This window comes from Oreochromis niloticus, linkage group LG22, assembly GCF_001858045.2.
Source record: "Oreochromis niloticus isolate F11D_XX linkage group LG22, O_niloticus_UMD_NMBU, whole genome shotgun sequence".
NCBI lineage: Eukaryota > Metazoa > Chordata > Actinopteri > Cichliformes > Cichlidae > Oreochromis > Oreochromis niloticus.
Window position 1 is genome coordinate 7,724,846 of NC_031985.2, and position 144,179 is coordinate 7,869,024.

The window sequence follows — 144,179 nt, forward strand, 5'->3', positions numbered from 1 at the left end:
ATAATCCTTTCTATTGGAGGGGATATGAAGAGTTGAAATGTGGATTGAATATCATCAACTCGTGTGATGGCAAATCTTTTAGGACCAGGAGTCATTTTGATGACATTAGAAGATGACATCCCTGTGGATGATGATTGCTGCATTCCTTGGTTTTCATTTTATGTAGAGATGGCGGCACAAACCCCCTCAGAATCTTCCTCCTCATCTGAAAATTGGCAGTCTGGATCATCAATAACATTGTCCTTGGCCTCTGAAAGATCCTCAGCCTCTGAAACATTTTCTTCTTCATCACCATCCCGGTTGAAAAGCAGTGATAAAGCTTCTTCAGCCATCAACCTTCTGGAGCTCATTTTTCATGTGTTGAAATGACATTGTTACGGCCCTAGCAGGGCCTCCTCCTGAAGGTGCTTGTGTGGGCATGTCCTTCAATCTCTCCTGCCTTAGGTGTCACCTTTTTCTTTTGTGCAGCTGACTCTCATCAGTAATTAAAGGGATTTAAGCCCAGAGAAAGGTGAGCTCTGGGCCAGAGTGCCATGGGAGTGGTTACAGCTAGTGAGCTGTGTGTTTTTGCTGTTTGTAGCTAGTGAGCTGCTCTCTGTGACAAGAATAGGGGAGAGAAAGTTTCTTGCATACACACCTGGTTTTGAATGTATATTCAGAGGCAGTCAAAACAAGATACATCAAAGAGAAATGTTTATTTTGGATCTGAACAACTTTTTACTGCAGGTCAAAATGACCCGTAACATCATCTTTGTATAGAAACACTGCAGAGACATTCCAGGACACATCAAAGTGTCCATATTTTACACACCAGTTCATGACCCCAGATAAGGAAAAGTCATAAACTTTCATGAAGAAAAAGAAAGGATGACTAGTACTTTGGTCAACACAAAAACTGGAATGACTCAAATTGACCATTAACATAATAAGAAGGTTAAAAACTAAACTCAATATTTCCCGCTTTTAGATTTCTCACCTTTCTTCATTTTGTAAGTTACAAATGCCACAGCTGTGATGATGGTGACAGTTAGAACAACCACTGCAGCACTGATGAAGGTCACAGCGTCAGTGGGCTTCTCTGTTTAACAACACATGGCACAATTTTATAATATTAAACAGAAAACTGTGCCGATACCAAGGACTGAGTGAGGAACGACCTGGTATGTGTGAAACAATAAATGACACAAAACCATTACTATTCAGTCATTACAGATTACTCAGACATTAGTTTGAGTAAACTTCTTGTGATGCATTATATTGCATATGGTACTTAATTACTTGATCCAACCATTAAAACCCATTTTAAACCAAACATATACTGAACTTGTATAGACTTATGTTTATGTATCAGCAGTAACAGTAGGCATGAGAGTAAGAAAAGAATAAATGTTTAGTTAACAGCTTGAGAACATTATACTGCAGTTTTATAAACCCTGCAGGATCCAGTCTTACCCCAGTTGGTCCTGATCACTGTTTTGTCCAGTTTGTTGATAATGTCCTCGTTCACACCAGAGAGCTGAAATACACAGTCGTACCTCTGCCAGTCTTCAGGTGTGACTGATGAAAGTTTCAGATCAACACTCATCTGGAAGGTCCCATCATTGTTGGGGAGGATCTCTCCTGGATCCACACCTTCATGAAGCTCCTCTCCATCTTTCCTCCAGAACATCATACCTCTGTTGGGGAAGAAACCTGTAGCGTGGCAGCTGATCAGAAAGGAGGAAGACTTCTGGAGGAGAGACACTGAAGGTAGGACTGCAAACAGATAGTAGATAGAGGTAGCTGTTATATTCTTCATTTAAATTTGTTTTATTCTAACTTTGAAGCAAGAAACCCATATTAATTTGATTTTGTTACGTTTCTATCAGATAATGTAATTCTACCTGTTGCCTGCAGAAAGCTCTTCTGCAAATACTTCTTTAAAAACTCAAGGCACTGATGAACTATGAAGTTTTTATTTGATTCCAATCGAGCTTTATCAGCATCCCATATCATTTTGGTGGTGACAGCATGTGGTTTTGCAGTGATCCATGTCATTGTCTGCAGGTCAAATGCTAGAAAATCTTCTCCATCATAACCGTACTGATTGAACCCATTAACCTCTCCAGTCTCATCATCCCATTCACAGCCATCCAACTTTTGCAAAATATGAACACCTGTAAAAAAAAACGACAGTAGCAGTAGCTGTAATAAACTAGTAAGATGCCACAACAGCTTATACCTGAAACTACACTTTTACCACAAATAAACAATGCAAAAGCAAATATAAAGAAAGAAAATAAAAAAGATGTTCAAAACAAACCATTATAATATTTCAGCAGTGACAAGTTAAACAAATCCATACCATCAGTTTGGTTTAAACGTTGCCTCAAAGTCTCAATGGTAGCCTTCAAGAAGTGATGACTTTCATGAGACTGTAAACTATACCACTCCAGGTGCTCAGGATGATCCTCAAAGAATTTAATCCAGTCTTTCTTTGGTTTTGCTCCTCTTACACTGTTGAAGTCACCTATCTGAACTTCATCAACAAATGCAACAGCAACAAACTCTGGGATGCTCTGAGCTCCAGGGGTTTCAGTGATGAAATATTTCAGGGAGTGTTTTACTGTAAAATTAGGAAGATTTTGAATTAGGAGGCATTCCTATTGTATACTTTTTGTATAATTTAAGAGGGTTAAATATGAACTAGAAATTGTTTCAGATTCGGCGTTGTCTTCAAAAGTATTAGGGTGAAAAGACACTGAGAACCTACTCAATGATGAAGTACTTGTAGTCAAACTTAAATTTCTGCTAATAGCTCTTCTGTAACTCTTTATTCCCACTACTCCAAACATACATTGCAGTACAAAGAAAATCATTCCACAGTCTAAAATCCCAATCTACAGCAAAAGTACATTCACTGATAACATTAATGTCTCCTACGGAGACTTACTGTGACAATTCAGGGGTGCACACATCTTCCTTTCACCACCAGTCAACTTAACAATAGAACAGAATGTTTTTATTGTTATTGCACTAACATACAGCTGCTGTCATGATGAAACTCCAGTCAGTGGTGCAGAAGACAGTGTAAGATAAAAAGTCAAAATAGAAGATACAAGTTTAATTAATTTGCTTTCAGAATAAGTTCATTCTTACAAAGTGTAAATAAAGTTTAAAAATCAAAGTATGTTCAATATCAACAGGAGAATAAATTGTACTTAACTCAAGTTTTACAGCTCCTATTGAAAGTTCAGTTCTGTATATGTCAGTTAGAGAAGCTAGCTGTGTGGGTATAGTGTTCTGTACTAATTTAATAACACTCTGTAGTGCTTTCCTATCAGCAACAGTGCTGTTAAAACACCAGGATGGTGTTTTATGGACATGGAAAGAATTCTTTGAACAACACATCTATAAAAGCATAGCCACAGCTGCTGATCTAAAATACCATTTCTATACACTTAAATATCTCCCTGTGCCTTTTTGACAAGTTAGGTGGTGTTGGCCGTCCATTTCAGCTGTTGACACTCCCCACCAACAAAGGAATAAAATGGCAACAGCTCAAAGTAAAACTAAAATAACAAGTCTCTTGTGATTCAGTTTGCTGTAATTTAAGACAAATATTTTTCAAAGAAAGACTTGAAATATGATCTTACCTGGAGATCCAACATGACAGCAGAGGAGTAATATGAGCACACACTTCATCTTTTTTTCCATTTTCACGTTAACTAACACAAGAAAAAATAAAGAGGAAAAAAACAACTGGGAGCGGTAACGTGACTTGTTCAAGTTCTATTTTCTGTTAGGCTGGGTTGAAATGATCTGAGTCATAAAAAATTAAACATTAAACAGAATATGCCCCTCCTACAGTCTCACATGCACACTGAATGCCATGGGAAAGCATAGAATAAACAAGACAGAACTAAAACTCTGGTTTTAGAGAGGATTATTTTTTATGCTACTTCTGCTGCTTCCATTAAGTTGCAAAAGTCAGCTTGGTTAATAAGAAAAGGGGAAAAAACAACTATTTAAAACATTATTATTTAGTAAAAGTACATCCTCTATCAATTGCTGGTTTCACAGAACTGAGTTAAAGTACTTATGCAAAGAAATAATTTAATATATATATTTTTATCTATCTTGTGGATGGCCTTCAACTATTTCAGCGTACCAAACCCAAGGGCGTAGATTTGGCATGGACGGAAGGGACATGTCCCACCAATATCCAGCAATTATTGAATTGTCCCCACCAATAATTTGATCTCTTCGAGTAAAGAAAAACAAACCAGATAGAAAGAAAAAAATGATCTGTCTACGTCTCATTCACCCAGCGGTGAACAAAGAGTTAATTTACGTTCTCTACTGGAGTCCTACCTCATGTGACAAATATGGCCAATGTGATTGGCTGTGCCTTTCAGGGAGCTCTGTTTAGTTTTAGCAGTGGCAAGCCTGCGCTGCGAGGACCTGCAAGGAGGAGAGGAGGAGAGGAGGATGGCAGCAAAAAGGAAGAACCTGGATATAAGAAAGTATTTTTCAAAGAAACCTGTCAGTCACTTAAAGTCAAGTTCACTCATAAAATGTGTCCGTCATAATAAGGTTTAAATCCAGCAAGAAGTAACAAGGGAATGGAAAACAGGAGGAAAAAACAGCCGGGACTAATCCTACATTAAGAGACCAAAAGGAAACAAAATAGAAAACATTAACAAGGGATGCAGGGTAAAAAGAGTAAAACAGTGAAATGTGGATTATTAAATATTAGGTCTCTTTCCTCCAAGTCTCTGTTAGTACATGACTTAATAATTGATCAACAAATTGATTTACTCTGTGTCAATATAAAATTGTACTTAGTGGTCAGTATAATCTTTTAATAATATAAGTTTACTTATGGTAGAATGCTGCATGTAATCATTTGTGTTTAGAAGTATGTAGTTGATGGCATGTTTAAAGAATGTCTCATCCTAGGAGGTCTATGTTGCATGAAGAGGGGCGTGCGTTCACTCCTCTTTAGAGTGTTCTGGCATTCACCCCCACATCCTAGGAGCATGGGAAAGGGAATGCCTTCTTTTATTGTTTTACGGTAGGATAAACGTAGCTATAGTTTTAGTCTAAGTGCCTTTTTTACATTTAGATGAACTGTTGTATTTTCCAGACCAGCAGGTTTAGGGAAGTCTTCACGGGGTCACACTTTGACCTCACACACACACACACCTAAACATTCACATTCCAATGTAATGAACAAACGCACCCACTGGTGTATATAATAAAGAGCAGGACAATGGGAGAGGGGACTCTTGGAGCCCTCGCTTCCGTGCAAGTGCTCTGAGAGCTCCCCTTGCTTGCAAGTGAATTCTGCAGTGTGTGTGTCTTTCCACTCTGACTCTCAGCTGAAGAAGTGTTATTTAGAATAAATCTCTTGACACTCTGCCTTACAGAAACCTGGTTGCAGCAGGATGATTATGGTAGTTTAACTGAATCAACGCCCCCAAGTCATTCTAACTACCAGAAATCTCGAAGCACAGGCCGAGGGGGCGGTGTGGCAGCAACTTTTCACACCAGCGTATTAAACAACGAAAGACCAAGACAGACTTTTAATTCATTTGAAAGCCTGATGCTTAGCCTCGTCCACCCCAGCTGTAAAACTCAGAAACCAGTCTTACTTGTTACCATCTATCGTCCACCTGGGCCTTACACAGAGTTTCTCTCTGATTTCTCAGACTTTTTATCTGATTTAGTGCTCAGCTCAGATAAAATAATTATTGTGGGTGATTTTAACATCCATGTAGATGCTAAAAATGACAGCCTCAACATGGGATTTAATCTGTTATTAGACTCAATTGGCTTCTCTCAAAATGTAAAAGAACCCACCCACCACTTTAATCACACTCTAGATCTTGTTTTAACATATGGCATAGAAACTGAACATTTAACAGTGTTTCCTGAAAACCCTCTCCTGTCCAGAGGTGGGTTGAGTATCCAAAAAATTTACTCAAGTAAGAGTATCATTACTTTAAAATATTATTACTCAAGTAAAAGTAAAAAGTAGTCGTCAAAAAAGTTACTCGAGTAAGAGTAAAAAAGTGCTTGGTGAAAAGGCTACTCAAGTACTGAGTAAATAGCGAGTAACTGTTTGAAATGTCCGATTTATTTTATAAATAAATGCTATCAGACAATCAAATAAATAAATATACAAATTTTAGTATTTTCAAAAGGAATATATGTAAAAACATCCACAAAATAAGGCACAACAATTCTAATTTCAAGATTTCAGTTTTTCACAACGTAAAGCTTTTTCAAGCAAAACCCACAGTAAATATATTCGCATTTACAGCAGCCTCAGAGAAAACATTAGAACGAGGCAGCTTCAACATAACAGACTACAGCTGATGCGCCAGAATGTCATGCTAGGGGTGGTTCTTTTAAATACAAGGAGGGATTAAGTAAATCAGAAACAAATGACACAGAGATGCAACAGGTATAATCAGGAAAAGTTTATTCCCAAGGCGGACAGCAGGAATAAAAAAAAACCAAAAAAACAAACCCAACACATCTGTGCTAAAATTCCACAGGAATAGACATTCTAACAAAACTTATTTTGTAAACTAAAATACCCTGAAGTATAGACAGTGGATTAACACAATGTAATATGTAAAAATGTAAAAACTACACTCACAAATAAACACTGAAATCAGAGTAAAACTAATTATAAAAGACAAATACAAATTTCCACTATGTGGATGTACATATGTGTATGGCTCACTTTACCATAAATTGTTTCTTCAGTCAGTGAAATGGTGGTTCAGCTTCAGCAGCAGTTGGCTTTCAAGGTTCTTGCTGTGAAGCTGTGACCGTTTGGCAGTGAACAGGAGTCCTGCATGACTAAAAAGTCTCTCACAGGCTGCAGATGCAGGAAGAGCTGTACTGACTTTGATCGACAGCTTCTTGATCTGAGGAAAGCCATGCAATACATCCACACCTCCAGTGAATGGACATTGGACAGTGAACTATGGATTTTTCAGTCGCGCAACCGTTTTGGGGTAACGATAAGCAGTTAACACCTCACGACCAGCTCCCAATCATCAATCGTATGGTCGCATGATAATCAAACCAGTTTGAAATCCTGTCGCGTCTCACATTGCGCACGGACAAACACAGAAATGAAAGAAAAGGTGGAGCAGCACGGCAGTGCAGCGTGTGATCTGGACACAAGAGATGGAGGCACAACTTGTAGGACGAAGCAAGCTCATCCAAGTACACAAGCGTAGAGCTGCCACCCAGGCAAATGAAAAATAGAGCTATATCATGTTATAACGTAAACAGTTTATTGTTCTAACAATATACCTTTCACGTTTGAACAATATAATATTTATATTGTACGAACGTGATAATTATGTATATTGCAATAACGTGATATTATATTTTTCAAACATGAAAGGTATATTGTACAACATTAAAAGTATATTGTTAGAACAATAAACCTTTCATGTTATAACGTGACATAGCTCTATTTTTCTTTTGCCCCCGTGGCAGCTCTATGCTTCTGTATCCGAGGCTTTTCAATGTGGCCTCACAAAATTATCACGACTACAACAACCATGAAAAGAGTTGGATGGACATTACTGCTCAATCACAGCTGCCTGGTCAATGTTTTTCATTAGTAATTTAGCAGAGTTGATGGTGTGTGTCTGTGTGAGTGAAAGACAGAGAGGGAGAGCGAGGGACAGATTTTGTATGATAAGCTTCATGTTATGGACGCACAGTTTGAGCACTCAGGTCGCATCAGAGCATCAGGCCATATAGTGTGAGACCCTGCATCGTGACCTATGAACTTCTAACCTCTGCGATTTAATTGTACAGTTTGAGCAGGAGCGGAATAACGTGACTGAAAAAAATCGCACAGTGTTTTCCCAGCTTAATGCAGACTGTTTAAACTAAACAAGCTGCTGTTTCACATAATAAACCCTGTCACCTTCAGTATTGCCTTCTGTTTAACAGTTAAAGCAGTAGAGACGAGCTGTTTTCATGTTCGTGGAACTCAAGCGTCATTAACCAGGCTAGCTGTTAGCTTATAGCTCACGCTAGCTAACCAGCGAGCAGTTAAAAAGACAGCTGAAGCTGCACAAAACACCCACAAACTTATCTCAAGTAAAAGTAAAAAGTATTGTGCAAAAAAGGTACTTAAAAAGTACATTTTTTTCAAAAACTTACTCAAGTAAATGTAACGGAGTAAATGTAACTCGTTACTACCCACCGCTGGCTGTTTTCTCCATGTGTTCCCACTTCCCTCATTATCCTCCTGTGTGTATTTAGTCCGTGTGCTTTCAGTCATTCCTTGTCAGGTCGTCTGCTCATCCACATCTCAACTTCAGGTATCCATGTCAGTTCACCATGTTTAAGGTTTTTCATGTTTAGTTTTAGTTCACCCAGTTTAGGTTATTGTTTAGTTTCACCAATGCCCTTTTGTTTGTACCTTTTTTTGCTAGCCTCAATAAATGGCTTGTTTTTTGTTATATCCACGCCACATTCAGTTTTTGGTCTGCATTGAGTCCTCTTTTGCAAACACATACAGTCTGCCCCAGCCAGACAGTGACAGAACGACCTGACCATATAATGGACTCAGCAGACCGCAAGCTCAACGAGCGTCGGGAGGCAGCCTTCGCCCAACTGGAGGAAGAGCTCCGCTGGAAGCCGTGGCGTGCTTCCAACTACGAGCGCATTTTCCGCGGGACTCGGCTGGCTCTCGGAGGTCCCAAGAGCTGCCGAAAGTCCCCACCTGTTGCTCCGCCTGCATCCAAGCCTCGCCCGCTTCAGGTGGGAGTCCTCCGTGTGCCTTCAGGCTCTCACGCTCCAGCCTCAGTGTCACCGTTCTGTGCACCAGAGGCTCAGTTGCTCGCTCCGCCAGCTTCCTCTGTTCATAGGAAGCGGCGCGCCGGCCGCCATAAACTGGACATTGCTGAACAACTCACGGTGGTGAGTGACAATGACTTTTATTCTCACGTCCCGTCTAACATTAAAAGTAATAAACTCACCTCTGATCTGTGGGGAACTTCTCTTATAGATGATGACATAGAGTGGGAAAAGTTTTTTTGTTTTGCTCCCTCTGAACAGGGAGAAATCAAAGACCATACTTGCTCGCCAAAGTCTGCAAATGCTGTTAAAGGAAAAACTGTGAGCAATGTTGCCAGGTCTAAAACACTCAGTTCAGGTTCTGTCGGTTCAGGTTTTGTCAAGTCTGGTTCAGTCATCCCCAAGTCAGCTCACTCGAAGACTGTTTAAACCAAGGACTTTAAAAACTGTTAATCATGGTGACAAAGGTGTAAAACCTATTTTTGATGAGTCAGTGTTCTCTGAGCCACCTCCTCTGCCTCCTTGTGTTCCTGCTCCCAGGGCAGCTCGGACCCAGCGTACCCCTGCACCCGTATCAGTTCCTCGGGTGAGGGAGGCTGAGGTCCAGCTGGTCCGTGCTCCGGTTCCCAGGCCGGCGGAGGCTCTGTCAGTTTCTGCACCCGTACCAGCTCCTCGGGTGAGAACGGCAGCTGCCCAGCCGTTGCCGGTGCCTGTCCCAGCTTCCGGGGTGAGGGGGCTGTGAACCAGTCCACCCCTGCACCCATGCCGGTCCCAGGGTGAGGTCAGCCAGGACGCAGCCTACCTCTGCACCCGTACCTACTCCTCGGGTGGGAGCGGCTAGTGTCCGGCAGGTGCCTGCACCCATTCTTGTTTCTGCTGGAGGCTCAGGTGAGCCCGTCCAGCATTTTTCCTTGTGTTCAGAAGGCTCAAGAGAATTAGATCAGTTACCTTCTTGTCCACCATTGCTACAACCACCGCTACAACCTCTACTTCAGTCATTAGCTCAGTCTCTAGCTCTGTTGTCAGCTCTGCTACCTGCTCAGGCATCAGCTCTTTTTCCAGTTCAGTCATTAGCTCTTTCACCAGTTCAGTCAGTTGCTCAGTCACTTCCATCCTCTGCTGCAAACTCTAGTGAGCTCATTCGGCCAGCAGGGGACTGCATCACGCTATTAAATCCCAGACAGACTTTTGGCACTGCACAGCCCCAGCCGTTGCATTCTGAGCCACCTGTGTGCCCTGTGCAGCTTCAGTTAGCGTCCCTTCAGCCAGAGGTCTCCGTACCCGCTGGCATTGTGCCTGTCTCTTCAGCTGGGGGTTCAGGAGAACCGCACCAGCCTCATGCCACGTCAGCTGGAGGGCCCGAGGAGCCCGTCCAGCCTCATGCCACGTCAGCTGGAGGGCCCGAGGAGCCCGTCCAGCCTCATGCCTTGTCAGCTGGGGTTCAGGAGAACCGCACCAGCCTCATGCCTCGTCAGCTGGAGGGCCCGAGGAGCCCGTCCAGCCTCATGCCACGTCAGCTGGGGGTTCAGGAGAACCGCACCAGCCTCATGCCTCCTCAGCTGGAGGCCCCGAGGACTCCGTTCAGCCACCACCTGTGGCTGGCACGCCGTCGCCTGGTCCAGCTTCAGCTTCAGCTCCGTCGCCTGGTCCAGCTTCAGCTTCACCTCCAGCTCCGTCGCCTGGTCCAGCTTCAGCTTCAGCTCCTGCTCCGTCGCCTGGTCCAGCTTCAGCTCCTGCACCTCGGAATCGCCGGCCACTCTCCGGGCCACCAGCTGGACGTCATCGCCGTCGATGTCGGCCGCCGGACCTGTTTCGTCTGCATCGCCGCCGTCCACACGGTCGGCCCCGGACCTGTTTCGTCTGCATCGCCGCCGTCCGCACGGTCGGCCCCCGGAACTGTTTCGTCTGCATCGCCGCCATCCGCACGGTCGGCCCCCGGAACTGTTTGACCATGAACTCCTGTGCCGTCGGCCTCGGGGCCGGCCCCTGATCTAATGAACTATGGATTTCTGGACCGTCACCCTCTGGGTCAGCCCCTGAGGAGTTATGAACTGTTCCCTGCGCTCCTGTGCTTTTGATGGACGTTTTGTTTTTGTGGCTTTGTTTCAAATCGCCTGATTTCCAATGGTTCCGTGTGCTTTTTTACTGTGTGTTATCTTTACGTTTGTTGGTAAATAGACTTCAGTGAACAGGGTTTACAAAGGGGTTACTTATAAAATATACGAAATGACCTGCTTTTTTTTTTTTTTTTTTTTCATTACCATGTACAGTTGTACTTACATTATAACCAATCAGGTCCTTTTTGTCCACTTAAAATATGTTTACGGAATTATTGTTATATTTGCTGAAATTTCTGCTGTCCTCTTGGACAGATTACACTTAAAAGACTTTTTTTTTTTTAACTGGATAAATAAAGGCTATACAAAAGTGACTGCCACAAACTGATTGCGGCTTCTACTTTCTTACAGGAATGTTCCTCAAGATGACTTGGCATCATTCATGAGGGATACATTTGTTTGACATGGTGTAGAGCAAAACGATATTTATAGTAATTTAAATACGAACAATCAGTTTTTGGCAAATACCTGAAATCAGTTTTTGGCAGGCGATCACTTTGGCTACGTTCACACTGCAGGTCTTAATGCTCAATTCCGATTTTTTGATCAAATCCGATTTTTTTGTCTGCTTGTTCACACTACAAATAAAATGCGACAGCAAACGCGCTCTAGTGTGAACGCTCAAAGCGGCCCGCATGCGCAAAAGAAGATGTCACACACAACGCGCTCTGTTTAGACCCAGAGCAAACAGTGTTGTTTGACTGATGGCCCTTAATATAAAGACTTCGGACTTTACGTTTCCCAATTTTTGCTTTAAGTTATTTGTTATTTACATAATAATGTAAATAACCTAATAATTATCCTTATTGCTGTTTTAGAGGAGCGGTGCTTCGAAGGATAGTTGCAGATTTCTGTCAGAATCTGCAGATTATACAGTACAAATAAAATGTTCACGTTTCTCCAACGTTGTCTTCCCAACAGTTTCACTAACATCTACGCTGGATGGCCAGGAAGCGTTTACGATGTCTTCTCCGACGCTGATAATTGGCGTCTGTCTTGTGTCAGTGACGTAAAAGACGGATTTAATGCGACATGACCGTTCAAACAGCAGTCGCTTTCTAAAACATCGGATATGTATCGGATTCAGTACCACATATGAAAGTGACCCAGATCGGATTTGAAAATATCGGATTTGTGCCGTTCACACTGTCATACCATGATCGGATATGGGTCGCATAGGGTCAAAAAAATTGGATTTGATGCGCTTTCGCCTGCAGTGTGAACGTAGCCTTAGGCACAACACTGGGATAAAAACTTCAGGTTTGTCCAAGGGGCGAGTTCACACTGCAGGCGAATCCGATACATATACTATGTTTTAGAAAGCGACTGCTGTGTGAACGGTCAAGTCGCATTAAATCTGTCTTCTGTCTTTTACGTCACTGACACAAGACAGAGGCCAATTATCGGCGCCAGAGAAGCGCCTGAGAAGACATCGCGAACGATTCCTGGCCATCCAGTGTAACTGTTGGGAAGACCACGTTGGAGAAACGTGAACATTTTATTTGTACTGTATAATCTGCAAATTCTGACAGAAATCTGCAGCTATCCTTTGAAGCACCGCTCCTCTAAAACAGCAATAAGGATCATTATTAGGTTATTACATTATTATGTAAATAACAAAATAACTTAAAGCAAAAATTGGGAAAGGTAAAGTCCGAAGTCTTTATACAGGGAGTGCAGAATTATTAGGCAAGTTGTATTTTTGAGGAATAATTTTATTATTGAACAACAACCATGTTCTCAATGAACCCAAAAAACTCATTAATATCAAAGCTGAATGTTTTTGGAAGTAGTTTTTAGTTTGTTTTTAGTTTTAGCTATTTTAGGGGGATATCTGTGTGTGCAGGTGACTATTACTGTGCATAATTATTAGGCAACTTAACAAAAAACAAATATATACCCATTTCAATTATTTATGTTTACCAGTGAAACCAATATAACATCTCCACATTCACAAATATACATTTCTGACATTCAAAAACAAAACAAAAACAAATCAGCGACCAATATAGCCACCTTTCTTTGCAAGGACACTCAAAAGCCTGCCATCCATGGATTCTGTCAGTGTTTTGATCTGTTCACCATCAACATTGCGTGCAGCAGCAACCACAGCCTCCCAGACACTGTTCAGAGAGGTGTACTGTTTTCCCTCCTTGTAAATCTCACATTTGATGATGGACCACAGGTTCTCAATGGGGTTCAGATCAGGTGAACAAGGAGGCCATGTCATTAGTTTTTCTTCTTTTATACCCTTTCTTGCCAGCCACGCTGTGGAGTACTTGGACGCGTGTGATGGAGCATTGTCCTGCATGAAAATCATGTTTTTCTTGAAGGATGCAGACTTCTTCCTGTACCACTGCTTGAAGAAGGTGTCTTCCAGAAACTGGCAGTAGGACTGGGAGTTGAGCTTGACTCCATCCTCAACCCGAAAAGGCCCCACAAGCTCATCTTTGATGATACCAGCCCAAACCAGTACTCCACCTCCACCTTGCTGGCGTCTGAGTTGGACTGGAGCTCTCTGCCCTTTACCAATCCATCCACGGGCCCATCCATCTGGCCCATCAAGACTCACTCTCATTTCATCAGTCCATAAAACCTTAGAAAAATCAGTCTTGAGATATTTCTTGGCCCAGTCTTGACGTTTCAGCTTGTGTGTCTTGTTCAGTGGTGGTCGTCTTTCAGCCTTTCTTACCTTGGCCATGTCTCTGAGTATTGCACACCTTGTGCTTTTGGGCACTCCAGTGATGTTGCAGCTCTGAAATATGGCCAAACTGGTGGCAAGTGGCATCTTGGCAGCTGCACGCTTGACTTTTCTCAGTTCATGGGCAGTTATTTTGCGCCTTGGTTTTTCCACACGCTTCTTGCGACCCTGTTGACTATTTTGAATGAAACGCTTGATTGTTCGATGATCACGCTTCAGAAGCTTTGCAATTTTAAGACTGCTGCATCCCTCTGCAAGATATCTCACTATTTTTGACTTTTCTGAGCCTGTCAAGTCCTTCTTTTGACCCATTTTGCCAAAGGAAAGGAAGTTGCCTAATAATTATGCACACCTGATATAGGGTGTTGATGTCATTAGACCACACCCCTTCTCATTACAGAGATGCACATCACATAATATGCTTAATTGGTAGTAGGCTTTCGAGCCTATACAGCTTGGAGTAAGACAACATGCATGAAGAGGATGATGTGGACAAAATACTCATTTGCCTAATAATTCTGCACTCCCTGTATTAAGGGCCATCAGTCAAACAAACAGAGCGCGTTGTGTGTGACGTCTTCTTTTGCGCACGCGGGCCGCTTTGAGCGTTCACACTAGAGCGCGCTTGCTGTCACATTTTATTTGTAGTGTGAACAAGCAGACAAAAAATATCGGATTTGATCAAAAAATCGGAATTGAGCATTAAGACCTGCAGTGTGAACGTAGCCTAAAGCAGCCCTCTTACCTGTCTAAATCACAATGTTAACTTGGTTATGGTCAGAATTTCAGAAGCGCCATGTGTTTACAGAATTTGCTGCAAGTTTTAAACGCAAGATCCTCTGCTGGAGAAATGCGTGATTTTGTTAAAATCTCCATTTCTTACCTGCCAATAAATCACAACATAAGTGAAGCAACAAAAGTATCTTCATCTTTCCTTTATCCTTAATTTTATAACGATCATTGCTCATGTTGCAGAAGTATAAACCGGAAATAAGTCCTTATTTAAACTTCTGCAGAGATTATGAAAACAGCCGATGCCGTCGCCAGCGTTTACCTGTACCAGCCTGTCTGCCGACCACTCCCAAAACGCGAGCAGGTAGTCTGCTCCAGGCGGAGGGAGAAACGGTAGAGACAAAGAAGCCGGAAATGCATAAAAGGACACAGTAGGCCTCTTGTGCAACTTGCAATGATTCCCATAATAATATACTAATAATAATTAAAATAATTTCTTTATATCATTTATTTATTGCTATTCTGTTTTCCTCCTTGTAGTAGTGTTATCTGTGCGCTCAGTCTTTTCTGCCCTTTTTATCGCTTGATGTAGCAATACTCAGTATTTAATTGATAAATAAAGGGTTTTTTTAAGTACTCAGGACTCAAGCACAGCCACTGTGAGCATTTCCTATTTAAAAAAAAAAAAAAAAATCTCTCTTGATGACAAGAGCCTTAACGTAAGAGCATACGAACTCATTTATGGTACAAAAAATATAAAATAAAGTCTCAGAGAGTTAAAGAGTTAATAAAAAAAACATTTGGAAAATTACAGCAGACAAAGAAGATAAAGGAAATATGCTGCAACAGAATTTTAAAATTAATATTAATCGAGAATGGTTTGTCTTGAATGTTGTCTGGGTGTCTGGTGCTTTCCTATAGACATTATCTAAGTTTTCTTTGCTATTTGAGTGAATTAAAGTGTCTTTTTTTCACTGGATTAGAATACACATCCATCGTTGAAACAGTATTATCTTTACTCAAAAAAAAAAAAAAAAGATTACAAAATATTACACAAAAGTTGTGTTCCGAAAAGCAAGAAGCACGTAGTAGCTCACCTGAAGGTGCTTTAGGTAAAGGCTCTACAATAATACAGAGGAAACCAACGGTCAGACATCCCCCTATGACCAAGCACTTGGTGACAGTAGGATAAAATGAAGGAAAACTTGAATTCACTTTACACTTTACAGCAGGAACAGCTATAACAACCGATATAGAAAAAAAAAGTCTCAGCGCAATAATAAACAATAATAATAACAAAAAAAAAAAAAAAATTCAGTGATTGTATTCAGACAAGACCACCCAAAGGAGAAAGAGATCATTCATTTGGCATCTGAGGTGCATTAAAGTGGACATGAAACACAACATAGCCTAATTTACACCATGGAGCCTTCTCCCCCCAAAATGTCACAAATGTAATACTTTCTGTGAGGCTGTGATTTAAAATACAGTTTTTAGAGCATGGGCAGTGCCATCTTGTCAGTGAATAGAATATGACATTACAGGTTGGCTGGTTGCTGATAGTAGTTCTACATTAGTCCAATAACTCTATGTTGTTGACTGCCCTGTAGACCTCATTTGGGTTGAGATCTGGATTTTGAACACTGTAGTATTTTTGTGTTTCAGGTATTCTTTTGTTGATTTGTTGTAGCTCTTCTGAACTTCAGGATCATTGGAAGAAACTTAAATTTTAGTCAATGCTGTCTGACCCAATCCGACCACTACAAGACTGCTGTGTTTCAACCCTGAGCTTTAATCCAAAGAGCGATCAGTGAAGTGAGTCATCTGGCCGTCTATGTCATCTGCCAGGCCTCTTTTATAAACTCTTATCAGACTCTGTCTAAATCCCTCACTGACTTTTAGCCCCATGCAGAAGTATAACAGCGGGTTCACACAGCTGTTGAAGTAGGCAATACCCTTTGCTACAGGGTACCAGATTTTGAACAGAGCATATTTACTGTCCACCATCTTCACCAGTAAGAGGCAGTGGTAAGGCGCCCAGCACAGGAAGAAGGCAATGACCAAACATGCTAGTATACGTAGAGGGCGGGACTTCCCTGACAGGCGGGTGCGTCGGATTCCTACAGCGGCCAGGATATAACAGACCAGAATCACCATGAAGGGAATTATGAAGCCGCACAGGAAGCGGATGGAGTAGAGAGCAACTCTGGTGCTGTTGTACCCTTCTGCCTTCTCTTTTGGATGAAGAGAGCACGTACTCAGGTTCTTCTTGCCCAGGTAGACTTGGCGATGGATGAAGTAAGGAATGCTGAAGAGCATCGCTGCTATCCAGATACAGACTGCCACCACCCTCGCTGCCCACAGGGTGCGACGACGCTTTGTGAGGACAGGTTGACAGACACAAAGCACTCGATCCAGACTGATCACAGCCAGCAGAAAGACAGAGCAGAACATGTTGGTGTATTTGAAGAAGGCATTGAACTTGCAGACGAAGAGGCCGAAAGGCCAGTGCTCAAAGAAGAGCTTCTTAGTGAGAGAGAAAACTCGTGTGAAGCAGAAGATCAGGTCTGCTATCGCCAGATTCACCAGCCACACGTTGGTGACCTTTGGCTGTGGAAGAAGAAGAAAATAAAACACGATGGAAAAGTGAAGAAAGGAAAAACAAAAATGAAATGTAATATTTACATGAAACAGTAACCAGAATGGGATTTTTATCAGCTATTATGAGGTCCTATTTATATAAATGTTACTACTAAACATGATCATCTACCTTATTTCAGGCTCACTCCTCTTAAACTAGTCCAAATGCTAAACAAGTGCCTTTTGTACATAAACTTAACTTAACTTGATAAACTTAATCACATCGCTCTTGAAATAGAAATATTATAACAGAAATTAAGTTCAAACACTCTTCTAATTTATGTGTCACACTTCAGAGTGTGGGGAGTTTTGTTGGTATTTCACCTTGGAAACAGCTTCCATTACTAATTCTGTTCATCTGTGTGAAATGAATGTGGTCATAACCACCTCCCAGGAGGTGAAAGAGGTTTATATTTATATGCATTGCTCACTCAACACACACACCATAGCTATCACATCCCAGGCATATGTTGTGAAACCACCTACACCTGTCTCCTACATCAGTAAAGGTCACAGTTTCTTAACCCCAAGTGTATTTACTGTCTTTACAGTAGAAAATAAATATGACCCCACAGACTTCACTAAACAGATTACTAACAAGCTCAGAAGGTATTTGAAAGGTATTATCCACTGAAGTATTCACCTTAAATTTGAATCCAGCCACCCAGATGACCACAGAGTTTCCTGTGATGCCAAGCACAACAGTCAGTGCATAGAGAATGATACTGACATTGTCCATAATGGCACTGATGCCCACCATAGTTTCCTGGTCATCTTTAAAAGGCTTGACTGTGTTGGTGGGCAGAGAGTCATTGGGAAACATGGTGGGGCTGAGAAAGAGAGAACAGGAAAAATGACAAAATGTTACTCATCCATGTATTTCCTGAATTAACTGACAGAGAGGAAGAAAAGATAATATTACTTTACTTGACTTTATTCTTGGACTCTGCTAGAGTAGCTGTGCATGATTCACAGTTTTTAAAAAGTCCTTGTTCATGATGATAGTTGCACTCCTCCTTGAGTTCATCCTCGGTGTGGAATAAGTACATTTACCTTTTAGCTACCTTTCTGCTGATTGGCTGGCCCACACAAAAAGGTTTGGACAAGTGAGTGGGACTAAAGTACTTATATTCAGAGCTGCATGCATGAGGTGAACACATTTACATCCGGTCTCACTGACGTCATACAAATACAAGAATGGATAGGCTGTCTGAAATAGAGTCAGACAGCCTATCCTATTCTTACAACTTGATCTCTATTGTCAACATACAGAAAGTACTGTTTAACAATTTAAACAGTCGGAAGCTCGTTTAGACAATTTCATATTGTGTTTGAAATTTGTCAGTTTTTAATGTCTTCCTTTTTCAGAGTAAGCTGTTTGTTCACTTCCTGTGTGTGTAATTTTCTTATGCATTGTTTTCTTTATGACTTTCTTGTCACAGATAATTTATCCAATTCACCAGGTTTAAAAGAAAGGTACAATTGGATATCATCTGCATACAGATGATAGGAAATGATAATAAAGCCTAATGGCAGGACATATAATGAGAATAACAGGGGGCTTAAAACTAATCCTTGTGGAATACTGCATGAAAATTCAGCCACATCTGACCAAAAGTTTCCCACTGAAACCAAAAGTGTTCTATCTTAAGCCACAACAGAAATGCATATATTTATTACTCTAATAAGTAGATTTTGTAGTGTGACAGTCTTAATTGGATGTGGACATACATGAATAAATACACAAGTTGAATAAAAGCTAAGAAATGCACTAGAAAGTAAAAACTCAAACCACTGTGCACCAAACATGACTCTGCAGATTACATTTTTGATTATTAAAAAAGGATATATGTGGACTTCTGTTGACTTTGGTATATATTCAACATTCAACAGAAATGGTTGAATAGCTTAGTTGACTTTAAATATGTATTAGCTAATTTCCATTATATGGAAAAAGGGGATTCAAAGAAAGCTTGTAGAATTTCCATCTTCACTTTTTTAGCACAACTAAAAATGGCCTGTCTATTTCAGAAGCTTTTTACACCTGCAGTAATGCAGTGGGTTTACATCACTGCATCTAATGCTTTGCATTGCACTTGGTGATGTAAAATTTGGATGGCGTAGTTTGACCTTGGAAACACTTTCCACACTATCACAGTAGCAGGCAGGAATTCACTCCTTAGAGTGACACATTCTCTAACAATTGTTTGTAGATGCAGTCTGGAAGCCTTGGTGCTTGATTATATACACTTGTGGCCCTGAATGTCATTGGCACAACTTAATTCAATGATTTAGGTGGTTGAGTGAATACTTTTTGCAATATAGTGTATATAAAATCCTGCATATCATCCTACTTTGGACTTCTGACCACTTCTTTAAGGTTAAATAAAGTCCAACTTTAATAACTATGTTTAAGAAATAAAACTGTTATATGGGGATTGTAAATATCACATCATAGGTTCCTTTATAATATTTTGTGACTTTTGACCTCTGATTTCAATTTTACATTTCACATCTGCTTTTCATTCAAGTTAATCCCAAAATGCATAATTTTTACTAAACTGCAAACTCCTTGATGTGCGTTTAAAAAGAGGAAAACAAAACACAGTATAATACTATTCCCTAACTAACCCATGACCATGAAACCGTAATTCTATCATTAATGATGAAGAGTATATAAAGATAAAAGATCATAACTTCATGAGATTAGATAACGATATATATTCATTATACATGGATTTATGATTTTGAGCACATTAAATCATCAAACTGTGGTGACCAAAGCCTTTACAAAACTACAGGAAACCGTCTGAAGATGTTAACAAAACGTGATATAAAACAAGGTATGTTCAGGAAAGTGTTATGCCATGAACTGAAAATTATTAGTCTTACCAGTGGAAACAAAAACAGCAGCTCTTCAAAGGAAAAGATCCGAGCTGGTGAACACAAAGGCGGTTTCTGCTGTTCAGAGATGTAAAGCTGCATCAGTCAAAGGAGAAATAAATATGGCACTGCAGGGACTGCACAGTTTTCTGCAACCACACACAGGAAAAGGAAGAAGAAAACCACCACTGTATTGTGGTTCTATGTTCAGCCACTGAAATTAAAGCTTACATTCACATCTGTCCACCAAGCATGACTCTGCAGATTACATCTAAGATATTTAAGGCCTTGTGTTGTTTTTGGTATATATTCAACATTCATTAGAAATTGTTGCATAGATGAGCTAAATTTAGATAAAAACAAAGGGCTTCAAAGAAAGCTTGTGGAATTTCCCTCTTCTCTTTTCTAACACAGAAAGGTGCAACTAAAAATGGTCTGTCTATTTCAGAGGTTTGGTTATATTTGCACTAATGCAGTGCAGGTTTGGGGAACTACTCTTTTGTTGCTAAAAATATTCCTCTGTGTGTGTGTGTGTGTATGGTTGATGATTAATGGTTGATCAGCAGCTAAAGAAAGCAAATGGTAAATGGCCTGTATTTATATAGCGCTTTTCTAGTCCCTAAGGACCCCAAAGCGCTTTACATATCCAGTCATTCACCCATTCACACACACATTCACATACTGGTGATGGCAAGCTACGTTGTAGCCACAGCCACCCTGGGGCACACTGACAGAGACAAATGACACCACTTACCCAATTCAGAGTTGTGGGAAGCTGCAGCCTGTCCCCACTGCGATAGGACGAGAGGCAGGGTACACCCTCCACAGGTGGCTGGTCTGTTGCAGGGCTAATGACAATCATTTGCACCAATATTCATTGCTATAGGCAATTTAGAATCACCATGACCTTTGGGAGAAAGACAGAATATCAGTCACAGGGACAATGTGGAAACTCCACACAGGAAAAACCTGGATTTGAACCTTGGACCTTCTTGCTGTGAAGAATGACCAACAACCACACCGCTGTAGTGCAACTGAATGATTTGCTGTTTGAAAATTAACAAAACGAAACTCTAATTCTTACAACTTGATCTCTATTGTCAACATACAGAAAGTACTGTTTAACAATTTAAATATCATATGATATTTGACTTCTGACCTCTCCTTTAAGGTCAGTAGAATGATTTGATGGCCAAAGTGATAATGATCCTATATAAAGCTATTTAAATCAGTTTCTTACTGCCATTGTTGTATTAAACAAATGTGCATATAGATACACTATATTATTCATCTGCCTTCAAACAAATAAAATATTTTGACCATAAGCATATTTTGTGAGGTCAGACCAGAAGGCATGGCTCTCAGTCTGCACTCATCCCACAGGTGATCTGTTGGGTTGAGTCAGGACTCCACACCAGACCTTGCTTAGTGCACAGTTGGAGCAGGAAAAAGTCATCCCCAAACACTTCCCCAAAGTAGAATTATTGAGAATGAAATGAATGTACTGGCTAACCGCTGACTGACAAGTGCAGTTCATCAGGTTTTCTAGGTTTACAGTGTTTTAGGAGGGTTTGTGGTTACAGTGTTATATGTTTACTTCTAAAACATCTAAAATCATTCTTTTGTTAATTCGTTAGTTAGATTAGCCACTAGCATATGCATTGTGTTGGAGGCTTGTTGCTAGCTAGTTAGCAATGCTACACACCTACTACTCTAATAGTCTGTGTTATTGAAGGATTCAGCACTTCTTATGTTTGTTTTTATCCATTTTTAGACAGCGATAAGATCAGCTGCACACTCTACAGAAGCCCAGAGTTATTGTTAATATCAAAAATATAATGCTGTCCTTTGAGATTTTAACATAAGGCTGTGAGTGTAATGGATCTAAAACTGTTTAAATCTTCAGAGCCCTCTACAGCCTGGTAAGATAGAAACTTTAAAAACATCAGCAGAACGTTTCAGTAGTGTAGTCTAATTTGTTCTTTTAATTTAATAATAGAGTCCATATTTTATCCACATCTACATTCACCCTGGAGAGAAACTAGTGAGGGAGACCATGAGGACCAAGCTGGGTTTCCTGGGTCCAGAGGTTTGGAGAAACTTCTTCCTTTTCTTTCATCACAGCTGTCCTGTGCCAGATGTTCTGTTGACCAACTGAGAGAGACTTCATTTAAGAAACACCAAGAAGACTGAAGCTCATCGCATTGATCAAGCAGGACTCATGATCTTCACCAGCAGCTCCCTCACAGGGAAATCTTCAGCACTCCTCTGTAGGCCCGCCCCAGGAGATGGATACACCCAGCATTTCATGAACACTGTGATGGAGACCTTTGGTTTGTGTAATGTTATAAATACTCGGATACTCCCCAGAAGCTCCAGACTTTTACATAAAGATATTATATTCAGTCCTTTAGAAAGTTATATATTTAAAAATATATGATCCTCTCTGGTTACGCTGGTATGAATAACTGAATCACTTTATGGTAAATAACACATTATCTGCAAAAACTGTGAAAGAATTCCAGATGACAAGTTTGTAGTTCAACATACAAGTGACGACCTTTGACCTTCATCAGGTTTTATTTAATTGTGTCAGAGAAAATCTCATATGCTCTTCATGCAGCTGAGTACATCAAGTGTTTAAAACGGAAGCTGTGCAGGTCTGAGATCAGCAGCTTTGTGAAACACCAAACTGAGGTCCTGTTAATGCTGATATATAGTGACACAGTTACATGAGTGATTCATCCTTTTGTTTTTTTGTCTTTAACTTTATCAATAAAGCTGCAGCTTTCACTACAGCACATGTGGTACTTTAACCTTTGTACTGTTTTCATCAGTTCATTTTGCAGTTAACATGTTGGAGGATCTGTCTGCTGTCACTGGGTGGTGCTGAGGTCTGAATCTGAGGGCAGCCCCTGTAATCACAAAGACAACAGAACCATCAAACTCAAATATAAATTTTATCCCTCAAAATTGAAATAAAGCTGATTCTTCTGTCCTCACACACTCAGGATCTGAAGTTCTTCTCTTACATTTTTTCAGTATTACAGTTGTTGCGAAATCAGTTTTGCCCCGGTTCTTTTATTCGTCGAGGGATCCAGAGATGGCACCGGAACTCAGTAGTCATTTTTACAAAATCTTTATTCATCTTCATTTAAGCATGCACTTCTAGAAGGGAAGACGAGGCCGGTGTCCCTCTGAAACAATCTTCACCCCTTTGTTAGTCACAGCCAGCTTTATAGAGGCGACCCCATCATAAATCCCCCACAATGTGCTGCAAACTCTGTATGTCTGTGTGTGTATGCACGAGCACATGGGTGCCTGTGTGTGCGCGTACCCGTATGTATGTCTGTGCACGTGAGTGAATGTGCATGTAAGTGTGGGTGTGTCGTAACAGTCAAAGCACTATTTGTGTGTCTCTGTATACGTGACTTCCTGGGGGTCATAAAAGTAATCTCCTCACCCAAGTTAAACCAAATTCCTCTACACAACATAGAAAACAGAGTTAACATAATACAAACACTGAGACCCCCACTCTGCATCCACTGGGCCATTGGCCTCTTGTTGTCTTACATTTACAGATAAGGTGGAGAGTCTCCTGCAAACCTACTTCTAAGTTATGGCAATTATGAGTTTTTATTACAGGTACAAGCATCAGCATCAGCAACCCCCAACTGTAGCTTCTTGTCTCCTTTTATGACAGCAGACCCCCAGTGTCAATAAATTCCTTTCCCTCTAAACAATTACACACACTCTCAAGCCTACAGCTAAGCTAAACTGAAACACAGACCAATCCTTCCTTATTACTGTGATCTAAACAAATTTAACACATTACATTCTAATAATTATTTTCTTGTACTCACACAGTACAGTACTTTATGGTAAATGGTACTTTAATCCATAGTTCCTGATTAATGAGGAGTTACTGAAGTACAAGCTTTTAAAAAAGATGTTACTGTCTTTACAGATGTGGCAAGAGACTGAAAACATGCTGTTGTTTGCATATATTCAATATTCAGCTCTGCACAGGAGCCGCAGCAGGGTGCAGCCTGTTGCTTTTACAGTATAATACTTGTAATAAAAGTACAGTAACAGTAATTAGTGACTGATTAGCCCGGAACGTTTCTCTTGATTTCTTTGGTAAATTCATTCATCTGCACAGATTAGCTAAACGAACCCCGATAGCCGAGTGCTCATCTTAGGACGGTAGTTACGGATTAGCTTACAAACACGATTAACTTAACGAAAAAGTGCAGCGGGGCCTCGGGTCCTTCTGTCAGGTAGTCCAGTTTACTGAAGAACACCTCAGACTGTCAGGTTAAAACACTTGGTCGTGTAAACGCTGGCCCTCCTCTCAGAGCCTACGCTCTAGCTGCTATTCCCGAACAGAGATACGCAAGTTTCTCCGTGACTGCAGCTGTCAGTCAAAGCTGTTATGATGACGTTTCACCCCAATTTAACATCACCGCGGTAGGAATTAGAATCAAACTTATAGGAAAGGAGACCCCTTGGGCATCAATAAGCGTGATGAGAACTATTGATAACAAAAGAAAGAATCTTTGGAAAAAAATTATCTAAGGAGAATAAATTTATTTTAGTCTGACCCCAGTCCCATCCGCTAACATGGAGGAGGCGGGGTTTATGACCTATACAGCAGCCAGACACAAGGTGCTGTGCATCATTAAGGAGGAGTCATTACTGAATTAATGATTTTGATACTACTGCTTCTATTTATTACAAATGGCCAAACCGAAATGTAGGCTGTGAAAGAAAATAATACCTGATCTCTCATTATTATTAACTTAAATGAGATCCAACATTTAAATAAATGCTGGCTTTTTGGAATTATTTCTTCTAGATGAGAGAGAGAGAATGAGATAAAGAAAGAGACTGCTCTGTGAGCTCGATTGACTCCAGTGATCTCATTAGAAACTGCAGTGACTTTCAAAGAGTAAATGAAACAGGCAGAAGATTTTAGCTCCAACTCCCATCGGTTCTCTATCATTTCAACTTTCAACAGAAAATGTATTTGCTCTATCATGTAACCTCATCCTCAGCATCCTTACAAATTCCTGAATTATAGGTGACATATTTATTAACAATTCTGATGGCAAAATTTTTTTCCCTTCTTTTATTATTTTCATAGACACTTCTGGTGTAAATTTGTCATAAACAACAGGAGGAAGGCTTGTAGGTTCACATGGCTAAAACTCCAGACTTCGACTCCAGACTGCTCATGTCACAACATATGACATCCACTGCAGTAGTTTCACATGAAGTTGAGGAAAGTTTTTTTCATTCTCTGAAGCATGATGTGTTTGTTCAGATTTAAAAGTTATTGGTCAATGTGAAGCAGACTTATGATAACTTTATAAATGTTCAATTTTAGTTCTTTTAGATTGAAAACACATTTAGACTTTTATTTACTTAATTATTATTTTTTAATTTATTAAAAATAACACTTAAAACCTGTTTGACAGTGTGTAGAACCAATCTGATGACTCAAAGCTTAAAGCGAACCTCACTTTATACACAATGGGTTGATTATGAGCAGGTGATTTAATACCAACCCATGTTTCTTGATAATGGATATTGTTAACAGATAGTGTTGAAGACTTTGTGAATCTTTGTGAAGAAGCCCAGGTTATTCATTTTTAATGAAATATTATTATTATTCATTAAAAAATTAAAGGAAGTAAACAAACTGAAAAAAAGGTCTAGGACTTGGAGATGGTCTGGGGCTTTTCTGGGCGTAGTTTGGGCATTTTCATCGTGTCCACTTTCTCCCACATTCCTCATACATCCATAAGGTTAACTGGTGATTCTAAATTGACCATAAGTGTGAGTTCAGGTATGAGTGGTTGTCTGTCTCTGTGTGTTAGCTTAGTGACAGACTGGTCTGTTCAGTACTTCCTCTTGCAGTATTATGACTCATGGAATAGGCTCCAGCATCCTGTCCCCCTGAAATGGATAATCAGAAGAAAATAGATGATGCATGTATGGAAGATTAGGCTTAAAACTTTCCTTTTTGCTAAAGCATATAGTTAGGGCTGGACCAGGTGACCCTGAATCCTCCCTTAGTTATGCTGCAATAGACGTAGGCTGCCGGGGATTCCCATGATGCATTGAGTTTTTCCCTTCCAGTCACCTTTCTCACTCACTATGTGTTAATAGACCTCTCTGCATCGAATCATATCTGTTATTAATCTCTGTCTCTCTTCCACAGCATGTCTTTATCCTGTTTTCCTTCTTCACCCCAACCGGTCGCAGCAGATGGCCGCCCCTCCCTGAGCCTGGTTCTGCCGGAGGTTTCTTCCTGTTAAAAGGGAGTTTTTCCTTCCCACTGTCGCCAAAGTGCTTGCTCATAGGGGGTCATATGATTGTTGGGCTTTTCTCTGTATTTATTATTGTGCTATCTACTGTACAATATAAAGTGCCTTGAGGCGACTTTTGTTGTGATTTGGCGCTATATAAATAAAATTGAATTGAATTGAATTGAAAGTATATTATAAGGTAGTTTGTTTCTGAAATAAAAATGATTTCAAAATACTGTTTTACAGTCTGTATCAGAGCATCATCTCAGCTCATCTAAATGGTTTACCTTTCTTCTTTTTGTTAACAACAAATCCAACAGCAGCCACGAGGATGAAAAGAACCACTGTAGCAACCAGTATGGCAATGACTGGGATCATCATGTCAGGGAGCGTCTCTACTCAGTAAGACAAAAATAAATAGATAAATAAAAAGAGTGAGAAGGAATAGTACATCACAATATTACACAATAGTACATCCATCCTATAAAAATCATATACACCGCATATTTCAATTAAGCAGAACTGCAAGTGCAAATGCTCTAGTTTTCACTCCTAAATACATTTGGTAACATCTCCCCAGTTGTAAGACCGTAAATGAGACGGATTTTATCGATTAGTGACACTGTTGAATTAAAAAAAAGAAAAAAGAAAAATCCAATATCACTGTCAGAGTTATACGGTGAAGCCTGAAGTTTAAATGGGTTTTTTTAAGAATATAAACTGCAGTAGCAGATCACACACTTGGAGTTAAAGAAATGGTTTTTACTATAAATAAGCATTGAATACATTTTTCTTCTCTGTCCATAAATTATTGCCACAGTAGCAGCTATTCTTCCTAAAATCCTACATCGGCTTGTTCTCAAGTTATCATCCTGGTCACGGAACACCAGCCCAGTGTCTTATCCTCTCAAGGATATTTATGTCACGGTCCTGGGTCAGTGACCCAGTGTTTTTAGTTTCTTGTGTCTGAGTTTTTGTATTATGATCTCAGTTCCCTTTGTTCCCCCAGCTTATTCTTTAGTCCAGTGTCTTAGTTTGGCTTTCTTGTATTCTCTTTAGTTCTCTGAGTATTTAGTAGCTGCCCTGTCTCTTTGTTGTTGTTCTCTGTGTTTCTTAGTTGCTCTGTCTCCCCTAGTCTAGTTTGTGTCTGTGCTACTTCCTGTTTTACTTTGAAGGTCCATGTCTCATGTGAGTGTTTCCTACTTTGCTCCCTCGTCTCATCAGTTCTGATTTCTCCCAGCTGTGCTCCCCTTCTGTGTCTCATTCCCCTCATTATTTCCCAGTGTATTTAAGCCCTGTGTTTCTCTGTGTCAGTGTCGCGTTCTCCCTCATGCTGTGTGTGATTCTCCCCGTGTCTCCTGGTATGCATTATGATTAGTTTTCCCAGTTTAGTTTTGTATTGTTTGAGATCTGTTTTCCAGCAATAAAGCTGTGCTTTTGAGTTCAAGTTCTGTCCCCGTGAGTTTGCGTTTGGGTCCAATCCCTGCCTGCCACACAGCGAAACATGACAGAAGAACGCGACCAGTACATGGACCCAGCAAACCGCTCTCAGCTTCGTGAGCGTCAGGATGCTGCCTTTGCTGAGCTGGAGGAGGAGCTCCGCTTGAGGCCATGGCGCACTCCTGACTACGGGCGGATTTTCCAAGGAACTCGGCTGGCTCTCGGTGGTCCCCCGGAGCTTCCGAAAGCCCCCATCTGCTGCTTCGGCTGCACCCAAGCCGCGGCCGCTTCAGGTGGGAATTCTCCGCGTCTCTTCAGATGCCCATGCTCCAGCCTCAGCGTCGCCGTTCTGCATGCTGGAGGCTCAGCTGTTTTCTCCGCCCGCTTCCCCTTCCCGAAGGAAGCGGCGCACACGCCGCCATAAACCGGACAATGTTAAGCAACTCCCGGTGGTGAGTTACAATGATTATTTTTCTCCCGCTTCTATGGACATTAAAAACAACAGACTCACTCCTGATCCTGTCGATGTGTCCCTGCTGGACGACGACATAGACTGGGAGAACTTTTTCTGCTCTGCTCCCTCTGAGCTGGGAAATGCCAATGTTTTTGAAACCGTGAACTCTATCAGTACAAGACCTAGAAAGACTGTAAAACATTGTGGGAGAGAGGCAGAATTTATTTTGGATAGGTCTGTTTTTGTGGACCCGGTGGAGATTCCTTTTGAGCCTGCCCAAGCAAAGACTGTTTTTTTCTGAGCATAATTCTCCATCTACCTGTGTTTCTTCTCCCAGGGCAGCTCGGGCCCGGCTTTTCTCTGCACCCATTTCAGTCCCTCGGGTGGAGAAAGCTGAGGTCCAGCTGGTCCCTACTCCGGCTTCCCGGCCGGCTGAGGCTCTGTCGGTCCCTGCACCCGTACCAGCTCCTCGGGTGGGGGCAGCCGCTGCTCAGCCATTGCCGGTGCCTGTTCCGGCCCCTAGGGTGAGGGCAGCCGTCACTCAGCTTCCTCCTGCACCCGTACCCACTCCTCGGGTGGGAGCGGCTCCTGTCTCGCTGATGCCTGCACCAGTTTCTGTATCCACTGTAAGCTCAAGCGAGTCTGTCCTGCCATATTCTTCATGTTCAGAAGGCTCAGAAGAGTTAGCTCAGCCTCTGTCACAATTGCCATCGCTCCAACAGCCCCTACAACATGTATTACAGTCCCTTGCTCAGTCATTCGCTCTGTTAGCAGCCCAGTCCCTAGCTCAGTCTCCTGTGTCCCCGCTAGCTCAGTCTCCTGTGTCCCCGCTAGCTCAGTCTCCTGTGTCCCCGCTAGCTCAGTCTCCTGTGTCCCCGCTAGCTCAGTCTCCTGTGTCCCCGCTAGCTCAGTCATCTACCCAACCACCCACTCCACTCTCACCACAACCGTTACTACAGCCACTAGTTCGGTGTCCAGTGTCACCTGCAGTGCAGTCCCCAGCTCAACTGCCTTCTGTTCACTCTCCTGCCCAGGTGCCACTAGCTCAGTCTCCTAAACCTCCAGTTCAGTCTTCAGTTCAGTCCGCTGTGCCAGTTCAGTCCCTTCGTCTGCTGCACACTCACCCACCTGGTCGTCTACACATTCAGCCAGGGGTCCCAATTACCTCTGGCCCTACATCAGCTCCTGCTGGAGGCTCGGGTGAGCACATCCAGCACTCTGCGGCTCCCACGCCGCCATCTGTCTCCGCTGGGGGTTCTGGAGAGCCCGGCCAGCACTTCCTCGTCTCCGCTGGAGGGTCCGAGGGGCCCGTCCAGCCATCTGTCTCCGCTGGAGGGTCCGAGGGGCCCGTCCAGCCATCTGTCTCCGCTGGAGGGTCCGAGGGGCCCGCTCAGCAACCTGTCTCCGCTGGAGGGTCCGAGGGGCCCGTTCAGCCTCCTGTCTCCGCTGGAGGGTCCGGGGAGCCCATCCAGCTATCTCCACCGCTTGCAGCAGCAGCTGCGGCAGCTCCACCACCCGCGGCTTCCACGCCGCCGCCTGCAGCGCCTTCGTCTCCGGCTTCCACGCCGCCGCCTGCAGCGCCTTCGTCTCCGGCTTCCACGCCGCCGCCTGCAGCGCCACCGTCTCCGGCTTCCACGCCGCCGCCTGCAGCGCCACCGTCTCCGGCTTCCACGCCGCCGCCTGCAGCGCCACCGTCTCCGGCTTCCACGCCGCCGCCTGCAGCGCCACCGTCTCCGGCTTCCACGCCGCCGCCTGCAGCGCCACCGTCTCCGGCTTCCACGCCAGCTGCGGCCCCTGCGTCCACGCCAGCTGCGGCCCCTGCGTCCACGCCAGCTGCGGCCCCTGCGTCCACGCCAGCTGCGGCCCCTGCGTCCACGCCAGCTGCGGCCCCTGCGTCCACGCCAGCTGCGGCCCCTGCGTCCGCGCCGCCTGGGCCAGCCTCAGACTCATCATCACCGCCTGCAGCGGCAGCTCCGTTACCAGCTTCAGCTCCCTCCTTGTCTGGTCCAGCCTCTGTGTCCTCTTCCTCGTCTGGTCCAGCATCATCATCTTCAGCTTCATCCGCGCCTGCAGCGTCCTCACCAGCACCAGCCTCATCCACGTCTGCAGCGTCAGCATCAGCTTCATTGGCTTCTGCAGCTGCCACGCTGCCGCCCGGTCCTGCCTTGCCTGGTCCGGCCTCAGCTTCGCCTGGTCCAGTAACAGCTTCAGCCTCACCCGCTTCGCCTGCGGCCTCCGAGCCTTCGTCCTCGCAGCCTGCGGCCTCCGAGCCTTCGTCCTCGCCGCCTGCGGCGCATCTGTTCCGTCCTCGCCTGGTCCTGCAGTGGCAACTCTGCTGTCAGAGCAAAGCTCGACCTGCGCCTCCTCGCCTTTGTTGGCCGCTTTCCAGGCCTCTAAGTCGGCGTCATGGCCGTCGAGGGCAGCCCCCTGAACTGTTTGCCCGCCGCCGCCGTTGCCGTGCGCACGGTCGGCCCCCTGAGCTGTCTCCGCGTCGCCGCCGTTGCCGTCCGCACGGTCGGCCACCTGAACTGCTTTCCCCTTGGCTCCTGTACTGTCGGGACCGGGGTCGACCCCCTGAACTATGTTTCTGGACTCTGTTCGCTGCAACCCATGGTTGTTTTGGCCCGCCTGTTTTGTTTTGACTGATTTCCAGGGCCCCTGTGCTTTTCGTGGACATTTTGTGTTGGGCTCTTTTCTGCGTTCATGTGATGGACATTTTGGTTTTGTTCCGAGCCCTCCGTCCTGGGCCCCGCCGCCCGCCCTGGTCGGGTTGTTTTGTGTTTTGGGGCGTTTTTGTTTTTCCTGTTGGGCTGTCTGGAGCCGGCCCTTACGGGGGGGTACTGTCACGGTCCTGGGTCAGTGACCCAGTGTTTTTAGTTTCTTGTGTCTGAGTTTTTGTATTATGATCTCAGTTCCCTTTGTTCCCCCAGCTTATTCTTTAGTCCAGTGTCTTAGTTTGGCTTTCTTGTATTCTCTTTAGTTCTCTGAGTATTTAGTAGCTGCCCTGTCTCTTTGTTGTTGTTGTTCTCTGTGTTTCTTAGTTGCTCTGTCTCCCCTAGTCTAGTTTGTGTCTGTGCTACTTCCTGTTTTACTTTGAAGGTCCATGTCTCATGTGAGTGTTTCCTACTTTGCTCCCTCGTCTCATCAGTTCTGATTTCTCCCAGCTGTGCTCCCCTTCTGTGTCTCATTCCCCTCATTATTTCCCAGTGTATTTAAGCCCTGTGTTTCTCTGTGTCAGTGTCGCGTTCTCCCTCATGCTGTGTGTGATTCTCCCCGTGTCTCCTGGTATGCATTATGATTAGTTTTCCCAGTTTAGTTTTGTATTGTTTGAGATCTGTTTTCCAGCAATAAAGCTGTGCTTTTGAGTTCAAGTTCTGTCCCCGTAAGTTTGTGTTTGGGTCCAATCCCTGCCTGCCACACAGCGAAACATGACAATTTAAGGAAAGATGGATGGATGGATGCACTTTCAAACACCACATTAAATCCATAGCATTAACAAACAAAAAGAATTAAATAATTTGCTTAAACCTTGATCATTACTCATTTTGTTTTTACCCCTGTTGGTTCTAATCATGGGTTTATCCAGTTTGGTGACAATGATGTCCTCAACATCGGAGAACTGAAACACACAGTCGTATCTTCTCCAGTCTTCAGGTTTGACTGATGAAACATTCAGATCAACACTTATCTCGAAGGTCCCATCATGGTTGGGGAGGATCTCTCCAGGATTCACACCTTCATTGATCTTCTCTCAATCTTTCCTCCAGAACATCAGACCTGTCAGGATAGAAACCTGTAGCATGGCAGCTGACTGGAGAGGAGGAAGACTTCTGGAGGAGAGACACTAAGGGAAAAACTAGAGGGAGGGAAGATGGGAAAGAGAGGGATGGAGACAATGGAGGCAGAGGGAAGGAAGAGGTAATGATTAGAAAAGAAATAAAAGAATAAATCCAATAGGACGAAATGTACAACATACATGTCAGATGAAAACCATCATAGTAGCAGCAGAAAATAATTGTGACTGAATGTCTGTGTGGGTTGTCAGTCTTCCAGGTCATGGTAGTCTATGAAGCTTGGAAAAACAGCAACTGGACTTCAACTTTCTTGAAGACGTCTTACTTCTCATGTGAAAAGCTTCTTTAGTCCTAAGACCAAAGTGAGGTGTTGCTAGTGAGGTGTGTCATCTAGGGGACAGCAGGACAGACATTCAGATTGAGGTAGTTAGTTGCTGGGCAAATTCCTGCTACCATCAGCTTAAATTAGTTTCTGTTGTGGTAGTTATTGTGATAATATGTCTGTGAAGGTTCTCAGTCATCCAGGTCATCCTAGTCCAGTGGTTCCCAAACTTTTTTTGCCAGGCCCCCCCTTTTTTACAAGAAAAATGTTGCCCCCCCCCCACACACACACACACACACACACACACACACAAACACATCCTCCAAACGCACACACCCATATTTTGTTTACAAACTCCATTGCGGTTTATTTCACACCTCAAACATTTAGTAAACAATTAAGCAAGTAAACGGCAATAAATTACAGGTAGTAATAAAATATACTACTAACTCTTTTACGCTACGTCCACACCTACACGGGTATTTTTGAAAACTCAGCTGTTTCTATGCGTTTGGGCTTTTCGTCAACACGTAAACGGCGTTGCGATTCACCGAAAACGGAGATTATTTAAAACTCCTTTTTTGCGTTTACGTGTGGACGAGGAATACAGAGTTCGTCACGCAACGACAAAGGTATGTGCTTCTTTTCACGTCACGCTGTGCGCCACGTTATTGTTTACATGAGATGAATTGCAGAATGGCAGATAGAGACAAAATACTGTTACTGTTAATCTGACTATCTTCAGGTTTTACACGCTTACATATACACACGCAGTTACTGTCCCTGCATTTAGAAAGGCAGAGGCGTCACGGTGTAATTATTTTACGTGTAGTTGTTTTTTTTTCCTGTGTAATAATATTCAACATTGCTATCAATACATTTTTCAAGAAATGTCTCTCTGTGCAAAATGGGTTTAAACACATAAACAACTGTGGGATACTGTTTGTCCTTGATTTGAACAGGGGGAACAAATTACGGCAGGATCAGCCTGATATTATTTGTATCCCACTGTAACTTTACTGCATAAAGAGCTAACATGTCCAAAATGCCAGGAGTAGTTATTACAAGAAGTGTTTGTGAACTAAAAATCAAGAATGTGGGATACTGTTTGGCCGTGATTTGGAGAGCCCAGCGCGTGCTCCCGACGCAGGGAAACTAATTTTGCAGGGGAGACTTACCTTGGCACTTGTGCAGGTGAAGCCAAAGGGAAGATATGCGTCACCATATTTTCTAGTCTTTGGCTTGGAAGGAAGTTGGTTTGGAAACATATATGGCGATGCTTCATCTCCTGCTTTGCGTTTATGTGGGAGCCCCGTCAAAAACCTGTCCACAGTGTCCAAGCGCTCTTTTTTTTTTTTCTTTTCATACCGCGCCCCCCTGCAATGGCTGCGGGCCCCACACTTTGGGAACCTCTGTCCTAGTCTAAGGAGCTTGGAAAGAAAAAAAGCATCTAGACTTCTTTAAGTTGCTTGAAGACGTTTCACCTCTCATTCGAGAAGCTTCTTCAGTTCTAGGGTCCTTAGTCTATTGTGTTAATAGCCCTAGGATTTTTGAATGGGAGCTGGTCCAGTTTTCTGTAGAGAGATAACTAGGATCTGAAGACACATCACAGTACATTTTAACGTTAGTATGAACAAGCGGTAAAGCTAAATTTGGGAAAATACTTTAAATGACCTTTAAATGGGATAAGCTATAAAGATTATGAAACTGATTTCATTACAATATTTTAGAATGTTACATTATCTACAACTACCCTTGCACACAGTTTTCTTAATAATTGTATAATGTGCCCTTGCATTAGCTACCTGTTTACATTTTTGTATTGTTTTTTGTAAAAGATCCTCTCTTAGTTAAAGACCTCTTCATCTCAATGAGTACTTAATAATTTTTCTGTCAGCACCCTCCCTATTATTTTTTTATTTTTCATTCTTTGTGCCTGAAAGTCTTATTGACAGAAATTTTAAACTGAAATGATCAATAACAGATAGTAGCAGACGTGTGTGGATCGAGCCTCTTTCAGAGTTACCTTCTTGATTACAATGATTACAATAATTACAAAATAAGCCAAAATGTTGTGCCATACAACTGCTTTTTTTTTTGGAAGACTATGCAACACAAAATAAACAAAATAAACACTACTACTACTACTACATCCACGAAACCACATCAGGTGTTGTGATTCTACCTCTTCTCTGCTGGGAGCCTTTTCCATAGGACAAAACCTTCTTTATCCACTTTGGATAAATGTTAGTGAAAAGGTTTTTGTTGACATTTGTTCTAACACTGTCAGCATCCCATCTCTGTTTAGTAATGGCATCTTCTGGTTTCAATGCGTTCCATGTCAGTGTCTTCAGATCAAACTCAACAAAGTCTTCTCCGTTGTAACTGTACTGCAAAAATCCAGTCTCCTCTCCAGTTTTTTCATCCCATTCACAGCCTTCTCTCATCTGTAAAATGTGAACACCTGAAGAGAGAAATAAAGAAAAAAATATTCTGTAATATATTATTTTAATATTGCACGTTGTCATGGATGCACTATCTCATGGATTTTATGCATGGCAGGTGGGATGTGGACCCAAAAGCAAGACTTGGGAGACACAACATGAACTCAAAGTGTAGCTTGAATACACTGACAGGATAATGAAAGAAGAGCGCAGTTGGAACGCAGGGCTGGAGAGTTTAAATTATAAGGCAGAGGATTATGGGCAGAAATCTGTGCCATCAGAAACTGAATTTTAATAAGTTAAATTTAAATTTGAATTGCTCGGATTGAATCTGAATTGTAACTTGAATAAAAGCTTTTGAAAACTGAATTTGAATTAGTCTAATTTGAAATTGAATTTATGGTTTGAAAATGAATTGATTTGCTTTGAAACTGCATTTGATCCTTTAAAAATTCAGCTCTCGAATAATTTCAGTTTCACTTCTCACCATTCAGTTTCAGTTCTACAATTCAATTTCAGTTCCAAAATTCAGTTTTTTGGAACTTACATCCGGTTCCGGTTCAAGCGCAGATTAATAGAACTACGTTTTACTAGCGGACCGAAAGTGTTACTGACGGGAATCTACAGCGTCTTGAGTTGAATTAAGACTTCAGAAGTCATTCGTCATGTTGAATGACCAGCGGATAAACTCTCAGGGTGGTAATAAATGTATTACATGTATAAGAAAAAAAGTCATTTTAACAAATGATAGCCGTACAGTAACTTTTATGCTTATTGTAGCTGCTAGCTAAAAACGCTAATTTAGCCTAGTTTGCCCTGGATTCAGCTTTGACAAACAAATATGATCGACTGTTTCTAGTACAATTCCAAAGTTGTCATCTTGTACCCTGTCAGAGCCCTGTATGCTTGCAGAGACCCCTACAGTAGGGAAACATGCAAAACGGTGTCCAAACCTTTGTATTTGAGCTTTATTTATGTCTTACACAGCATCCCAACTCTTTAGCTAACTTAATAACTTTAGCTAAAGTGAATAGTTAGTCTAATTCATTAGTGCAGCATTACTGGAGCACCTCTGTTTGAAGTGATATAATATGATATACAACTATCACTGAAACAGCAAACTTTGTAAATAAATAACACTTCTCATTCTCTAAACGTTTGGCCACAGCTGTAGATTACACTATCAGTGCTTGTTCACTCTTGACAATAATTACATTTCTAAATTCTCTTTGTGCATTTACAGGTAAACAATATCTAATATTTTATCTAAATGACTGCTTTGTCTTTGAAAAGGTGAAGAGCCTGAGGCCGGTGACAGTCCAGTTCTACTCTAATTACATCCTTACGGTGGCTCACAGGACAAGGACAAGTTCAACCACACCTGTCATATTCCATATGACAGGGGTCTCAAACTCCAGTCCTCGAGGGCCGGTGTCATGCAACTTTTCCATGCCCTCGAGGACTGGAGTTTGAGACCCCTGCCGTATGGTGTTCATGCTGTTTTCTACCCCACAGTTACAGCATGTCTGACTGCCTGTTCAGCATATGCAAAAATATATGATGAGTTTAAGCATGTGATGACTAAGGCCTTCCATTATGGTGTTTGTCATCACATGTCACAGATATCTGGATGATCATTTGGAATAAACATGAAACTAAAAACTTGTTACTTCATCTTTTACCTTTATTATTATTATTGTTCTTATTTTACATTTTTCATTGTTAGGCATTGGGTTTATTTGTAGTAGTCCTTTCCAACTTCTTTCCCTCTTCCATGTTACTGTGTCAGCTTGTCAGCATCTATTTGGGGTTGGGAGTGGAACAGGAAGTAAGGAACAGAACAGAAAGTGCCATTAAAACCAGGAGAGGTTCTTATATTTCAGAAGAAGGGATTAATTCAAAAGAAATGACCTCAATGCCATATTTTATTTAGGAACCCTAGAGAGCACTTTGCAAATTAACACATTCTTATAATTTCACCCTCAGATGAGCCAAGCTACGACTGTCAGGGAAGGTGATGTAGGTACAGAGCATGTGAGAGTGGTTAAGTTAATGTCTCTTGTCTAGATGAAGGCACAAGAGGGATCAATGGCAAGGCGTAGAGATTCAGTATCTTCAGTCTTCAGTGGACACTCCATTTCTGGCACAAAACACCTGTAAAAGATGGTCGATTTAGGAGGTGACATGACAACTTCAGCCTGTCAAACATAGCAATGGAGCAGTATGTTTTAAAAAAAATCTAATTAAGCATGCACTCAGTACCCTAAGAATTATTATGGTAGTTAAACACAGTGATAGTTGTATATCATATTATATCACTTCAAACAGAGGTGATCCAGTAATGCTGTACTAATGAATTAGACTAACTATTCACTTTAGCTAAAGTTAATAAGTTAGCTAAAGAGTTGGGATGCTGTGTAAGACATAAATAAAGCTAAAATACAAAGGTTTGGACACCGTTTTGCATGTTTCCCTACTGTAGGGGTCTCTGCAAGCATACAGGGCTCTGAGAGGGTACAAGATGATAACTTTGGAATTGTACTAGAAACAGTCGATCATATTTGTTTGTCAAAGCTGAATCCAGGGCAAATTACGCTAAATTAGCATTTTTAGCTAGCAGCTACAATAAGCATAAAAGTTACTGTACGGCTATTATTTGTTAAAATGATGCTTGTTCTTATACATGTAATACATTTATTACCAACCTGAGAGTTTATCCGCTGATCATTCGACATGACGAATGACTTCTGAAGTCTTAATTCAACTCAAGACGCTGTAGATTCCCGTCAGTAACACTGTCGGCCCGCTAGTAAAACGTAAGCTGTGTCCCAAAACGTCGGCTGCATCCTTCGGAGGACCCGGCCTTCGCGGTCTACGTGGGCCGGGTCCTCCGAAGACCGAGAAGGCCGGAAGTGCGAGGCTGTGAAATGGGACGGTCTAGCCTTCAGATTTGCGTCACCGCTGTGTCGGTGGAGTTTAATAAACTCGGCCGTCTGCTCCTTGCTATCTAAAATATAGCAGGACACTGGCGTAAATTCTCGACCGTCTCACACTTCTGTTTAATCAGTTTTCTATGGGCTCAAAATGTGGTCATAAATATTTTGTACTTGTAAATCAGTTTTGTACTTGTAAATCAGGATTTGTATGTGTAAAAAGAATTTGTGTGTGTGTAAAAAAGATTTGTATGTGTAAAAAAGATTTGTGTGTGTGTAAAAAAGATTTGTATGTGTAAAAAAGATGTGTGTGTGTGTAAAAAAGATTTGTATGTGTAAAAAGAATTTGTGCGTGCGTAAAAAAGATTTGTATGTGTAAAAAAGATTTGTGTGTGGACTTAGCCAAAAAAAACCCTGCAAGTCACAAGTACGAATTTTGACCCTATTTTTCTTCCTTTCATCTGATTAGTCAATGTCATGTCAATCACAAATGTAACAATCCAATCAGAGAACAGATGGGTTTGGCTGTCGGAGGGGCACTTTTTTGAACTGCAGGTCCTTGAAGGGTAATACAGTTTGAAGCTGGAGGATCTCTATATAAATATCCGATAGCAGCTAGGTCCGCAGCTGTTGAAAGGATAAAGTTCTGGTATATCAGTGGTTAGAAATACCATTATTACTTTAGGATTAGTTTAACACAAAGTCAGGGCTGACCCGGGACCATTGCTGTGAGTCACAGTGCGCAGCATAAAGGTCCTTTCACATCGGACGCAGGATGTGCTGCTAATGCTAACTGCTAACTAAAAGCAAAGGATCCAGAATTTGTTGCGCTGGCTGCTGAGCTCTGTGGGTTTTTGCAGCAGCTCTACCTGTACTAGATGCACCTGCTCCTTGTCGTTTCTATCTCTGACTTTATGTCCTCTACAAGAGTTTCTGGTTTTTTTGCTAGTTCTTCAAATGTTCAATAAAAACATGTATGCTAATTCATAACGAAGAAAGCTTTGTAATGAAGACTGTCATTTCCAAAACACTGCCCCCCCCGCGGTCCGCAGCGCTGTATTAAACAGTAGACCTGTGACACAAAAATCACCAAACTCGGACGACCACAGACTGTTTTCCTTCGTGGTGATGAAGGAAAACGCTGGGTTGGCATGTAAAAGGGCATTTATTCCCTTCAAAGACCTGCAGTTCTTTTTACACATACAAATCTTTTTTACGCACGCACAAATTCTTTTTACACATACAAATCTTTTTTACACACACACAAATCTTTTTTACACATACACAAATTCTTTTTACAAGTACAAACCTGATTTAGAAGTACAAAATATTTATGACCACATTTTGAGCCCATAGTTTTCTTTTTGACGTTTATTCAGCTGTGTGAAAATCCCGGAGGAACCCACCCGATGGATTAATAAAGTTTTATTTAATCTAATAATCTAATAACTTTGATCTCAGCCAACTCGATTTACTCACGAACAAATAAAACACCGAAATAAGGCAAACAATTACATTTTTAAGTTATCCGAGTGACTTATATATCATGTTTAACCTGAGTAGCGAAAGAGCGGGGAGTAGTAATATACCTATACTTTTTTTGCCCCCCCCCCAATCCCCTCCGCGTTCATGTGTGCGCGTGAACGGACTTTGCGCGTGCATGTGCGCGTGAACGGACTTTGTACATGCTTGTGAGTTCAGGGGTCATATGAGTTTACATGTGTTTAATAGCGTTTTATTTAATGAAACCATTACGTGTTTTAATTAAACTCTTTTTTAAAGCATTGTATAGGTCTCAGAGCTCTGTTATTTAGACATAGATGATTTAATTTAACTAGTTTAGGGGTATTTTGCTTTTTTCTTTAGTGCTCTGAAACACACAGAGGCTAATAGTTTTTCACCTTCTAAAAACACATATTCACTGTAACAACCCCCAATGTTCCTTTAATGCAACTAGCCCTCTAATTATCTACTAGGCACAAACACACATAGATGATTTAACTGCATTAGGAGCATTTTGCTTTTTTTCTTTAGCGATCTTATCATGTCAGAGGTCCAGCGGCGCCAGACCCAGTGGAGCCGCCAAACAGGTTTTCACCTGTTGCTTACACTCCCACACCTTTACCTCTGCATCTCAGAGGTCACCTGAAACCGAGCCCAACCCCAAGGGGTGGTAACGACATCTCCTAGAGGGCTGGTCCAATACATATAAAAACGGATTCTTTCACCATTTGGAGCATCAACAGCGCAACCTAAAGAACACCTCTAACTAAGGAGTGCAGGATGACATCTGTATCAACCATGACGAGCAGCCTGGACATCGCCCAAGCATCAGCTGCTCTAGGTACGTCTACAGGCGTATGCCGGGGCCCTCACCGCAAAAAGCAACGCTGTGAAAACGTCGTAGATGGGACTGAATTTAAGTTAGAATATCGAGGCAGTAACGGGTATGTGTATACCGTTAAATATACCAATGGAGCAGTTATACTTCGTGTAGATTGTGGTGAGGGAGTCTTTTGGGGGGAGTCACAACGCATGTCTACTAGAAACTGGAAACTCTTTCGCACTGTTGTTTGTGCGGACTTGGACAATGTGGGCTTCCCAGAGATGCTGTATGTTTCCCAGTGGAACAGTCCAACAGGCCCAGAGCTTTACAGGGTCGAGGCTGATCGTTTTAACCGTAGCCCCGATGACTTTATTTTTCTCAGTGTATGTGATGACAGGGAAAGTTTTATAGCAGCCAGAGGGGTTGAAAACTGGAGGTTAAATCCTTACCCTCTGAGCATAGAAGAGCGCACTACGTGGTTTAAGGATATGTTTTTTATACAGTGGTGCGACTGGAGAGCTATGCTGCATATGTTTAGCAAGGTTGACGACGCCATCAAGAGAGATAGACTCAACACTGCGTACGAGGGTATTAGAAAACGCCTTGTCTTTGATGATTTTGCGACTTGCCCGAAGACTGGCTTGCCTTCTACCCTGTGCAAACCTAAAATCATAAGGCCGTCCGACAACTAAATAAACCAAATGGTAGGTTAAATATGTGGGCGTGTGTGTGCGTGTGTGTATCTATGCAACAAAATATAACATTTTTTATTGTTCTCATTTTTCAGAGGGAGACACGCAACCGTGGGACCTCACAGACACACCAGACTCCCCGCCCCCATCGCTGTTAATCCAGACCCCACCACCTCCTCCCCCCTCTCCTCAGCTGCTGCAGGATCCTACAGGATCGGGGCTGTGTGAGGAAACCATTATCGACATCAAGCTTGCAACCCACCATCTGCTGATGTTGGCGCTACACGATACATGCTACGGATGTCAAATATCTCATCCCAGTGTTACGGGTTCGAAATTGAGGATGAGAGTAAAACAATGACAGTCCAGAAGAGGTGGTTCAAACAATTGACTTTAATGAATGCACGCAGCGTGGAGAGGTGCAAACTGCAAAACAGTTGTACATCTCCACCCAAAATACACTCTAGATTGCTTTTATAACATCAGGGTATTGTAACGCCCCTTCTTGCGTTTACAAGCACATAATTTGCATGTACAGAACATTCATGTATTTTAAGAATTAAATGCAAACACAGAAGTTCCTCCTTGTGGCATACTCTTAAGAATATGGTGATGATCTAAGGCCTTTGAGGTCACCATGGACTGGACATCCTTCCGTCACCTGTAACTAAGCAAACTCAAATACCACAAGAAGCTGAATACATTCAGGCCTTTGCTCAGCTACTATTTTACTGTACCAATATACTCAGCATATGAGTTATGATACATATATATTTAACTCAATCATTTTAAAGTAGTTATAACTGCACCTGTAATAAACATGTTAATATTTGATTATGATAACCCCTATAATATAAATTATAACATAATGCCAGCAGCTTCAATAAACACTTTGATGAAATGATAATTAATGCAATGATAAGATGATGGTTATGTAAAATAATCCCTGTAATTCCACACCAGTCAGGTGCAACACAGCTGCTTGCTCGAATTGCCCGAGTATTTCTTTGACATCTACTATGACGATGTGATGATAAGGCTCAAGACAGACCGATTCATCCCCGCCATACGCCTGTTTGTGCGCTCGTACACAGTCGATGGGACTGGAACACAATTCAGCAGGATTGCAGAACACACCATGACCGAACTGAGATCATCAGAACATATAGTATGCGCAATTAACGACAACATTGTGCAGCTGCTAGAAGCAAGTCGTTATGTCCGTCGTGTTAAACCAGCCATGCTTCGCATGATTGGTAACTACTGGGCTGGGAGACACCTGGTTTAATGTATGCTGTTCAGTATTCATTGTCTGTGTGAATGAATGAAATAAAAATACGTGTTAACACCAACAGCTTTATCATTTGTGTCTTGCATAGATCATGGAAAACACCTTGTATAAAATTTATCATGATCCGGCCCATCCGGCTGGCTTGGCCAGTTTAAATAAGCTCCGTATAGCTACCGCTGAGGCAATAGGTGTAAAACCCTCATTATCACAGGTTAAACATTATTTAGAACGAGACGACACTTACACACTCCATAAACCAGCCAGGATCCACTTTCCCAGAAATAGAGTATTGGTTAATGGAATCGACAAACAGTTTCAAGCCGATCTGGTTGATATGTCTGAATACATGACAGATAATGATAATGTTAGATACCTGCTAACATGTATAGATGTATTCTCAAAATATGCGTGGGTTAGATGTCTCACAACCAAGAAGGGCTCAGCCGTAGCAGCCGCATTTGAGGATATACTTGCTGAGGGAAGGATCCCTATGAAACTACAAACAGATGAAGGCAAAGAGTTTTATAATACAACCTTTAAACAGCTAATGAAGCGATATAACATCAAACATTTCTCAACAGCTAGTGAGGTTAAATCTAGTATTGTTGAAAGATTCAACCGCAGCTTCAAGGGTAGAATGTGGAAGTACTTAACATCCGTCAACTCAAGGAGATATGTACACGTCATCCCAGAGCTCACACAGGCATATAACAATGCTTATCACAGATCTATCCAAATGGCTCCAGCAGAGGTAAATAAGGATAATGAGAAGCTGGTCTTTAACACCCTGTACAAAACCAAGCCTCAGAGGAAAGTGCGTTTTAAATTTAATGTTGGCGACACAGTACGAATATCAAAACTGAGAGGAGTGTTTCGAAAAGGATACGAACAAACCTACACCGGTGAGATTTTCACAGTCAAAGAATGTATAGGGAGACAGCCCCCAGTGTACAGACTAATCGATCTAGCAGGAGAGGCGTTGAAAGGTACATTTTATGAGCCTGAAATACAACGTGTGATTGTTGATAAAAACAAAACATTTAAAATTGAAAGCATATTGGCTGGAAAAAAGGTGGGCCGAAAAAAGATGGCTCTAGTAAAATGGTTAGGATGGCCCGCAAGTTTTAATTCATGGATTCCAGAAAAAGACATCCTCGAGGTGTGATTAACCCTGATGACACAGCTCTGCAGTCATTCATTCAGCACTGTGCAGAGACAGAGTAAAGAAGGATGGATAAAAAGAACAACAAGGCAGGCTTTTATGTGACCCTCTTCTCGAATGCGTCAGCTCATGTTTACCCAGGCAATAAGATATCTAATTTTAGAACAAAGTTAGCAAAACCTATTGTTTTGAATCATCAGTATGAGGTAGCTGTTATAGAGATACAGTACCCGCGCACTTGGCTGTCTTTTCCACAAGCAGATTCGCTAGTAGAAATTTATAACCCTGTCAAAGATGATGCCCTATCCGTAACGACGATTGAGCTGTCTGTGGGTCATTATACCTCTGTGGAGCAGATAATAAAAGAATTTAATTTGAAATGCCAGCAGCAGCCAGGCACGGCGGACATTAAAACACAATACAACACCGTTAGTAACTATGTCAGTGTTATGGGGCCTAGAGGCAGCGTTCTCACATTTAGAGGGAGACTGGCAGAAATCCTAGGATTCAAAACAGAAGAACCATTTGTACTTCATTATAAAAACACATACGCACCGCATCCTGCTGACATATACGGGGGAAAATACAACATGTTTATTTATGCAGATATCGCCGATTATCAACTTGTGGGTGACGCCCACGCGCGGCTATTAAGGGCTATAAATATCACAGACGATGTCCGGCGCGTAGCCATTTTGCAATTTGACAGTCCACACTACACACCTGTGTCAAAGACGTTAATCGACGACATAGAAATTGATTTGAAAGACGATCAGAATCAACATATACCCTTTTTATACGGTAAGGTGTTTGTCAAGCTACACTTCCGTCCGATAAGACAGCAATTTTAAAAAAGAAAGGATGGCTGTCTACAACACAGACGAGACAAGATATCTAAAATATTACATCGTCCAAGCCGGGGGTGATTTGGGAGGGTATATAGGGACCAGCACGCAATATGGCGCAGGTCTGGGCGGATTGTTCCGCAGCTTATTTAGATTTGCAGTACCGCTGTTTAAAAAAGGAGTCGGTATACTCAAACCCCACCTAAAAACCGCAGCGTCAGGAATAGTGTCTGATGTCATATCCAACATAACTAAGCCCACAACCACTAAGCAGGACGGTAACGGAGTGTATGTGTATACGCCCAATACTTCAAAAACCCCACCCACAGCACGCACACCATCTAGAAAGCGTAAAACCACAAAATCAGCCAGAAGATCCAACAAACGGACACCGTCACGCGGAGTGAAAAGACCCAGAACCAAGCGTTCAAAAACTACAGCATTTGACATATTCTAAATGGCACTGTTACACAGCCAATCTGGAGAATGTGTAAAAACAGAGCTGGACCTGTTTACTGTTCCCTACACACAGACCAGCATTGAGAAAAGTACGTTTATTGAAATACCTCCTGTTTCGGCAATCACTGATGGAGGCCCGATCGAGTTTTACATCTCATCGTCCGGCGAAGACTACCTGGATCTAAATGACACATATATCTACACACGTGTGAGAATCACAAACGCTGATGGCTCAAACCTGGCTAGAGATGCTAACGTGGGATTTATTAATTATCCCGGATGCAGCTTATTTAGTCAAGTCGATGTTAATTTGGGACACACGCTCATTAGTCAATCATCCAACACGTATCCATACAGAGGTGTGATAGAATGTCTTATCAATTATAATAAGGACACTTTAGACACACAGTTCAGCACAGGGTTATTCTGTAAGGATACAGCATCACACATGAATGACACATCCATAGAAGGGGACAACCAAGGCCTTGTGACCAGAGGCGAATATACAGCGAATAGCAGCATTGTTGAATTGATAGCTCCTGTACACGCAGATCTGTTTTTTCAAGAAAAACTGTTACTTAATGGAATCGACCTGTCACTGAAATTTGTGCGCTCTAAAGACGAATTTGCTCTCATGACAGCAGATGCCAATGCGTACAGAGTTAAAATTGTCTCAGCCAGTCTCTTTGTCAAGAAAGTTAGTATATCACCGAGCGTCAGACTTGCACACAGCAAGGCATTGCACCATGCAAACGCAAAATATGCTATAGACAGAGTATCTTTAAAGACTTTCTCCATACCAGCAGGGTCTCGAATATCAACTAATGACAATTTATTTATGGGCAGGATACCTAAATTTGTCATCATTGCATTCATTGATAATGAAGCTTTTACAGGAAGTCCCACCCGTAACCCATTTAATTTCGAAAACTGTGACATAGAATTCATTTCTTTATACGCTGATGGTCAGGCTTATCCTGCTAAACCGTTCCAGCCAAATTTTCAGAGAAAACAGTATACCAGAGAATTCTATCAGCTGATACAAACCACTGGAAGACATTTAAAGGACAGGGCACTTGCCATATCGCGTAACGACTTTGGTAACGGGTATACATTATTCTGTTTCAATCTGGAAGCTGACGAAGGACATTCGGGCAATGTATCATTAATTAAAACTGGGAACGTGAGGCTTGAAGCCCGTTTCAGAAACCCGCTACCCCGCACAATGAACATCTTGTGTTATTCAGTATTTGATTCAGTCACTGAAATATCTAATATGAGACAGGTGCTCTTGGATTACTATTGAGACAGCAAACACGGTCATGAACACTATAGAGCTAACATCTGTGGTCGGCAGGATTATCAATAAAAACACACATTTTCTAGGGGTGCTACCCAATGTACAGCTTCAAAGACTGCCTGCTATGGCTATTGTAAACACTCACCCTTCTACAATGCCCGGGGAACACTGGCTTGCTGTTTATATTTCGAGAGACAAACGCTGTTATTTTTTTGATAGTTTTGGAAACTCACTAGACCGTTTTCCACCAGAGATAAAGGTGTTTGTTCTAAAAAACTGTTCCACTCTTTTATATTCAGGAAAACAAGTGCAGAATGACTTCTCCATCACATGCGGTCAACATTGTGTATTTTTTTTATTTCATATGCAAAATGGTGTATCTTATTCACGTTTGCTTAACATGTATTAAGCAAATGTTACCTTGCAATACGTTAAAGGCTATGTCACACAAAGCATTGATGAAATCCAAGTTTGCATTGCTAATAATAACTCTGCGTAGAGCCGGCGGAGACTTGTATATCAACTCCAACAGAGACAGATTCCTCCGCATGCATGATGACATCCTTTCACCTCTTCACAGTTTTTTGTTTTGGGATATAAACAACCGGACGGTCTGACAGTAAATTTGTTCTGAGTCTTAAATAGTCCGGGGTCTTGGCTTTATAGTCTATTAAAAGATACCCGTATGTTGCGGATGTAGCATCATTAAACGCTTCTAAAAAATATTTAGTATTGCCGGGAAACATTTGTCTACCTAAAAGCATGATTTGATATTTATCTCTAGGATTTTTAAACAATATTAGGTAGTTGGTGTTCAAGGAAATAGTTCTACTGGATTTTCCTTGAATAAACAAATTCTGAACCAGATATATACAACTCAAATTCCTATGATGCACATACTTTGTGAATACGTTTTGTACTTCTAAATTGTTAGCGGCATCGTTCATTACATCGTCTATAATTAACAAATTGTTCTTGTCTATAGGCAGAAGGGTGTCATCAGCCAGAGATTCGGGTATACCGTTAACAAAGTTTATGTCTCTTATCTTAAGAAGTTGGTCATATAAAGGCTGCCAGCATGAGTATATATACACAATGTTATCAATGTTGTGCGAAATAATCCCGGATGCATTTTCAATGACATTTTTGACAAAAAAAGTCTTGCCGCAGTTACTGGGACCGCTGACCACCATGCTGAACGGGTGCTGCAACCTAGCGTCAAACCCCTGATCTAATTTAAAATCCATAAGGCAGGGTTGTGTAGTCTGGGAGCACACGGCGCTTGTAGTAGACAACTTTAAGCTTCTTCACAACAGATACATTCTTCAAATGAAGCTTCTTTTTATCGCGTTTGATATTATCAGACACAGCCACTAGGTGTGCGTCTGAAGCCTGATTGGCTACAAACTTGCGGACTAAACCTTTCAAGGATTCGTGGGTGACAACTTTGGTGTTTTGTGCGTTCAGTGTTACACCTTTACATTTGACCTGGGTTTTGCCCAGCGATGTGTGATACGCGTAGCATTTTGGCCCACACCTCCCTGTCCAGAAGCTAATTCACTGGTGAGATCACCCAGAAAAGGGCCTAGAGGAGGCATCCAGTCGCCAGGCCGTGCTGTGAAAATGACGCTGTCTGTATCACAATACAGCACGCGCTGTTGCAAGTTGTCTAACAAATCATACAACATGAGTCTGGCGTGTGCAGTGGTCATGGCGCCCACAAAGACATTAACGTCCTTGACGCGGGATGCTCTACCATCGGCGTGGCGCCACTGCACCATGGCGACGTCGTCAGAGATGAAACAAAACTGCCGCACATCGTACTGGTCGCTGAACATTAGCTGACTAAACCTGGACGGGTCTGTGATGAGCTCAGATGACGCCATGTTTGACCTCATACTGAAACGCCCCCATAACGAGTTTAGCAGCAGCTTGTTGCAGTTTCGAACAGCTTTATTTACACATATTTTGGACGGGTCCAGCATTATTCCCTCCTTTTCATAATACTCGGCTATGTACTTTTGCTGTTCGTCAGGGGTTTTCACATGTTCTGGATACCCCGAGGCCTCCTGTTTAAGTTTTAGAAAGGCTTTCACATAGTCTTTAAACAATGTGTCGGTCTTGTTGGGGAAATGCCACACCTCATCAATAGAAACAAGCTTGTATCCTTTCTCAACAGCTTTTTCAAGCTCAAATGAGACCCATGTACCTTTCAACACCCATTCACTGTCACTGTGCCCGCATGCAGTGTGCTGGTTCTGGTCTTCAGCGCACATGCTGCAGAGTGGAAACATCAGTTTGCCGTGGCACCTGTAGGGAAGGACGGGGTGAAAAAGCCCTCTTGGTGGCAGTACTGTGCATTTAACAAAGCCGAAATAATTTTCTAGCTTGTCAAAGTTGCTGTAAATGATTTGAGGATGTCCTACAGGATAATTTTTTTAGATTGCACCATGGGATAGAGACTGGTGAAGTCGTAGTAAAATATTTTTTCATCACACGCAACCTTGTGGTACAGTTTTATAGCATTTGTGCGACCGCCAAAAAGGGCGTCTCGGGGGTTCAGGCGTTCTGGCTTTCTGTATGTATGCATGAAAGTCACAACTGCAGGGTCTGTCTGCTTCAAGGCAGCCCATTCGCACTCCCACATCACAACAACGTTCAAACTGTATTGTGATTTCAGTGCATCCACTTTGTCACAAAACACACGATGCAGCAAACCGTAGGACGCTTTGCTGACAGGATTTACTTCACTCTCGGGGTAGCATTTAACACATCCGTGGTGAAAACATCCTGCAAATTCGTAAGCCGTGTTACTCGTGGGGTCAAAGCCGTCCACAAAATATGGCCCAACCCTCTGTTCACCTCCTCTGAGAGCGTGTTTTATCACTGTGCTGGTGGTGTGGGACACATATTGAAGCCATTCAATAGAGACGTTTGAAAATGTCTTATTCTGCTCAACGTATGCACCATCCTACGTGAGAGCGAGCGTGTCTCTAGGCAGAAACAGCGTTTTATACACACCCATACTGAATGCAGCCAGGGTGGTGTGCATGAATGGATCAACTTGTGTACAACCCAACAGAGTGTCACGATATATGGTACATGCTTTACGCAGGACATCAACATCGTTAACACAGTAGCGCCTGAGTTCAGCCTGAAAATCAAAGGTGTTCTGTGAGGCAGTCTGGTACCATTCCATGAAGCTCGCCTTACCACTTTCAGACATGCGCTCATAGCCATAGAAGGAGGGGTCCGGGTATGGACCGACATAATACTCATTATCCCTAGTGTTGAATCTGTGTGGGAAATGGCCCTTCTGCAGGTCTTGAAAACCTAAAGCAGAGGGTATTTTGGCAAGACCCATGGGCAAAAAGCTGAACGAATCAATCCACCGCTGGTCATACTCCTTGTCATGCATCAAAATCACACGGCTCCCTCTCATTGTGACGGTAGGTGTTATACATTGCTTGACCATGTACTCCAAAACTATGTAATTATCGAATCCTGATGCATTATGGGCTATGAACGTGTACCCACGAAACCTCGGGCGTCTGTAATGCTGCACAAACGCCGCCACACATTTTAACGTATTAAATGAGAACTTGTTGCCCTTCAGATCAGACGCACACACAAAGTTGGCCTCATGTTTACCGTTGTGATACCTTGTCTCAAAATCATATAAAATATATTTATCACAAGGCTTCTGTTGTTCAACAGGCTGTATGAAACACTGATGCTCAGAGTCCCCGGCCAATTTAGGCTCGCGGCAGTGCTCGCATTTAGGCTGGACACATCTGTGTGGTGATTTCTTTGATTCTTTATATGTGACACCACAACTCATGCAATGCTTCATATTGTCACACGGGACCATGTTGTGTTTTATTTCTGGTAATTTGTGTTGTTGGTAACAGTGTTGTGATTTGCAGATGCGGTTACAGTCACTGCATTTCACGGTGGGACCTCTGTGGTGGTGACAGAGTGTGAAACATACGTTGCATCTATGTTTACAGCTGTGATAGAGCGGTGAATCATATGTATTGTAACAAAAATTACACACATAGCCTGCCCCTAGAAAAGCTGTGGGTTTTTCAATCAGGTGATAGTGTTCATTGTGTAGGTACAGCATTACAGTGTTTGGATTTGGCTCATCATGTGTGAAAAAAGTATGCAGACGTTTACGCCCTGCTGCGTGATAATAGATTACTATCTTAATGTTTAGGTGTTTCTCAAATTTGCAGACATCTGAGAATGATACTGTCTGTGTGTCGCATAGACCTACTTGAGCATGTAACTGTTTAGCAGTAGCATATTTTTCATGCTCTGGGGCTGTTGGGTTTAATGAATGTGCTATGCAAAGGGAGAAGCACAAACTGTTGTGCGTATTGTTTGGTGTATACAAATGTTTACCCTTCTTTGAGAGAATGTCATCATAAGGGATGTTTGCCAGTTTTAAGCGAGCCCCACCGCTACTATTTTGTGCAACCGTGACAATAAACTCTAATTCATCATCACCGATAGATTCGTCGTTACTTTGCATAACTTGTGCTATTTGGTCGAGAAACAGGTCAGGGTCATACTGATCATCAGGATTTAAAACAGCTTGAACATCAGAAGCCAACGAGGGCCCACGGAGGACCACATTTAGAACACAACCCTGCTGAGATCCAGCCACTGCTCTATCTATCACATTAGCTAGGCAGCTTCTAACTCTTTCTGGCACTTGTTCTGGATCATCAAGACTTATGTCCCTAAAATCAAGGCGCTCGCGCAATTCTCGGGCGTTGAAATTAGGTATCTCTCTGATGCTAAGCTGGCTGTGACTGCCAGACCCAGACTGAACAATGGGCTCAACTACTGCAGCATGTGTTTGTGTATGGTTAACACTTGAGGAATTTCCATTGTTTGAGGGGCTGTGTGGTGATGCGTCAGCAACAGCAGCAGCAACAGATACAGTAGCAGCAGCCCCCTGATAAGCATGTGCCCTGGGTGCACCCACCCGTTCAGGGGTGAAAGAAGGCTCAGTAATAAGACATTCATCGGTATCCTGAGTAACAACAGTCCCTGCAACAGTAACATTCGTGGCTACAGGAAACTCCGTCTGTGTTTCGGATGCATCATCAGCAATAGGTTCAGAATGAGTTGGACAAGGACGCTCATTAGACACACCACTGCGTGCTGCAGCGAGACTACTAAGTGTTGCATGCAAAACTTGACAATTGCTTACTAACTGCGCAGCCGCCTGGTTAAAAGCCTCAAAGTCGAACCATTTAGCCCTAGCAGAGGTACCATCATTGTGCTTGAATAATTTACAGGGTGGGTCCATGATGTGGATTTTAAAAGTCACCTATTTAGAATGGTGGTATTAATGAGACGTAATAAACCTGAGGTCTCGTTTATTGCCTGCTGGCTACTTGTTAGAACCCGTGCTATTTCTTGCAAGTTGCCCTGTGCTGCTTCTCGATCTTGGTTAACTTTAGCTACTATTTCTTGCAAGTTCAGCTGTATTGCTTGTTGTTGCTGGTTAAGTTTAGCCTCTATTTCTCGTTGATGTTGACTAAGTTTAGCATCGATCAAAGATAATATATCATTTTTTGAAGCATAATGGCTCTGTTCAAAAGTAGAGGGTTTTGCTGTATTTAAGTATGCATCATATGCCTGCGATATTTGTGAGTCTGTTATGCAACCTTCTTCAAAACCTATGTCTGAATCACGGTTGTTTCTGAGACATTCTGGAGTGGCGGGTATGTCATTTATGTTGAAATCTGATAGGCTGTACTCGAAAACATCACTGAAATCACTAGGCAGGCACTCACTCGCTGGTATGTGTGGCCCGGTGATGAAGAATTCTTCCGATTCTCCGACGTTGCCCAAAGGTTGTGGTTTTTCTTGTTGTTCTGGGAGTTCAATATCACGTAAATATTCCAAAAACATCAAGGGGTCTTCAAGGGGTCCGTAGTGGCAAGGGGTTGTGTGATCGCTGTGGAGATAGATGGGTGTTAGAAATATTATAAATATATATATATATGGCGTATCATTTCAAAAGCAGGGTGTGTTTGGCTCTTTTGATTTATTTATGCCTATACTCACACTTTGTTCTGTGTTATTCCGGATGGCCCCGGTTCTTGACACACTGTGTACTCTGTCTCGGGCCTGGTGTATTAGAACATTTGTAAATATTTAAAACCTTTTTTCCTTTAAATTGAGCGTCATGTATAGAGACTTGTATACATACCTAACGTAAGGCTTGGTCTTATTGCCCCCGCTTCTGTAGGTTTTTCTGGACAACTTATTGAACCTGTACCCGGGGGGATAAGCACAGTTAATACATGGTTTAAACAGAACACATGCGCGCGCGCACACACACACACACACACACACACACACATATTTAAAACACGTGTGACACTGTATTTACCTTGTGTTTTTTAGAGGCGTTGTTTGCCCTATATAGCTTTGTGATCCTGTAGAAAGAATGAGAAATACACATTTTAATGTTACTATGTGTGAAACAGGTAAGATTGCTTCTAAACAATGAGGCACAAACTGTTTTGTGTGAGAAGAAGAAACACAAACCTTGTGTAAGCGGAACGTGGGGTGTCACGGTGTGCGAAGTTCCTAAAAATCAGGCTTTTGTTTAGAAGAGAAAACAGTTTGAATATTTTTTGATATACAGTTGTATAAATTTAAGAATCCGTTAATAGTCTTGTTTTACCTACCATATATGTTGTCCATGTTAAAAAGAATGCTCTTAGGTTTGCTGTCCGTGCTGATGAACGAAGTGTTATGCTCTCAAGGGTCGATGTAAAGGGTTAGTGTGGCTGATTAGGGCATTTTTATATAGGTGGGGCTTGTTTCAGCTGACCTCTGAGATGCAGAGATAAAGGTGTAAACAAAAGGTGAAACCTGTTTGGTGGATGGTCGTAGAAAGTGTAATGGAAAAGATAAAAGGCGACTCCGATGGGTCTGGCTCCGCTGGACCTCTGACATAAGATAAAGGAGACTGCTTGTATTGAAAACTATGGATGTACAGTTGAGATGCTCTTGATAAGGATGACCTCTTCTGCTGACTGTAGGGGGTCTAGCTGTTGCAGAGTTAAGAATCTGAAGTATCAGAGTTTATTTCTAAAGGAATGCCTGCTGTTTGTGGTATTCTGTTTGAAACTATTAGCCTGTGTGTGTGTGTTTCAGAGCACTAAAGAAAAAGCAAAATGCTCCTAAAACAGTTAAATTAAAAGTAAAACGCTCGTGCTGATGAACGAAGTGTTATGCTCTCAAGGGCCGATGTAAAGTAGCGAGGAAAAATACAGGGTGTTTGATTAGGGCATTTTTATATAGGTGGGGCTTGGTTTCAGCTGGCCTCTGAGATGCAGAGATAAATGTGTGGGGGTGTAAGCAACAGGTGAAAACCTGTTTGGAGGATCGGATGGTCGTAGAAAGTGTAATGGAAAAGATAAAAGTACAGGTATATTACTACTCAGGAAAATGGAAAAGGAAGACATTTAATAGGGAGACATGAAAAAACATCAATATCAAACTCATAGCACACATCTATGATGTTCAGAGGCAGCACTGGCATTTTTAAAAGTGTAAGGAGGAAAAAAGAATAAAATTGACTTTAGTTCACAAAATAACTCATGCATATATTTTCAGCTTCAGTTTGTGTTTTGTGTTTGTAACCTTGTATTTTTTATGTATTTATTTTGTTTGTTCTCTGCCCCACTTTCTAGGTTCACATATGTCCAATCAGAGTTCCCCATATTGTTTGTGTGTGTGAATAAAGACTAGCCTCTAAACTTTATAAGCTCGTGTGATTTTTTCTGTGGGGAGCTTTTCACATGCTTCACATACATCTTCAGGTGCGCTGGACAAATGTTTTTGAGATCATTTTCTTTGTGTGTTATTCTAGGTTGGTCCTTATCCCATTTCTGTTTGGTAACATCAGCCTCTGGTTTCAGTGCGATCCATGTCCGTTTCTTCAGATCAAATTCAAGGAAGTCTTCTCCGTTATAATGATACTGTATTATACCAATAACCTCCCCAGTGGTTTCATCCCATTCACAGCCATCTATCCTCTGTAAAATGTGGACACCTGAATAGAGAAGGAAAGAAAACATCGCAGTGAATAATTTTAATAATGTATGTTGTGTGAGGCTCTATTATTCTCCAAGCCTTGGTTTGTTTTCTGATTCAAGTCAGACAATCTGAGAATTTTTTATTAGTATAACTAATGGAAGCTAATTGAAATGCTACAGAATTCATAAATGAGCCTGATTAATGTTCATGTTTATACTCCACAGGCAGCAAGTACGACACAGCCAGGCTTTCTTTGTGAGACCCAACGGTATCACAAACGTGGTTATCAACTTTTTCTGTTAAATTGGGCTTTCTGTGTATGAGCTCATGTAAAAAAAAGGTCACATAACTTTTTACACTCAAAATGATCTCCATGAGTGCCGCCTACTGAAATCAGAGACGGTATCACATGATGATGATAAATGATAAAAATCTAAGAATAACATACAACCAGAAAAAGAAACACTGCTGAAAATGAGAAAATAAATGGAAAACTTAAATGTAATGATTTAAGTTAATGATTTACTAAATCTTTAATTCAAGTTAATTATGTTATGGCTGAGTGTGCTCTAGGTTCTGCTATAAATCTGTGAGGTGACAGCTGTGCATTTAAACTGGGTCCATTTAAAAATGAAAGGTTACTCTGTTAAAGAATAAATATATATTCTTAGTGCTTATTTTCTGATTATATTGTTTTATGTATTTTAATAATAAAGGCCTGTATAAAGCAAGGCCAGCTGTGAGAGAGAACTAGGTCAGAGGGTGACAGGTCGCCTTGGCAACAGAGGCATATTAATAAAATACAGGAAACCAGACAGAAAAAACGGAACTAAGTAACACAGAAGGAGTTGTTTTTATCGAAACTATGTGTGACGTGTAAAGGACCAAAATAACACCTATATGATACACATTTTTGGCTTCTAATGCCAGAGATTTGCAAAATGGCTTTGGGCTGTGCATGTCTCTCTCTTCCGGAAGATGACTGAATAAATAATTATAAACACTTTGAAAACTGAGTCGTGTTTTCTCTCTATTCAGTAAAAGAATCATGAAGAACTAGATTTAATACTCTCAGTCTAAAGTAGGTGTGGAAATCTCTTTAGTTTCTCAGCAGAAAGGTAAAATTTATTCATTTCATTGATGGAACAGCTATTTTGATGTGTGGTCTGTGTTGTAGTAGCTTCAGTTCCAGACATATAAATGACTTATCAGAAGTATTACAATATTTATATTTTTTATGCACCACCAAATGAGTGCATATACATTCCTGTGAATATGCAACATAATGTTTGCGCTACTGTAACTGGACAGCAGCACTTTATTTATTATTTGACTTTGTAATATTACCCATCTGGAGCTGTCTGACAACTAGGCTATAAATTGTAAGAAACTGAAAAAACGGTGCAATTGAAAACATTTTAAAGGCAAAATCTAAACACTCTTCCAACATTATTCCAAACGTTCCAAAAGTTTTGGTATATTCAATGTTTCATTATCATTTAAGGTATAACAGAAATACTGCACCTTCACTTTGATTGAACTGCTGTTTCAAACTGGAAATCAGCTCTCTGAAGAAGTTTGGCTGATGCTCAAAACACTTGTGCTTGTACCAGCCCAGTTGCTCAGGGTGTTTTTCTAAAATGTTCTTCGCCCACTCCTGTCTTGGTTCCAATATCTTCTTGCTCACGTCACAGTAACCCACCTGAATGCCATCAACCATCAGCACACCAAAAAGTTCTGGGATGTTCGGAGCTCCAGAGGATCCAGTGACAAAATACTTCAGCAAGTGTTTCACTGTAGGACAATGTTTATAATGTTAGCAAATAAATCAGATGCACAAAAAGTATCAGAAATATGATTCATTTAGTTATCGAGGCTGCGCCCTTCCTCTCGCCCAGTGACAGATCAGATAGACTACTAGATTATTCAGTCAAAAAATCCTCATTTAATCTGCACTAACAGTGACAGAAGGCTCTACAGCAGGACTGTGCAGCTTTTAATTTATATTTTGACAAAGATTTGGGGCTAAAGGACCAACGTGGCTGATACGCTTTGCATGTGCAAATGATCAAGAATGTCCAAAAATAAAACTATTAATATTCAACATAAATCTTTAAAAAACGTATTTAATAGGTCACATCTGACATGAATAGAAATGAAACGAATAGAATAGAATAGAATAGAATTTAATGCCTTTTTATTGTTAATAAACACATGTGAAATGAGATTTAAAAGCAACTCCTACCCAGTGCAAACATGTGATGAACTTTGCAATGAAATTCAGTTGTCAAAGTATACCTGATAAAACATGGATTTTTTTAAATTCTAGAAAATAAATATAAAAACTGAGTTTACAACATTCAGGCTAAAAGAGCTTTAAAGTGAAACAAAGCAAAAACACAGCTTTAGTCAAATGACTCTGCTGTCAGAGCTCAAAGGTTTAAAGTTTTTTCTTACCTGCGAATGAGCCACAGCAGAGGAGAATCAACAAAAACAGCTTCATCTTTTCTTTATCCATAACGTTATTATTGTTATTGCTCTTGTTCCCTCTAACATGTAAAGACCTTTGAGGTCTGTTTAACTTAAGCAGCTATTGCAGCGTCTACTCCTGATTTCTGCTGCTAATAATCTGCCTGCACTCGCCCACTTTCCCACATGCCTGTGCCTGTAATAGTCTGATATAAACTGCTTCTTTAGAACACAGAACTGGAAGGATCAGTTTTGTTGTAACACACTGAGAGCAGGGTCACAAAATACTTAAAGAACAGCTTTTCTTGATATTCTGATTTTCCTCTCATTATGTTCTTTCAGCTGTTCATGGGTCTACAGTTTGTTTAGCATGTATGTATTTTATTTGAGTTATTTTCTAAATTCAAGATTCAGTTTATGTTTAAAGAGGGTACATGACCTGTTGTTCCAATAAATAAGCAAATGATGTTTTGATTTATGAATAGCTGTAGCAATGATAATAGCCTGATAATAGCCACTGGCTATCAGCAGTCAACAGGGATTGGTCTGCAGAGGAGCAGAGCTCAGCCAGTCTTCTTCCTGCTGATTAGCCAGCTCAGTCTGGCCTTTAAAAAAGCTTCAAAATGAAATGGCTTTCATGGGAATTTCATACATATTTTTGGAAAAGTGCTTCAAAAGTCCTTCAATAGCCAACAATTTATAACAATCAATGAAAAGAATGATGACAAATTGGAGCATTTCAGAAAATCTAAGTATCTGAATGAAAGATTGCTGCTGTAAATGTACCTTATTTATCTTAACTGACCCTTCAGCAGCTGTGACTATGGCTGTATCCCAATTCAGGGTCTGCAGCCTTAAAGGCCGCAGTTTAAGGCCGATTACGTCACAGCGACGTGACAAAGGCTGTCCCAATCCAAAGGCTGCTCGAAATGCAGCCTTCAGATGCGTCCTTCATTTCCCTGAATTTTAAGGATGGGTCTGTGTATCCTTCGTGGCCCAACATATCCCAGAATGCATAGCGCACCCCGGCCAATTCAGTTTGTAATGATGGCAGCAAGTACAGACGTGGCAGAAACAGCGGCGGAGGGCACTCACATCCATAAATGTATGTTACTTCGGAAGTACCGACACAAATGTCAACATGCAAAAGACAATGGCAGTGTAATTGTACATGTCACAGTGAATTCATCCACAGTCGTCACACGTAGGTGACTGGAAATACACAGTCCCGCTGATTTGTAACTGGTCAGTTTTAATATTACCTTGTGAGGGTCACCAAAAAAAACGTTAAGACAACAACAGACAAAAATGTAGCCGTGTAAACTCCAAATATCTGCGCAATGTGGCAACACATCACATATCTGCAGTGCAAGTGCTCTGACGTTCTCGGAGACATCTGTTACCGATAACTCATCCAGCCGGCGAGAACAGCGTACTCCGTTCCAACGCCCCCGCGTTGTCGCCACTCAGGTTAAACGTGTCACATAAGTCACCCAAATAACTTACAAATGTTATTGTTTGGCTTATGTCAGTGTTGTATTTGTTCCTGAGAAAATCGGTTTGGCTGAGATTTAAGTTGGGAGTCTGCACACAGCTGAATGTGCAAACGTATTATACAATACGTCAAACAGAAAAATGATGAAACAGAAGTGTAAGATGGTAGAGAATGTACTCCAATGTCCAGGGAGTAAGGAGCAGACGGCTGAGCTCATCAGACTCCGGGGTGAAAATTAACACCTGTTCACCGGTGCCAAGAACTCAGCCGCTGCAGGTTGGAGGTATAGCACCAGTATGCATGCATAAATCTGTTGGGCATAATGGAGAGTGCCTGTCCTTTCTTGTAGTTTGAAGTTGGCACATTTTGCTGTGGATCCTGTTCAGGGATTAACATCATTGACATGTCCTCTCATATTCCGTCTATCAGGGCAATCCTGGAGCAGATGGGCCTGGCGGGCCAAATCACCCCGTTGCAGGCGGAAAAAAAATGGGACAACCTAAAGAAAAAATACAAAGTATGTACAGTACCATGGGAATATGAATTATTTGAACCTAGTCATGTAAACCTGTACTGTTGCTGTTGTGGTGAACTGCCACTTTGATTCTCTCTGCCTGTAGCATTGCAAGTATCCCGCATCAGGTGAGGGGGTGAGTGGGAATATCACTGCTGCCACTTGGCCCTGGTTTGTCCCAATGGATGAGGTGTTAGGACAGAGGCCTTTTACCAGGCCTCCAGTCCTAATTGCCTCCATCCAGGAGGACACTCCAGGGCCCAGTACAGCAGTGGGCACCCAAGGGCAGGATGTGGAACGGCAGGAGGATGAGGCCCAGCTGAGGGCAAGACCAGAAAAGAGGAAGAGGGACAGGGAGGATGAAGTCCTGGAATTGATCAAAGAGGACATGAGGCTACAGAGGGAGATTGAAGAAAGACGTGCCGAGCGAATGGACAGGCTCATATGTCTACTGGAGAAGGTTGTGGAAAAAAAAAATGAGTAAGGTAGTGTGAATAGGACCCATTGTACAAACACTTATAGTTTTCATATTTATGTTTGTGCAGGATATGTAAAATGTGGACGAAATAATTGAAGTTCTGTTAATACAAGTCGCACTTGTTATTTGAATTGTTGAACAAACAATGTGAAAAATGAACAGAATGTACAAAGTCCTGTGAATAAAAATCTTTTGTTATACTCCAACTGAATTTGAAGCAGTAAGTCATATTACACACAACATCACAATTTATGTGTAACTGCATTAGGACAGTGTGTGACCTGAGGGAATACCATCAGTGCAACACAAATGACACAAAAAACCCAAACACAACATGACAATCATTCACCAGGACTCATCACTGAAGTCCAGGATCAAGCTGAATGTCCCAGTATGCACAGGCACTGTTAACTAGGCCTGTTATATGGCTGAGCAGGAAGTCTCAGGCAGTACTGCTCAATCTGCTGGACCAGGAATGAGGTGCCACAAGTAAGACCCTTGGTTTGTGTTTCCAGCTACTGAGTGGAGCATCTTCCAGCTTGGTGGCCAGGAGTTATTCAGGGGTGCTCGTTTCCACTGTCCACCGCATCATCTCATCACTTGGGTTTGCAGGGCTGGTGTAACTGACACCTGCCATGTCGCTGAAATGTTTGCAGAAAGATGCAAGGACAAAGTGGCGCACACAATCCTGTTAATATGGATGTCACACGTAATATTCTAGTATTCTAACAATGCACTACAAACAGCATACCTGCCTGCTAACAATAATCGTGGTCCAAGGGTACCTCCTCCAGGGCAGACACCTCAGCAGATAGCCGATTCTGCCAGAGAGCACCACTGCCTGCCTCCAAACCAGCCTCCCCCTCATCTTGCACGTCATCCTCAGGCTCATCCTCTGGGGCCACAACATCCCCAACACCGAGACAGATGTTGTGCAGGATGGCACATGCTGTTATGACCTGAAACAGATGTTTGTGTTGTAAATAACGTCTTAATACATGAACATACACTGTATTCCTCATTATACCATGATGATTATTATTGAAACAATAGGCATCCTACTAACTTACATGTGGCACAAAGGTGTGGTGCACCTCCAGCGCTTGGAGGAAGATGGCCCGGAACCTCATCTTCATCATTCCAAAAAAGCTTGGCACACCTATTTTGGGGCATTTTTTCCCATTCTTCTTTTCAGGATCTCTTCAGCTCCCTCAGGTTAGGGGTGTGTCAGTTACTCTTTAACTCCTTAACAACTAGTGTCTCATATTACATACACACAGTTTTTTCTGAGTTTTTGAGACTTCTGCATCATCAATAAATTGCACAATTACAATGGTCCCCCAAGTCCTTGTGATCTCCCATTTTGTTGTGTTTTGGTTTGCATCACAATTTTCCCCTTTTCCCTTTGTGTGTGTGTGTGTGTGTGTGTGTGTGTGTGTGTGTGTAGTTGCGCTTGTTTATATGTATTGTTGGGACCAGGGCAGTTTCCCCCCTTCTGGCTCACACACCTGGTGGTAATAGCACACCTGCGCGCATGAGCTCATTTCATAAGGACACAGCAGTAAATCATAATTGCTGGTTTGTGGTTAGTGAAGCTCTTATTGGTGTTTTGATTTATTGTGAGTCTTTTCTTGTACACCGCGTTCCAAATTATTATGCAAATTGTGTTTAAGTGTCATAAAGATTAAATAAGTTGTTTTTCAATTAAACCCATGGATGGAATTGTCTCTCAGGGCTCTTTGGATGGCTGAAATCAATCTCGGACACCTATGATCATTAGTTTGACAGGTGAGCCCAATTAAAGGAAAAACTACTAAAGAAGGATGTTCCACATTATTAAGCAGACCACCATTTTCAAGCAATATAGGAAGGAAAAATGATCTCTCTGCGGCTGGAAAGCGTGAAATAGTTGAATGCCTTGGACACGTAATGAAAACCTTAGATATTTCACAAAAATTTAAGTGTTTAATTAAATGCACTGTATTCACTTGGAGCCCCGCGTGTGAGCCTTACCTGTATTTTTAATCACCTTGACAATGATACATTTTTAGGCAATTTTTAAAAAAGTAATAATAAATAAAGCCAGATATAGCAAATACGATACAAATAAGTCATATATGGAAATGAAAAATTTAATTACTTAAAATAAATTGTCAAACGGTTCATTAAATGGTCCATCTAAAGGAAAACAGAAGTTCTTGGCAATTATTTCATGGTTCAGGCTTTAAAAGGTTCAACAACTTAAAATGTACATGAAACATTTAATGTATTAGGCCTCATTTACACCATGGACCTCTAGCTGCAGCAATAATTTCATGTTGAAAAAAACAAAGAAATACCTTTGTACCCTTGAAGAGTAAGAGGTTCTTTATCATTGGCTGGCTCCACTGAAACATGCAATGTTAGAATTTGTAGAGCAGTTTATTGTTTGGAGAAGAGGGTGTTGGAGATCAGTGAGCTGAAGCTGATAAGGTCTAATGCACAGACTGGGCAGTGCTCTCAATTTCTACTTTACAGAGAAACTTGGGCATTAAATCATATTCCATTCAATGCAGCACAGCGATGTATCGCTGATCCATATGCACCATGAGGGTAGTGGGAGTGGATATTGAGTACAAGGTGTGTGTTGGCTCATTGGCAAGAGTTCACTGCTCCATCACTTAGTGCTGCTTCATCTACAGTGGAATTTATGGTTCAGAGCGCGTGACACATTTGTAGTCTGATCCAATCCAGAGACTGCCCGTCTGCCTGCAGTGAGCTGTGTTGCCAGATGGGGGCAGTCTACAGACTACGTGGTGAATTCTTTTTGGATTAAGAATTATATCATTACAAATCATTGAACTCCATCCAAGCCTCAGTTTTCATCTTTACCACCAACAGCTCCTAGATTCCAGGGGGCATCTTGTCCTAAATCCTCTCACCACTGCGATTCACTTCTGGCATGATGGTTCATCTCAGTCTATTTGCTAAATACATTAATTTCTCTATCACAATAAATCATGTTCAGTTCTTCCATGTGATCTCTTTAGTTGATGAGATATTCAAACCTTCACAATTTTAAGAAACAGAATTTTGAAATTGTTCTGTAGAATTTATAAAAAGAGTTTTTGAGTGATTGGTGAACCTCTGTCCATCTATATCTCTGAGGAAGTCTGCCTCAGTCAGTCCACTTTTATGCTCGCCACGTCAGTTTGTGACAGGGAAACAGAAGTTCAGAACATTCAGAACATGCAGAGAGAACTGTCATGTCATATTTTCCCAAACAGCTGATGTTTCTGGGTCTTAACAAACACCCGAGCCCAAGCACTATATGACACACAGCATCTCTAACCTCACTGAAAAAGCTGTTGGTTTCCTCTGAAGTCTGGAAAAAGTTTGGCCATCAGTCTGAGTCAGAAAGTCTCTGGTCCAAAAGCATGTTTGAGGTAAGTACCTCAAAGTGGTCTTGGATCAGCAGACCAGACAGCTTTAATGGGCTCATTATAAACTACACGCAGTAAACAGAAAAGTGAAAAGGCTGTAAAATTGCCGTAAGCATTTGTACAGTGTGTACAAAGTGTCATTACCCGGTTGAGCTTTAATCAATGCCTCCGCTGTTAGAAAGCTCAGCAGTGACGCCTTCTGGGAAAGAGCTTAATTACATGCATATGATCGGCTTCACCTACAGCAGTGCTGAGGACATTTAACCATGCATGTGACATTTTGTCCTGCATTTATAAAGGAATTATCACATATGCACTGAACACCATTTTTATGTGAGCAACAAAACAGAGGTCAGTATCCCCCCAAAAATCCCTGATTTCTGTCACATTTTTATGCTTTGAGTTTTCTGGCTGATGATTATCACCAAATTCTGAAAAACGATTGCGAGGCTGTCGTATTTGACATTAAGTTGAATAAAATAATTATCAAGGCAGCCAGAAGGGGCATAATTGCATCTCATCTGCATATCATTATTGAGATACACACTCATGACACAGATATACACTCAGAACATTGGGGAAAAAAATAAATAAATCATAAATTCATTTTATTGGAAAATAAAACAACTTTAAGCAAAGAGTTGCATGACACTGCCAAAAACCTTTGGCCAGCTGATCCAGCTGAAAGCAGTGGGTCAGGCTCTGGTTTGACACTTGAGAACATGATAAATGTAGAGCGACTTTTTAATACCCACACAGGCCAGCAGGCAGTGTTGGAGACACACAGGACAGTTCGATGTTTCTGAGCTCTAAAACTCAAACTGAAAACTACTAAAAGTTGTTAATATGGATGAAATAGATTAATTTGACTGAAATGGATATTACAGATTCTGACTTGTCTCTTTCAGTAACAACTGAATGATCATATGATGGCATAAAAAATTACTAGAAATTTAAGAACTGTTATTTAGAAAAATCACTAATAAAATAACCATGAATCTTCGGTTCCCTAAACTTGTCTAACTGGAGGCGTGTATCCTTGGCTGTAGGGTGCTGTGTTTGTCTACGTGATGTTGATTCAGTCACACAGAGAGTTCAGTGACACTGACAGGAGCTGGAGGGTTAAAAAAAAACAAAAAAAAAAAACAATTTCAGTTAGTCCACTGATCGTGGAATGGCTTTTGTATGAAACATTAGTGAAACTTTATTTTTAATTCACAGACTAAATATTTTCATTAACAGCCTCGAAGAATGTACATATTTTCCAGCCCAGCTTGGATCTCCATCGGTTATTCCCAAAGTAATAATAATAATGAAAAAAAGAAGCCAGGACGAAAGATTCAAGCCTCACATTTTAGACAATCCACAGTATCAACGAACTAAATTACTCAAATATGTTTTTCTCACCTTTCCAGTTGGTCCTGATAATGCTTTCATTCAGATTTGTGATGATGTCCTCACCACCAGAGAGCTGAAACACACAGTCGTACCTTCCCCAGTCTTCAGGTGAGACCGATAATACGCTCAGGTCAGCACTCATCTGGAAGGTCTCATCATTGTTGGGGAGGATTTCTCCAAGATAAACATCTTCATGAATCTCCTCCCCATCTTTCCTCCAGAACATCACGGCTCTGCCAGGATAGAAACCTGTAGCGTGGCAGCTGACTGGAGAGGTGGGAGTCTTCTGGAGGAGAGACACTGATGGAAGAACTGGAGAGGAGGAAGATAAAAGTTGTGGAGTGAGTGAACGTGCATGAAAGTAGTATTGAAATTGAGAAAGAAAAACAGGTAAGGAAAGGAAATGAGAACAGTTAAGGAAAAATGCAATTTGCAGTTGTTCCACACGTCATATTTAACTGACATGACTTTAACGTGAGGCTATGAAACAGAAATGTGTTATTTTGTTAAACACCTGCTGGCTCCACTTGAATCTCTGGTGAAAGGTACCAAAACAAAATAAATGTGTTTAAGATTGTCCATTGTGGGAAATCAGCCTCACATTGTCTCACATCCTCAGTAGGCAGCACTACCTTCTCCTCCACAGTTCAAGCATTTTAGTTTGACACCAGCCCCACATTTTCCATTCATGATCTCCACATCCTGAAGACCTTCTCTTGCCTCCACGTGCTTCGGCAAGGTGAAGAAACTAAAACACTTTATAGGTCTTGAGACATTCCCTCACATTTATACTTTATAAACACTAAATACAGTTCTTATGTTGCATCCTTAACATTAAGTTCCACCTACACCTTTCTGACCCTCTTATCATTCTTTTTGTTCTCCACAGTTATGCAAGCTTAGACTATTTCTGCTGTGTTAACACTAAAGGGGACTCCTGTTATCATCTCCTTACTCCCACTCACTCTCTGCACTCCAACTTTCACACTTCTTTATACTTTGACTTTTCCTACACTCACAAGCTTTGTTGCCTTTTCCACTTGGATGTTTGAGATACAGCCAATCAGCCGGTTGCCATCCCATAACACTCTGGCATACCTTATCAGACAAACCTGGGCTCTGGTTGTTTTTGTCCATTACCCTGGAAGCCCACTACAAGATTAAGAGATTCCAGCTTGGACTTCTTCATCACATCCTCCCAACTCTTACTCTCTCTACCCTCCAGCCTAGCCTCCTGCTCCTTCTTTCTCTTTCTGTCATTAGCCATCCAGTATCCACCTCCTCTCCCCACCTCCTGCTGCTCATTTACCTCTGTACTGCTCCCATATACCTCCTCATCGCTCAACTCCCTGCTGTTAAAGCTATCCACCTCCTTCCCTGCTGTCATGTTAGTCAGTGTTAATCAGCACTGTTAGAAAATCAGACCTATACAGGCTGCTGCCCAACCCTCCCACACTGACTCCACTTTCCAGCTTCCAAGTCTAAACTCTGCAATCCAAAATAAGCATCAATTAATCTGTTCAGATTGATATAAACTAGCGTAACAGTCCTCAGCAAAAAATTCCAAACACTCGGGCAAATTTCTCTCAGTCTGGATTTCGCCCCCACCTGTGCATCACTCCTCTCCAGTATGATCATTTTTCACACGGTCAAGTTGTGAAAATTGCCTGAGCTCTGTTACACATGAGATGATGAAATAGAGCTTAAGTTGTGCTATAATAAAACTGTTTATGATACAGTTGTTCCACATGTTATATTCAACTGTTATCAAATTAAAATAAGGCTTTGAGGGAAGGATTTTTTTTATATTGATAAATGCTTGCTGCTTCTGCTCCCCTGAGATCTCTATTGGGAGTAAGACACAACGGGAGGAGTCGGTCGAGTCAACCAGTTGCAGTCTGGAAATGTGAAAAGTAGTGTTGCCTGTCTCCTGTGGCTTTACTTCCCACCACTGATTCGCTGATTGTCTGCACCTGTGTCTAGTTTCCGTCCTGTGTGATTGTCTGCCACACCCTCACTGGTTTCACCTGCATTCACTCCACACTGTGCGGCTTTAGTTTTCTCTCTGAGCCTCACAGGCAAGTGTGTAGATTTGGTTTTGGCATTGGTGGGGACGGATGATTCAACCACCGAACCCTGCCTCTCCTTTTTTTTTTTAGTTTTTGTCTTTGCTTCTTGATATTAAAAAAAAAAAAAAAAAAAAAAAAGAAAAAAGAAAAGGAGAAATATACTTTCCTACATATGCTATTCTACATGCTTTTAAACCATTTCAAATTACAATTCATAGTTTTATATGTGAATTATAATGTTAAATTACTATTAAACAAATGACTGATTTTAGACTTTAGTTTACTTCAGCCATATTCCATATAAATCAGGTATCATACAAAAATTTTTAAAAAAGCTTCAAATACAGTCATGACAATAAAAGAATATGACTTTAAGGACTTAACAACATTACTTCAGTTATAGTACACCAACATCTCTGATACATTAGCACTGAGGGAACACTGAACCTGGTTGGTTTTTGTCCATAAAACTACTCATCTAAGATTACCACAAAGTAAAAGATCTCTCAGCAAAATTATGCCACATTTTAGGCACTATTGCCCCGATCCAATCAGTGAGCTGGGATTTTTTATTCTAAACATGAACTACTGTTACAGCAACAGACATGGACTACTGGTGCCCCACACAACAACTCAATGTCCACTATGTGAAGGACTCTATACTATACTGTCTATACTATACTGTCCTGGTGGACATGGCAACACTTTTTTCATGGTTACAGTTTTAGACTGATGTGGGCCAAAGCCTAGCACATACCTGCCAACCTTGAGACCTGAGAATTAGGAAGACATTCAAAGGTTTTTTTTTGTTTTTTTTACAGTGTTTACTTATCGGAAAAAAATAAGTTAAATGTCACCGGCCTGTTCCGGGGGTGTCCAAATTCAGAGGCTGCGTCCACCTGAGGACCCGGCCTTCGCGGTCTAAGTGGGCCGGGTCCTCCGAAAGCCGGGTAGACCGGAAATGAGCGACTGTGAAATTGGAGGGTCTAGCCTTCATAATTACGTCACCTCTGCCGTCTGCTCCTTGCTGTCTAAATAAAATAAAATATAACCGGACGCTTGTGTAGATTCTCGACCATCTCACACTTCTGTTTAATCAGTTTTCTGTTTGACATTTATTCAGCTGTGTGAAAACCCCGGAGGAACCCTCCCGAGGGATTAATAAAGTTTTATTTAATCTAATCGAATCTAATAACTTTAATCTCAGTCAAACCGATTTACTCACGAACAAATAAAACACTGAAAAAGGCCAAACAATAACATGTTTAAGTTATTTGAAGTTTACACAACTAGATTATCGCCTGAAAATATGTTAAAAGTTTATTTCGCGACCCAGAAAGAGTAATAAGAGTAATATTAATACCAAGTAGCTGCAGTAGTAGTAGCCATTGTTGGAAACTGGAATTGGCTGGGCCAATCTAGGATATGGTTTTTCAATTTTGTTGTCCGGGTGGAAAATCGGGAGAAATTGGGGAGAATGGTGGCTCCGGGAGATTTTCGGGAGGGGCACTGAAATTCGGGATTCTCCCGGAAAAATCGGGAGGGTTGGCATGTATGGCCTAGCATAGCCTGTAACATTATTATAACGGACACATTTTATGAGTGAACTTGACTTTAAGTGACTTACAGGTTTCTTTGAAAAATACTTTCTTACAACCAGGTTCTTCCTTTTTGCTGCTGTTCTCCTCTCCTCGCAGCGCAGGCAGTGTTGCCAACTCCTCAGTAAGGAAAATCGCTATTGGCTGTCCTAAAAGTCGCTAAATGACGTCATCGCCTAATTTGCATAATTGGTCATGCTAATGTAATTGTAACCTACGTTGGTGGAGAGAGAAATAACATCGTGGAAGAGACATAAAGTGAGTAAAAAACGTCCTAAATGCAGTTAGAATTTATTTAGAACTACAAATTAAATTTCTTTTAGTAATTATTGTTTTTTAATGTCACAATTCCAACCCTGCTCCTTCACCCGGGCTTGGACCGGCAAAAGTGACCCGAAATAGGCACTCTGGTGGAGTTACTGTGTGTGTGTGTGTGTGTGTGTGTGTGTGTGTGTGTGTGTGTGTGTGTGTGTGTGTGTGTGTGTGTGTGTGTGTGTGTTTATAAGTAGTTTTAAACCTTGTGATCCACAAAACAGCATAAGAGTAAAAGAAGAACTGACTGCGTTACAGTCAGTGCGGGAGCAGCGGCTTCACTCATGCGTGATTCATTTGCAGTTTGGACGCATAGGTGTGAACATCTCCTGCCCTGATAGCAGCTGTGGGACGACTATCCTCCACCCGTGAGCGCTTTGGAACGGGCGAGGTGCCCACGGCAGCACCCGCTGCTTGTTGAGAGTAAAAGCAATACGCGCTTTCACGTCAAAAAGTCGTCATAAATAAGTTTCCAATAACACCAGAAAAAGTCGCCAGATTTGTCGCTAGTCGCTTTTTAGAAAAAAAAGTCGCTAAGGCGGTCTGAAAACTCGCTAAATATAGCGACAAAGTCGCTAAGTTGGCAACACTGAGCGCAGGCTTGCCGCTGCTAAAATTAAACAGAGCTCCCTGAAAGGTACAGCCAATCACATTGGCCATATTTGTCACATGAGGTAGTCCAGTAGAGAACGTAATTTAACTCTTTCTGCACCGCTGGGCAGTGTTGCCAACTCCTCAGTAAGGAAAATCGCTATTGGCTGTCCTAAAAGTCGCTAGAAGTCGCTAAATGACTTCATCGCCTAATTTGCATAATTGGTCGCTAATGTAATTGTAACCTATGTTGTTGGAGAGAGAAATAACATCGTGGAAGAGACATAAAGTGAGTAAAAAACGTTCTAAATGCAGTTAGAATTTATTTAGAACTACAAATTAAATTTCTTTTAGTAATTATTGTGTTTTAATGTCACAATTTCAACCCTGCTCCTTTATCCGGGTTTGGACCGGCAAAAGTGACCCGAAATTGGCACTCTGGTGGAGTTACAGTGTGTGTGTGTGTTTATAAGTAGTTTTAAACCTTGTGATCCACAAAACAGCATAACAGTAAAAGAAGAACTGATTGCGTTACAGTCAGTGCGGGAGCAGCGGCTTCGCTCATGCGCGATTCATTTGCCGTTTGGACGCATAGGTGTGAACATCTCCTGCCCTGAGAGCAGCTGGGAGAGGACTATCCTGTGAGTGCTTTGGCACGGGTGAGGTGCCCATGGCAGCACCGCTGCTTGTTGAGAGTAAGAGCGATACGCGTTTTCACGTCAAAAAGTTGTCATAAATAAGTCTCCAATAACACCAGAAAAAGTCGCCAGATTTGTCGCTAGTCGCTTTTTAGAAAAAAAAGTCGCTAAGGGGGTCTGAAAACTCGCTAAATATAGCGACAAAGTCGCTAAGTTGGCAACACTGCCGCTGGGTGAATGAGACGTTGACAGATCGTTTTTTTCTTTCTATCGGGTTTGTATTTCTTTACTCGAAGAGATCAAATTATTGGTGGGGACAGTTCAATAATCGTTGGATATTGGTGGGGACATATCCCTTCCGTCCATGCCAAATCGACGCCCTTGGGGTGGGTAAAAGGTTAGGTAAGCAAGCAGGACGTGGAGCAACAGTTTTCTGACTGTCGCCGTTTAAATGTTATTTTTTGTTGCAACATAAATGGAATGTAAACGGAGCTCCCACCAGAGGCATTTGTTTTGTACCTTTTGGTTTGTATGAAAAATAAATGTTTTGCCCCTTTTTAATTCGCCTCATTTTTGCTACCGGAAGGCATCCAAGAGCACGAGTCAGAAACTTAACGTCCTGCAGAAGCGGCAAAGAAGGACCAAAGGTTGCCGCTACACAACAGATCCGAACACAAGATAAAACAAGGCAAGACAAGACAGCAGCTAGGCAGGCGTCTCAACTCTTCTCTTAAAAACAGGCAGTTGGTCCCTGAGAGGGTGCGGCAGCAATCAAATCATACAAACAAAAAAAGGGCAAAGATAACCTTAATCTTCTCTAATTTACAAATACTAGCAGCTATAATATAAGCGGCTTACCCCAAGACTGCAGGCACTGTACTGCATGGTGGATGCAACTCAAGCGTCTCTCCACCACGGCTGGAGTAAAGCAAAGAGAAACAGCCGCGCTGTAGCGGGCCGCAGAAATATGACTACTAGTTACCGACTTTAGAGAGAAATCAGAGGTCAAAAGGAGGCCTACCTGTAGCAGTCACACGATCCGATCTATCGGTAAATTAACCAATAGGCCAGCATTTACTGCTGTGTCACAAGCTCGGGAGGAATGATCCAACCAAAAAAAAAAAAAAAACGGCTTCCCTTTATACAGGTAAACACCACCCTGTAATCAATATGCAGGTGGGTTCCTAATTAACGTAGTTGCACAGCAAGAGCGAGGCAGGAGAGAGCGAGAGAGCTGTAGAGCGAGCAAGAGAGAAAAGAAAGGCGAGTAGCCCATCCGGCTACATAAACGTGGCACACAGCGTGATGTGAAAAAAGGCACATAGCTTTGACGTTGCCTGACGAACTCTGCATTCCTCGTCCACACATAAACGCAAAAAAGGAGTTTTAAAAAATCTCCTTTTTCGGTGATTCAAAACACGTTTACGTGTGGACGAAACAGCTGTATTTTCAAAAATACCCGTGTAGGTGCGGACGTAGCATAAAACTGTTTTTTTTTTAATTATTATTTTATTAGTCCTTTATTTATCCAGGTAAAAAATCTCATTGAGATTAAAAATCTTAATCTTAATTAAAAATCCAAGAGAGACCTGGCATCATGGCAACAAAAGTCACATACCACATAGGTATATAACATTTAAAATATACAATAACAGATCAAATTAAGAGTACTTTAAAAACAATCACACTGAGTAAAAGAGTTGTTCTCTCATTCCTTAAAGACAGACTTAAATTCTCCCAAGGTAACCAATTCTGATCATTTCAGTTCCTTCTGCAGATTATTCCAGGAAGCAGGGGCAGCGTATTTAAAAGCCTTTTTCCCCAATTCTGTTCTGATTTTTGGGACAATCAATTGTATGATATTATGCGAACAAAGGCTGTATTGGTTGTGGTTTTTACACATATAAACACATAAATAAGATGGAACCAGCCCAAGGAGAGATTTATAGATAAAGATCAACCAATGGGAGAGTCTGCGAATATGCAAAGATGGACATTTAGCTGCAGCATACAAAACACAATGATGTACACGATTTCCATAGCCAGTAATAAAATGTAAAGCACAATGGTACACAGTATCCAACCTCTTTAGGTAGTGGGCAGGTGCATTCATAAAAAGCAGGTCACAATAATCCAATAAAGGTAAAAAGGTTGCACGAATCAAATGTTTTCTCACTTGGAGGGAGAAACAGGATTGGTTTCTAAAAAAGTAACCTAGTTTTAGTTTTAACTTCAACACAAGCCTTTGAATGCGAGTCTTAAATGACAAATTCTGATCTATAATGATCCCTAGATACTTGTAAGATGTGACCATTTCAATTTCAGTTCCTTCAATTGTTTTAATCTTAGGAGACGTAGCTAACAACTCTTTGCCATTTGAGAATAACATCAACTTGGATTTCTCTGGATTTAACACCAACTTAAGTTGAGTTAAATGGGACTGAACGACATCAAAGGCAGACTGCAGAAATTGCAGGGTTTGTGTAAGTAAGTAAGTAAGTAAAATTTATTTATATAGCACATTTCACAGATAAAAATCACAAAGTGCTTCACAATAAGATCAGACATACAAGTTAAAATTAATTAAAAGCCCGTTTGTATAAAAATGTCTTCAGCTGCTTTTTAAAGGAGTCAGTAGAGTCTAGACAGCGTAAAGACAACGGCAGGGAGTTCCACAGCCTAGGTGCCAGTGCCTGAAAAGCCCGATCCCCACGTGTTTTAAACCTAGTACGTGGGACCACCAGTAGCCTCTGACCTGAAGACCTTGTGCTACTGAAGGGGATGAAAAATAAATAATTGTATCATCTGCATAAAGATGAAATGCTGCATTTGACAAATTATCACAAAGGTTGTTTATGTAAAGAGAAAATAGCAATGGCCCTAATATGGAGCCCTGTGGAACTCCTTTGGATACTGGGAGGAAGAGGAAGAAGACCCAGCAGCATGTGAAGGTTCTCAGTCATCCAGGTCATTGTAGTCTAAGGAGCTTGGAAAGAAATGTGAACGTTTTGGACAGGGACAAGACTCAGCAGTTCATCTGCATCTAAAGGACAAAGGTCACTCTTTCAAGGATGCCAACGTTTACATTTTGGACAGAGAAGACAGATGGTTTGAAAGAGGAGTGAAAGAAGCCATTTATGTCCACTGTGAGCGACCATCTTTGAACAGAGGCGGTGATTTACGACACCAATTGTCTGCCATCTATAATCCAGTTTTGAGATCCCTTCCCAGACGCCTTAACGCCCACTCACAGTCTGGGCCATCTGACCTCAGGAAATCACATGATAGGGTGGGGCCAGGTTTAACAATGAGCTCACCCGAAACCTTGGCTGATTGGGACCCATACCCGCTTTCACACCTTGGCTCATGTGATTAGGTAGAGGATCATCAGGGGGTCCTTTTGTCCCTCTTTGGGGGGAAACTCCCACTGGGTTTAAATCTGGGACTCTCCACCATTTGATCCTTAGAACTGAAGAAGCTTCTCGGATGAGAGGTGAAACGTCTTCAAGCAACTTAAAGAAGTCCAGACGCTTTTCTTTCCAAGCTCCTTAGACCCAGCAGCATGGACACACTGTTTTCTTGCTGACAAGTAATTTGAAAACCAACTTACAGCATTTACAGATAGACCAATATTATTTAGTCTATTTAATAAAATAGCATGGTCAACTGTATCAAAAGCCTTTGACAAGTCAAGAAAAAGAGCAGCACAGTATTTTTTGCAGTCCATTGAATCAACGATGTCATTAACCACTTTAATAGCAGCAGTTATTGTGCTGTGTTGTTTTCTGAATCCTGGCTGATGTTGGGAAAGAACTGAATTTGTGTCCAAAAAGTCTTTCAGTTGTTCACTAATGAACTTTTCTAGAACTTTTGCTAGAACACACAATTTAGATATGGGCCTGTAGTTATTAACATCTGAAGGATCACCTCCTTTCAGCAAAGGGAGAACATAGGCAGATTTCAATATTACAGGGATCTCACTGTTCGAGAGGCTAAGATTAAAAATGTAAGTTATTGGTTCTGCTATAAAATCTGCAGCCAAAACTGGGGATCAAGTTGATCTGGTCCTGCAGATTTATTTAGATCCAACAGATTTAAAGCCCTATGGACCTCAACAACATTTATCGGAGAAAAACTGAAGGGTTGGACCACAGATTTAGTTTGAGCAGTTGCAGAGAGAGCCTCCTGTTGATTATGCTGTTTTAAATCTGGATTTAAAGATTTAAATAGAGATCCTGAAGAAACAAAATGCTCATTAAAGCTGTTTAGAATGTCACATTTCTCTGTTAAAGTGCAGGAGTCTTTTACAACAAAAGTTGGCATCTCATTTGTAGTTATGTCCCCATAAGAAGATTTTATTATTTTCCAGAATTTTTTAGGCTTGTTCAAATGTTTAGTAGTATTTGAAAGATAGAATTCTGATTTGGCCTTTTTAATTAAGGAAGTTGAACAGTTTCTGAGCTGTCTAAAAATCAGCCAATCTGCTTCGGATTTAGTTTTTCTGGCCCAGGCAGCATCCCTTTTTTTGATTAGACTGGAGAACTGAGGAGAAAAACAAGGGTTGTTTCTTCATTTTACTCTAAATTTGCGCATGGGGGCATGTTTATTTATAATTTTAATAAAAGTATCATAAAAATAATTCCATGCCAGCTCAAGATCAGTTATCAGGTAGATTCTACTCCAGTTATAGTCCCATAAATCACGAAAGAAAGCTTGCTCAAAGAAATGCTTAAAATCTCGTTTAAAAACTATTTGTGGCCTTGATTTTGGGAGCTTCGATTGTCTGACTACAGCTACCAAACAGTGGTCACTGATATCATTTGCGAAAACCCCAGTGTGAGAATATTTATACGGCATATTACTTAAAAAAAAATCAATAAGTGATGACTTTTCTGGGCATTTAAGATTTGGATGAGTTGTGCTGTAAATTAGTTGTGTGAGATTATATGAATCACACGTGAATTTAAAACTGTCTGAGGCAGAGGACAACCAGTTCCAGTTGAAATCTCCGGCCAGCACAATTTCATTAAAATCTAAAGTAGATAGTTTTTCACTAAGTGAAACTAAAGCCTCACTACTAGCCGAGGGGGGTCTATAACAGCCCACAATGGTAATAAAATAGCCCTTGAAAAGTTGGAGCTTGAGGGCAAGAAGTTCAAACTGTTTACAAACCAATACCAATGAATCGACAGTAACATTGAATTTGCTTTTTACATAAATTGCAACACCGCCACCCTTTCTGGGGCGGTTGCAACGGAAAAGATTATAGCCCGTTATTGCAATGTCTTTGTCAGTAAGAGATTTAGTAAGCCAGGTTTCTGATAATATAAGAATATCAGTATCTAACTCTTTCATCCAAATTTTCACAAAATCAAGTTTGGGAAAAGACTTCCGACATTAAAATGAGTGATACCAAGACCTGTTCAGGCTTTAAAATCACAAGGAGTACTTAAGCATTTGCAATCTGGACCGGGATTAGGTTGCACATTTCCAGATAAAAGAAGCAGAAGAACAATAAAACATTTTCTTTTCACAGATTTTTTTTTGTAGGTTTACAGACTGATTTCTCTTAGTGCCCAATCTCTTTGGGGGGTGAGAGGATTGGGAAATAAACCAGTGATATGGAATGAATAAATCAGTTAAATCAGTTGAAATGAGATCTCTGCTGATGATCACTTTTGAGAAGCTTCTAAAAGATGTAAAATCCCACCTTGTTCCCTTTGAGAGGAGTATGGTTTCTCTCGCTCCACAGACTGTTCCTGCACCTCATGTAGACAAAAAGGTGTCAATAAAAGCTATGAAGGGAAAAAGGCTACTGATGATAACATGCTGACTGACAGATAGACCCGGTTGACCTGTGGTAGAGCCTGGTTGTGGCCTGCTAGGTGATAGTGGAGCCTGGCTGTGGTCTGCTGGCTGATATTAGAGCCTGGTTGTGGTCTGCTGGCTGGACCAGCTAACTGATGGTGGAGCCTGGTTGTGGCCTGTTGGCTGATGGTAGAGCCTGGCTGTGTGGCCTGCTGACTAGACCTGCTGGCTGATGGTGGAGCCTGGTTGTGGGCTGCTGGCTGGACCAGCTAACTGATGGAGGAGCTTGGTTCTGGCCTGCTAGCTGATGGTGGAGCCTGGTTGTGGGCTGCTGGCTGGACCAGCTAGCTGATGGTGGAGCCTGGTTGTGGCCTGTTGGCTGATGGTAGAGCCTGGCTGTGTGGCCTGCTGGTTGATGGTGGAGTCTGGTTGTGGCCTGCTAGCTGATGGTGGAGCCTGGTTGTGGCCTGCTGACTGGACCTGCTAGCACATGTTCTGTGCCTGCTGGGGTTTACTCAGAGTTAGTAGTTTATTTCATTGCTACCTGTAATTTATTGCAGATTACTCGTATTTGCTTAATTGTTTACTAAATGTTTGAGGTGTGAAATAAACCGCAATGGAGCAAAATATGGCTGTGTGGGGTTGGAGGATGTATGAGTGCGTGTGTGTGCGTGTGCGTGCGGGGGGGCACAAATATTTTTCTTGTAAAACAAAGGGGGGGCCAACAAAAAAAGTTTGGGAACTGAACTAATGAATGATGCTAACCCTTCAGAGCTTCAAAGATATCATGGCAGCGGGAACTAAAGCAAAACTGGACTTTGCAGCACACAGCGGATTCTGGAAATGATCGTGCACTCTGAGAGAGAAAACTGCTCCCCAGCCTCCTCTAAGGACTCCTCCATGTCAGTCACAGAGGTAGAAAGACACCAGCTGGATTCCAGCTGTCTGAAGATGGATGAAGGAACGACAGGATGGACTTGTCCATCTCCAGATTTTGGTGTCCCACACAAGACTATACAATGTCCTAGCACTCTGAGGTTTGATCCTGGGATACTACACAGTATGCCACTATGCCATAAGTATACCGAAGTCTGGCTTTGCAGATCTGTCTCATCAGTAAATGTAAGGGCAGTGTGATTTTTTTGTCATATGGGTTAAATTCATTAAGATTTTAAGGCTTAAAGAAAAACATTTTCCGTTAAGACCAAAGACTTATATGACCCAAGTAGCAGGAAAAGAAATAAGTAAATAAAGGTTTATTTATATAGCACTTTTCACAGACATATGTCACAAAGTGCCTTTTGAAATAAAAATGTCTTTAGCTGATTTTTAAAGGTCACCACCGAGTCCAAATTATAACGAGTCCAAAAATTAATGGCAACATATACAAAGTTGTTGGTTATGACTTAGCAGTAGCTGGTAGTGGAATGGATACTGTCTATAAAGACCTCGAAAAATAATAAGGGGAATTTTTTCCGTCTTTTTATAACCTCAGCATTGTTTATTAGTAAATATTTACAGTACAAACAAACAAAAAAGAATTCCAACAAACTAAAAAGCAAAACAAACAAAAAACAGATTAAAAATAAAAAAGAGATTTATGAAACAATATTGATGGAGTCAGTCTGATTTGATTTAGTTTCATCAGTTTGGGAGTGCTGTTGGTAAATGGTCCATCGCTTCTGGTCAGCAAGCAGATACCTTAAAATAACCACAGGATGCTTTAAAAATAATAACAATGATAAAAAAAAATCTATACACACGTTAACTTGTAGCCATTGTAGTTCAACAGCTCCTGCAGTAACATATTTACTGCTTTGCAATTTTCAGGTAGAAGCTGCACTCTGTAAGTGTCTGAGTAAAGCCAGCATAAAGTGATTTACAGCAGTCAAAGTGAGAAAAAGGTGAATGAATGTAAATCAGTGACAGACAGAAATGATAAAGATGTCTTTTTCTCAATGAAACAAAGTAACATTTACTTTGACAACAAACTAAGCTTACTTTTAATTTTGAGACCAATAATTAAAATTGATGAAGGAAAAATCTATAACCGTGTGTCATCTGCATACCACTGGTGAGATATACTGTATTTTGAACGATCTTGCTGATAGCAGTGCACCAGGTTCCTATTTGACAGGTATGAGCAGAATACATGTAGAACATGTTTAACTTTTTGGAAAACAAGTGAATACTGAAGAGAAATAACAGAAATTAAAGAACTGTTATCAATAAAAAATAATGAACTGATCAACATTCTTCTCTGCTTGTTACTTGTGTAGGTGTAAGTGTGTATTTTTGTCTATATGGTGCTGTGTTTGTTCACGGGGTCTCTGGATTCAGACTCTCTAGGAGTTCAGAGGTGTCGCCCGAAGCTGTAAAGTCCAAAACACACTGTTACTCACACTGCTGTTGGAGTTGCTTTTATATGCAACACCATTAATACAGAGTAAATAAGAAAAATAGTTTACTTACTTTGTTCACTTTTTCTTTCTGGAAATAGAAAGGGAAGAAATATTTCAGCATGCCAGAGAAATTCTGTTTTGCAGTTTGTATCAGAGTATAAGCTCAGCTCATCTGAATATCTCACCTCTCATATTTTTGCAAACACAAAATCCCATGATGACGAAAACAACAGAAACAACCACAGCAGGAATAATCATCATGTGTGAGGACCTCTCTGCTCAGTCAAAACAAACAAACCAGATAAAATGTGTATAGAATGGAAGGTTAGAGTAGAAGTACATCTATTCACCCTGTAGCATTCTCATAGTTCTGCATAAATCCCATAATGGTGGGGGGAAGTAAATAATGCATAATTTCTCAGACTCATATACCATGACATATTTCAGTTAAGCAGAGCGGACACATTAAAATTATTTGGCTGACTTTTAACAACTTGAGAGGAGCTCTGTGTATTATGTTCCCTGACTGTTGAAATTTGAAATTTATTTAGATTCTGCTTGAAGCCCAACCAAAAAAAGAATAAAACATTCAAACACCACAATATCAAGAATCCACAGTTGAACCAAAACAAAATGAATCGAATGATTTTCTCTCACCCTTTGTGTTGCTTTCAACCCAGTTGGTTCTGATCACTGTTTCTTTCAGGCTGGTGATGATGTTTTCCTCACCACCAGAGAGCTGAAACATACACTCATATCTGCTCCAGTCTTCACGTGTGACTGATGAAACATTCAGATCAACACTCATCTGGAAGGTCCCATCATCGTTGGGGAGGATCTGTCCAGGATCCACGCTTTCATGAAGCTCTTCTCCATCTTTCCTCCAGAATATCACCGCTCTGTGAGGATAGAAACCTGTAGCGTGGCAGCTGACTGGAGAGGAGAGAGTCTTCTGGAGGAGAGACACTGAAGGAAGAACTGTAGAGAGAAAGGAAAAACAGACAGATGTTAACTTCTGAGTTGTAAACTACCTTAGATAAAAGGAAAGCCATATGACGTTTCTTTCCTATTACATACTTTCTTCCTCCAGAAAGCTCCTCCCATAGTTCAAATGCCTCTTTAAAAACTCAGGGCATAAATAAATCACAAAGTTCTTATTATACTCTAATCGGGCACGTTCTGTATTCCATTTCAGTTTGGTGGTCTCAGCCTGTCGATTTGAAGTTATCCATGTCGCTGTCTGCAGGTCAAATGCTATAAAGTCTTCTCCATCATAACCATACTGATTGTATCCGTTAACCTCTCCAGTCTCATTATCCCATTCACAGCCACTTACCCTTTGCAAAACATGAACACCTGAAAAAGAAAAACAGCAGCAATCATATCTGCAGACACAAAAATACAAATTATCCACCCACTATTACAGGAGAAGTGTGAAAGGCTAATATTTTAAAACGTTTTTCCCCTCTGGATTCTTTTTCTTAGTTTAGCAGTGTGGTGGGTAAAATAAATTAAGCTGAACATAACACTGATATGTAGTCTAAATTATTGTTTTACCTGATCCAAGTATCTTAGTGGTTGGTGATGTGTTTGCTATTTTAAAACAAACAATAATAATAGACATTTCAGCTGTAACAAGCAAATTAAATCCATACCTTCATTTTGATTTAAATGTTGCTTCAAAGTCCTAATAGTTTCCTTGAAGTAGTAATGTGTAGTTGAACACGTTGAAATATAATCCTGCCGGAGCTGAGGCTCATCCTCGAAGAATTTAATCCAGTCTTTCTCGACTTTCTCTCCTCCTCTGCTATTCCAGCTACCAAACTGAACGTCATCAATAAATCCAACACACACAAACTCAGGGATGCTCTGGGCTCCAGGGGTTTCAGTGAGTAAATACTTCAACGAATGTTTTGCTGTAAAATTGATGGGACATTGAATTAAGTGACAATGGTTTTATATATGTTCTTTCATCATTTAAGAAGATTAAATATTAACTTATTTCAGGTTCAGCATTATCTTGAAAAAAAAAAGAAAGAACTGGCAGCAGTTTTAATAAAAAAAACATTGGGGAGCCACCAAGTAGTAAAATGCTGACATTGCTATTTTAAATCACATTTCAAGTCATCCAAAAGTGACTCTTGTTACTCCTTAGATGAAACAGGCCTCCAAACAAGCATGGCCAGGAAACCAGATGATCACAGTACATTCTAAAATCCCCATCTGCAGCCAAGTAAGACTGTCTGCTCTTGCAGACCATGACATTTCAGAGCTACATACATGTCCTGATAAAAACCAGGGATAGCCTTTAACAATAAAAAAACAAACAAACTGAAGCTTATGTCTATGTTCAGTAAGAACGATCTGTACGGGAAATCGACAGATTCTTATATAGCGCTTTTCCACTCCTTTTCCTTGAGCAGTCAAAGCGCTTAACTCATCTGCCTACTTTCCTACATCACTTTCACTTTCCCACGCTGTAAAACGTAAGGCCAACATCAAAATTGTAGTAAAATCATTTTTATGCCCATCTTCTTCAAGCCAACCAGTCTTCACTAAGCATAGTTTAAATCGCACCGCTCATCTTTTATCCTTCCTTGCAGACTCCGGGGGATCCTGCCTTAATTTGGGGTAGCTCAGGTGGTCAGCTACTAACTGGAAGGTTGACGTTCGATCCGAGGCTCCACCAGTCTGCATGCCAAATATCCTTGGACAAGATAATAACCTCATGTTGCTCTCCAATGCATCCATCAGAATATGAATGTTAGACAGTAAGCACTTAACATCTTCATGCATTCTCAATCATCCAGGAAAGTAAATTTCCAAAAGTTGAATCTGTTCATCTGGACGTAGCGTTTTGTGGGAGAAACGTTTTTTCACTCATCCAAGTGACTTCTTCAGTCTCAGCTGACTGCAGGTTTCCCCAATCTTATAAACAGTACATTTGCATAATGACTGAAACCAGCCCACTGAAGGAACAATGGGCTGGACAGGGAAGAACGCTGGTTTGAGCGCGGAGTCAAGGAGGCCATTTACGTGAAAAGGGAAAGAGCACCTCTGAATCGAGGAGGGGGCCTAAGGGTACATCTTTCGCCATCTTACAATGCTGTGATTGCAGCCATTAGAAAAAAGTGCTTGTGTGATTGGGTGTGATTGAATTAGTTGTATAAAACGCCTTGAGTGCTCAGATAGAGTAGTGCTATGTAAGAACCAGTTCATCTACCATTTAATTTCTTGTCAGAGGTTTGATTACATTCTGCTGTGATGGGCCATCAGTCTCACAGCCAAATACCTTAAAAGAGATGTAAAACGCTCCACATATAAAGGGTAATTTACACCATGGAGCCCTGCTCTCAAAAACTGACATAGATGTAACTCTGTGTGTGGAGGTGGATTTACAAAATAAGTGCTTAAAGTTTTAAAAACATGTTTAGCGTCATCTTCTGTCAGTACTGAACATGACGTCACGTGGTTGGTTAGTTGGTTGCTGCTAATAGACTTACACTAGTTTATGTTAGCTAATTAGTGACAGAATTAATAACTCAGAAGAAAATAAAACTAAAACTAAACTAAAAATCAGTTTAAGTGGATCACATTTGTGCTGCAACAATGATTTTTTATGCTTACAAACCAAGGATATACTGTCCACTTTCACTTTCTCTCTTTAGCAGTAATTGACTGTTTGCTTTGTGGCTAGCTGCACTCAAATGGGAAAATCCAGCTGTCAGCTGTAATGTTTGGGTTTGTTAAGCACTTTCTAAATGAGGACTGTGTGGAGGAGACACTGTTTGAGCCATGTGACAGTTTTTTTCACAGGACAAGCTGGAGTCAGAAACTGATTTTTCTTCCTGGCCGTTCGTACCTAGCAGCATATTCAGGTGCAATTAGTGCTATTATATGTAGTAAAATATTCTTTCTTTGTTCAAGCAGATACAAACTGTTATGTTTTTGGTGTAATACGCATGTAGTAACCCTCAATGTTGTAAACTGTTTGGTTGTGTTGGATATTTTATTGTATAACACCTTGCTGATTGCACAGCTGGGTACACCCGGCCTGGTGAGGAAAAACTGGAGTGTGTGTGTGTGTAGATCTTCCCTGGACCCATCCCTGTAATATTGAACGAGCCAGTAAGTAAGAGGAGCGTCAGAGGAAAGGAGTTGGACTTTGCTGGGACACTGGAGTGTGTTTTGGACCATTTCAAATTTCCCAGCGACCTTGGAGCCCTGGACCAAACGTAACCAAAAAGTAAGAATAAACAAAGATACATCAAGAAATTAAAATATTAACAATACAGAACAGAAAACACCGGGTCACAGAACCAGGACCGTGAAAGTTTTAATGTAACAGTTTCCAGGTTGCTGTTTAGGCTTTTGTTTCTTAATTCCTTTTGTCATCTCCCTGGTTCGTGCGCCTATGTCATGTGTCATTGTCTGTGTGGTTATGTTGTCAAGTTTGTGTCATGTCTTATCTCCATGTTTCCTGTTTTACTTTGAAAGAATGGTAAATGGTAAATGGCCTGTATTTATAGCGCCTTTCTGGTCCCTAAGGACCCCAAAGCGCTTTACATATCCAGTCTAGAGATGGCACGATACCACTTTTTTATGTCCGATACCGATACCGATATCATAAATTTGGATCTCTGCCGATACCGATATGAATCCGATATTGTGTTTTTTAATCAATAAAACTGTTTTTTTTAATATCTTGCTGCATTTTGTATAAGTTCATACTCAAGTTTAAATAAACAACAACACTAAAGCTATTCTGTTATACCTGTGTGTAAAAAATACACTGCACACAAAATATTTCATAGTTCAGCAACACTGATCAATTTAATAAACCTTACCTAACTTAAAACCTAACTTAAACCTACTCCATCCTCCCTATTCTGGTATTTTAAAGAGTACTTAGCAGAAATATTAAGCAACCTAACTAATAGGGTTGCCAACTCCCAGCAAAAAAAAAAAAAAAAATAGGGAACCACCCACCCTCCACCTCATGATGCTTAATCGATGTAATCAACTTAAATTTGATGCAGGGTGGAAAAAAATGCACAGAAATAAATTATTTTTCAAGAATAATTAAATAGATTCAACATCTTTCTTCAACAGAATTGCAGAATTCACAAATGGTACTTTCCCAAAGGAAAAAGTACTATAGCTTACTAGGGTATATTAGACTTAACAGTTACTATATACAGTAATGGACTTCTATACATTTTACATCAGATTAAAACTTTGGGTGTAAGATTCAGATAATTATTTATTAAAAGCTACATATTTTAAATGAGAATAAGAAAGAAAAGTATGTCTTTGTGCCCCCTTTTCCCTGTTCACGCCCTATCGGCCCCCCTGGCTGCACTTTGCTAGATCCGCCCCTGCACAGTTACCAGCCGTCAGCTACGTAGAAAAGGATCCTGGTGTAGAAAGTAATATTAAATAAATTCTAACAACAGCTTATCAAGCTTAAACGTGCTGCTGTTGTTCAGCCGCTGGTTTCCTCTTTCTGGTGCAAAGTGGGCCAAAAACAAAGAAGAGAGAGGGACTCGCAACAGAAAAGCCGATCAGCTGATCGTTAAGCAGTTTCACGATTGAAGTAGCGGCAGGAAGGTGAGGGAGAGAGAGAGGCAGTCGCTCCATATATCGGTTGTTAAGCTTAACATGGGAACGCTTTACGAACATTCAGAGATGAACTTACACACTTGCTTTACTTCTCTCTGGGATAACTTCCTTGGAGATGAAATGCTGGTTGAGGCATACTGCTGCAAATGCTACGGTTATGAGCCGAGTTACGCCGTGTTGCAAGTTTTGTGAGATGCTTTTTTGATATTTAATGGATCGGATTACATTTTTTATTTTTCGCCGATATCCGATCCAGTAATTTAGGTCAGTATCGGACCGATACCGATACGTAATATCGGATCGGTCCATCTCTAATCCAGTCATTCACCCATTCACGCACACATTCACACACTGGTGATGGCAAGCTACATTGTAGCCACAGCCACCCTGGGGCGCACTGACAGAGGCGAGGCTGCCGGACACTGGCGCCACCGGGCCCTCTGACCACCACCAGTAAACAAAGAGTCTAGTGTTACTTGTTCATTGTATTTAATATCACTTCCCCTGTCCTGTCATTAGGTTCATGTAGTGTCAGCTGTTCTCCCTCATGTGTTTCCACTTCCCCTAATCATCCTTGTGGGTATTCTCTGTGTTTCATTCAGTTTGTGTTGTGCCATCTGTTAACATCCCTGTAACTTTAGCTACACGTCATGATTCATAGTTCTCCGGACCCTGTTACTGGTCATGTTTATAGTTATCTGTGTGCACCAGGGCCCTCAAGCTCACTTTTTGTGTATATGTGTTTGATAGAATTTAGAAATCAGTGCAAATTACTAGTCTATATCATAACGTCCGTTGGGGTTTTGTGTGTGTGTGTGTGTGTGTGTTTGTTGGTAAGTTTTTATTTTGTTTTATTTTGCGAGCTGGTTATCAGGCTCCAGCCAGCCAGAGAGTTCCTGGCCACCCACCCCTCCCTGTGTGCCAAGCAGCCTTTACTCCTCGCAGTGAGGCAATAGGGCTTTGGAGCGTGATGTCACTGGAGGTGGGCCACGCCCCTTTCCGCCATGACAGTAGGCTCCCAAATGTGTGACGCATGGTCAGGCTCCTACTGCTTCACTTATCGCGTCGAGAATTGACGTGCAGGGTCCACCTATTGAATAGAGCTCCCTAAACGTTGCTTATTGACGAAAAGAGATTTCCGCGCAAGAGCCTGTTGTTCATGTATTTATATATTTCTGAAATCACATTGTAGTGACGTGTACTGAACACAGTATATTATATAATGTAAAAAACTACCTGAGAAACAGCAGATACAGCAGATAAATTAATTATAGGCCATTACTTTTGTATCGTTTATTGCATTTATGGAGGGAGAGGTGTATGCTGGGTAATGGCACAGCTAGCGACACGGTGACTTTATTCACCCACTTCGGATGTTGTCAGTCCATCAGGCGTTATCAGCAGAAATCAGTCCCATAGTTTTGGGCCATCTCCACCTGCTAGATTGTTCAGAAGGTTGTTATCATCCATCCAGATGGAGGATCACCAACAGGAGCGTGGGAAGACTCCAGAATCCACTCTGGCTGGAATCCGGTGGATACAGCAGTGTTACAGGTAAGACCATTTAAACGGACAGCATTTATAGAATGACTATTAAAAGTCAGCGAGTATCAATAATGTTAATGTGGAGGACCCTGCACGTAAATTGTCGATGCGAGGGGTGTACCCTGCGCGGCGATAAGTGAAGCAGAGGGAGCCAGACCATGCGTCACACGTTTGACGAGTTGGGAGTGAGAACGTATGGTTCATTCTTAGCAACTCTGACTGTCCCACTTACACTTCTGATGGATCAAGAATTAATTTTTTACACAGTAACATGATTTATAGTCAGGGCTGCACATAAGTGGTTCGCAGGTGTGCATTCGCTGTCAAAATAAAAGTATTCCCTGAAATTCAGAGAATACACGCTTCTTTTGCGGTGGAGGAACACCAAAGTAATTGCTTACGGAGCTTGCTTCTTCGACATCTTTAAGAGTTCTGAACAAATGTCTGTCCTCCTCCAGAACATCTTATGTACGCAAATGCGCATCCCAACTTCTTATCTGGTATGCGTCTTTTATTTTGACAGCGAATGTGCACCTGCGGACCATTTATGTGCAGCCCTGTTTGTAGTTTCCTGTGCATTTCAAACATTGTCCTTTCTGATTTTGTTTTTGATTTTTTTTTTAAATAATATAATTTTTAATTTAACATGGCTGCTATGAGGCCAGCTAGGATCCCTGTGGCCCTACAAATGATCCAGGACGGATGAGATGAAGAGCCCATCGGAGGCACTGACTCAGAATCAAACATCTAAGATATAGATGACCCAGACTATTGTCCCCCACACTGAACAAGGCCAATCAGATACAGAGGAGTCCTCTGAAGAGGAAATGAATATTGAGTCTAACAGAATGAGCCCCTCTTATTGCTCTAGCCACAATATTGTAAATTAGTCGGCCAGGGCTTGCACCTGGGTTTAGTACTGTTTCCCCAATAGATGCATGGAAGATGTTCATGTCTGATAATATAATAGAGGAGGTGCTGACATGCACAAACATGGAGGCACGAAGAGAAGCCATAGACAGGGGAAAGAGTGAAAAATTTTTAATCAAACATAAGCTCCAAGCCTTCATTTGATTGACCATTCTTGCAGGAAGTGAGAAGAACTGCGATGTACCAGTCGGTGTGTTTTTTGGGAGTCCTCTGCATAACCCATTTTACAAGGCCACTATGTCAATTGAAAGATTTGAACATATTCACCATTTCTTGCACTTTGATGACAAGAGGACCAGAGCCTACCAACTGAAAACAAACCACATGGCAGCTTTCCGCTACATATGGGGCCTGTTCCTGGTCAACTGCAGGCAGAAATTCATCCTCAGTGATTGTGTTACAGTGGATGAACAACTTGTGCCTTTCAGAGGGAAGACCCAGCTTCTGCAGTAAATGCAGAGCAAGCATACAAAAGTGATACAAGGATACAAAAACTGCAATTTCTTAAAATTAATGAAAAAATAAATAAAAATGCAAAGGGCCTCATGTCACAAACATGTTTTATAAGGAATAACTCAAATATGAAAATATTACAACTCATTGTTTTAAAGATTTTGAAGAATAACAACTGAGTTTATAGCAAAACGCATTGTTTCTATTTGGGGTCATTTTTGACCCCACTCGTGGAAGAGTGTAGGTATTGGTAGGTTGTGCATCCAAGGGTTAAAGCAATTTCACTCTATAATCTAATAGAAGGCATTTCAACTGCTGTCCCCTTCCTGCTCTCATGAGAAGACTTCCAAGCATTAGCAGGTTAGTAACCATGACAACTGAAGAGACCGGGTATAACACGGACTAAACACAGGTAAGAATAAAAGTCGCTTTTTAAAATATTAATAGAAATGATATGTACAAACAAATCCTGATATATATTTACAACGCAGAAGGAAAATGTTTCTTCAACAATAGTGGGAATGAATCCTGTTGTATATTCTGTTTGCAATAGTTAAAGGAGAAAAAAAGCAAATGAAATACAAAGAATAAAAGTTAGAGTAGATTAACAATTCCAGAAACACTGCTGAAGTATATCTGATATAGCCTGCAGGAAGTTGGGCCAATGAAGCAAGTAAATCAGCAGCTAAATGTTCTCATTGTGTCAATCTTGTTTCCTGAAGCAGTTGCAAGTCTATGGGCTCAAATTGTGGTCATAAATATTTTGTACTTGTAAGTAAGTAAGTAAAATTTTATTTATATAGCACATTTCTAGATAAAATATCACAAAGTGCTTCTAAGGTATAAAACAGAAGCAGTCCAAAGTTAACAAAATGCAATTCTAAAAAGATGTGTTTTTAGCTGTTTTTTAAAAGTAATCAATGAGTCTGCAGATCTTAAGTTCTGAGGAAGAGAGTTCCACAGTCTGGCGGCCACAGTGGCAAAAGCTCTATCACGCTTGGTTTTCAGCCTAGTATGCTGAATAACAAGTAGGCCCTGATCACAAGACCTCAGGGACCTACTAGGGACATAGGGCTGTAAAAGTTCACTGATATAGGCTGGTGCTTATCCTTGAAGAGCTTTAAATGTCAGAACCAGTATCTTAAAATGGACTCTGAATTCAACGGGGAGCCAGTGCAGCTGTATAAGCAACGGTGTCACATGAGAGTACTTAGATGTTCTTGTCACGATTTGTATGCGTAAAACGAATTTGTGTGTGTGTAAAAAAGATTTGTGTGGACTGAGCCAAAAAATACGTGTGAAACTCTGCACCCAAGTTTCAAGTTACAAGAATGAATTTTGACCCTGTTTTTCTTCCTTTCATCTGATTGGTCAATGTCATGTCAATCACAAATTTAACTATCCAATCAGAGAACAGGTGGGTTTAGCTGTCGGCGGGGCGCTTTTTTGAACTGCAGGTCCTTGAAGGGTAATACAGTTTGAAGCTGGAGGATCTCTATTTAAATATCCGATAGAAGCTAGGTCCCCTAACTTTCAGTAGCTGTTGAAAGGATAAAGTTGTGGTATATCAGTGGTTAGAAATACCATTAGTACTTTAGGATTAGTTTAACACAAAGTCAGGGTTGACCCGGGACCACTGCTGTGAGTCACAGTGCGCAGCATAAAGGTCCTTCCTACTAACCAAAAGCCAAGGATCCAGAATTTGTTGCGTTGGCTGCTGAGCTCTGTGGGATTTTGCAGCAGCTCTACCTGCACTAGATGCAGGTAGAGCATCTAGTGCAGTACACAGACACAAATTCTTTTACACATACAAATCGTGATTTACAAGTACAAAATATTTATGACCACAATTTCAGCCCATTTAAGTCTTCAGACTCTAAAAGAGGAATTGAGCACACAGCTGCTTCTGCCTGCTGATGGACTGATAGAAGAGGAGCCTCAATTAAACATCTTTCTGATTTTCGTCAGAAAAAAATAATAATTAGATGATGGAGTTCAGCTGTGTGGATCAGCCCTGACACCACACACTGAACTAGCTACTCCACCTCTCCCCTGCAGCTGAGACACAAAAGACATCCCAGTACATACATCGCCCTACTTAGGTTGAGGTGGCATCCCTGCTCCCCAAGCCTTTGGAGCACCTTGAATTAAAAAGGCTGAAGAGCTCTCTGGTGCTGCCTCCCACCGAGCCGCCTGATTTTCCCAGCAAGCTGAGGAGAAACAGATAAGGCAACCACAACAACATCAGGCACCCAAACCAGAGGAGAAGGTAGAGACCCATCATCCCGTCCATCATGGCGAACGTGAGATCCTTTGCCAAAATGTTGACGACTTGGTGTCCCTTACCCAGCATCAGGGGGCTTGAAGAGAGAGCAGCTTAATTATCCTGTGTGAGACGTGGCTACCATAGTAACTCTGGACAAACACATAAACATGGACAGTTTTTATCTACTTCAGGCTGACACAACAAGGATAGCGGGAAGAATAGACAAGCGGGTCTGGCTGTGTTTATGAATGATAATACAACTCTGTACACCTAAATATCAAAGAGATTTTCTGTGATAAGGACATTGAGCTGCTAGCTATTAGCATGATGCAGCTGAATAGAAAAATAGCAACTACTTTTAATGTGATCAATGAGTTTTTTTTGTTTTTTGTTTTTTTTTTGTCTGTCCCATTTGATTCTTAAGCCGTCAGAATTGTTGTCTGAAGACCAACAAGGATACCAAATGGATTTATTTTGCCAAATGGATCATCATGGCATTGCCGTATTGCTCCATTTGATCAAACTTTGTTGTTATTATTTATTTTATTTTCAGTTGTTACAGATGGGACAGACATGACTGGGGGATAGGAAAGGGAGAAAGAAAGAGAGGAAGGAAAAGAAAAACAGAAGGGAAAAGGGACAGTGAGAAAGGGCACTTACAAAGACAAAGAGAAAGAAAAAAAAAAAAATCTCCTGGATCACCTGTTGAGAGAAAAAGAAGAGAAGACAAGCAAAAAAAACCAAACAAAAACAAAGCAACATACTAAACACAACACCATCACGTTAATCTAGCTGAGTGTGAACAGCAGTAAATACTAAATATTGAAAGTTGTTGTGCAGCACGCAGGACAGACAGCGCACAATGTGCTTTGAAGTAGCAGCTAAGAAAGGTGTAGTTTATGTCTACGAACAGTGAACACCCGTGTGCACACCTGTGTGGATCAATGCGCTTGTATACAAAAGGTTTCCCCATGTAACGGTCTGCTAGAGGGTGTGGAGGCCCATAGCCCCGTCCCCCAGGGCATGAAGCAGGCATGGAGGAGATCCAGGCTCCAGACATCCAGAGGACCCAGAGTGCGAGAGCCCAAGGAGTACCACCGGAGGGGCATCCGTGCCACCTTCCTGGGAAGGGCTGAGGAGATCCCCAGATGAGGGGGTCACCCAGTAGCCACGGAGCAGAAGCCAGAGGGGGCTGCACCGGCGTGCCCGCCGGCTCTGCCGGCAGCCAGCTGTGCCAGAGTGAACCGAGTTGCAGGCCCCGAGGCCGGAGGCCCGAGGGCCCCCTTTGCCCCGGAAGAGGCCTGACCGAGCGACAGGCATCGGATCAATGAGTTTTTAACATCATGGATCGTATTAGCAGTGACACTGTGTCGTTGGAAAGTGGCACAAAGTTCAAATGTTTGGCAGCCTTCTCCCTGCGTGTTAACTCTTTAACTAATGGTAGACACAGTTGTGTTTGACTTACCAGCTTTTGGGAGACTGGCTTTGGCTACAGCGCAGAAGTGAAACACTGACTTCGCCTGCCTCAGAAAAAAACATTACATTTGTCTTTCAGCATCGTGTACTCTGTTATAAGATGTCATCTGAGATGTCAAAATTTCATGCATTCAATACTGAGAAGATCACAGCATAATAATTTATTATATTTTAAATAATATATATTAATATTAAATGTGTATAAATGTTATGTTATTTAATCTTAAAAAGATAATGAAGACTTCCTGCGTACCACTAGAAGGAGACCATGTATCGCTAGAGTTTGAGAATGACTGATCAAGATAAAATGTCAAAATCTTGCATGTTTCTTAAAACGGGAAAAGGAAAAAAAATGTCAAAGTGAAAGACATGATTAGTTTTTTATACTCACTTGAAATGTAAAGAGCAATATTTTTTCCTATCTTACACACAGTAAGCACAATTACAGTAACCACCTTTTCATGACATTTTTGAGTCATTTTCCAACAAGTTTTTCCAGTGGAAAAAATCATGACAAAGGGACTGCTACATGATTCAGTGTATTTCATTGTATCAGTAATGTGTCTCTTGTTGCTAAAACTTAGAAACCTGTGACATTTTCTTTCACTTAACCCCAATACACATCAGTACTGGTTAATCTCTAAAGAAACAGAAATAGAGCGTCATTTAAGATATTGTTTTTTACACATAAGAGTGAATTATAACTGAGAATATACATTATTAAACAAAGCAGTCTTTCAGCTTTGCAATTTCTAAAAAAAAATAGCAGGACAAAAATCAAAACATCTCAAATATCTTTTTTTTCTTTTCTTTTAATAGTTTTTAGTTTTACTTGTTTTCTTGGATTTGTAAGTCACTTAGCCCAAAGCAAACTACTTTGGCTGTGGAGACAGTGATGTTTCTATTACAAAGTGGTAATAGTTAGGTAACAAGGCGGAAACAAGAATGTAATAATATGGTCATTTCTAAGTTGTTACCACTTAGTTACCCTAATAATAACCACTTAATATCCAAGAAATATCATGATAGCAACAATGGTTATAGTTGAGTAATATTACAGTGAAATTTATGTAATTGGATAATAGGAGGACAATAAGAGGTAATGATTACACACTTTTTAAGTTTGCTCTAGTAGGTTATTAATATATTATCTGATTACATAAATTAGAGTGCATATTACTCAACTGTAGGCACATAATTTTTCAATTTATAATCTGTGTGGTAGTCTTTACTGTTGTACCACTTATAAATTCATTTTTATTTTATTTTTGGTGGGACATAACAAGAAAATCTTTAGCTGTCCCTTTCCCTGCTGAAGAACTTATAGCAAGAAAAAAGGAAACTTTTATGGCTCAGATAGGTTCCTGGAAGTGCTCAGTAGAAAGGAGCCAGCAGCTTAAAGAGCGTGTTGACAGAGGTTCAGGTCTAGTGGTATCCTAGTGGAAGTTACAGTGTTAGTCCTGCACAGTTAAAGGTACAGTTAAGTGTACATTTCAGTATTAAGTATTTAATATGACATTTAATTATTCTCCACTCAATTCACCAGGCCAGGAAGCCAGGCCTACCTTCCCTGGCAACCAGCATCTCTGTTGGCTGGTGAAAATCCAGTTTTAAAAAAATGTTTCATGTTTTCCTTTGGTCAGTGAAGAATAATGAACAACAGCATGGAGATGCTTGTCATGGATCTGTGTACCTCTCAGTCTTTATTGTGTGTGTGCTTTGTTTGGTCAGTGGCTTATCCTTTTGGTCATATGTGGGGCATCTCTGATGCTTTTGCAATTGCTTGCAACCTTGATCGTCCTTGTTTGTAACATCTACAGTAAATTAGAACAAAAAGTGTTTTGGGCTACTTTCTTATGTTGCTGTCATAGTGTGACAGCTTGAACTTCTTGGTTGATAAATAGAAAAAACAGTGTGTATTACCAAACTGCCTTCCTATCCAAACTCTTAATGTGTGCGTTATTATAAATTTTTCAGACAACAAAGCATGCTTCACAGTTCAAAGTAATTATATTAAATTCTGTCAATACTTTTGCCAGGGAAGGAGCTGATGTGCATTATTATTTTAGTTTGTTAAAATGTGCATTCCTATTCTGGTGGAATTGGGCTTCAGTGTTTGTTTACAGTTCCAGATCCAGGTCGCAGCAAGGCAAACTGATCTTACCTGTTAGTTGGAATATTGCTATAAACTTATATGAATCAGTTTATGTCTTTTATTCACTGTAACATTTAACTTTTTGACAGAAGGCAAAGAGAGAGAGAGCAAAAAGAACAAAAAGAAACAGGTGAGAGTGGACATGTGGTCAAATTCACCAAAACATACAGCTGTAGCTTCTGTTTTACTCTTATTCACTGGTGACTAAGCAGTGTGTTATATTGTTATCAATTACAGATTCCCAGATTTTCACAAAGTAGTTTTTCAAATTAGTTTTTTTTTTTTTTTGCTGTGAAGTACAGACAGACTTTTGACCGCTTCGCCTTGGGCATTTTTAATCTGTAGCTCTGCTCTAAAAGAACGTACGTACCTAGCCCCGCCTACTACGCTTGCAAAGGTAAAATGATTGGCTAGAATTCAAAGTGTATGACATCTCGGGGGGGGGGGCACCGAAAGAAAGCACCGAAATGTGTGCTGCTTTTCGGTCTGGTTACTACCGTTAATGTCAGAATCAGTGCCTTTATGGCACCGGATACCGGTAATAACTAGGGTACCCATCCCTAGTTATTATGCAAAAGATTTAATAAAGGGGGGCAATACATAAACATGGTGGTCATGTTTGTAGATTTAGTCTCTCAGACTGTTCAGAGGCGTTGGCAGGAGCTGTAAGAACAAAAAGATCAAACTAAAATTGTCTATAATGTACAGTGAATGTTGATTTCTAGATAAACATGCAACAAAGAGTCAGGCAAGCAGAAATATGAATAGGGAAGTCACATTCATCAAGCAGCCATGAACACAACAGCATAAAATACAATAACACAACACAATAAAAACAAGTGTTCCTGTGATGCTTAATGTTTTTAGAGCGTATTGATAAGATTATAAGTGTGATTTATGTTCTAAATGCGAGCAGTAATATGTTCTACGCTGTTCCACATGAGCAAACTCTTTTCCTCAAATGTAGTTCACAGGTAGTCAGTTTAAATGTTCGTGTTCTGCGCAGCTATGAAGATCAGCTGCTCTGTAATTATCTATTACACTGATGCTTCTCACATCATCAGTCAACTGTAATATAATAATTTCACTTTGGCTCTGAGACTTATTTCAGACTGAGTGTTTCAGTTTAATGTGAAATGTGTCAGTATTGATTAAAACACAAATTCAAAAATTAAAATCAACATTTCCCCAACAGATCTCTCACCTTTCTTTCTTTTGTAAGTGAAAAACACCACAGCTGCCCCAACTGCAACAGCTGCAATGAGGACGATCGCTAGAACAACCACTGTCGCTCTGATGTCAGTGGGCTTCTCTGTTGAACAAAACATGGAGACACTTTATCATACAGAGGACACATGAATGAGATTACTAAAGAACAAGTGAGGAATGATTCAATAAGGACCTGATAGTAGATGCAGCTGACATCTCTGATTGAAATAAGAGGCAACACAAATCAATTAACACTCAGTTAATACGCCAACATTAGACATTCGTCTTGTGCAAACTTATGCTAAAAAACACTACATATAGTATTTCATTACGTTTTACTTACTTCAGTTCTCTGTCATTTATGTTCCCTTTTCAGTGAAGCATCTTACTGATTTGGTATTAATTAGTTATTGATCAGCTGCTAAAAGTATTGTTTGATTGGATTGGTGAATGTAAATGTGGCACAGGTCAGCTTATCCACACTGTAAGAAAAAGTCCTAATATTAAAGTATTTTACTGTGTATTTTACAGTTTTGTTGTTTTTCTAGAATATCATTAAATTTACATGAATAGACTGTGATTTCACATTTCAAATGTAAATTAACATAATATCACTGTAAATATAATAAAACATAATAATCTTGTTTTTTAAATGTATTTGTCTGTACATATGTATATTCACAAATGTATCATAATTTCACAAATATGTGTTATTTGAAAGATTGAATTGTTAAATTCAAATGTAATGCTATGGAAAAATATATAAACTGATTCTTATGATTGTGGCTCAAGAGTTGGCAGTTCTCCTTGTAATCAGAATGCTGTGACAGAGTAGTCACCTTTTTGAAATAAATAACTACTCTGTAAATATGATTCATAACCGTTGCAGGATCCAGTCTTACCCCAGTTGGTGCTGATCGCTGCTTTGTCCGGTTTGGTGACGATGTCCTCGTTCACGCCAGAGAGCTGAAACACACAGTCATACCCCTGCCAGTCTTCAGGTGTGACTGACAGTTTCAAATCAACACTCAACTGGAAGGTCCCATCATTGTTGGGGAGGCTCTCTGTGTGATGCACACCTTCATGGATCTCCTCTCCATCTTTCCTCCAGAACATCACGGCTCCATCAGGGTAGAAACCTGTAGCGTGGCAGCTGACTGGAAAGGAGGACGACTTCTGGAGGAGAGACACTGAAGGTAGGACTGAAAAGAGATAGGAAGTTGCTACATTGTCTTTAAATTGCAACATAAATTTTCTATTTTTTTCTACATCAGATTCTGTAATTCTACCTGCTGTCTGCAAAAAGCTCCTCCCATACTGCAAATACTTCTTTAAAAGCTCAGGGCATTTATGGATGAAAAGTTCTTTATTGTGTTCTAATCGAGTTTTTTCAGTATCCCATCTGAGTTTGATGATGACAGCCTGTGGTTTTGCAGTGATCCATGTCAGTTTCTGCAGGTCCAATGCTATAAAATCTTCTCCATCATAACCGTACTGAATGAACCCATTAACCTCTCCAGTCTCATCATCCCATTCACAGCCATTCATACTCTGCAAAATATGAACACCTGTAAAAAGACATAGCCAGAAAAACTGCATGAAAGCAGTAAGATGTCAGCATTACAGACACAAAAATAGAGGATCAAACAGTTACTGGCCCCAAAATCAGTCTAACTTGGGGTCACTGTGGAAGGTTCACATTTTTTTTCTCTGCATCTTTCACTGTTTTTCATTTTTCTAAGTAAAGTAGCAGATCTCATTATCATACGTTGCAATCTAATTTAAAAAAAAAACTTTGTTTTCTATTTTAAACCAAATTAGGATAAATACAAAAAGTTTCAGCAGTAACAGGTGAGACAAATCCATACCTCCAGTTTGGTTGAAACGTTGCCTTAAACTCCAAATGTAATGTTTGAAAACCTCATTGGTGTGCAAAGATTGATCAGCGTACCACTGCAGGTGCTGAGGATCCTCCTTCATGAGCTTTTTAATCCATTCTGTTTTGGGTTCTGCTCTTCTTGTGCTGCTATCATAGTAACCTCCCTGAACTCCATCAACAAGGGCAACAGCCACAAACTCAGGGATGCTCTGGACTCCAGTTGTTTGAGTGAAGAAATACTGCAAGGAGTGCTTCACTGTAACAATGATGAGACTTTGAATTAGATGGCTTTGCTGTTATATAGACGACTTTCTTTAACTACTCTCAGCATTATATTTAAGGATTCATATGTTTTGTAATTAACCCTTTAAGTAATTTGTATTTTTTTAAATCCTTTTCAAAACAAAAGTTTAACTGATATCACAGATAATATGCTAATGTTGTTTTGTCTCCAATGAAACCTGAATGCACTTTTTTGGCTTCCAATCAAGAGAAAGTATATATTTAGGAATTGTTTTTGCTCTATCTTGATCAATTAGAACTAATGAGAAATAAACAACAGAAAGACAGAGAAAAAAAACTGTTTTCTCAGCAACATCTCAAACTACTCAGTTACTGTATTGTTGGTGGAGCCTAAAGTAACTCTCCCTGGGTTTATAATGGTGGGAGTAAGGGCAACAAAGCAGTTCTTCTAATTGTTCACCATGCAACCAATAAGACAGGATTTTTATGTATAAGTGTAAACAGCTTAGTGTTTAGTCTTTAACCCTCGTGTTACCCTAGGGAAAAATGGGACCCAAATTTTTTTAAATTGATATATTATTAATTACAAAGAAAGTAAAAACCATGTATTTAAAGTCTGGCGGTCCCAGTTTCCTGCTGAAAACGTCTTGTATAATATTCAGAGGATATGACAGCATTTTTTTTAATCAACATATGAATGTGAAATAGTGATCTTAAACATGTTTGCACAACCAAAGTTCCCAGTGTAGCGACTGCCAGAGTTGCTACCGAGGACCAACCGGGCATTACAATGAAAACTATTGGCGACTGTCAAACCCTTGAGAAAATATGAAGAATGTAGGACGTAATCTTACCTGATGATGAAAAGTGGCAGAAGAAAAGCAACAATAATAACCTTCCCATCGTAACTTTATTTGGATTATACATATAGGACCAAAGCAGTGGGCTATTGTTCTAATTTAGCCCAGGGTTTCATTTACGTGACAGAGGTAGCGTTGATTTATGATATCAAAGTGCATGTGAAACATCACATCCTATCCTGGAGACTGCGGTCAAGAGCCGCCCACAACTCCGCTTACAAAACACTTGTGCTTTATTAAAAATGAAAACTTTATGTTAAAGTATCGAAAGTAAGTTTTTTAATCAACTTTAATACTTTGCATGTACTTTACTTGATTTTGACTTATCTAAAATAATAATAGCCCAGTAGATGCAAGACTTAAAAAAATGCTGTCTTAAACCTGATAAAGGTCTATTATTTATCAATGATTTTATCATTTTATTGTATTCAAAACAGAAGAACATAAAATATATTAAATGCTTAAAGTGACACATTTTTGTATTTCATGAAGAATATCAGCCAGTTTTAAATGCAATTACAGCTACATCAAATCACAAAGCAGGAACTCCAGCAACACTTGAAGGGAGATTAACTACTTTAATAATTGACCATAGCCTTTCGGCTTGTGGCCTTCATCAGGGTCATAGTAAAACATTGTAAAAAAAAATTGCTTAAATACAAGACAGGAAACAGAACAAAATTCAAATTAACCAATCAAAACTTCATAGATAGGTCAGCTGACATATAATAGGTAGGTATTGGTTAATTGGCTAAGTCACGCGCAAGCAAATACCAGACTGATGAGGAGGGGGGGAACATGTCTGAAAATAACACATGCATGGGGGTTATTTTCAGACATAAGTTGTATTAAAGTTGTTCATTTCCCTTCAAGCATTGCTGGAGTTCCTGCTTTGTGAATCCTTTCATCCTCTCCATGCACCTTGGAAGCAGGTGAAGTTGTGCCAGAAAATATTTGCAGCTACATCAAATCATACAGCTCATTGAGAAATTCACTTAAGCAACACATCATTATTTTTTAATTATTTTATTATTTATTTATTTTATACCTTGCAATCATTGATCTTATTGAGTCTGATTAAAATATGACATCAATTATTAGATGAAGGTTTGCACATATGTACTCTGAGTGACCCAGAAGAAGAACGGACTGAGAATTTAATGTGAACTATCAGGGATTAATTTTAAGGATTTGGGAAATGCAACAATAACACAACATTGACAAGTAAATTGTCACCAACTACTGGAAGAATCTGATGATTTTCTTTTTTCTTTCTCTTTTTTCATTGAGGATACAGACTGTGGACAGTCAAAGGACAGTACATACCACAAGAAAACAGAGAAGTGAAAACTCTTAACAGAAACCCAGGGACAATCGTTGTTATACTCTTGTCTTGTTACCAGACAGCTCTACAAGTTATAGGTCACATGACACCATAAAAACAAGCTTTAGTTTTCTGTGATGTTTTTAAGGAGTATAAACAACGGCACTCAAAAAAATATGCGTGTGACTTGCATGTTAAATGCCGGCATTTGCTCTACACTGATCCACATAACCATTTCCCCTCTTTTCCCAAAATGTATGTCACAGGTAAGGAATTGATAAGTTCCTGTTTTTTAACAGCTATGGAAGCCTGCAGCTCTTTACTCATGCAGATATTAGGAGGTGGAAGACATGATCATTTCCTTTAAAATCTTCAGTCTACTGTAATACAGTCACTTCACTGTAGCTCTGAGACTTAGATTTATTTCAGAGTGTGGGTCTTTGGACCTATGTTAAATTTCCCAGTATGGATTAAAACACAAATTAAAAAAAAATAAACTAAATATAGTGTTTCCCCATTTGAATTTCCCCCATCACAACTTTCTTACGTTTGAAATAAACAAACGCCATACCTGCAATGCAAGGACTAAATCCAAAAGTACGGTGGCCCTGAGAGGCCAAACGGACTGCAACTTCAGAAAACACTTGCAAAAAGAAAAATGCTGCAAAAAGAAAAATGCTGCAAAAAGAAAAACACTTGCAAAAAGAAAAATGCTGCAAAAAGAAAAATGCTGCAAAAAGAAAAATGCTGCAAAAGAACACCCAACACAACGGAAATGTTTCTGGGGAGACAATAACCGGAAGGACCAGTTGCACAAACCAAAACATGTATGTATGGCTGTGTCCCAATTCAGGGGCTGTGTCCCAATTCAGGGTCTGCAGCTTAAGGGTATTCTTTATGTTTGGTTGGAACCAAGAACTGCTGTGGCAGAAGCCCAGAAACTGTAGAAACAAACTCTTATATCAGTGATATATTTTGCATGTTTTCTCTTTTTTGCTAATCTGAACAGTGTCAAGCTGTTTTTACTTGCAGCTTCAAGCAGTTTATTATCCGATCCTTGCTGATATTTCCATCTGATAGTAAAATATTATTATGTCCTATAGCAGTTGTAATTTATACGATTCCTCATATAAAACTTTACCTTCTGAGCTAAAACAAAAATATTTTCTACATGATATCAGTAATGTTCAAACATCAAGTTATTTAATCAGTTTGTATACATGAGACAGAACACAGTAAGGACGTTATAGTAGGGTCAAAACAACAGTTTTCCTTGTTTGAATTAGGACGTAGCCAAAGGTGGTGAAAGATCAGGGTCATGTGACCTCACAAATCAAATGCAGGAAATCCCGGGTTAGTTATTTTCACAGAAGAATAAAATAATAAACTAAGAACATTTCATTTCCAAATGAGAGTCTGTTGCCGTCATCCTTCAGATGTTTTGGTGTCATTTGGAAAATACCACATGCTTTGTAGACTGCCAACGTCTCAGTGAAATCACACACTTCAGGTCTAAAAAACTGTCTTTATCAGATGCTTAACTATCAATGAAGGTGAAACATTTGGTGTTTAGCAGACTTGTGAAAACACTGCAATGATACAGTGATTACATACTGAAGCAGAATAAAATCAAAAATGCGTGAAACACGTACACACAGCAGCTAGATACAAATATATGACCATGCACTAATTTACAGCAAGTATAGCAGTCTGTTCACAGTGAACATTACCTGTGTGTTATTTATTTAATGGTGTTTTTAACACATTTCTTTGAACTATGAAATAAAAAACAGCAGCTGGAGGAAAGTCCTACAGACAGTGAAGTGAAGAACTCTTTGCAGGACAGTCAGCTTTGTGGATTTAGTCTCTCAGACTGCTCAGAGCCATCGTCAGGAGCTGGAAGATAAAAAATAAATAAATACACAGTTTACAAATATTTTATCCTTTTGTCAGGAGATTTATTCTAAAACACTTCTTCAGTTGAGATTCAGAGAGGAGAAACACACACTGCAGTTAGTTACTTGCAAGCAAGGGCAGCCACAGAACTCGCACAGAAGTGCGGGCTCTGAGACTCGCGCCGTGCCACTGCCCTGTTCTTTATTTATACATCAGTGGGTGTTTGTTCTTTACATTGGAATGTGGATGTTTAGGTGTGTGTATGTGAACCCATAAAATGACTTCCTAAACCTGCTGGCCTGGAAGTCCAGCAGTTCATCTAAACAAAATGCACTTAGAGTAAAACAGATATAGATACGTTTATCCTATCATAAAACAATAAAAGAAGGTACGACCTCTCCCATGCTCCTAGGATGTGGGTGTGAAAACCAGAACACTCTGGAACCACACAAGCTTCCTAGGATGAGACATTCTTTCAGGATACTATCAACTACATACTTCTAAACACAAATGATTACATGCAGCATTCTACCATAAGTAAACCTATATAATTAAAAGATAATACTGACATTATATTTGACATTCTATTAACACCTTTTGAAGGAGATGATTTGTAGTGATTGTTGTTTGCCAGCTTCCCAGCTATCAAAGTGAGCGATCAGAGGCATTCAAGTGATCAGAATATGTATCATGAAAATGATGTAGAACATTTAGCTGAAACAAACCAAAATAAAACATATCCGTTGTCATTTGTTTATTTTTTGTTAATTGCACAGATATCTTGTGTCCATTTCCTTTTTGATTTTCTTGACTATTTTCTTCTCACATCATCTTTGTCAGGGACTGCAATCATCTCACTGTGGCTCTGAGCCTTATACAATTACTTTTATTTTATTTTTGAAATTCTTGTGTTAGTATCCAAACTGATCTGGGAGAAAGATGTCTGAGATGAATTCAAAAACTAAACTCAATATTTCCCACATTCAGATTTCTCACCTTTCTTCATTTTGTAAGTTACAAATGCCACAGCTGTGATGATGGTGACAGCTAGAACAATCACTGCAGCACTGATGAAGGTCACAGTGTCAGTGGGCTTCTCTGCTGAACAACACATGGCAGCATTTTATAATATTTAACAGAAAACTGTGCCGATACCAAGGAATGAGTGAGGAACGACCTGATATGAGTGAAACAATAAATGACACAAAACCATTACTACTTAGTCAATACAGATTACTCAGACATTAGTTGCTCTTCTTGTGCACGCTGAAGTTGTCATGGTCCTGAGTCTGATGCCGTTTGTGTTTGTTAATATTATCCTATGTTCTTGTTTTTTCTGGTCATGTATTATGTTGCTAGTTAGATTTTGGTTCTGTACTCCCTCTGTTCTTGTTCAGTCAGTTATCTGAGTCTCTTTGTGTGTGTATTGAGTTTCCTGTTTTCTGTATTCAGTTTTATGCGCTCCTCCGTCTCATCTGTGTAATCAGTATCAGCCGTGTCTCCTAGCTGTTTCCTCTTGGTCCTGTTCATCTCCTGTATTTAGTGCCTGCATCTTCCCTTGCTCATCATCGTGTCATTCCTCATTCTTCACTGTGTGTTCCGTGTCGGTCAAGTTGGGCTAAATCATGTTTTAACCCAAACTTAAACTACACTTATATAAACTCATGTTTATCTATCAGCAGTACCAGCAAGCATGAGATGAAGAAAAGACATGTTTAGTTAATAACTGCATAATATCAAGCTGCAGTTTTATAAACTCTCCAGTCTTACCCCAGTTGGTCTTGATCAGTGTTTTTTCCAGTTTGGTGATAATGTGCTCGTTCACACCAGAGAGCTGAAACACACAGTCGTACCTCTGCCAGTCTTCAGGCATGACTGATGAAACATTCAGATCAACACTCATCTGGAAGGTCCCATCATTGTTGAGGAGGATCTCTCCAGGATCTACACCTTCATGGAGCTCTTCTCCATCTTTCCTCCAGAACATCTCAGCTCTGTCAGGATAGAGACCTGTAGCGTGGCAGCTGACTGGAGAGGAGGGAGTCTTCTGGAGGAGAGACACTGAAGGAAGGACTGGAAAGAGATTGGCAGTTGTTACATTCTTAATTTTATTTTATTTTACTCTAACTTTAAAGCAAGAAACCCACATGAAATTTATATTCTATTACATGTCATCAGATTATGTAATTCTACCTGCTGTCTGCAGAAACCTCTTCCCATATCGCAAATACTCCTTTAAAAAGTCAGGGCACTGATAAACTAAAAAGTTTTTATTTGATTCAAATTGATGTTCATGAGCATCAAATCTCATTTTGGTGAGGACAGCGTGTGGTTTAGGAGCGATCCATGTCAGTGTCTTTAGGTCATACACTAGAAAATCTTCTCTATCATAACCATACTGATCATATCCATTAATCTCTCCAGTCTCATCATCCCATTCACAGCCCTTCATCCTTTGCAAAATATGAACACCTGAAAAGACAGACAGTAACTGTAACTGTGATAAACCAATAAGATGTCAGCACAGCTTATACCTGAAAATGCACCTCTGCCACAAATAAACAATTCAAATGCAAAAATAAAGTTTTTTTAAATTAAAATTAAAAAATGATTTAAAGCAGACCATTCCAGCAATAAAAAGTTCAACAAATCCGTACCTTCAGTTTGGTTCAAACGTTGCCTCAAAGTCTCAATGGTAGCCTTAAAGAAGTGATGACTGTCATGAGATTGTAAACTATACCACTCCAGGTGCTGCGGATGATCCTCAAAGAATTTAATCCAGTCTTTCTTTGGTGTTGCTTCTCTTACACTGTTGGAGTCACCTATCTGAACGTCATCAACAATTGCAACAGCTACAAACTCTGGGATGCTCTGAGCTCCTGGGCTTTCAGTGAAGAAATATTTCAAGGAGTGTTTTACTGTAAAATTAGGAAGACTTTGAATTAGGAGGGATCCCTTTTATATGCTTTTTTGTATCATTTAAGAAGGCTAAATATGAACTAGAATCTGTTTCAGATTTAGCATTGTCTTTAAAGGTATAAGGGTGAAAAGACACCGAGAACCTACTGAATGATGAAATAATCTTAGTGTTGTGTAGAATTTAATTTTTGCTAATAACTCTTCTGTAACTCTTTATTCCTGCTGCTCCAAACATACATTACCTGCACATACAGAAAATCATTCCACATTCTAAAATCCAAATCTAAAGCAAAAGTACATTCACTGACAGTATTAATATGTCTCCTACAGAGACTGACTGTGACATTTCAGTGGTGCACACATCTTCCTTTCACCACCAGAATAGAACAGAATGCCTTTATTGCCATTGCACTAACATACAGCTTCTGTCATAATAAAACTCCAGTCAGTGGTGCAGAAGACAGTGTAAGATAAAAAGACCAAGTTTCATGCAATTAAATTTCCTATAAACGAGGAGAAATATTTTTTGAAATATGATCTTACCTGGAGATGCAACGTGGCAGCAGAGGAGTAATATGAGCACACTATTCATCTTTTTTCCATTTTCACATTCACTAACACAGGAAACACAACAGACAAAAAACAACTGGGAGTGGTAACGTGACTTATCCAAAGTCCATGCTCTGTTAGGCTGGGCCAAAGTTATCTGAGTAAAAAAAAATTAAACATTAAACAGACTGCATGCCTCCTACAGTCTCCTACAGAAATAATTTAATTTCTATGTCTTAACGCATTTAGCGACGTTAACACTGTGTTAACCAGTTAATGCTGACAGCACTACTTTTTTTTAATTTCAGTTATTGTTAATGACTCTCCCATTTTTTTCTAGAATTAATTGTGGAAGTGCAAACAGTGTGCTGATAGTGTGTTGACAAATTACCAATTACTAAAACATTACAGATGAAAGCATGGCCATTAAGGTCAAAGGCACTCATATCCATGCACAATGCCCTTGTTCATTTAAAACATGGAAACACATTTGAGTCAATGTCATATTGATTCTTCAAGTAGATCAGATGAACCAGTTAGCTTCACATGCTCCCTGTGTCCTGGAAGCTAAGTTTAATTTTCAATATTTTTATTTGTGAGGCTCTGCGTTAAATGTATTGATAGATTTATAGGCAAAAATACTATTTTGAAATGTTATGTTTTATCTTAACTTTCATTGTTATCACAATAAATACCAGAAAATATTGTGATAGGGTTTTAAGTCCATGTTGCCCAGTTCTAATCTTCTTTTAATTGTTAATGTTTTTACAGTTAGAATTATAAATTATATTGTCAAACAGTCTAGAATTAATTAAAGCAAAATTGAAAAGCTTCTATTTTTGATTTCATATATTTTTAGATCTGACCCAGAGGAGTTGGTGCTTGTGCTTTACCAATGATGAACCTCACTGCACGTCACTTATGTGGGATATCAAACATTGCTTCATCATTCATCTGTTAATTTTTTTTACTTTATTGTTTAAAGAGTTTGAATAGAACCAAAAGTGGAAACTGATATTGAGTTCTTATCTCCACCAGAATACCAGTGTTGATGTTCGACAGGAATGCAGTCTAAAAGCTGCCTGTGTCGACTTAAATTTGAACCCAGATGAGCTGTTGAAGGAATTCTTGGAAGTATTTCTTTTTTTCATTTTAAGGACGTGGATCTGCCTGCACCATGTCCCTTCCAAGTTTTAAATGCACTTTAGAACAGCACACAGCAACACCACATATGAGCGGGCGGAGGGAGGTCTTCACACACCTGTTTTCTGTTCACAATTGGGGGTTGGGGGCCAAAAGGAGGAGTTGGCCATCTGGTCGGGGTCTGGAATGCTGGGCCTCCCTGCTGATGCAGGACTAGAGGCGGCCTGCTTGTCTTCATCCCAGAGCAAAAGGCAACATCTCTTGGGTATGGGGGTGGATTGCTCCTTTGAGGGTGAGGGCACCTGGACCTGGGTGTATAGAGTATGTTTGGGGACTGTGAAAGGGTGTACAGTGTTCATTTCTGTTTGTCTCCATGTTGGGTGTGTGCTGAGTATTTGTATATGTGTGCATGAAGGCAGGAATGCATGTTTGTGTGTGTGCCTGTTTGTTTATGCCTCCTGTGTGAAGCTCCTGCTGTGCACTGAACTCCTGACTATGGTCTGGGAGAGAGTGCTGTCACTTTTTGTTTGTAAAATACAGTATATAATGACCAATTTTTTGTGCAAGTTACTTTGAAGTATTAACTAAAAAAGGTTACTAGTTACTTCTTCAAAAAAGTAACTGACTTTTCCAAATAACAAAATTATATGCAGCTATTTATCTAAAATGCAGCCAAGGTGGGATGATTTAATATAAACATTTCAACCATTTACAGACCAATCAGGTGTTCCACATAAAATAAGATGCCACACAAATTATTTGTGTCACTCCAAGAGATAATTTCAGTCCACTATAAGATAAGGGGGGACATTACAAGCCTGATACCTGCAGGCCTGAACGGTGTGACAGCTGTGACATTCAGCAGTAGCAGTAGTGTTCTGATATATTAAAGAAAACCTATCGACTACACTATACAACACACTAACCACACACTCCAAACACGCTAAATGTCAAAACTCTCTCTCTCTCTTGCCACATCACTTCGAAACATTCCCTATTTTTAGGCTATTTTTCCTCAGCAAATCAGCAGCGTTTGACCTAAATATATGGGTCATGTGATTTGAACATGCAGGTCAAATGCTTAACACAGTGACTCCATTATATAAAACACTTCAGTGTAAGTGTGCCTAGTATATATGAGCATCTATGATTACACACAATTTATGTGAGTACTTTGTAAAGCACTTTGTGACACGTCTGTGAAAGGTGCCATATAAATAAATTTACTTACATACATACCTGTCCAGCTGTCTAGTGATTAATTACATGGAGACAGGACGTCACAGCAGAAGCATACTCCATAATGTGTGTACATTTTATATGTGTATTACATGTATTTTTCATCTATTGTGTGTACCACCATCTAGACGTCATAGGCAAAGAAAGACCACGCCATGGCACAACCGTTTTTTAAAACAAGCCTCAGTGTTTCAGGACGTTTCATTTGGCCATCACTAGTTGGAGGGCAGGCAGGTGAGGCTCAAAGAGAATTTCAGAGTGAGGTAATAATCCAAGAACAGCTGTAGCCAACAGCAATTGTTGAGAGTCCAGTAGAGCTGGCACAGGAAAACAAGGTAAGTAACACACTAGGAAACAGTAACATGGATCATGGAAGCTAGTTAATAAGTTGGAGTAGTTGACAAAGTGATGGTGAAGGAGAGTCAACGTGGAGCTTAAATCTATCAGCCCGATAGCTTTGAATCAGATCCAGGTGCGTGGAGCTGGGGAGGGGGCAGCCCTGCCAAGAGGCGGATACCAGAGAAGCTCAGGAACCTGATGGAAATTTCTAGACACTCACACGAATCATGACACTGTGAGTCTCTCTCTCTTTCAAGGAAACACAAACACAGAGCAGCTCAGAGTGAACTTTTCTTTAAAAGAAAGAAAGAAAGAAAGAAAAAGAAACTTTATTAATACAAAAGTCCTAATAGCATAGCAACTTTTTGTAGCACAAAGAAATGATGTAAAGTGTTGGAGAATACATAAAACATAATACTGAGTGTTAAAGGAAAAAAAAAACAATGTTCTAGATTTACATACATCATACTTTACTATATATAATGTAAGAACTGAAATAATACAAATAGAAATAAATAAACAGATAAAAGAAACACATCAACAAGAGGAGCTCATAGAGAATTTGTAGAGCTGATCTTGGAAAAGCAACATGTGTTTGGCACAATAATGCATTCAGATCATAATCCTGAAAACAAAAGCTGCCATACAGGACAGGATAATAATATTTTTTTTTTAACTTAAAATAGTTTTATTGTAAATCTGGGACAAAGTAATATAATCTTTTGGGTTGATGATTTATTTTTTCCAAATTTAGCCAAAATCACTGGAAGTAGAATTAACTTATGGAAGTCCACACAGATGTTTGTATCACTCTTGAGACATCTTTTCATAGGTAATCAGCCACACAGGGGGGTTTGTGGATTTAGTGTCTCAGACTATTCAGAGACATTGGCAGGAGCTGTAAGAACAAAAAGATGAAGCTGATATTTTCTATAATGTATAGTGAATGTTGATTTCTGTTAGTAAACACACTCCAACTCTCTAGATAAACATGAAACAAAGTGTCAGGCAAGCTAGAAGATAAATAGGGAAGTCACATTTTTAAGAAGCTATAACTAAAACAGAATCACATGGTACAGAGATTTTGGTGGAAAATGAGGGAAAGTACCGGCAGTTTGTAAAAGAAATGCTACTGCAACAATCACGAGTTGTTGATTTTTTTTTAAACTTACAAACCCCAAAATCATTACCAGACACATGACTAAGGTCATATGACACCATAAAAACTATGTTTTTTTTAAAGTTTTTTAGGGAGTAGTGATGAATGCTCGCATTAATATGTTCTACGTTGTTCCACATGAGCAAAATCTTTTCCCAAAATGTAGTTCACAGCTAGAGAGTTCAAAAGTTTGTGTTATGAAAACAGCTACAAAGATTGGCAGCGCTGCACTTCTATTACATCTATTACACAGATGCTTCTCACATCATCAGTTTACTGTCATATAATAATCTCTCTGTGGCTCTTATTTCACACTGTGGGTGTTTGGAATTCATGTTAAATGTGTCAGTATTGATTCAATCAAACATTAAAATCAACATTTCTCCAACAGATCTCTCACCTTTCTTTCTTTTGTAAGTGACAAACACCACAGCTGCCCCAACTGCAGCAGTTGCAATGAGGACGATAGCTAGAACAACCACTGTAGCTCTGATGTCAGCGGGCTTCTCTGTTGAACAAAACATGGAAACACTTTATTATACAGAGGACAGATGAATGAGAGTACTAAAGAACAAGTGAGGAATGACTCAGTAAGGACCTGATAGTTGATGAATCTGACATATTTGATTGAAATAAGATGCAACACAAAACCACTAATACTCAGTTAATACTCCAGTGTTAGATATTCGTCTTGAGATCACTGAAGATAAAAATACTCCATATAGTATTTTATTACTCTTAGCTTACTTCAGTTATCTACCATTAGTGTTCAATTTTAAGTCATCTTACGGATTTATTAGTAATTATTTCTTTATGAGTTTCTGAGAGAATTTATATGTCAGGGGCTGGGTCTGTGACCTAGCATTTTGAGTTCATTTTGGATTTTTGGATTTCTCACATCATATTGAATATATCCTTAGTTCTTGTGTAGCCATTATTAGAGTTTAGTTGAGTTTCATTCTACTTTTGTTTCTTCTATAATTTCTGAGTCATTAGTGTTTCAGTGTTGTTTTATTTTGAAAGTCTGGTGTTTCCATGTTTAATGTGCTTAGTTTTACTCTTCCCCTGTGGTGTCATTATGTTCATTCGTGTCAGCTGTTTCCTCACATGTTTCCACTTCCTACTGTGTGTATTTAGTCTGTGTGTTTTATTCATTCTTTATCAGGTTGTCTGTGTTATCTACCACCACGTCTCATCAGGCTTCCAGGATTTTTATGATTTTGTTCAGGGCGTGTTCATGTTTTTAGTTCATGTTTCTTGGTCTAATAGTTTCTGTCATGCTCCTCTTCAAAATCATGCTCATAGCTGTTATAGGTGTTCCTATTTTTTCCAGTTTAGGTTTTAGTTTACCAACTGTTCTCATTGTTTTGTTTTTGGGTTTTTTTTGTTCATATAAACAGCTGTAATAAAGGGTTAGGGGTTGTTTAAAACACAGTTCCGTCTCCTTCCATGTCTGCACTTGGGACACTATTCTCTCAACACAAGGTGAGCTCCTGCTGGCTGTGACAGTTTGATTGATTAGTGAATGTAAATATGGCGAAGGTCAACTTATCCACCATCGTCTCAAGTACCTTAATACTTTATTGTAAAACAGTTACACCGTATGAAAGGAATCGCAACAATCCCTCGATCATATACAAGATCCTGTATGTGAAAAACAGCTTTAAACATAGCTTTAAGAAACCTCCAGCAGAGAACATTAGATTAGAACAAGAGATGTTGAAGATGGAACTGCCAGCCAGGAAGAAAAGAGGAGAAAAGAGGAAGAAGACAGAGAAGATTCACTAGTGTATGAAGAAGGACATGCAGAGGATTGCTGTGAGAGAGAAATCACTTTTTAAAAAAAATAAATAACTACTCTGTAAAAATTACTCATAACTGTTGCAGGATCCAATCTTACCCCTGTTGGTCCTGATCGCTGCTTTGTCCAGTTTGGTCATCATGTACTCGTTCACACCAGAGAGCTGAAACACACAGTCGTACCTCTGCCAGTCTTCAGGTGTGACTGATGAAACATTCAGATCAACACTCAACTGGAAGGTATCATCATTGTTGGGGAGGATCTCTCCAGGATCCACACCTTCATGAAGCTCCTCTCCATCTTTCCTCCAGAACATCTCAGCTCTGTCAGGATAGAAACCTGTAGCGTGGCAGCTGACTGGAGAGGAGGGAGTCTTCTGAAGGAGAGACACTGAAGGAAAACCTGGAAAAAGAAAAGTGTTGCCTTCTCTTTGAATTGTCATATAAATTAAATTTTTTTTCTACATCAGATTCTGTAATTCTACCTGGTGTCTGCAAAAAATCCTTCCCATACTGCACATACTTCTTCAAAAACTCAGGGCATTCATGGACATAAAAGTTTTTGTTGTATTGTAGTCGTTCTTTTTCACCATCCCATCTCAGTTTGGTGATGACAGCCTGTGGTTTTAGGGCAATCCATATAAGTCGCTGCGGGTCGAATGTTAGAAAGTCGTCTCCATCATAACCATATTGATTGAACCCATTAACCTCTCCAGTCTCATCATCCCATTCACAGCCATCCAACTTTTGCAAAATATGAATACCTGAAAAAAGTACACAATAACTACAAGAAAGCCGTGAGATGTCAGCATTACAGACAAAAAAATAGAGGGTCATACAGTTACTGGCACAAAAAAAAACACTCACTGTGGCAGGTTCACATTTTTTCCCTGCTTTTTTCACTGTTCTTCTTTTATTTTCTTCTTTTCTCTCCACTTGTCCATAAAGTAGCACATCATATGATCATTCTTTACATTTTATATCTACTATATCTAACCTAATTTTAAAAACTAGAAAATAGAAAACTAGTTTTCTATTTTAAACCAAACCACCATAAAAAAAAATTCTGCAGCAACAGATAAAACATATCCATACCTCTAGTTTGGTTGAAACGTTTCCTCAAATCCTCAATGTAATGTTTGAATAAGTGTTTGAGATCCAAAGATTGTGTAGTGTACCACTCCAGGTGCTGAGGATCATCCTTCATGAGTTTTTTCATCCATTCTGTTTTGGGTTCTGGTCTTCCTGTGTTGCTTTCATAGTAACCTCCCTGGACTTCATCAACAAGTCCAACCACCACAAACTCCGGGATGCTCTGGACTCCAGATGTTTGAGTGAAGAAAAACTTCAAGGAGTGTTTCACTGTAACAATGATGAGACTTTGAATTAGATGACATTGCTATTATATTGTTTAATTTTTTACAAGACTGTCCGCATTATATTCAAGGATTTATTTGTTTTGTCATTAACCCTTTAACCCTCTACTGCATGACTTTTTAATTTTGGGGAAACAATTTTTTTCCCTATTTTGGGGGAGCTTTAGGATCCCTAATAATATATGAATCATAAAATTTGACACCCCCCCCCCAAAAAAAAAAAAAAAAACAGATATTGGTTTGTTGCTTCAAGGCAACACTGTGCGACAAGAATAGTTGTCACGGCTGGGAAGCAGTCGTGTGGAGTATTGAAAAAAGGATCCAAAACGCAGGTACTGGCTGGGGTGCGAGTGAGTGTTTATTTACAGATAAGGTGACAAAAACAGGAAGAGCAGAGCGGGGAGTAAACAAACCTAAACTGGGAAAACTAAAGAACAAAACTTAAACCGAAACACTCACGGGAGGAGGAGCAAAATGCACAAAGAGAGATGGCAGAGAGACACAGAATGAATACCAGGTAACATAGAATAATGCAGACTGACATGGAATTAAACAGACAACACAGGAAAACACAGGGCTTAAATACACAGGGGAGTAATCAGGGAATGGGCAACAGGAGGGAGACACAGCTGGGAGAAATTAGGCTAACGAGACAGGGGAGAGGTAAAACTGAAAACACTGACATGAGAGATGAACTTTCAGAATAAAACAGGAAACAAACAGACAGAGAACCAGACAGGACACTGAACTTGACAGGCAGACTCATGAACAGAAACAGTGACACCAAGGACATACAGAGGGAACACAGGCAGGCATGAAACAAAAACACTAACACATAGCACACCTAAACAAAAGACAAAACAGAATAAACAAGAACATAGAATAATATAAAGAAACACAAAACACAGAGTCCTCAGACTCAGGACCATGACAGTAGTAAAATGCCAAGTTATTCTATAATAAGCTGTATTAGTACAACAAGGATGAACAAATAAATACACAACAAATAAACAATGTAAACATTTCACAGAACAATAAAACACCAAAATATCCAACACTGGACTCTAACCCCATGCACACACACGCACACACACACACACACACACACACACACACACACACACACACACACACACAGACACCCACTCACACACACACAAACACTGTGTTTCCATCACTTTTGGGGACATTACATTAACTTACATTCATTTTCTGGAGACTTATCCTGACTCTACCCATCACAAGTCCCTGCCTGAACCTTACCCTAACCCTGACTCAAGCCTTCACCCTAAAATTGAATGATTTACCTTGCAATTTGTCCCCATAAAGTAGGCGAGACCTCACAATGTGAGTGTGTAAACAAATTCGTGTCCCTACAACAATAAGTAATACACGACCACACACACCCACACAGCAAAATTGGTATGGCCTGGATCAGGCCCACACAATGTGCTTACACATGGTCCACATACCGCAAAGAATGATGGCCTTTGGTGGCCCAGACCTGGTTTGCCAGAGGTGGCCCACACATGGGCCAGCACAAGGCCAGTTTCAGACACACTGTATGGACTGATTTTTATATAGCGCTTTTCTACTCTCCCAGATTACTCAAAGTGCTTTAAACAACATGCCACATTCACCCACTTTCGCTTAACTGAGTGCCTCCTAACTACATTCATACACATTCACACTCTTGACATGCAGACTGGAGGAGCCAGGGATCAAACCACTAACCTTCCGATCAGTTTGTAACCTGCTCTACCACCTGAGATATGACATGCCATTGCATAAACAGTGGCGTCATTGCCAGACCTGGCACACATCTGGTTGACATACACTGCCAAAACATCAGTCAGTCAGAAGTGCCAGCTTGATGCAATATCTGGGCCAGACCTGTTTTCTGTAGGCCTGGGCCACATAAACCAAGCCACAATCAAGCCAGATATGGCATGCAATTGCATAGACAGTGTCATCTATGCCAGGCCTGTCCCATGTCTGGATGACATATGTCTTATCATGCCAGAAGTCAGCCAGCAGTGCCAGCTTGATATCAGATCCTGGCCAGACCTGCTTGCTATGTGGGCACTAACATACACACAGACACAGTTACTTTACCAATGGACCCCTGAGCTCCTAAGTGTCCCGCAAACCTCATTCAGGGATCCACTCCTCTACTTCACTGTCACTTCCTGAAAGCTCACTGTCCTCACTTTCTGAGGACAGGAAGTGCACATTCCCTTGGTTTCCTTCCATAAAAGGTATTTACATCCATGTCTTGTAGTTATGAGTAGATTGTAAAATTAACAGTTTTACTGTATAAATAAATTTTAAAAAGTAGAACAAACAATCAAATATGCTTCTTAACATATTAATGTGCATACAAGTATTTTTAATATACATTTATTTCACTATAAACATGTAAAATAGTGATCTTTATCTTGCCTCCTAATGGAGATGGTCTGTCATGTAGTGCAGCTTGCAGAAAGGGGTCCTCCCCCAGAAAATAAAAGTCACACCACCTTCAACTCATTATTTTATAGGAAAGAGGTGTGTCTGGTAGCATTATTTGAAAAAAAATAAGTGGTTTATTTATTTATTTTTTTAAGTTCCAGTGTAAGGCATGAAAATGTGGTTTGTTGCCTCAGGGCAATGCTATGCTGTAGAGGGTTTTAAGTAACATCCATGTCCAGACAATACGCTAACATTGTTTGGTGTACTTCAATCTAACTGGAATGCACTTGTTAGGCTTTCAAGTTTCAAGAAAATTTATATTTAAGAATTGTTTATGCTAACTAATTAGACATAAACATTCTCAACAAAAAGACTAACAAGAAAAATGCTTTCTAAGCAACATCTCAAACTGCTTAGTTACTGTATTGTTGGTGGAGACTGTGGTAACGCTCCCTGGGTTTATGATGCTGGAATTAAGGACAGCAAAGTGAGTCTTCACCAAGCCACCAATGAGAGAGGATTTTTATGTATATAAGCGTAAATAGCTTAAAGTGTTTCAATCGTTTAAACAATTAAATATTGTGCCATTAGAGAGTAATTTATGATTCAACTCAAACAGGCTGGCGAAGGCAAGTGTTTATCCTGATTTTAACTTATTTAAGCAAAAGTTATTTATTAAGTAACCAGGTTAGTATGATTTGCCCACAACCAGTAACCTTCAAACTTCAGGGTACATTCCCTAAAGGTTACTTTTTTAGAAGGTTCCTAGAACGTACTGACCTTAAGAGAACCTTCTGGGAATATTACCTGGAGGACCTCTAAACATTTCTTTCTGGAAGGCTGGCTAGACAATTTAGTTATTTGTGGTGTGAGTTAATGTCATATTTAGCATGTTAACATTAATAAAAATTAATTTCAAATAATGTTCTTTCAGTGTGATGATGCTGTCCGTACATAGAACTTCAACAGATGTCATATATATATATATATGCCAACAGACTCCCATGCACTCAGTGATTAGACTGACACACACACACATGCACACCGTCTTACACATTACTACCAAATACTTGTCTGCAGTATATCACACTCATACACACACACACACATGCACACAAACACACACACATGCAGAAACCCCTTCAGACGCCAAGTTACTTTTGCACAATACTCAGCATTTTGCACATGCTGAGTATTCCACTGCACTGTGTTGTGTCTGTATCATCCTGTTCTGTCTAGTGTTGCAGTGTCTTGTCTTGTTTATTTTCTTGCATTTTTTTTTTTTTGCACATTGCACTTTTACGTAGTCCTGTGTTTGTGAATTACATGTCATGTGTAGCACCAGCGTCTCAGAGGAACGTTGTCTCATTTCACTCTGTACTGTACCACTGTACATAGTTGAAATGACAATAAAAGCCCCTTGACCTGCTGTCAGACCAAGATACATGCACACACACACATTCCAGTCACTGTGTCCAAAGACACACTCAAGCAGAAAACATAAAAAATTAAAAACTGTGTCTTTAAAGTCTGCAGAACAAATCACGTTTTTCATCCTTTTTATGCTTTCCTATTAGTTTACAGGTTGTTGCGTTTGAGTTCTTTATCTGCTTATTACAGAAACGTCGTTTGTACTTAGCGTTTGAAAGAATCTACAAAACAGTTAGCTTAAGAGAAAGTTATGCAGTTATCTATAAAATGACTATGACTCCTATATACCCTGTCATAAGGTATATCATGGAATCTTGACAAGAATCCTTTTATTATTAAAAGAAAAAATAATTAGAGAGTTCAAATTTAAACCTTCTTTATCTGATCTGATCTATATTTTTCGTCGTCGTTCTTTTTTATTTTTTGAAAAGTTGATTTATGGTCCGTGATTTATGAAAGCAAATGTATAATATACAACTGGTCACGGTCTGTCTCCTCTCAATAAATTCTTATTTTCATTCAGCTGTAAAAGTGAAACTGAAGTGAAAATACAGCGCGAGTGCGTCCAAAGAAATTATGAAGAATGTGGACGTGATCTTACCTGATGAGGAAAATGCACAGAAGAAAAGCAACAATAAGAACCTTTCCATTTTCCAATTTGTATTATACCTATTGAACCAAAGCAGTGAGCTATTGTTCTAATTCAGCCCAGGGTTTCATTCACGGGAAAGATGTGGCTTTGACGTATCGCCTCGAAGAGCACGTGAATACAAGAAGAGCACACCACATCCCGTCCTCGAGACAAAATTATGACGCGCGCCAGGGAAGTAACTTGTGTGTTTCTCCTACAGTGCCTGATGCGCGGTCAAGAACCCCCGTTTAAATTTTCTGTGCTGCAAGTCCATTTAGAAAACACATTTTTAACGCTTTATTAAAAAATGAAAGTTTAATGTTAGAGTAAATGAATGATCTAAAATAATAACACAATTACAACCCCCAGAAAAAAATTCTGTCTTAGACATAAATTAAAACAGAATGCAATGATTTTCACATCTCATATAACCATATTTTATTCACAAGAGAAGAACAGAAAACATATTGAATGCTTAAGTGACACATTTTACTATTTCATGATCTTTCCCCACACATGTCATAATCCCCAGAAAATATTTTCTGGAGAAAATAACTCAACCTCTCCAGGTTGTCTTTCACCTGCTCCGATTTAGCTGTAAGCAATTAGCAGATTAAAGTCATACAGTGTTTGAGGAGTTAATGACGGAGAATATGGAGCAAGGACGTCGATTTGGCACGGACGGAAGGGACATGTCCCCACCAATATCCAGCAATTATTGAATTGTCCCCACCAATAATTTGATCTCTTCGAGTAAAGAAAAACAAACCAGATAGAAAGAAAAAAACGATCTGTCTTGTCTCTTTCACCCAGCGGTGAACAAATAGTTAATTTACGTTCTCTACTGGAGTCCTACCTCATGTGACAAATATGGCCAATGTGATTGGCTGTGCCTTTCAGGGAGCTCTGTTTAGTTTTAGCAGCGGCATGCCTGCACTGCGAGGAGGAGAGGAGGATTGCAGCAAAAAGGAAGAACCTGGATATAAGAAAGTATTTTTCAAAGAAACCTGTAAGTCACTTAAAGTCAAGTTCACTCATAAAATGTGTCCGTCATAATAACGTTACAGGCTATACTAGGTTTTGGCCCACATCAGTCTAAAATTGTATTTAACCATGAATAACTTTTTTGAAAACTAAATGCACATCAGACAGCACTGTTACTTATCTCAGTCTCCCAGAGTAGCATTTCTAATTTTGATTGAAACTGTCAGAGAAAACTGCAGCCTCGAGCAAGCCAGGATATTAGTTTACAGAGGCTGTTAAAATTATATGTCTAACGTTAAAATGTTGGTGACACAATAATTTCATCCTAATGGTACTGACTTATTCATAGGGTTAATTTTTGAAACAAAATATGACAAGGTAGTCATGATTTTGCAAATATTATAATACCTTGTAGTGCAGTTTGCACAAATTGTTTTAAAAATGCACTCACCCTGCAAACATTACTGATGAGTCAAGATCTGCACAAATTGACAGAAACACTGAAGCAGCTACACATTTTATTCTCATTGTCATGTATGTCCTATTTGTCAGGTGACAGAAGAACCAACACAAAGCTCAGAGAGTAATGGTGATACATGATCACAGGTGAAATTGGATGATGACTTGGTGGTTCATCACTGTATTTGAAGCACGTGTGTGACTGCATGTATTTGGAATGTCTCACTGTTACTTATCAGGTGACAGAGGCAGCTCTGCCATGTTGTACTTGGACAGAGGTGAAGAGGCGAGGTCACAGGTGACTGACTGATGATCTGGTGCTATAGATTAACTAGTATTTATTATCATGACAATTGTTAGGCTGCTGATGTAAATTGATTCATAAGTGTATATTTGACAAAGAATCTGAATTGAAATGTCGCACTTTTTGTATGGCACGGATCAATGTGTTATTTTATCAGCTGGCAGTATGTCCTAGTGCAGTCAGAGGGGAAGAGTCAGGGCCAAAGGTGAGGCACATCAAGCACATAATAATAATTTTGTGGTAATCTTAGATGAGTACTTTTATGGACAAAAACCACCAGGTCATTCAGTGTTCCCTTAGTGCTAATGTATATGACATGTTGGTGTACTATAACTGAAGTAATGTTGTTAAGTCCTTAAAGTCATATTCTTTTATTGTCTTGACTGTATATGAAGCTGTTTTTATTTTTGTATGATACCTGGTTTATATGGAATATGGCTGAAGTAAACTAAAGTCTAAAATACTTTGCCATTTGTTTAATAGTAATTTAACATTATATAATTCATATATAAAACTATGAATTGTAATTTTAAACGGTTTAAAAGCATGAAAGGCAAGTATAGTTCTCCTTTTTTATCAAGAAGCAAAGACCAAAAGGAAAAAGAAAAAAGAAACAGGGCAGGGTTCGGTGGTTGAATCAACCGTCCCCACCAATGCCAAAACCAAATCTATGCCCTTGATATGGAGAATGTCATATGACACAAATAACTCATGAAAAGTGTGACTCAAACAGAGAAGTGAAACCCAGGGTGACGAGCACGAGTACACATAAACAAGTGAAACTGTTAATTCTGTCCACAGAGTCCTTTTCACTTGGACGAGAAAACCATAGAGTAGATGTGTTTGAATGCTCACTGGTTGTATTTATCTGTCATGGTCCTGGGCCATGTTGGCCCAGTATTCTTAGTTTTCGTGTGTTTTGTATTTTGCTCTTTGTTTATGCCGTGCCCCTCTGTGTATCTGTGAACCCTTGTCTCCCCTCTTTGTATTGTATTCCATGTTTCCCCAGCCCGCTATGCCTGTGCTCTCCCCGTGCTCTCCTGTCTCTCTCTCTCCTCCAGTCTGCACCTCTGTACTTCCTGTTTTACTTTGACAGTCTCCCGTCAGTGTCGTGTTTCTCCTGCCGTGTCTCGTTATGATTATCTGTGTCAGCTGTGTTCCCCGTGTGCTCCCACTTCCCTCGTTAACCCTCTGTGTATTTATGTGCATGTCTCCCTCAGTTCAGTGTCATGTCGTCAATGTCTCCTCCCCGAACCTGTGTGCCTTTCTGTGTTTCCTTGGTCCTCAGTTTAGTTTACCCAGTTTAGTTTGTAAGGCCTGCAATAAAGCAGCGATTTTGAGTTCAGCTTCTGTCTCTGTGAGTTTTGCGTTTAGGTCCTCATCTGCCTTCACACAGCTTGTTCATGACATTATCTAAATTCTGTGTGGAAAAAGAAACTCACAGAGTAAAACAGAAACACCAGCATGGCTGCTGAATGTTCTTGGGAGGAGGCATTTTCAGTCTTTTAGCTACATTGTCTCTTTAAATTTAAAGTTAACGACTCAGTCAGGGTGAAATATTTCATACATGTTACTGTTTAGAATGACATTTTGAAAAGGTATTTCTTGCCACTAATGAAATAGTAGCCCAGTAGTAGAAGTAGCTCAGTAGCCCTCTAACAGAAACTCTTGCAATAACATACTTTTCTGATACAGTTCACTGCCCGTCTTTAAAGTGTTCTAGTTAATTTCTTCTCAGCATTTTTTACTTCTCCTCTCTCACCACTGTCCACAGATACTTGTCTCTGTGGAAACTTTGGCCTGTAGCATTTTTTTGTGAATTTTGCTTTAATTATACTGCTTCCCATGAAAAAAAAAAAACATAGATCCATTGGTAATTAATGATTATAGACCATTTTCTATTCTTTCTTTTCTCAGTAAAATATTTGAAAAATGTTTACAAACAACTGAATAGATATCTTTAAAGTCACAGTGTTTATTATAAGTACCAATCATAGCTCAGAATCAATCAAAGCACAAGAGAAAGCTCTTACTGAAATTATCAAATGCCTGACGATCCACAATGATTCACTGAGCATCAGTTTTAGTTGTTCTTGATCTCACTGCTGCTCTCACCCCTGTTCCACAGCATTTAATTCAGAATTCAGAATTCTAGTTCCTTCCTTTGGAATTGGTCGTCACAATACACTTTGGTTGAGCTTAAGTCGCCCGCCGTGGCTGTGGATGCTGATGTACTATCGTGGTGTTCTGGGATGTTTAAAAGAAGGTGCGTCTAAAGTAAAAATGTCTGCTGTGATAAAGGAGGTCTGACAAGTTCAGCTGCTCTTTATTTTCTGTATTTTTCACATCAATAAGATTCTTTTTTCTTGACTTTTAAATTCCTTTAAAAATAAATTGTCTTGTAAAAGCACCAGCTTTATATATATATATATATGTAGTTGTTAATTTAATTCTTTTTACCTCTTTAAGGTTGCATGCATTTGTACATTTTTATTGCATACATATGTATACAACACATTTTAACTCATTTTACTCTGACGTCTCTGTAATCGGTCTGAGCAAAAGACTAACCAGCATGTTGATGACAAATAAGTTAAAAATAACTTGAATCAGCAGACTGGAAACGTTTCATGACGTAAACATAGTGTATGTATAGCAGAGATGAAGTTTTCAGTCTTTACAGATGCGGAAGTGCCTTAAATCTGCATTCTTGCTAATGGCCAGGAGTACAATCTATAGCAGATGCCCAAATAGTTCCCTTGAACTTGGTGAACAGTAAACAGTTTCCTGATGAGTTTATAGTCACTACTTTTAAACCTTACATGATGGTCATTCAGTTTGGAGTAAAAAAGATGGATATGCTTTAGGTCGGACTTACCTTGTCTAATTGCTACTGTTATGTCTTTTCAATAAGAAAGGTTTTGTGGAAAATTGAAAGACATTTTAATTCTGCTTGAAACATATTTTATCTTGTACATGGGTAATCCCAATAACTTTGGGTGCAGACTCCAATAACTTTGTTCATCTTCGCCCTATATCAAATCTAATGCATTTGTCTAATTGTTACTGTTATGATATTCTGGAAAATGGAAAAACATTTTAATTGTGCTTGAAACATATTTTATCTCGTACATGGGTAATCTGTTATCTTATTAATTTCACAGAGGTATTACTTTGCAGAGGAATTTTTGAGACTGAATTTATATCAGAACAACAGGTTACAATATAAATTTGTACCGCAACTAATGATTAAAATTACCTTAAAAACAAGTAGGCTGTATTACTTTTGCCAGCACAATTATTCAGTAATCACTAAGTAAGAGCTGATTCAAGTTCTGATTCACATGCTCATCAGAAAAATACCAGAAATGTAAAAGCTGTTATTACTAAAAATAATAAAATTAAAAAAACAATTTTCTTTGCACTCAAGTTTCTTAACTGGAGGTTTGTTAACTTGTCAAGAGGGCGGTGTGTTTGTCTGTGTGGTCTTGGACGCAACAAACTTTTATATAAATTACAGATATCTTAAGGATGTGTGACACAGCAAACACACTATGGTAAGAGGAGGGCTCCTTTAACAACTTGCCTTTTTATTTGTATATTTGATATGATAAAATCCTGCCCTTTAGTGTTTCGTTGTGTGGTATGTTGCTTTGCTTCCTGTCATTGTCTTCCCATCTCTAATTACTTGTGATTAAACTACTTTTATTGATAAAACTGTTAAACCACTATCAGTCACCTTCTAAACCATTAAATAAATGCTTGTGCCATTCTATTTTGTTTTAAAGAATGTATACATTTATTATATGTCAATGATATAATGTATATTTTGGGAAGGCTTTAACAAAATAACAAAAACTTAAGGCTTATCCATCCATGAAACAGATCATCTGTTCTCTGTAGGGAGCTTTTCACAATTTCTAAATACATATTCAGCTGATCTGGGCAGATGTGTGTGAGTATATTTTTAGTGTATTTTATTGCATCTCCTTCAGCATCCCATTTCATTTTAGTAATGTCAGCATCTGTTTTCAGCGCAATCCATATCAGCGTCTTAAAATCAAAGTGAAGAACTCTTTTCCATTATATGCTTACTCTAAGACAGCTGCCACCTCTCAAGTGTTTTCATCCCACTCACAGCCTTCTATCCTCTGTGGACACCTGAAGAGAGAGAGAGGAAGACCATGGACACTACAAATCATAATAACATTGTACATTGTGTGAAGTACTCTCAGCCCTTTTTAAGCATGAATAATGAAATATAACTGGAATAGTAGGCCTGTCACAGCAGCAACATGATGGGATGTTTGAGACTCCAGAGGATCCAGTGAAGAAATATTTCAGTGAGTGTATCACTGTGGAACAAATACGATTTATAATGTTAATTAATTAAACAAGACAAAGAATACCTACATGCAACATAAAAGAGTCAAGCATTGTCAGAATTACTTTCAGTATAATTCAGTAAGATTCACACTTTGCAGTAACAGTATCATTATAAGAGTCTACAGTAGGACTGAGTGACTGTGATTTTTATTTGATGTGCTTTGAGTGTTTCTCTCACGCTTAAAAAGTAGGAACAACCAATATATATCTGAAATAAAAGAATGTTAATATGTTCAATATTTTAGTTTTGTTTAATTTTGCATTACATAAGAAAATTTTGTCATGTTTTGATTCCCTATTATTCCAGAAAATGGGTATGAAAATGTAGTTAGTAAGATTCAGGCTACTGAAAACCTTTAAAATGAAACAAAAGTGAAAACGCTGCTTAAAGTCAGGTGAGAGTGCTGTTAGAGATAAAAGATTTAAGGGTTTTTTCTTACCTGCAAAAGAACTATGACAGGAGAAAAGCAGAAAAAACAGCTTCATCTTTTTTTAATGCTTAATGTCAAAATTATCATTCCTTTTGTTGAAGTATATAGCTCATGGGTCATATTATTCACAAGGTGACCTATGTCCTCGCCAGTAATAAAACCTGTCCTGACGTGCGTCACTTGCGCAGTAAAACATTTGCCTTGTAATTTTGCCCCCAAAACACTAGTTGGCGATGGAGTATCTCTCTTAAGGTCCATCCTGGAAATTATATACAAATAAGTAGTAACTCAAAACGCGTGTCAAACGCCTGTACTGTGGCCACGAGCCACTTTACGAGGGAGGTGACCATCATATTATGGCTTAGATTTGACGCAAAAGATGAAATTTAAAAATGTTTGAGTAAATAAATGCTAAAGCTTCTGTGTGTTTCTGTGGTTATCACACAGTCTGTTTATGATTTCTTTCACTAGAAATTCTGATCACCCCCCCCCTTGTCTGCTGGTCTCTAATACGCTCAACACACAATCAGCTACATCAACCTAGTTGGAGCAGGGTCAAAATATCTATTTTAGAGAGGATTAAACAGACAGAATAGGTTTTGTTTATAATGCTTATATTTTATTCTAATCCAATTTATTTCACTTTTTATCCTGTTACAATTTGCCAACTTTAATGCATTTTAGTTTTCCCCTTTTGTGATTCATACATTCAGGGTTCGGATTCTATCCCTCCAGAATGAGCTCCCAGCTGCTGATTTGTTAGAAATGACTCAAAATAAAATAGCTTCAATCTAAAACAGGGGTGTCAAACGTACGGCCCGCGGGCTGGATCAGGCCCGCAAACGGGTTTAATCCAGCCCGTGAGATGATTTTTTTAAAGAATAAAAATGAGCTGCAATTTTTCAATAAAGAAACTGCTGTTCCAATTGTGTCCATTGGATGGTGCGGTAGCAATTGTGAGCTACTTTGTTTTGCCCGCGGAATTTAAACCTGATGTGCTTTGGCACCTTCATTGCCCCAATATGTCTCTGTCAAAAAAGAGAAAAGTGGATGCAGAGTGCAGAGTGTTCCAAGAAAAATGGTCATCCTCCTATTTATTCACAGAAGTGAATGGGAAAGCTGTATGTTTGGTGTGTTCCCAGCATGTTGCAGTGCTGAAAGAATATAACCTCCGTCCACTATCTTCATGCCGACAAATATGACAACTTTCAAGGACAGCGGAGAAGAGAGAAGGTGATGAACTGTTGGCGGGTCTGAAGAAACCGCAGTCTGTGTTTACTCACAGCCGAGACATCAGTGACGCTGCAGTGAAAGCTAGCTACCTCATTGCTAACGAAATTGCACTAGCTTCAAAACCATTTAGTGAGGGTGAATTTGTAAAAACATGTATGATGAAGGCATCGGAGATTGTGTGCCCTGAAAAGCGCCAGGCCTTTGCAAATATCAGCCTGACAAGAAACACAGTTGCCGACAGGATTTCTGATCTTTCAGCAGATTTGGACAGACAGTTGAAGCAAAAAGTAAAGTCATTAATTGCGTTTTCAGTTGCAAATGATGAAGGCACGGACATTACAGATGTTGCACAACTGGCAATTTTCATCCGCGGAGTTGATGACACATTGACCGTCACCGAGGAGTTCGTGGAGTTGGTGCCGATGACAGATATAATGACCGCAGCTGATATTTTCACCGCTCTCATCAGCGCGCTGGACAGGGTCGCAGTGGACTGGTCCCGCGCTGTCAGCTGTTGTGTTGGGCTCTTGAATAAACTCCCGCTCAAGCGATAACGTGGAGCAACAATCACCTTTTATTTTAGCCTCTCTCGTGCTGTTCACATACCACACATTTCCTGTTTAGTGGGTAAGTACTGCCACCTAGTGGCGTATGCATGTTTATCAATATAGATTACACCACATCAGCCTGGCTACAGATGGTGCGCCCTCAATGATCGGGAAAAAAGCAGGCGTTGTAAAAAAGTTCAGACATAAAGTGCAATCTGCAAATGGAGGACATGATTTTTGGACTTATCACTGTATTTTGCACCAGGAGGCTTTGTGTTGCAAGTCACTGAAAATGGATAACGTCATGAAGGTGGTCATCCAAACTATTAATTTCATCCGATCCAGAAGCCTCAATCACCGTCAGTTTGACAGCCTTCTCAGAGAGAAAGACCACATCTATGGCCTGCCATACCACACTGAGGTAAGATGGTTGAGCCGAGGTGCTGTGCTGAGGCGTTTCTTTGATTTACAAGAAGACATTGAACAGTTTATGGAAGAAAAGGGCAAACCAGTGTTAGAATTTCATTCCGCAGAATGGATGCAGGACCTTGCATTTATGGTGGATGTTACAGAGCACCTGAATAACTTGGACAAACAGCTGCAAGGACACAACAAAGTTGTCACGCAGTATTATGACAGCATACGTTCTTTCAAGTTGAAGCTGTTATTGTGGGAGACGCAGCTCGCTGGTGGTGATGCAGCTCACTTCCCCTGTCTGAAAAATGTGTGCACGATCCAAAGTGTGGCAGATATGAAGCGGTTCACAGATAAAACAATGGGACTGTTACTAGAGTTTGAGCAACGATTTCAGATTTTTGGTGAACTGGAGAAAGACTTCAAAGTTTTTTGCTCACGGTTCACCGTGAATCCCTCTGATATGCCCGTCAGGATCCAACTTGAAATAATAGACTTGCAGTGTGACTCGGATTTGAAGGGCAAATTTGCCGCAGCTGGCTTGAACACATTTATCAGAATCTCTTGCCGGGTTACCCCAACTTGACAGCCCTTACTGCAAAACTGTTGTGCATGTTCGGAGCCACATATCTTTGTGAGCAAGTTTTCTCTGTAATGAGCATAAATAAAACAAAACTACGCTCAAGGCTCACGCACAAGCACTTGAATCACATCCTGAAGATAGCTGCCGCTCAGGATGTGAAGCCTGATATTGATGAGCTGGTGAAAGCTAAAAGATGCCAGGTATCAGGAGTCAAATAAACTATGCAACCCCACTGATAGTAGTTCTGTGATCTGTGATATACTTCTGTGAATCACTGAGGCACTGTGTGCTTGTGTGTTCTTTGTCCTCAGAATTTTCAAATAACTTGAGGTGTTTTGTAATTAATAGCTATGTTGTGCTTTTGGACACACTGTCCTCAGGCTCCAGCTTAATGTTTATGTGTTTTTATGTTGATGTGCTACTGTTTCTAATTGATTATAGTTGATTTATATATTTAACCTATTCTGTGGTTCTTGTACTTGTTTGGGGAACAGGATTTCATTATTTTCATCTACATTGCTGCCTGCGAAATGACACCCTGACATAGTTCTGTTATCTGTGAAACAGTTCTGTGAATCACTGAGGCACTGTGTGTTTGTGTGTTCTTTGTCCTCAGAATTTTCAAATAACTTGAGGTGTTTTATGATTAATAGCTATGTTGTGCCTGTACTATTTTGAACATACTGTCCACAGGCTCTAGCTTTATTTTTATGTTGATCGTATTAAAACAAAGAAAACAATCTGAAGTTGTTGTTTTTAAGTTACATATACAATGATTTTATCAGTCCGGCCCACTTGAGAATAGACTTTTCTCCATGTGGCCCCTGAACTAAAATGAGTTTGACACCCCTGATCTAAAACATGCAAAGCTATTATAACAATAATAACATAAGTACATTGATTCTTGCATTCGTCACAGTGACGTGAGCCAGTAAATATAGTGTGATCTTCATGTCAGAATGCTTATGTGTGTATAAGCAAACAATATTTAAATATGTAATAACACTGGATATTTAAAATGGATTTAGCACAAATATTTTTGTGATTTAAAAAAGGTCCAACAGAGACTAGACACCGAACCTGAGACACATTTGGCCCTTTAGCTGATCCATCCACTGTTTACTGAAGCCTCATCAATGTCTCAGTGGAAGGTTTGCTCTCAATTTATACAAGCAATGGATCACAAATCTGTCGCAACAGGTCTGATGGAGTGATGAATTTTTTTGCTAAAATGGTCATCAGTATGTACAGAAGTCATGAAAACGGTACAACATACATGGTGAGTTTGTTGTTAGAGTAGTTTGTGCACACAATATTGCTGCCAAAGGTGGTCAAAGAAAAAAGTTGTGTGACCTCCCAAATCAAATGCAGGGGGTTAGTTATTTTTACAGAAGAATAAAATAATAAACTCACAACATTTTATTTCCAAATCAGAGTCTGTTGCTTTCATTTTTCAGATGTTTTGGTGTCATTTAGAAAAAAACAGATGCTTTGTACACTGCCAGTGTCTCAGTAAAATCACACTCTTCAGGTTTAACAAACTGTCATTGATGCACAACTAATTTGAAACATTTACTTTTGCTTTGTCACAGACTTGTGATACCACTGCATCGATACAGGGATTACATACTGAAGCAGAATAAAATCACAAATGTATTAAACAGGTACACACAGGAGCAAGATACAAATATATCACTGTGCACTAATTTACAGTAAGTGAAGCAGCCTGTTGCCAGTGATATGCAAATTGTGATCATTACCTATGTTTTATTTACTGGTGTTTTTAACATATGTCTTTGAACTATGGAATAAACTGCAGTAGCTTGAGGAAAGTCACACAGACAGTGAAGTGAAGACCTCTTTGCAGGACAGTCAACTTTGTGAATTTAGTCTCTCAGACTGCTCAGAGCTATCACCAGGAGCTGGAAGATTAAAAAAAAAATAACCCAGTTTATAAATATTTTATCCATTTCAAGGAGATAATTTGAAGTGATTTTCGGTTTCTGTTTGAATACATGACCCTGCGTCTCATCTATGAAAGTGAGAAATCAGTGATATTCAAGTGAGCAGAGCATCATCATATAAGTAAAAAAAAAATCTATACTTTGTTTTCACAAAAAAAATCAGTTGCCGCTTTTTTTGTTTTTTCTTAATTGCACAAATTAAGAAAAAAAAAATCACATTGATTATGTTACGGGTCATTTTGATCCGTACTGTGTACATGCACTCAGAATTGTCAAAAAACTGCAATAAAACAATAGCAACTTTATTTATTCATTTATTTATTTATTTATCCATTAGATAAACATTTAGAACACAGACATACACAACAGTTTGAATTTCAATAACTATTTTTAAGAACAATTTAGTACAAGTTTTTCCTTGTTTACAAACAAATTTCTTTTCAACTTGCCTGATTTTCTCCGTTTTTCAATGTTATACATTTTCATTTTTGTCCACATGATGGCAGAATGTAACTGTGTGCTTTCTGCAGATGTACTTCTTGCATTACTCACAAAAAGTGCTTGTTTTAATGTCTTCTTGTGAGGGACAGAGCTGGCATCTTTTCCGTTGCTTTACACCTGTATCCACTGGATCGACTGCAGATTGGTTGGATGGTGCACACTTGACCTTTTCAATGACAGCTGCTGCTGGGGGTCGAGCTGGTCTGACACGCATAAGTGACAAGACTTTTTCCCAGTTCTTCCAGGAAAAGCCGATGTCGGTACCATTTACCCACATTCCAATGTTGGTTGATTTCAGTCCCCAGGACATAGGCATTGTAAGCAGACACATCCAAAATGTTGTAGAAAATTACCGAGGGCCAACGAGCTGTCTTGCGCTGGCAGCTGTATGTTGCTGTGACTTTGTCAAGATTGTCTACTCCTCCTTTGGTGGAGTTGTAGTCTAGGATCATTTGTGGCTTTTTTGCCTTCTCTTAGGCTCAGAAATGTATCTGTGTGCATTGTGCTCATTGCAAGAACATTCTTGTTTTTCCTTGTTCAGTATGAAACAACTGTTGCTTTCTCAGTGAAAACAAATATTGAGGAATGCAGAGATCTTCCCTGCATATTCAGAGTTTCACTGGGAAGTTCTGGCTTATTTCTTCTGATTGTTCCCAACATAGTCAGCTTTCTCTTCTGAAGTTCCTCTCCAAGCCAGTAGGATGTAAAGAAATTGTCACAGGTGATGTTATGCCCTTGCAGTCCTTCACTCATCTGCAGCATCACACGCATCCCCTGATTCTTCTCAGATGCTCTTCCAGGTAGCTTTCCACTGTACACTTGCATCTTCCATGCATAGCTAGATTTTGCATCACAGGCTGCTCATATTTTGATGCCATACTTGGCCGCCTCGTTGGGCATATAATGTTGGAATCGACAGTGACCCCTGAATGGGACAAGGCACTCATCAATAGTAACGTTGATGGGGGACCAGGGTTGTACAACAAGGTAGAATTTCCACCCATTTATCCCATACATCTCTGATTGCAGCAAGTTTGTCTCTTTCACGTCGACCAGCTCTGATTTCACGGTTGTCAAATCTGATCACAGGAGATATCTTGAGAAATGTCTCCAAAGACATTGTTGCTCGAAAGATTGGCCTTCCATTCTCTTCATTCCATAGACTTGCAGTTGCTTCTCCCTTGGACCTGTATACTTCAGCTAATATCAGTATTCCAATATAAGCATGCAAGTCAGTCTGATCCAGTGGCTTCCATTTCTCTTGAAATATATGCCTCCCCTCCAAGTTAGTCATGTCCAGTATAATCTTTCTATTGGAGGGGATATGAAGAGTTGAAATGTGGATTGAATATCATCAACTCGTGTGATGGCAAATCTTTTAGGACCAGGAGTCATTTTGATGACATTAGAAGATAACATCCCTGTGGATGATGATTGCTGCATTCCTTGGTTTTCATTTTATGTAGAGATGGCGGCACAAACCCCCTCGGAAAGGCCAGCTCTGTTCTGGGATGCACCCTGGACCCAGTGCAGGTGGTGGGAGACAGAAGGACTCTGGCCAAAATAACATCTCCGATGGACAGAGTCTCCCACCCCATGCATGTAAATGTTGCTGAACTGCAGAGCTCCTTCAGTGAGAGATTGCTGCATCCTAGATGCATGAAGGAGCGTTTCCGCAGCTCCTTCCTCCCTGCAGCTGTCAGACTGTACAATCAGAACTGCTCCCAACAATCATAGATGTTGTCCCGATTCGAAATACTGAGATCCAAAACAAAATACCAAAGGCCCAGAAGGATGCAATCAAACGGAAGAGTTTATTGAATACACATGCGGGGAGGTACGAACTGCCAAACATCAGTTGTAGAACTCCGCCCAAAAATTTCATTCACGCCCAACGGAGCTTATATCCTTTTAATTAATTGACTGAGCCACAACTCATTAATAAGCACAGAATTGCAATGTGTATAACATGATTACAGTTGCGCCTGCAATGAGAGATTATTATGTGATTATGATAACACCTGTAATAAAGACTTTAATGTAATGTCAGCAGCTTCAATAACTGCTTCAATGAAGTGATTATTATATGGTTTAATGCAATGATCATGACTTAATGCAAAGTTAATTAATGCAATGATAATGATAATAAGCATAAGTAGCAGTAAAATATTTCCCTTATTCCACACTCCCTCTCTTGACCCTGTTCACAAACAGGGTCACCACACTCCGTTGAGTCACTCCTCCTCCCAGTCGGCCACCTCCACGCCCATCAGTGGCATCATGGCCACCCAAGTCACCGATTCAGCGTTTACGGCCCTCGTTATTACCTTCTCCAGCAGTCCTCTGGCACAGGGAATGAAACAACAACCTCAGGTGTTCGAGGTGGTCGACCAGAACACACTTCGTAATAAGCACTCTGTGTACACAATTATTACAGTTGTCCCGTTCAGTGCTTTCATCAGTATGCAGAATGCTTTGTAAGGTCCAGCGTGTTTAACATATATGGTTAGATGTACTGATGTGCTTATGTCATGTGCGTTAGATGTGAGTTGTCATGTGTCCATCTCTCTTCTCGGCTCGTGTAGTGTTTTCTGCCGTCTTCCAGTGCGGATAGCATGATGAGCAGAGCCGTTGCCAGTAGTAAGTTGCCAGCTTCCACCTGAGAACACTTCATGCTTGGGGTTGGTCACACCCAAATGTATCAGTACATTACAATATACTACTATACTACTAATATACAATAGTCCATTATAATATTTTATTCATATTTCATTTTGTATCCATCAAGGGCTTCGGGTGAGCTGCAGTTTCACCCTTTCCCAAGCTGGAGACATTTTCCTTTACACATACATCACTCCCTTGTCATCGAACTTCCCTGAGCTATCCCTCAACTTCAAGCTTTGAATGTATTTTATTAAACATTCACACCATTCTCTCACTCATACAAGTAGCAAGCTGATCTTCATTGCATATGCTTGTGTTCTTAGCCAGGTTTAATCAATGTCTATGCATTACTCCTCATGAGCTTGTCTTTGTAAGGTTAATGCATTCTCTATTTGTATGTGTGGTTTTGCATATGTTTCTTTGCAGTATTTCAGACTCCTTGACAATTCTCCACTTAAGCAGTCAGTTTTTCTCTTTCCCCGAATTACTAACCCAAACTTTGATTTCCCACTTTAAATGACCACCCTCCTGGTCTTCAGCCAGGTGTTAGGGCTTGCTTTTCAGGTTCATGGACACATCATGCTGTGAACAATTCAACCAGAAACTTGCCTTAACTTATCCATTGATGTTAACCTACAATTTCCTTCCGACTGCGGCATCTGGAGAACTGGTCCAGGTCTGCTTTACTCCTGAAAATAACAAACTAAGACATTTTCATTATTATCACGAGTGTTTAAACGACCCACTTTTCTCTCTTTCCTGCCACAAATACCAGTTATGTCATGTTTATGTCATGAATATGAATGTAAGCGTGTTCTTCCTCGTTACATTTCATGTTAATTAAGTGTAAGCTGCATCTTCATTGCATCCTATTTGTGCTCTTCATTGCATTTTTATGTATTCATATTTAATTTATGCATCTCTTCACTGAGCTTTAGATTCAAACTATCTCACTTCTGATTCATTTCACAAATAATTTCACATGTAACAATTTGTGCATGTGTGTTTTCTATTCGTGTTTACCTCTTTGTTGTGATGTGGTGGACATCCCTAAACCATCATGAGTTCAGGCTTCAATTTCAATCCAATCATATCCTGTATTCTCGCAGTCAAACTCGTCCAGCTTCATCTCTCACTGGTCCTTTTCATTCACAGTGTCCTGTTCGGGCTTCAAAGTTCCAGCAAACACAGTCTGTTTCTTCTCTGTTTTGATCTTTCAGTATTCTTCTTCCTTCAGTCTTATTTTCATTTGCTCTGTTTTCTTCTCCATTCATCTTTTCAGTCTTCTCTTCCAAGATTGCTCCAAGCATAGCAAATATGAGAGTCAGTGCCTTCAAGCAGACACATCACACTGTTCTTCACCAGCCTGCATGTTGCATCACGTGCTTTCTTTCATACTGCTGGACTCATCAGTCGTCGTCAGTGTTACTGCTTTCGCTTGCACTGTCTTTTAGCTTCAGTTAATTCTTCAAGTCCACGATGTTCTGTCGGTCTTCATCAGGAGATTGACTGTCCTTTTAGGTTCTTCTCAGTTTGGGGACAAAGTGATAGGTCAAGCTATAAAATTTCAGCCAAAGACTGGCTTATTTTCCCAATGTTAATCTATCCTTTTTACCGGTTTACTCAAGGTTCCATGTTGAGAGAAGTCCACCTGTATTGACACACTAAAGCATATAATTAGTATCATATTCATTTTTTATCTTAAAACCTCCCTTTGCTTCATCTGCCCAGAGTTAACTCTCTCTCTCTTCTCTGGGTGCACACTTGTCACCGTGAGCTTCCCTTTTATGGGCATGCAGTGCCTGTCACACACATACTTCCTGTTACTCTTTCCTGTTTCTACAGGCTAATCAAACTCTTTTTGTTTTGTTTTTTAATACATTTACAGTCTAAACCCTCTATAATTCTGCTAAGTGTTGATCTAAAAAGAATGTACCCTCAGTACACGCACACATACTTAAATATACTAAGCTCTTTGCATTTGCAAGCATTCACATCAAACTCTTCAGCGTGCTTAGCGGATCTCTTTCAGACCTCAGGACAATTAACAGTTTTTTGTTGTTTGTTTTTCACACATATCACCATTCTTTCAGCCCAATTTTGTAACATCATCCACACAATAGTTTCCTCAGCATTTTGCATCCTTCCCTGAACTTCGTTGTCCCACACACACTTTTCTCTCAGACTTCGTCTGTTCACGCACTCTAAGTCATTCTACTTATTTATTATTTGGTACCAATCACACAGAATCACTCAAATCAAATACTGACAGCATTCACACAGTTAAAATCACTCAAAATATGCTTTCATACAAGTATTTTGGACATGCTGTTCATAATCAGAAAGAGCAAGTCAAAGAAAAACCATTGAAACCTCTAATCACTCTCACAGCACACACAAAAATGGAAACTAGTTCTTTATGCTTTTGGACTGGATTGAGTCGCTACAATCCTTTTAGACAGGGACTTTCAATCTGATCAGGTCCCCACAGGTAGCCTTTCCTCCACCCATTGTAATCTGGAAAAGTCACCTTATATTTGTCTGTCCGGAAATTTTTTACAGCGCTGTTATTCACTCTTCCAGGCCTGCTTAGAACAAAAATGAGAAAAAGAGAGCTGATTATTAGCTCATCAAAACACAAAACAAAATCACCTGACAGGATTTATAAGTGCACTGTTACCATTTTAAAGTGCCCAATTCTAGACATGTCCATGTTTAATAAAACTCCCTCTATTAAAATAAAAACAAAAAACAATAGAGGTAGTAGACAACACCCAGTAACTGCGTCTGTCCTTTTACAAGAGAAGAAAAATAAACCCATATCGGACAATTCTCCCCATCTTAGACAAAATCTGACCATAAATGTCCTTTTCTAAGTCATGTTCTTCTCTTCACACAACTCTTGGCCTCCAAGGCATAAACTTTGGACTTATAACCGTCATATAAGTCCACACAGCGCACCAAGCATGGAGAAAACTCAATCCCAGTGCTTCAAAATTCTCACACAAGATTCAAAAACTGTTTCTGTCATTTATCTGCCCAAGGACTTCATCAAATGGACCTCGCTTGGTCCAGTAATCTTCAGCACATGTATATCACTGCCGCCAGTGCTGATTTAAAAACAGTTTCTTGTCTCAATGCACCCAGTATTAACTTATCACATGGACTGCAGCCGATCCATCAATATCAACACAATTGTGTATCCCCATGTACACAACTTATTCTTCACTTGTATCACAGCACATCTAGTAATATTTTCACAATTACTTCAACATGGTAAACATTGATTTTCCTTTAAAATCAATTTACCATTAGAACTCAAGATCACAGCTGACTCGATTCTCTGAAATCCTGAGTCAGTTAAACACCTTGCTCAACTCAAGGTGTCCTTTTCTCGGACTTCCTCGTCCGAACTCACTCTTTTTACCCCGGCATCTCACCATTTGTGGCTTTCCTTTTTAGCCTGCTGCTTACTTGGCAGCCTCATCTGCTTTCTGGTTCCCTTGTGCCACCAATGTGGTTGCTTGAGAGTATCCTTTGCATTTTATGATACTGACCTCGTTTGGGTCATCCAGGACCTTTTCCAGTCCTCCCATTTCTTTCTTCTTTGAAATGTGAGCATTTGTTGCCGCTCTGAAGCCTGCTCTCTTCCATTGAGTGGGCTCCACGTGTGCTGCCCCAAATGCATAAGCTGAATCTGTGTATGTCTTCGCTCTCTTTTCTTTAGCCCGTCTCAGGGCCCTGCTCAGTGCAATTTCTTCTGCTCTCTGAGCTGACTGTTGCCCCTTCAAGTCTCCAGGTCTCTCCGACTTTTCTTCAGCTTCAGCTTTCTTGGTACAGTCATGTAGTTCTCCTGACTGCCTCGGCTAGTTGATTCTCCACTGTGTCATATGGTACATCATTCAGGAGCTCCAGTTCCTCTTTGTTTATAGACAGAGTCTGTATCTGTCCCTCTAGTTTCTTATTTTCCTGTTGCAAATCTTGCAAAGACTTTAGGATGCTCTTTACATCCTCTTTCATCCAACCGGATATTCCTCGGCACATGATCATCCATTTGCAACACTCACTGTGGTTCTCTTTCAATGTTTTCATCTCTGCACTGGTCTTCCTGTTCACTTACTGGCCCAGTGTGTCTTCATTCAGCTGCTTCAGTTTCTGTTTTCACTCTAGGGGTGAAACACAATAGTCAACCCAGCAATGTCAATACTGGATTCACCTGAAGTATGCACCAAGCCAAACACAATTATCAGCTCAACAATGTTAATCTTGCATTCACCTCATGAATGCACCAAACCAGCCACTTTTGGTGTAAACACGCACAAAGCTTGAAAATCACCCCCTCTGTTCTCTCAGTCCTTTAATTCAGCTGCACACAGCTGTTCACTGAGAAAGAGGAAGTCAGCTCAGGCAGTCAAAAGACTGAGCAAATATAAACTCTCTGCTGGTTTTAAAATCAATAAAAACAAAACGTCAAGATCCACTATCTTCAATTCAACATCCAGTATCTCAACACTGTATGTTGTCACAGAGATCACCCACTGTAATTCAATTTTCATAGACCCAAAAGTAAGCATATTATTTCCCTAATCACAAGTGAAACCGTGTTTCACCCAGTAATACGTAATCAAACTTTAAAGTGAAACCAAAACTCTTCTTTTTCGAAACTGAAAAGAGGAAGTAACCAGCACCCAATTCTAACTGCGTAGGCTGTTACTCAACAGCTCACACACACAGAGACAGACCCAGGGCAATTCTCCCTGGATCATTTATCAACATTCAAACCAACGCAGTCCGCACTGACTATTCTTCTGGACCTCAGCGGATCCACCAAACTTCAGACCACGCCGGATCTGTTAATATCAACAACGCTGTACACCCAGCTGATTCTACACTTCAGACCACGCCGGATCTGTTACTCCAGCACAATAAACACTGATTTTTTCCTTCAAAATCAGTTTACCAAGAGCCACAAAACCGTTTCTGACTCTATTTTCTGAAATTCTAAATCCTGTCTCATTCACTGCTGAAGTTCTAGTTCAATGAACGCATGTGTCGCAGTTTAAAATTAAAAGAGGAAGTTGTTCACACCCAACAGCTGCAATGAATGTGTGTGTGTGTGTCTATTCGAACACAAGCTTTCTCAAATCACACAAAATATAGCATCAAAAAGTCCTTTTCTGACTCCTATTGTCAGGCAATTCATCACCTGAAAATCATGGGATCCGACACTATTTCAAAACCTGGGTATCTGCCAGGCAGTGATACACGCAACATTCAGTGTCAAATCAGTCAACCTTGACGCCTGCACTGACTCAGAGTAGACTCAGAAATATTCACTCAATACTTCTCACAACCAGCAATGTTTCTTTACAGGACCACAGCAGATCCACTGACATTTATCAACATTAACTCAGTAATGTCAACATTTATTCTTCTCAACATTACTTTCTCAGAAAACCTATCAAACACTTGGCTTCCTGAAATTCTGCCTCACATGAGAAAACCTTGCACAACCCAAGGTTTGTTTGTCGGACCTCTATGTCCAAGATTACTTTCTCTATGAAACAATAACTTTATACCAACATGATCCTCTGATCATAACCAATTTTAATACTGATGGTCCCAAGTCATCAGCAGATGGTCAATCTGGAGTGACCGCAACCTTAGCGGGCTCTAAAGGACGTCTCCGATAGAGGGGGGGTCTCCACCCCTGAACTTTAAAGTTATTTCACCTTCAATCACCTTCAATATGTTAAGTTATTTCACCTTCAATATATTAACTTATTTCACCTTCAATATTCTAAAGACACCTTATTGTCTTTCTCACTTTTATCATAAGAACATCAAGCTTGACCTTTTCAACATCTTATGAAGCTTCAATTTCTCAACAATTACTCAAACAGACATCCATCAGTAATTTAGCTGAGTAAATTTAGAATATAATATTTCAATCAGCACATTTTGATTTAACAGGCTGTGCCTACCTTTTTTGTCAGGGCCCTGAACACTCAGCCGAACCACTGGGTCCCGTCTGCCTGTTTGACCACCTCTGGCCTCTGTTTTTCTCCACCAGAACCTCAGAACCGGGTCAATGGACTCAGATATCCGGGTCACGGCACCAAAACTGTCCCGATTCGAAATACTGAGATCCAAAACAAAATACCAAAGGCCCAGAAGGATGCAATCAAACGGAAGAGTTTATTGAATACACATGCGGGGAGGTACACTGCCAAACATCAGTTGTAGAACTCCGCCCAAAAATACACTTCAGATTGCTTTTATAACGTCAGGGTTGGTTAACGCCCCCTCATGCATTTACAAAGATTGTGATATGTCAGATACAGTAAATATTCATTTTCATAAGCTAAAATAGACATAGAAGTTCCTGTCTCTATCACATTTTCCATATAAGGCCACTCGCTGCATCCTCCAGATGGTCCTTGGGGATGGTAGTCATCTGGCCACCTCCTCTGTCACCTGTAATCGGGCAAACTCAAATGCGACAAGAAGCTGAATACATTCAGGCCTTCACTCAAGCCTGCTTCTTGATTATATGTATTATATGTGTTTTGTAGGCGTGCATGCATTGAACCTTCCATAGCTCCAAGTCACTTACTCCATGTTTCGCCGGGACATTCACGCCCAACGGAGCTTATATCCTTTTAATTAATTGACTGAGCCACAACTCATTAATAAGCACAGAATTGCAATGTGTATAACATGATTACAGTTGCGCCTGCAATGAGAGATTATTATGTGATTATGATAACACCTGTAATACAGACTTTAATGTAATGTCAGCAGCTTCAATAACTGCTTCAATGAAGTGATTATTATATGGTTTAATGCAATGATCATGACTTAATGCAAAGTTAATTAATGCAATGATAATGATAATAAGCATAAGTAGCAGTAAAATATTTCCCTTATTCCACAATGTTTACATCAGTGCTGTAACTGCAATAAGTTAATCAACCGATTCGCACTACAACCTGGTTTGCCTCTTATCTGTAGTTATTTATATTTAATTTAATAACTGTACAGTACTCTGTTTATAGTAACCATTGTCCTTAATGTAAATATGTAAGAAAAATTGTGTTTCTGTTCTGTGTCCTGTGTACTGTTTGTTTGTATATGTGTCTTTCTGGCTGCTGTTACAACCAAATTTCCCCTTGTGGGACAATTAAAGGATTATTCTATTCTATTCTATTCTATTCTATTCTATTCTATTCTATTCTAGAATCCTCCTCCTCGTCTGAAAATTGGCAGTCTGGATCATCAATAACATTGTCCTCGGCCTCTGAAAGATCCTCAGTCTCTGAAACATCTTCTTCTTCATCACTATCCTATATATTGAAAAGCAGTGATAAAGCTTCTTCAGCCATCAACCTTCTAGAGCTCATTTTTGATGTGTTGAAATGACATGAAAACAGTGACAAGAATAGGGGAGAGAAAGTTTCTCGCAAACACATCTGGTTTTGAATGTATATTCAGAGGCAGTCAAAACAAGATACATCAAAGAGAAATGTTTATTTTGAAACTGAACAACTTTTTACTTACATAAAAGTGTGCAGGTCAAAATGACCCGTAACATCATCTTTGTATAGAAACACTGCAGAGACATTCCAGGACACATCAAAGTGTCCATATTTTACACACCAGTTCATGACCCCAGATAAGGAAAAGTCATAAACTTTCATGAAGAAAAAGAAAGGATGACTAGTACTTTGGTCAACACAAAAACTGGAATGACTCAAATTGACCCATAACATAATAAGAAGGTTAAAAACTAAACTCAATATTTCCCGCTTTCAGATTTCTCACCTTTCTTCTTTTTGTAAGTTACAAATGCCACAGCTGTGATGATGGTGACAGTTAGAACAACCACTGCAGCACTGATGAAGGTCACAGCGTCAGTGGGCTTCTCTGTTTAACAACACATGGCACAATTTTATAATATTAAACAGAAAACTGTGCCGATACCAAGGACTGAGTGAGGAACGACCTGGTATGTGCGAAACAATAAATGACACAAAACCATTACTATTCAGTCATTACAGATTACTCAAACATTAGTTTGAGTAAACTTCTTGTGATGCATTATATTGCATGTGGTACTTCATTACTTAATCCAACCATTAAAACCCATTTTAACCCAAACATATACTGAACTTGTATAGACTTATGTTTATGTATCAGCAGTAACAGTAGGCATGAGAGTAAGAAAAGAATAAATGTTTAGTTAACAGCTTGAGAACATTATACTGCAGTTTCATAAACCCTGCAGGATCCTGTCTTACCCCAGTTGGTCCTGATCACTGTTTTGTGCAGTTTTGTTACGATGTCCTCGTTCACACCAGAGAGCTGAAACACACAGTCGTACCTCTGCCAGTCTTTAGGTGTCACTGATGAAAGTTTCAGATCAACACTCATCTGGAAGGTCCCATCATTGTTGGGGAGGATCTCTCCAGGATCCACACCTTCATGAAGCTCCTCTCCATCTTTCCTCCAAAACATCATACCTCTGTTGGGGAAGAAACCTGTAGCGTGGCAGCTGATCAGAAAGGGGGAAGACTTCTGGAGGAGAGACACTGAAGGTAGGACTGCAAAGAGATAGTAGTTAGAGGTAGCTGTTACATTCTTCATTTAAATTTATTTTATTCTAACTTTGAAGCAATAAACCCATATTAATTTGATTTTGTTACATCTCGATTAGAATCAAATAAAAACTTCATAGTTCATCAGTGCCTTGAGTTTTTAAAGAAGTATTTGCAGAAGAGCTTTCTGCAGACAATGGGTAGAATTACATTATCTGATAGAAATTTATCAGCATCCCATATCATTTTGGTGCTGACAGCATGTGGTTTTGCAGTGATCCATGTCATTGTCTGCAGGTCAAATGCTAGAAAATCTTCTCCATCATAACCGTACTGATTGAACCCATTAACCTCTCCAGTCTCATCATCCCATTCACAGCCATCCAACTTTTGCAAAATATGAACACCTGTAAAAAAAAGACAGTAACAGTAGCTGTAATAAACTAGTAAGATGCCACAACAGCTTATACCTGAAACTACACTTTTACCATAATTAAACAACGCAAATGCAAATATAAAGAAAGAAAATAAAAAAGATGTTTAAAACAAAACATTATAATATTTCAGCAGTAACAAGATTAACAAATCCGTACCTTCAGTTTGGTTTAAACGTTGCCTCAAACTCTCAATGGTAGCCTTCAAGAAGTGATGTCTATTAAGACATCGTAATGTATACCACTCCAGGTGCTGTGGATTATCCTCAAAGAATTTAATCCAGTCTTTCTTTGGTTTTGCTCCTCTTACTGTTGAAGTCACCTATCTGAACTTCATCAACAAATGCAACAGCAACAAACTCTGGGATGCTCTGAGCTCCTGGGCTTTCAGTGATGAAATACTTCAAGGAGTGTTTTACTGTAAAATTAGGAAGATTTTGAATTAGGAGGCATTCCTATTATATACTTTTTGTATAATTTAAGAGGGTTAAATATGAACTAGAAATTGTTTCAGATTCGGCGTTGTCTTTAAAAGTATTAGGGTGAAAAGACACTGAGAACCTACTCAATGATGAAGTACTTGTAGTCAAACTTAAATTTCTGCTAATAACTCTTCTGTAACTCTTTATTCCCACTACTCCAAACATACATTGCAGTACAAAGAAAATCATTCCACAGTCTAAAATCCACAGGTACAGCAAAAGTGCATTCACTGATAACATTAATGTCTCCAACGGAGACTTACTGTGACATTTCAGGGGTGCACACATCTTCCTTTCACCACCAGTCAACTTAACAATAGAACAGAATGTTTTTATTGTTATTGCACTAACATACAGCTGCTGTCATGATGAAACTCCAGTCAGTGGTGCAGAAGACAGTGTAAGATAAAAAGACAAAATAGAAGATACAAGTTTAAGTAATTTGCTTTCAGAATAAGTTCATTCTTACGAAGTGTAAATAAAGTGTAAAAATCAAAGTATGTTCAATATCAACAGGAGAATAAATTGTACTTAACTTAAGTTTTACAGCTCCTATTGAAAGTTCAGTTTTGTATATGTCACTTAGAGAAGCTAGCTGTGTGGGTATAATGTTCTGTACTGATTTAATAACGCTCTGTAGTGTTTTCCTATCAGCTGTTAAAACACTAGGATGGTGTTTTATGGAAATTGAAAGAATTCTTTGAACAACACATCTGTAAAAGCATAGCCACAGCTGCTGATCTAAAATCCCTTTTCTATATGCTTAAATATCTCCCTGTGCCTTTTTCATGAGTTAGGTGGTATTTGCCGTCCATGTCAGTTGTTGACACTCTGCAACACCAAATGAATAAAATCGTGACAGCTCAAAGTAAAACTAAAAAACCAGGTTTCTTGCAATTCAATTTGCTATAAGTCAAGAGGAATATTGTATAAAGAAATACTTGAAATGTGATCTTACCTGGAGATCCAACATGACAGCAGAGGAGTAATATGAGCACACACTTCATCTTTTTTTTTTTTCCATTTTCACGTTAACTAACACAACAAAAAGTAAAAGAGAAAAAACAACTGGGAGCGGTAACGTGACTTGTTCAAGTTCTATTTTCTGTTAGGCTGGGTTGAAATTATCTGAGTCATAAAAAATGAAACATTAAACAGACTATGCCCCTCCTACAGTCTCCCTGTTTTCCCCATGACATGCACACTGAATGCCATGGGAAAGCATAGAATAAACAAGACAGAACTAAAACTCTGGGTTTAGAGAGAATAATTTTTTATGTGAAAAACTTTGCAGTTCTAAAGGTATAGATTGCAAACTATCTCCTACACATGGTCAGCAATAGAACTCCTCTGACACATCTGCATGTGACATGTGAGGTCTACTCTAACCCTACTGCTGAAATAAATTTTACTTATAACATTTATTTCCATTTATTGCTTCTTGTTATTTTTATCTTATACTTTAGTGTCACCTGCTACTGGATGTAGGCAAATCATGATATGATATGATATGATATGATATCATATGACATGATATGATCAGTATTAAAAAAACAGATTTCTACCGGATTATTTGATCTTTTTAGTCAATGAACCCAAACCTTTCTATGCTTTGACCAATCGTTGAAACATTTGAGGCTTTGAGACAGCCAACATTTGATATTATTAAGATGACCAAAATGAGTGTCAATGCAGCTGGGACTAATAAACTGAAGTGAGATGTATAACTGCATGTCATTTATATGAGGTATAGTAAATTTTACTATGTTCTGGCTGAAACCAGTGGACCAGGGACTTGGAACTGAAACCACAGTTATAATGTTGAATTGAAGAACATGCCCGTGCTGTTTAACAGGTAAAATTGCGATTATAGTGAGTAGATTAGTTCCACCACGACTCCTACAGTTAAATGCTAAAATGTGTTTTTTTTTTTTAATTAAATATGGATTCTACTTCAAACCTCTGTTCAGATATATAATACTATAGATTTTTTTCCAAGTATTATTTATTTGTGGTTAGAACTGAGAACTGCTGTGGCAGAAGTCCAGAAACGGTAGAAACAAACTCTTATATCAGTGATATATTTTGCATGTTTTCTTTTATCACTAATCCGAACAGTGTCAAGCTGCTTTTACTTGCAGCTTCAGACAGTTTGTCTGATAGAAAGAATGTTATCATGTCATATAGCAGTTGTAATTTTATACGATTACTCATATAAAACTTTTCCTTCTGAGCTTAAACAAAAATATTTTCTACATGATATCAGTAATGTTCTAACATCAAATTATTTAATCAGTTTGTTTGTTTGTTTAAATACATGAGAAAAAACACAGTAAGGAAGTTATAGTGAGATCAAAACAACAGTTTTCCTTGTTTGAATTAGGATGTAGCCAAAGGTGGTCAAAGATCAGGGTCATGTGACCTGTCATTGTCAGATGCATAACTATCAATAAAGTTGAAACATTTACTTTTGCTTTGTAGAAGACTTGTGATACCACTGCATTGATACGGTGATTACGTACTGAAACAGAATAAAATCACAAATACATGAAACACGTACACATAGCAGCTAGATACAAATATATGACCATTCATTAATTTACAGTAAGTGCCGCAGCCTGTTCACAGTGATCATTACCTGTGCTTTATTTATTCATAGGTGTTTTTAGCATATTTCTTTGAACTATGGAATAAACTTCAGCAGCTGGAGGAAAGTCACACAGAGAGTGGAGTGAAGAACTCTTTGCAGGACAGTCAACTTTGTGGATTTAGTCTCTCAGACTGCTCAGAGCCATCGTCAGGAGCTGGAAGATAAAAAATACAGTTTACAAATATTTTATCCTTTTCAAGGAAATGATTTGTAGTGATTGTTGGTTTCTGTTTGAATGCATGACCCTGCTTCCCAGAGATCAGTGGCATTCAAGTGAGCAGAATATGTATCATGAAACTGAATGAATCTATAATTTATTTTCATGTAAATCCTGATTATTATATTTCTAATCAGACTCCACCTCTGACAAATTACAAACTAATAAAAGCAGATTTTAGGATGTAGAACATTTAGCTGAAACAAATAAGAATAAATCATATCAGTTGTCTTTTTTTTCTTGATTGCACAATTATTTTGTGTCCATTTCTTTTTTTTTTTCTTTATTATTTTCTTCTCACACCACCCTTTTTATGGCCTGTAATCATCTCACTGTGGCTGTGAGCCTTATGCAATTACTTTAGAACTTGTATGTTTGTATCCAAACTGATCTGGCAGTAAAACGTCGGAGATGAATTCAAAAACTAAACTCAATATTTCCCACATTCAGATTTCTCACCTTTCTTCTTTTTGTAAGTTACAAATGCCACAGCTGTGATGATGGTGACAGTTAGAACAACCACTGCAGCACTGATGAAGGTCACAGTGTCAGCTGGCTTTTCTGCTGAACAACACATGGCAGCATTTTATATTATTAAACAGAAAACTGTGCCGATACCAAGGAATGTGTGAGGAACGACCTGATATGAATGAAACAATAAATGACACAAAACCATTACTACTTAGTCAATACAGATTACTCAAATATTAGTTTTAGTAATCTTCTTGTGATGCATCATCTTGCATATGGTACTTAAGGGTTATGGTTAGTTAACTAAAAAATAAATGTTTAGTTAACAGCTTCATAACATCAAGCTGCAGTTTTATAAACCCTGCTGGATCCAGTCTTACCCCAGTTGGTCCTGATCATTGTTTTGTCCAGTTTGGTTACGATGTGTTCTTTCACAGCAGAGAGCTGAAACACACAGTCGTACCTCTGCCAGTCTTCAGGTGTGACTGATGAAACATTCAGATCAACACTCAACTGGAAGGTATCATCATTGTTGGGGAGGATCTCTCCAGGATCCACACCTTCATGAAGCTCCTCTCCATCTTTCCTCCAGAACATCACGGCTCTGTCAGGATAGAAACCTGTAGCGTGGCAGCTGACTGGAGAGGAGGGAGTCTTCTGGAGGAGAGACACTGAAGGAAGGACTGCAGAGAGATTGGCAGTTGTTACATTATTTATTTTCTTTCATTTTACCTTCAAAGCAAGAAACACACGAATTTTCTATTTTATTATGTTTTATTAGATTATATAATTCTACCTGTTGTCTGCAGAAATCTCCTCCCATATCGCAAATACTCCTTTAAAAACTCAGGGCACTGATCAACAAAAAAGTTTTTATTTTCTTCTACTCGACCTTTTTGAGCATCCCATTTTATTTTGGTGATGACAGCCTGTGGTTTTGCAGCGATCCATGTCAGTGTCTGCAGATCAAGTGCTAGAAAGTCTTCTCCATCATAACCGTACTGATTGAACCCATTAATCTCTCCAGTCTCATCATCCCATTCACAGCCATCCAACTTTTGCAAAATATGAACACCTGTAAAGAGAGACAGTAACAGTACCAGTGATTAAACCAGTAACATGTCAGCACACCTTATATCTGAAACTACATATTTATCAAAAATTATTAATACAAATGGAAATATAAATGCTTTTTTCAAAATATAAAAAATAAAACAATTTAAGACAAACCATTATAATATTTCAGCAGTAACAAGTGAAACAAATCAGTACCTTCAGTTTGGTTTAAACGTTGCCTCAAAGTCTCAATGGTAGCCTTCAAGAAGTGATGTCTATCCACAGATTTTAATCTATACCACTCCAGGTGCTGAGGATGATCCTCAAAGAATTTAATCCAGTCTTTCTTTGGTTTTGCTCCTCTTACACTGTTGAAGTCACCTATAGGAACTTCATCAACAAATGCAACAACCACATACTCTGGGATGCTCTGAGCTCCTGGGGTTTCAGTGAAGAAATACTTCAGGGAGTGTTTTACTGTAAAATTAGGAAGACTTTGAATTAGGAGGCATTCCTATTATATACTTTTTGTATAATTTAAGAGGGTTAAATATGAACTAGAAATTGTTTTAGATTTAGCATTGTCTTTAAAAGTTTTAGGGTAAAAATACACTTAGAATCTATTCAATGATGAAATACTTGTAGCCAAACTTAAATTTCTGCTAATAACTCTTCTGTAACTCTTTATTCCTACTACTCCAACCATACATTGCAGTACAAAGAAAATCATACCACATTCTAAAATCCACATCTATACCAAAAGTACATTCACATATAATATTAATATGTCTCCTACATAGACTGACTGTGACATTTCAGGGGTGCACACATCCAGTAGCGGTTTTAGATACGGGTGACACGGGCGGTTGCCCGGGGCGGCATTGTGGTTTGGGGCGGCATCACGGGCATCGGCAAAAAAAATAAAAAAATTGCTCGTACTCATGCTGCCCCGACACCATGCCAGCGCATATTGGGGATGGCATAGGCACCGATCGGTTTTCTATCGCCCATTTGCTGGGAGTAAGGTCGCCCTCCGTTTGCGAGGTGCGCCTGCTGCTTGCGGCACAGGGAGGAGAGGGCGGGGCGGCGGGGGATTCTTGTGATTCTTGTGTGTGTGTGTGGGGGGGGGGGGGGGGGCAGAGGGAGTGTTCGCCCAGGGCGCCAAACAGGCTAGGACCGCCACTGCACACATCTTCCTTTCACCATCAGTGACCTTAAGTGTCACGGCTGTGGCAGCAGTCATGTGGTGATTGTGAGTAAAGATGCAGACACAGGCTGTGATGTCTGTGAGCTTTTATTCCGAGAGGTAAAAACACAAACAAAAGCAGGGACAGAACTAAGAAAACCTAAACTGGGAAAAATCTAACAAACAAAACCCGAAACCATACTCACTGAATATCACGCAGGGAGAAACACATGTGGAGGAACACAGGGCATGATGAGCAGGGATGACACGGAGAAACACCAAGTAACACAGATGGACCGACAATGAGCAAAGGCAACCACACACTAAGGCTGTGTCCCAATTCAGGGTCTGCACGCATGAAGTACGCACGTTAAAGCCAAACGGACTTTAACATGTGTTTTGTAGCAGTGTATAAAACTGAGACTGTCACCTGTCTGTCTGTCCTGCACTCTCTCTCTGTTTCTTTCTCTCTGATTGTGGAATAAAAGTATGAACATGTATTTATAAGTTACACTTGTGTTTGAATCCTGCAGCTTATCACACATTTGATTCCCATGTGTGACAACTGCAAGTGTCCAGAGTGAGGACAGACTGAGGGACCCACTGCTGCACATCATCTGTGAGGCTTTGCACCCCTGATGATCCACCAGGACAAACTCAGCAGTGTGTGAGGAAGAGGAGGAGGAAGAGCCAGCAGCAGCTGACAGATGGAGAGAATAGACAGACTGTTCCCTGTTTGTGAACGACTGCTAGGAAAGTTTAACATAACTAATTGTCTGTC

At 40.1% G+C, this 144,179-nt stretch overlaps 7 protein-coding genes, 3 long non-coding RNA genes and 1 pseudogene across 13 annotated transcripts in view; 1 reads left to right on the forward strand and 10 right to left on the reverse strand.

Moving 5' to 3' along the window:
* The window catches only part of LOC109196367 (major histocompatibility complex class I-related gene protein-like), a 4,156-nt gene extending 440 nt beyond the window's left edge, over positions 1 to 3,716 (reverse strand). The window contains exons 1-5 of the mRNA XM_019350356.2: positions 3,636 to 3,716; positions 2,345 to 2,605; positions 1,884 to 2,156; positions 1,453 to 1,755; positions 977 to 1,078 (exon numbers count right to left, since the gene is read on the reverse strand). Coding sequence (XP_019205901.2) covers positions 977 to 1,078; positions 1,453 to 1,755; positions 1,884 to 2,156; positions 2,345 to 2,605; positions 3,636 to 3,696 — 1,000 coding nt within the window. The 5' untranslated portion in view covers positions 3,697 to 3,716. The remainder of the gene's footprint in view (positions 1 to 976; positions 1,079 to 1,452; positions 1,756 to 1,883; positions 2,157 to 2,344; positions 2,606 to 3,635) is intronic.
* A 12,448-nt stretch (positions 3,717 to 16,164) lies between these two features.
* LOC100693552 (fMet-Leu-Phe receptor-like) lies at positions 16,165 to 18,062 on the reverse strand. The gene is made up of 3 exons (XM_003452744.1): positions 17,941 to 18,062; positions 17,657 to 17,843; positions 16,165 to 16,983 (listed from the first exon to the last, which is right to left on the reverse strand). The coding sequence occupies exons 1-3, from the start codon at positions 18,060 to 18,062 to the stop codon at positions 16,165 to 16,167; spliced, it is 1,128 nt and encodes a 375-aa protein (XP_003452792.1).
* Positions 18,063 to 50,964: 32,902 nt separating this feature from the next.
* On the reverse strand, positions 50,965 to 52,298 carry LOC109196557 (uncharacterized). The gene is made up of 5 exons (XR_002058002.2): positions 52,246 to 52,298; positions 52,088 to 52,133; positions 51,905 to 51,967; positions 51,760 to 51,822; positions 50,965 to 51,649 (listed from the first exon to the last, which is right to left on the reverse strand). It is a non-coding gene; the product is annotated as an uncharacterized LOC109196557 (long non-coding RNA).
* Positions 52,299 to 53,453: 1,155 nt separating this feature from the next.
* Positions 53,454 to 56,383, reverse strand: LOC100698270 (major histocompatibility complex class I-related gene protein). Its single transcript, XM_005478416.4, has 3 exons — positions 56,203 to 56,383; positions 55,270 to 55,539; positions 53,454 to 53,761 (listed from the first exon to the last, which is right to left on the reverse strand). The coding sequence occupies exons 1-3, from the start codon at positions 56,261 to 56,263 to the stop codon at positions 53,454 to 53,456; spliced, it is 639 nt and encodes a 212-aa protein (XP_005478473.3). The 5' UTR covers positions 56,264 to 56,383.
* Positions 56,384 to 57,913: 1,530 nt separating this feature from the next.
* LOC112843566 (uncharacterized) lies at positions 57,914 to 58,394 on the forward strand. The gene is made up of 3 exons (XR_003216003.1): positions 57,914 to 57,992; positions 58,139 to 58,226; positions 58,330 to 58,394. It is a non-coding gene; the product is annotated as an uncharacterized LOC112843566 (long non-coding RNA).
* A 4,335-nt stretch (positions 58,395 to 62,729) lies between these two features.
* On the reverse strand, positions 62,730 to 95,705 carry LOC100699073 (major histocompatibility complex class I-related gene protein). Its single transcript, XM_025902451.1, has 5 exons — positions 95,572 to 95,705; positions 94,464 to 94,730; positions 93,885 to 94,163; positions 63,531 to 63,833; positions 62,730 to 63,237 (listed from the first exon to the last, which is right to left on the reverse strand). Exons 1-5 carry the CDS (start codon positions 95,642 to 95,644, stop codon positions 63,206 to 63,208), a joined length of 954 nt encoding a protein of 317 aa, XP_025758236.1. The 5' UTR covers positions 95,645 to 95,705; the 3' UTR covers positions 62,730 to 63,205.
* Positions 95,706 to 98,082: 2,377 nt separating this feature from the next.
* LOC100699341 (major histocompatibility complex class I-related gene protein) lies at positions 98,083 to 102,376 on the reverse strand. Of its 3 annotated transcripts, none has more exons than XM_019350708.2 (6): positions 102,260 to 102,376; positions 101,455 to 101,715; positions 100,991 to 101,269; positions 100,568 to 100,870; positions 99,794 to 99,895; positions 98,083 to 98,797 (listed from the first exon to the last, which is right to left on the reverse strand). In XM_019350708.2, exons 1-6 carry the CDS (start codon positions 102,306 to 102,308, stop codon positions 98,748 to 98,750), a joined length of 1,044 nt encoding a protein of 347 aa, XP_019206253.1. In that variant the 5' UTR covers positions 102,309 to 102,376; the 3' UTR covers positions 98,083 to 98,747. The 3 variants fall into 3 exon arrangements, with proteins under 3 accessions (XP_019206253.1, XP_013121415.1, XP_025758232.1); XM_013265961.3 differs by having other exon boundaries at positions 99,794 to 99,898; XM_025902447.1 differs by lacking the exon at positions 100,991 to 101,269 and having other exon boundaries at positions 99,794 to 99,898; positions 102,260 to 102,374.
* A 3,447-nt stretch (positions 102,377 to 105,823) lies between these two features.
* Positions 105,824 to 109,329, reverse strand: LOC100699614 (major histocompatibility complex class I-related gene protein-like). The gene is made up of 5 exons (XM_025902452.1): positions 109,041 to 109,329; positions 108,431 to 108,709; positions 108,046 to 108,348; positions 106,546 to 106,653; positions 105,824 to 105,884 (listed from the first exon to the last, which is right to left on the reverse strand). Exons 1-5 carry the CDS (start codon positions 109,162 to 109,164, stop codon positions 105,862 to 105,864), a joined length of 837 nt encoding a protein of 278 aa, XP_025758237.1. The 5' UTR covers positions 109,165 to 109,329; the 3' UTR covers positions 105,824 to 105,861.
* A 22,867-nt stretch (positions 109,330 to 132,196) lies between these two features.
* On the reverse strand, positions 132,197 to 134,521 carry LOC109196550 (uncharacterized). Its single transcript, XR_002057994.2, has 3 exons — positions 134,072 to 134,521; positions 132,582 to 134,037; positions 132,197 to 132,471 (listed from the first exon to the last, which is right to left on the reverse strand). It is a non-coding gene; the product is annotated as an uncharacterized LOC109196550 (long non-coding RNA).
* Positions 134,522 to 136,729: 2,208 nt separating this feature from the next.
* LOC100700144 (major histocompatibility complex class I-related gene protein-like) lies at positions 136,730 to 138,828 on the reverse strand (annotated as a pseudogene).
* Positions 138,829 to 140,087: 1,259 nt separating this feature from the next.
* Positions 140,088 to 144,179, reverse strand: part of LOC100700419 (major histocompatibility complex class I-related gene protein-like) — a 6,286-nt gene continuing 2,194 nt past the window's right edge. The window contains exons 2-6 of one of the 2 annotated variants that reach the window (XM_019350711.2): positions 142,429 to 142,689; positions 141,953 to 142,231; positions 141,537 to 141,839; positions 141,145 to 141,246; positions 140,088 to 140,622 (exon numbers count right to left, since the gene is read on the reverse strand). In XM_019350711.2, coding sequence (XP_019206256.1) covers positions 140,573 to 140,622; positions 141,145 to 141,246; positions 141,537 to 141,839; positions 141,953 to 142,231; positions 142,429 to 142,689 — 995 coding nt within the window. In that variant the 3' untranslated portion in view covers positions 140,088 to 140,572. Of the gene's footprint in view, positions 140,623 to 141,144; positions 141,250 to 141,536; positions 141,840 to 141,952; positions 142,232 to 142,428; positions 142,690 to 144,179 lie in introns of both variants that reach the window. The other variant, XM_019350710.2, reaches the window with a different exon arrangement.

What these genes read in the sequence shown, in the direction of transcription:
- LOC100698270 (XM_005478416.4), bottom strand. Translation starts at nt 56,263, where the DNA reads ATGGATAAAGAAAAGATGAAGCTGTTTTTGTTGATTCTCCTCTGCTGT. An exon ending in CTGCTGTGGCTCATTCGCAG is followed by an intron (nt 55,540 to 56,202) that starts GTAAGAAAAAAC and finishes ATTGTCCTACAG; the next exon opens with TGAAACACTTGCTGAAGTAT. An exon ending in GCAGTTCAATCAAAGTGAAG is followed by an intron (nt 53,762 to 55,269) that starts GTGCAGTATTTC and finishes TTCTCTATTCAG; the next exon opens with GTGTCCACATTTTACAGAGG.
- LOC100699073 (XM_025902451.1), bottom strand. Translation starts at nt 95,644, where the DNA reads ATGTATAATCCAAATAAAGTTACGATGGGAAGGTTATTATTGTTGCTT. An exon ending in CTGCCACTTTTCATCATCAG is followed by an intron (nt 94,731 to 95,571) that starts GTAAGATTACGT and finishes TCATTGTTACAG; the next exon opens with TGAAGCACTCCTTGCAGTAT. An exon ending in ACGTTTCAACCAAACTGGAG is followed by an intron (nt 94,164 to 94,463) that starts GTATGGATTTGT and finishes GTCTTTTTACAG; the next exon opens with GTGTTCATATTTTGCAGAGT.
- LOC100699341 (XM_013265961.3), bottom strand. Translation starts at nt 102,308, where the DNA reads ATGAATAGTGTGCTCATATTACTCCTCTGCTGCCACGTTGCATCTCCA. An exon ending in CTGCCACGTTGCATCTCCAG is followed by an intron (nt 101,716 to 102,259) that starts GTAAGATCATAT and finishes CTAATTTTACAG; the next exon opens with TAAAACACTCCTTGAAATAT. An exon ending in GAGGTTTCTGCAGACAGCAG is followed by an intron (nt 100,871 to 100,990) that starts GTAGAATTACAT and finishes ATCTCTTTCCAG; the next exon opens with TCCTTCCTTCAGTGTCTCTC.
- LOC100693552 (XM_003452744.1), bottom strand. Translation starts at nt 18,062, where the DNA reads ATGTACTTATTCCACACCGAGGATGAACTCAAGGAGGAGTGCAACTAT. An exon ending in GAGTCCAAGAATAAAGTCAA is followed by an intron (nt 17,844 to 17,940) that starts GTAAAGTAATAT and finishes TCTCTTTCTCAG; the next exon opens with CCCCACCATGTTTCCCAATG. An exon ending in TGGCTGGATTCAAATTTAAG is followed by an intron (nt 16,984 to 17,656) that starts GTGAATACTTCA and finishes CTTCTTCCACAG; the next exon opens with CCAAAGGTCACCAACGTGTG.
- LOC100699614 (XM_025902452.1), bottom strand. Translation starts at nt 109,164, where the DNA reads ATGAAAAAACTCATGAAGGATGATCCTCAGCACCTGGAGTGGTACACT. An exon ending in ACGTTTCAACCAAACTAGAG is followed by an intron (nt 108,710 to 109,040) that starts GTATGGATATGT and finishes TACTTTTTTCAG; the next exon opens with GTATTCATATTTTGCAAAAG. An exon ending in GGATTTTTTGCAGACACCAG is followed by an intron (nt 108,349 to 108,430) that starts GTAGAATTACAG and finishes TTCTTTTTCCAG; the next exon opens with GTTTTCCTTCAGTGTCTCTC.